The 141,866-nt window shown below is 42.2% G+C and overlaps 8 protein-coding genes across 15 annotated transcripts; 2 read left to right on the top strand and 6 right to left on the bottom strand.

Moving 5' to 3' along the window:
• Positions 1–20,247: 20,247 nt before the first annotated feature.
• Positions 20,248–75,858, bottom strand: ryr2b (ryanodine receptor 2b (cardiac)). The gene is given in 105 exon segments (XM_061087760.1): positions 20,248–20,343; positions 21,280–21,331; positions 22,889–22,989; positions 25,084–25,148; positions 25,422–25,578; positions 26,548–26,682; positions 26,895–27,041; positions 27,419–27,479; positions 28,257–28,393; positions 29,950–29,992; positions 30,194–30,324; positions 30,462–30,674; positions 30,935–31,021; positions 31,183–31,327; positions 31,513–31,577; positions 31,755–33,043; positions 33,128–33,209; positions 33,330–33,434; positions 33,550–33,678; positions 34,134–34,222; positions 34,500–34,580; positions 34,891–34,964; positions 35,250–35,326; positions 35,835–35,914; positions 36,094–36,193; positions 36,394–36,447; positions 37,001–37,052; positions 37,930–38,023; positions 38,145–38,154; positions 38,705–38,801; positions 39,573–39,685; positions 39,798–39,926; positions 40,841–40,903; positions 41,052–41,213; positions 41,282–41,389; positions 41,491–41,578; positions 41,961–42,198; positions 42,291–42,611; positions 42,694–42,824; positions 43,027–43,108; positions 43,511–43,758; positions 44,128–44,188; positions 44,370–44,419; positions 44,614–44,735; positions 45,632–45,696; positions 45,999–46,114; positions 46,440–46,563; positions 46,657–46,732; positions 46,998–47,075; positions 47,173–47,310; positions 47,626–47,715; positions 48,207–48,285; positions 48,473–48,636; positions 49,543–49,683; positions 49,789–49,879; positions 50,428–50,648; positions 51,038–51,207; positions 51,400–51,520; positions 52,155–52,263; positions 52,988–53,174; positions 53,739–53,874; positions 54,156–54,259; positions 54,730–54,862; positions 55,100–55,214; positions 55,361–55,637; positions 55,730–55,861; positions 56,430–56,541; positions 56,626–56,826; positions 56,940–57,569; positions 57,670–57,883; positions 58,020–58,246; positions 58,395–58,481; positions 58,604–58,763; positions 58,931–59,091; positions 59,394–59,508; positions 59,839–59,971; positions 60,273–60,459; positions 60,589–60,797; positions 60,967–61,141; positions 61,658–61,866; positions 62,096–62,243; positions 62,818–62,977; positions 63,087–63,170; positions 63,294–63,397; positions 63,507–63,611; positions 63,775–63,994; positions 64,156–64,348; positions 65,196–65,437; positions 67,478–67,611; positions 67,896–68,014; positions 68,523–68,618; positions 68,869–69,004; positions 69,090–69,270; positions 69,895–70,016; positions 70,180–70,344; positions 70,494–70,650; positions 71,101–71,175; positions 71,262–71,358; positions 71,637–71,757; positions 72,101–72,213; positions 72,324–72,402; positions 72,529–72,596; positions 72,980–73,109; positions 73,554–73,673; positions 75,817–75,858. Coding segments are annotated over 105 exon segments (14,862 nt in total).
• A 3,066-nt stretch (positions 75,859–78,924) lies between these two features.
• On the bottom strand, positions 78,925–97,406 carry actn2b (actinin, alpha 2b). 6 transcript variants are annotated; one of them, XM_061087203.1, is made up of 21 exons: positions 97,281–97,406; positions 92,854–92,968; positions 92,579–92,698; positions 92,381–92,467; positions 92,150–92,237; positions 91,716–91,794; positions 89,168–89,249; positions 88,507–88,592; positions 88,185–88,277; positions 87,708–87,938; positions 87,370–87,517; positions 86,923–87,073; positions 84,402–84,510; positions 82,471–82,611; positions 81,982–82,164; positions 81,531–81,665; positions 81,043–81,222; positions 80,794–80,940; positions 79,535–79,600; positions 79,276–79,434; positions 78,925–79,083 (listed from the first exon to the last, which is right to left on the bottom strand). In XM_061087203.1, exons 1-21 carry the CDS (start codon positions 97,404–97,406, stop codon positions 78,925–78,927), a joined length of 2,685 nt encoding a protein of 894 aa, XP_060943186.1. The 6 variants fall into 6 exon arrangements, with proteins under 6 accessions (XP_060943186.1, XP_060943184.1, XP_060943185.1 ...); XM_061087201.1 differs by having other exon boundaries at positions 92,579–92,709; positions 92,754–92,968; positions 97,281–97,403; XM_061087202.1 differs by having other exon boundaries at positions 86,923–87,076; positions 87,349–87,517; positions 97,281–97,403.
• Positions 97,407–97,691: 285 nt separating this feature from the next.
• Positions 97,692–109,351, bottom strand: p4ha1b (prolyl 4-hydroxylase, alpha polypeptide I b). Of its 3 annotated transcripts, XM_061087096.1 has the most exons (16): positions 109,128–109,351; positions 105,728–105,810; positions 105,463–105,559; positions 105,211–105,362; positions 104,668–104,805; positions 104,287–104,526; positions 103,930–104,144; positions 103,672–103,848; positions 103,415–103,485; positions 102,488–102,553; positions 100,774–100,873; positions 100,575–100,628; positions 100,414–100,479; positions 99,775–99,843; positions 99,496–99,592; positions 97,692–99,386 (listed from the first exon to the last, which is right to left on the bottom strand). In XM_061087096.1, exons 2-16 carry the CDS (start codon positions 105,807–105,809, stop codon positions 99,316–99,318), a joined length of 1,695 nt encoding a protein of 564 aa, XP_060943079.1. In that variant the 5' UTR covers position 105,810; positions 109,128–109,351; the 3' UTR covers positions 97,692–99,315. The 3 variants fall into 3 exon arrangements, with proteins under 3 accessions (XP_060943079.1, XP_060943076.1, XP_060943078.1); XM_061087093.1 differs by lacking the exon at positions 102,488–102,553; XM_061087095.1 differs by lacking the exon at positions 103,415–103,485 and having other exon boundaries at positions 102,488–102,558.
• Positions 109,352–111,973: 2,622 nt separating this feature from the next.
• si:ch211-248a14.8 (uncharacterized) lies at positions 111,974–116,184 on the top strand. Its single transcript, XM_061087238.1, has 5 exons — positions 111,974–112,135; positions 112,524–112,560; positions 112,802–113,003; positions 113,945–114,245; positions 114,346–116,184. The coding sequence occupies exons 2-5, from the start codon at positions 112,547–112,549 to the stop codon at positions 114,747–114,749; spliced, it is 921 nt and encodes a 306-aa protein (XP_060943221.1). The 5' UTR covers positions 111,974–112,135; positions 112,524–112,546; the 3' UTR covers positions 114,750–116,184.
• On the bottom strand, positions 115,721–120,821 carry ecd (ecdysoneless homolog (Drosophila)). Its single transcript, XM_061087237.1, has 14 exons — positions 120,731–120,821; positions 120,337–120,554; positions 120,115–120,232; positions 119,899–119,986; positions 119,495–119,673; positions 119,023–119,215; positions 118,719–118,847; positions 118,469–118,594; positions 118,254–118,339; positions 118,044–118,147; positions 117,325–117,583; positions 117,088–117,155; positions 116,793–116,995; positions 115,721–116,681 (listed from the first exon to the last, which is right to left on the bottom strand). The coding sequence occupies exons 2-14, from the start codon at positions 120,539–120,541 to the stop codon at positions 116,502–116,504; spliced, it is 1,938 nt and encodes a 645-aa protein (XP_060943220.1). The 5' UTR covers positions 120,542–120,554; positions 120,731–120,821; the 3' UTR covers positions 115,721–116,501.
• Positions 120,822–121,445: 624 nt separating this feature from the next.
• fam149b1 (family with sequence similarity 149 member B1) lies at positions 121,446–130,403 on the top strand. Its single transcript, XM_061087246.1, has 15 exons — positions 121,446–121,601; positions 122,581–122,697; positions 123,178–123,322; positions 123,943–124,091; positions 124,208–124,354; positions 125,108–125,269; positions 125,399–125,580; positions 125,685–125,827; positions 126,971–127,083; positions 127,399–127,623; positions 128,270–128,393; positions 128,512–128,637; positions 128,841–128,922; positions 129,081–129,218; positions 129,375–130,403. The coding sequence occupies exons 1-15, from the start codon at positions 121,555–121,557 to the stop codon at positions 129,455–129,457; spliced, it is 1,983 nt and encodes a 660-aa protein (XP_060943229.1). The 5' UTR covers positions 121,446–121,554; the 3' UTR covers positions 129,458–130,403.
• A 12-nt stretch (positions 130,404–130,415) lies between these two features.
• dnajc9 (DnaJ (Hsp40) homolog, subfamily C, member 9) lies at positions 130,416–132,989 on the bottom strand. Its single transcript, XM_061087247.1, has 5 exons — positions 132,574–132,989; positions 131,667–131,807; positions 131,109–131,363; positions 130,844–130,930; positions 130,416–130,753 (listed from the first exon to the last, which is right to left on the bottom strand). The coding sequence occupies exons 1-5, from the start codon at positions 132,745–132,747 to the stop codon at positions 130,643–130,645; spliced, it is 768 nt and encodes a 255-aa protein (XP_060943230.1). The 5' UTR covers positions 132,748–132,989; the 3' UTR covers positions 130,416–130,642.
• Positions 132,990–134,294: 1,305 nt separating this feature from the next.
• ndnfl (neuron-derived neurotrophic factor, like) lies at positions 134,295–140,340 on the bottom strand. The gene is made up of 3 exons (XM_061086720.1): positions 140,162–140,340; positions 137,956–138,080; positions 134,295–135,730 (listed from the first exon to the last, which is right to left on the bottom strand). The coding sequence occupies exons 1-3, from the start codon at positions 140,338–140,340 to the stop codon at positions 134,295–134,297; spliced, it is 1,740 nt and encodes a 579-aa protein (XP_060942703.1).
• Positions 140,341–141,866: the final 1,526 nt, after the last annotated feature.

Below are 141,866 nucleotides of genomic sequence, written 5' to 3'. Positions count from 1 at the left end.
CATCCTACAGCCTCTAATCTGCAGGTTTTTAAATAATCGTACACTTGATGTGAAGTAGTGAAGCAAAAGAGAGATAATTCAAAGCAGAAAGAAGGTTGAATATTGGCATGAACCCCATTTCCCTACTGCCACTGGGCCGACGGAGCAGATAGTGCAAAACCAAGGCTGCAAATGACATCTGGGACACTGGGGATAACGTCGAGTGGCGGCTGCATCACATACATCTCACCTGAAGTGTAAAGCACATGCTAATAGAAAAAGATGAAATGAAATAAAGTGGTAACCCGGTGAGCGGTTCGAGTCCAGCAGACCTGCTACGTGGGCCTCGACAAACGCCACGCTCTAAGCCGAGCCTCAACATTCACCTTCCTGCAATTTCACACTGTCTGATTCCACCAGAAGTGCATGAACACACTGATAGTGCAGACCGCTATAGTCCACAGAGACAGTTTTCACTTCATAATGGCCTCTACCACAACAGCTCCCCCCCACCCCGTCTCAAGAGCGTCAACAAAATGTACCCAGAAATAAGTGGAAACATTAAAAAAACTTTTAGTCATCACAAAAGCCAGACTAAATAAAAATAAATCAATGTTCTGTAGAGAATCGGAACTATTGTTAAGATGTTAGCAAAAAGGAAAATATGCTTTTCCTATTGGGATTTCTTCTCCAGGAAATATAAATTCAATGAAAAAGAGAAAGTCAAAAAGCTTTGAACACAATGTGGACCGCAGGGCATCGAGTGCTGCCAAGCGCGAGACCAACACGGAGTCAGGAAAAAAGAAACCACAAGAATTCGAGACCGAAAAAAATATATATGATCGAGAATCTGAAAGGATGTGAGGAAATGGTGTATTTTTACAGAAATAAAATTCACATTCACACGTTCTTATTTAACTTGTTAAACTAAACTAGGCTTATTTCCACTTTAGAAAATGACACAATCCAATAAATAAAGCATAATAGAATAAAATAAAGTCAATTCGGTCTCTAGAGAGAAGTTGCTCATAGCGTCTTTCACACAAAGGCAACATCAGTATGACAATAGCATAAAAGCAATATGAAAAAAATAACAGAATTGTTTCAGAGATGTAATATTCTCCTGTGATCTTGTTATTTGTAATAACATTGGAAGGCAATGAAAAGAAGGGTTATTCGAAATCCAGAACGGCTTCAAATGAACTGGGTAGGGTATATTTCATTTTGAATAATTTGTCTTTAATTTGGTTGGAACAGGAAAAAGAGAGAGTCACAGCGTGAAAAGCTCACGCATCACTGCTTCAAATCATGAAATGTTTTATAGGCTCCACAGTCGAGGTTATTCAGGTTCATTCCCAGAGAAAACACTGCCTGCTCCAGTCTACGTTTCTGGTTTCACAGCATGAGTAATTTCCACTGATGATCGCAGCTCAGAACTATAAAGTTTCTAAAACCTTGTGTTGGTAAATAAATCAGGAAAAATCTGTCTGCACCGATTAAAAAGTGACGATGCAACACTAATTATCAGAGTTTTCACACAATCTGCGTTTTAATATGCAAACGAGCAGATTTTTACACAAAGACATCAATACTTGTTTTGACAACGCTCGGGCACTGGTGCAGATGACATGTGGAATTCCACCAGTCTCTGCTTTTCCAGAGGGCTTCTCAATTTTGAAACCATGTTCTTTTTTATGAAAAATAATTAGAAGCTAACACCCTGGGGCTGATTTCTGTTTGTGTGTGTGTGTGTGTTTTCTGTGTCTGGTTCCTTCCTTGACATGTGCAATGAGACATTAGGATCTGAATATCAATGAAGTGTTGAATTATCAACCTCTCCCATGCTCTTCTCTGCTTTGTCATGTTTTCTCCTTCTTCCCACTTCCGTACTTCCGCTCACTTTTTCTCACCTCGAGCGCTCACACACACAAACAGTCGCTCGGGCGTTTTCTCCTTTTAAAGGCATCTCTCCACTCCCCCCCTCATGAATAATAACAAAATCCTCTCACTACGTCCGAAAAATTTTGCATCTTCACCCACATTTTCTCCCTGACCTTGATCACAGCCCGACTTGTCATCTCCACTGTCATCCCTGCGCTTTGGAAAGTTGTTAGCAGAATATACGAAAACGCCAGATCTCCTTCAGCGTCCATGCAGAACTTATTTGCCGAACGGCCTGTCAACAGGATTCTCAGTTCTTTACCATGAAAGCTCCTCAAAGTGACGACTGGAACACAAACTATCGGGCTGCATATTTTCCCATTACTGCGCTACACATGGTTTATAACTCCTTGCACAAACCCAAGATAAGAATAAATCAGTGGAAACACGACGTCGTGTTCCCTGACATGTATCAGCCCTCAGGAGTCTTTTATGAATATGTCATTATTTAACAAGATAAATAAAGATTTATATATTTTTTTCAGTGCAAGATTGCCCAAAGGACCAGACAATTAATATCTCACGTTGGCATAAAGTACTTATACATATTTATTGGACGCAAGAATACACATGACACATCCCTTGATTTGCCTAACAAAGAAAACGATGCTGCTAATGATCCACCACCCTGGAGAGTTGGAAACTGTATGAGCCATAATATAGGACAATGTTATTTTCTTAGGCTGAAAAAATAGGTTTTCTTATTTTTTACGACGACACAATAACATCACAACGGGTATTCTCTGTGTGAGTGCAGCAGGTGTGTAACTAGGATCTTTTACAGTGCTTCACAATGGGTCTTTTGTAGCATTAATGTTTCTCGTTTTTTACGATCTGTCTATCTTGAGTCTTTTAGAGTTAATCAGCATCAAAAGGGTTTGGATGGAGCGGTTTAACCTGCTCGTGGCCCTGGAGTCTTCTTCTGCTGCCACAGAGGAAATAGATTCATAACAAGTGAAAACAAGTTCTTATTGTCTCCTGACGACTTGATAGCAGAAGAGAACCCAGGAGAAAAGCTGTCACACAGACAAGAATCTGTCAGAGAGGACGAGCTCGAAACCACTGAAACCTTTTTTTACTGTCTATTTTCAACATGGAAAACCCGTAAAATAAAGGAACAGTGCAGTCAGTATGAATAAGTGATAAAACACCAGCAAGTCTTTAGTTCATTTCTGCTCGGCTGACTGACACCCACGCAGTCTGAGCTGAGATCAGTGACATCGCTGTGACATCTACTTCCCCTCAGGAGAAGCAAACTGTTAAACCTTAAAAACCACAACAACTATCAGGTTTATCTTTTGAAAAGCCTCACCACCTCTCATCACCTTGATTCCCCGCCACCGAACAATGTAAAGTCTCGGTGACACAACCGTGCTCTCATTGTCAGACGGAAGGTGAAGACGCCGCCGGGTTCATTGTAATGCACGCTGCATGCTGTCCTTCGTGGAGCGGCTCGCAAATTCTTCTGAATGTTATCAGATAGAAGTTAAAATTACACCGCGAAAGCAAAGTGGGGAACAACTGTGCTTGTGAAGGCATCGCTGAGAGGCGGCATGCAAAACAGAGGCAGGCAAACACAATCCCCCCCACACACGTTACCTGTTTCGCCCTGTTTCTCCATGTCCTGCCACAAGTCAGCAGCTATTCAGTCAGAACAAAAGTCAGATTATGGAGGGGTTTTAATTACACTGAAGGCATAAGCTAATTAATTATCACTATCAGCGGTATGGAACATCCCTTCAGATAAAGAACATGAATCTAATTATCTTTTGACCTCTCTCTCTCTCTCTCTCTCTCTCTCTCTCTCTCTCTCTCTCTCTCTCTCTCTCTCTCTCTGTCTCTCTCTCTCTAAGCTCCTCAGAAAATGAACAATCACCACACGACACGCGGGAGCTTGAAAGTCGAAAAACATTAGCATTCTGCGAAATTTTTACAAACGAATTCTGCATCAAAATCGGGTGTTTGCTCGCGTTCATTGTCAGGGAGAAAATAATAAATGAATAAAGAAAGCAGGGGATAGACTGAAGCTTTTCCATGCTTGAGATAACTAACCAGCGCGGCTCAGAGCTTTGACAGACCCAGTTGGACTAATTCCTCCTTGAGCCACAAAAACAGGGCTTTCCCCACATCCAACAACACAAAGCCAAAGTGCATGAATCACTTATTTGGATGAAGACGCCCTGGACTTGCTTTCCAAATGCTGCTTTGTCTCTCCCTCCCCGAGTCCCCGGCTCCGCTTCCTTTGCACTTTAATGATTTACCCGGCTCCACACACCTGGTTAGCCAAACACTGATCTCCAAATATTCATAAATGGAAGAAATCCGACGTGGGCTTCACTGGGTACAGTTGAAAATGAAAGCTCTCGTGGGGGCGTGTGTGTGTGCGTGTGATAAGCGTCAAGAGTGAGACAGTGAGAAAAACAAGCAATAGAAAAACAAGAAGTGGAAGGGATGGATAGTGGCCGAGCACAGTTTCTGAGTTTCGAACCCTTATATGTCCTGGACAGTATCTGAACCTCAAAGGCCGACAGGAAGGCGCTCCTCCTTTTTGTGTGGCGAGCAGATTCTTGGCTTGGTTCCTCGCTCCTCAACAGACAAAGACAGGATAAACAAAGGCAAATAAAGGGATGCAACGTGTGAACAAATGAGTGTCCGTGCATGTGTGTGCATGCAGCACAGGTCTGTCTGCGTGCCTGTCTTACAGACACCAAATTCCCCCTGTTTATCTCTTCGCACTTACACAGGCAGGTTAAGTGCTGATAAATACCCCCCCCCCCCCCCCCCCCCCTCTCCTCGGCTCTCAGAAGAAAGACCACATCTGTTCCTGGTTGTTAAACTCATATTAGCTCCTCATGCAGGACTAATCAGCGTCATCCCAGCCGGGCGTCCGGGATAATGCTGGATCGTACTGTTCTGATGGAGTGAGAGACGGAGCGGCGGTAACAGTTCATCACGTCTCATTACCTCTCGAGGAGACAACTGCAGACACTGGGATGTCTGCACTCGGCTAATGTGGACGGAAATCGACGGGAGCGTTGATGTGATACTAGTGACACGACTACACTATTGTACTGGTGTAGCATGAGTTTTTAAATACATCCTGCTCATGATGCACATGTTTAAAATCCCCCACATGATGAGTCTGAGGCTCCATCGAGCAGAGCTGAGGCCGATACTGACATTTCTCTCGGTTTATTAAGTTGTAAACAAAAGTACTGGAAGGACTCAAATCTTCACTTCACACGATGGTGTAAAAGCTGAGGGTTCTTCGAAGTTATTACAATTCATCCTGAGAGGGATACAACAGTGGAAGTCAGGGGATTAGGAGGATCCAGCACTGCATGGGGGAAATGTAAATGTGTGTAGAAATGTTCCTCACACAGATACATTAACATTTCATGTGCTGCTGTCGCTATAAGCTCGGGAATCAGGGGATCAACAAAGTGAGTGGGACAGATCAGGGGCGTTTCCACAGGGGAGACGAGCAATGACAATTCTGTGAACACCCCTTTAAATTCGATGGTTTTTCTATGTACAGCAAACCTCAGTGACATTAAAGTTAGAAAAGCCCTCACAAGGACCAAAGCCAGAAACTTTCTACCAAACACTGTGTTATTGCATATGTGAATGCACTGTACATATGTATTTTATAATTTTTATACTCAAATTATCATTATAAAATTGCTAAAAATAAGTTTGGTGTCTTTTTTTTGGGCTGTTGAGAATGGAGGCTGGTTCCAAAATCCCTTTAAACACTCTGCATCTATTCTAAAGTGCGGACGATGTCTATGCCGCTGTTGAGATACAGGAATGAAGCTCACGATGTTTCCAATGGAATATACAGTATAACATTACATTATATTTAGATTAATTCTGATTCGATTGCAAAGGTCAAGGTCCCAGTGACCTCACAAAACATTTTTCCGACCATAACTCTTGAATTTAAAAGCCAATTACGACTTTTCTATTCCACCAAATCGCCTCGATGATGGGATGACATTTCATATTCCAAAGGTCAGAACATCAACTCCACAGTTGGATAATAATGTTCTGCAAATACACACTTTCTGGCCATCATTCACTTTATTAAACACTATTGTTCAGGAACAGAAGGAAACATTGAGAGCAGTTTTCCCGCAGCTTGACTGATGGGAACACAGGCAGCGATTCTAGTTATTGGTAAATTATTCAGTGCGGCCCTCTCATGTTTTCACAATGAGAAATGTATGGATCATGTAGTGCATCAATGTCAGAGGCTTTGGCACAAACACATCTCATCCAGCTGAGCTGAGCGGTTCATTCCAGTTGAGAACAACATGCTACCAACCACAATAAACATACAGAGGATTTCAAGTTATTTAAATTGACAGACTGTTTATCACATCCCCTCTGGGCGATAAACAGAGGAAGTGGACAGTGGGAAAGACAGAGAGGAGGAACAACAACAAACAGACCAATTCCTCTCACCATACATCCAGCTTTACATCCCGCAGACAGAGGTTTATTCAAATCCAGTGTTGACCCTTGACCTGTATTAAGATGTGGAGACGGACAGAAACTCATTTTTAGTGTTTACACATGAAAAGAGATAAAGTTCATGACATCATCAGTCTCTCAAAATAAGTTTTCCAGCTACAGTGGGAAATGTGAACGCGTGTTTTCCTCCTTTTCTAATTCCCATAACATCGTCCGTCTTTTAGATGCAGGATTCTGATAAGAAAAAAAAAATCCTAAGTGGGTATATCTGCATCCAAATTGCCTCCGAGCTCCGAATCTGAATTTCAAATGCTGCCTGATAGATTTTCATTTGGTTTTCTGGTAAAATGAAGCCCATTTATATTCCATTAAGAGAAAGATAACATGCCAGAAGAGTCGAACCCAGGAATGAAGGGCATCGATCCTGTGTAGCCGTTAAGGAGGATGCATCGGGAGCAGCTGCTGTCCACTGTACGTTAACCGATCAATAACACACTGGAAATAACATCTAACTTCAAACTGCAGGCGGGTTCCCTGATAAAGGATCATTCTGTATAATGTTGTGATGTAAGATAATAAAACAAAGTAAATTTGCCTATTCAACCGGTATTGAAACAAGATGCGGGTCCTGTTGCAATATTCTTTTAAAAAATAACAAATATAACAAATGAAATGGTTTTTTTTTAAGTAAAACCAGTCAAAGTTTAAAATAACCCTTATGTCCCTGCATTCAGACTTGGGTCGACACAATTTCCTCAAATGATACTTTCACATATTCTGAGTTGTTTTTGATGTTGAACCCGATGATTGAATTTAACCTTTGGACACATTCACAGGATTAAATAATAAAACTGAGGACGACACTGAGCCAAATTCTGAAGCATCACATTCTAAAGGCGCTGAATGGATCAGCTCTGAGTGTCGGTGTGTGGCTCTCACCACTGTCGAGTGTAAACCTTACACAGAATAGAATGCTCTAAACAGACAGGGTGAAATGTGACTGTTCCTTGTTAGAGAGACGAGGGCCGTGACGCGCCGGCTGCTCGCTCTAAACAGAGCGGGATAAGGAACCAATTAGTGCTGCTAAAATTGTCATCCCCTCCTGTGCCAATCATCATAATGTCATTTCAGCTGACAAATTAAGCCCAATTTACGATGACAATTAAAGCGACTAAAATGAGAAAATAGGTCTGAGCCTCCTTGTTTCTACCACCTCAGGGCTTCAGTCATAATAAATGTTTGTATTTTACTACCAATTCTTCTCTATTTTTTCATTTTTTTAGAGGAATAACGGAAATGAATAACTGTTCATCTCGGCCATACTTTGTGACGAGTCTCTCCATCGTCCACTCAGCCAGACAGAGGGACAGCAGCAGAGGTGCAGACACTGTCGAGCCAAATCCCAATTGGATCCAAAATGGTTGCATTGGAGATGAGCTGCCACAGGTCAAGGTAACAATTCCAGTAGCAGAGTGACTGTCGGCACTCCGAGGCTTATTAACACCCCACAAAGGATCTAGATAAGAGACAAAGTAAAGTGTGTCTGTGTGTGTGTGTGTGTGTGTATGTGCGAGTGATAAGGGAATGGGGGGGCGCACCCTGTAAGAATGGAAAGCTGACAATGAAAGGCAAGTGTTCAGGACAGATAATAAGCGATCAATAATAGTCTGAAGGCTTGTGAGGAATATCGACAGTTGGATAAAATGTCATTATCTAAACCAGACCAGGTGATGGAGACTCTCCAGCCACTTCTTCGTGGCTTGGAAAAGCCGACTCACATCTGTATAGAGTGAACTGAACCTTTATCCACGTGCAACTACTCGTACGACTCAATGGAAGCAGTCTGCTAGTCCATAAGTGCAACAATGTGAAATATGTCAGTGAAGAAAAGAATTCTGAGGAGATATCCAGGAGGCAAAGTGAACAGCCCTTTTTCCTCTGGTATGAAAACAAAAGAACACCCACTAACGTCTGGCTTTTGTTTGCAATGGGATCAGATACAATCGGGTCATATGACTCATGTTTTTATCGACTCAGGCTCAGATTTATGTGTGCTCGTTGCTTTTTACACCTTGGGAACAACGTGCAACAGAGATTTTTCCTTCTTAACGTACAAAACGCAACACTGGCAACACAACAAGGTGAGAGAAAGTCTCACGTCAAACTAAACATGGGTTGAAAAAGCCTAAAGGCAAACTCCTGCATTGACAAAGGGAAAAGAGTCAATCACCTTTTTCAACTCATTTGTGTTGTAATTCAAGTTAAATGAGTACTAACTACACAGGTGATTCCCCTGATTCATCTTCTAGTGTCACAATGAGATTCAACAAGTATTTGATGCCTTGAAATGAAACCCAGACAGTCTCTCCTCAACTGGCTTTAACGGCTGAATCTGTCAGTCAGCAGATTAAAGCTGAGCACATCTCTGCCCTCAGAGTCCGGCCCTGTTTTTGGTTTCGTCCTCTGGAAAAGCAAAGGACAAAACCGAACTACCTGTTCATCATGCAAACTAAGTCCCTCCCCGGCTTGATTTTGCTTTGAAAGCAAAGGGGAAAATTAGCATTTTTAATGGAGCAAATATGGCTGAAAGTCGCCTGTCGTCGAAAGAATGGAAGTGGGGGCAGAATACAAATTGGGCGGTTGGCTCTTAACCATGTCTCCTCTAATCTACTGAGCCAAAGGGGGATTACAGAGGAGCAATGTCCCAGCTTTTTAACCTGACATGTTCACTGACTGCAACACAGTCTGTCTCCCCGTGTCTCACTAAGCGAGAGACCCCATTCCTCATGTGTCAGGGACGGACAGACAGGCAGACCGGCGGAGCTAGCAGCGACAGCAGCCCAGGAACACAGAGTCCAATGATGACAACACATTCTTATCATAGCCACACAATGTTCTCAGAGTTGTACACAACACAGCGGCCCTGAAAGAAGCAGCCAGGGGCAAAAAAACATTGAAACAACTTTTTTTTTCTTCCCTATTTCTCCAACAGTAATATTATTTCGGGGCTGCGGAGTCTGACTCTTCATAACCACAAATCCCTCCAGAGGTAGAAATATTGAAAAAGGAGCTGCTCTGGGGCAATTGGGTTAAACACTAAAATGTCTGAGATGTTCCTCGGTGGAAACATGAAAATACAGCGTCTCTTGTCTCATGACAGTCATTTTTGCAACTCGGAGCAAACAGGGTGGTACAAAATAAAAAATGATATTGAAAAGGATCATTGGGATCTCAGATCAACTTTATTTACTTGCATTCTTTTGAAAGGCAACTTGTGTGAGATCCATCCTAGGCTTAAAAGTAATGATGGTTCAGATTGCAGCCATTTGGAAGAAAGATGTTTTGCTCTGAGTGAAGTGCGCCGCTCTCCTCGGTGCCTTCAAAGGAGAAGAGTAAAAAGAAATGATGTCAGTGTGGTCGATGGGCCAATCTGCTGGATTTGTTAAGGTCCATGCAACTTGCAAGGATCAGGTTTGTTTGGAAAATGACCTTCCTTGAAAGCCGGTCCTCACGTGCACACATGTTGCATGTTAATGGAAAGTTGAGATGGGGGAACAGCGAGAATGTAATTTAAAATTTAATCTGGGGACATTTCAATGTGTCAAAAAGGGGCTGCAACAAATTAGCCTATAAACTAACTGTACTTATTTCTCAGAACAGAATTGGGCACAGGAGAATGAAACGAGCAGCGGACAGAGAGCTGTAGCCGTGTGGTCAAACTTCAACTTGACATCCATTAAGCTGCTTATGTGCTATGTGAAGGAAACATTTAATCTCTCAGACATTATGCCACTGAACATTCTAAAGTAATAACTCAGATAAGGACTGTCACAGAAAACCTCTCAGTTACTTTGTTCCTTGCCACAGCTTCACACCATATATCACACCTGATTGGCTAAAACCCAAACATTTCAGGCAGTAATTTATAGTTTTATTTATGTCCACAAGTGAAAACATGTAACACAAGGCTGCTGAGCAGCTGGGGAATGTCCTCTTTGATTTAAGGTGGATGTTATCGACTTGAATCATCTCCTTTCCATCTGCATCAGAGTGATTTGTTTCCTGACGTCAGGAAGGTGCTTGTTTTCAGCTCAGGGATTCTGTTTGTGACTGAGATGTTGAGCTTCCCTCTAATAGCCATTGATTACTCTGACACAGGATAATGGCTGTGTAGGATGATGGATAGAAATATGCTATGATTACAGCTGGCATTTCTTCGCATTCACAAAGCATTAGTCAGTGAGGGAGAGACAAATTAAACCAAACTTAGAGGCAGTAAATTAACATCAGAGAGCAGACAACTGGAACCTGATCACGACATTTACCACGAAACCTCCATAACTCAATTTGGCTCCGTCAAAGAGAAAAGTAGATAAATAATCAGAGTCTAATAGTAAAGATATAGAAGAGCAGCAGCAGTCATCCATCCAAATGACTCATTTACATATTCATAAACCTCCACCGGCCAAAAACAGACTCACACCGTGAACACATTCAAATTTATCTTATTTAAACCATCATGGGCTTAAAAATTAAATTCAAAAGAGTCATTTATTTGCAGGAAGAGGCTTTAACTGGAAACCAGTAATCAGCCCTGGTACAACATCTCATGGCTTCCAGCCTGACCTCTGAGCCCTGGGGAAATGCTGGGGATTAGTGTCAGTCAGACACTGAGCGGCAAACGATAACATCTCCATGATAACCTCCAGTCAGGCATCTCCATTGGCGAGGGAGGGGTCTCTCTCTGTGACCTTGACAGTGGAGCACATGTCTCATTCCTCTGTTCCTCCCTGAGACTGCAAGCAACAGACAGCCTGATTGTTGCCTTTCTGATTTGTTCCAATCAAGCGTGGCAGGTGCTCAAAGCCGGCGGCTGCACGATGAAAGAAAACCAAGCTGTTTTCAAGTTAATTTTGAGGATTTACTGTGAATTACACGAGCTTATGTAAAGTTTGTCGTCGCCTCGAGCCGTATTCAACACAAACAGAGAGGAGACAAGTCTTTTTTTTACTGATTAGATGAAATAAATTTTGTAAAAACTTAATTTTTCTAGTGGGCAATCTGTACTTAATAGCGTTTAATTGGTCTACTCGGGGGGGAAGTTGTGTGTGTTTGCGTGTGTGTAATTGTAACATTTAGTTCAATTATGACTGTGTGCACATGAAGGGTCCCCTTGGCAATCTCTGGGTCATTTTAGGAGACAGGAAACAAGCCCATTTGCCAGCAGTCAGGCCATTGACACACACACACACACACACACACACACACACACACACACACACACACACACACACACACACGCACACACACACACACACACACACACACACACCACATTTGCTCTCATTCAGCTGCGCCGCCATCAAAGCCAACTGACGCCATCTGCCACCCTGCACCCTGCCGGGCACAGGTAGGGCAGGATGGGTGTGAGCTTATCATTTATTCCCAGACTGAGAGGGACCCTCTGTTTTAACATTTCCATTTCAGCAATGTGCAAAAAAGTATATACAAAATATTGATTCTATGCACAATGATTGGCAAACAGCAGCATGTTTAGTGTGGGAGCAGAGCCGGGGCTGATGAATGTGAGCAGAATATGTTTCCATGCAAAACTAGACCTCAGGACAGAATGAACAAGCAGCATCTGCCTCCACGCGTGTTATCAGGCAGGAGCCCCTTATTGAGCTTAACAGATTGGACTATGATACTTTAAGATGGGTATAATTTGCTCTTTGATCGGTATCAGTCGAAGATCCTTTCTAGGTGAGAGGAGGGATTTTGCAGAAGCCAAACTTTATTGGGCGCACGTTATGAGTGAATGAGGATCTGCAGGTCAGTGCCAGAGAGAGATGGATTTGTATCTTGGGCGGTGGAGACTATTTTTAGTCTGTGCTTTGAAAGGGTGATTGATGTTTATTGTGGAGACAGAAAATTAATCAGCAACAATTTTGAGTCGGTTGGTTGATTACAAGCATTTAATGGCTGAAGGTCCTCAAATGAGAGTATTTTCTGGTTTTCAACAGGTTGAATTAAAGTGAACAGATTATCTTTGGAAGAAGAAAACATTTGGTATCAGCTTGACTTAAGTGGAGAGAGCATTTATCACATTTCAAAAACCGAACTATCGATTCATCTAAAGTAGGATTGTTCGCCCAAACAATCACAAGCAAGCTAGTTGCTGCTTTATTAAATTGCTCAGACTGTGTTATATATTCGAAACTACAAAGTGACTCAGTAGAGCGTGAATCTCCATTAAGGCCCGACAGTCCCCTTACATTTAAAGGTTCAGTGTGTAGAATTAAGTGACATCTAGTTGTGAAGTTGCATGTTGCAGGTTTCATTCAAAACCGTTTTACCTTTGTAAAGAGAAAAACATCACTAGGAGATTAGCTATGGTAGAAAGTTGGGCATGGGCGATTTTTGTGCTGAGTGAATCAAATCCTGTGGAGAGATTAACAAACGGATATGGAGTAGAGGAAGAACAACAGCTGAACAAAGAGGAAAACAAAAAGAATATTATGGAGACACACAAACACAGGTTGCATGCAGCACAGCAAAACATGCACGTCTAATCTCTTTGTATCCTTTGTCGTTATCAGGGAAAACAAAAATGTTTGAATCTGCATGTCAACCTGAAACATGAGGCACGCACTTTAAATCTCTATATTGGTTCAATTAAAAGTTAACAAATTAACATTTCCCAGCTATTCTGTGACGTTGAGTAACACTTTCAAAACAGTCAATACATTTAACTGCGATATAACACTTATCAGAGCAATAATAAGACACACTAACATTTCTTATCTGAGCTAAACCTTCTACGTATTTCTATAAAATGTCCATTTATTAACCCCCGGATTCCTTAAACAAGACAATAGAACTGAAAGATTTCAACCTCAAGGTTTTTTTCTCGGTCTCAGGAGGAACTTGATTTGTGGAAAATTAGTTACTACCCTGGTGCTGTGTAAACTGTGTAATACAGACACACACACACACACACACACACACACACACACACACACACACACACACACACACACACACACTCACACACTCACACACATACACACACACACACACACACACAGAGGCGAAGGATAACAGCTGAGCAGGCAGATGTCCAGATAGCTGTGGACAGACGCCGTCTTTTCCTTAAAACCAGTCAGGACCCCAGATTAAAGTCTTTGTAAATTGAATAAAATGATGATTCAGAATAATATTGATATTCATCTCACTTGGCTTCAGGTTTGTCTTCTTATTCCTGCGTAACGATAGAAATCAAAGCCTGAACAAGTCCCGCTGATAAACAAGTGCTACTCAAACTGGACTCAAACTTTTTTTGTAATGCACATAATTCCACTTGGCTGAAAATGGGTCATTTCCCCAGCTGCCGGATATCACCTCTGAGTGAGCCAATTTGCCAGTTTCAATTATTAACGGATGCACCTGTCTCTTTTCAAATTTCAACGGCTCAGATCGGTGCACGTATCGCCCCCCCGCAGGCACCAGATCTCCCCTGTCTGCAGAAGTAACCGCCTCTGAAATGAAACAAGTTGTTGGTGCGTTACCGGATTCAAAGAGGAATGATGCAAACCGAGCTCGTCTGCCGGCGCAGCCACTCACTCTCCTGCCGTCCTCCATCCCGTCTCCATACCCAACCCTCATTGAGGAATTGGCTTTCTTTTGGCATGGAGGTGTCCAATCTAAATGGTAATTTGGAAGGCCCCGGCTCTCGTCACTGGTGGTGATGCTTGATTACTGAAGGACAGTTACTCTAAGAAAATTAGAGTTGTAATGAGAAGACAGGGGCCTGTCCGACTGTCGTGAGACAATACACGTCAAAACAGAGAATCCAGTCAAGGGCACTTCATGTGATAAACTACATATTGCCTCTCAGAAAGAGAAACCACAGTCGAGATGAAAATACCTACTTGTTTCTTCATTAGGTGAAAAGTGTGTGTGCTCAATCCTTGTTTACTCGAGTTTTTCTCGAAGGTCCTTTGGTGTCGTCCCGCACATGCAGGTTGTATCAGAGTCTCTAAAGTGTTTGTGGGTATAAATCCCTGTTGTCTTTGTGTTAACTCTGCTGGATGTGACGTGTTCAATGTGCTTCACTGCCTTTCACTGAAATACATGCAGGTAGAGTCAAGACTAAATCTTAAAGAGAACTAATGGAGTAAATACAGACACTAAATGTGTTGAAGGTGAACATATAACAAGAGAATGAAGATCTCTTCTCAGACTTTAAAATAGGTATTTTATTTTAACGAAAACTCTGCATGAACATATTTCTAATGTTGTTTTAAACCAGTAAATATTTGATGGCCTCTTGCCCTCATTCTGAGTGACACTCCAACATAGTGAGTTTTAGCCTTCTGTGGTATTATTGGCCAAAAAGGGGTAAAAGTTAAATCTGATTCATCATTTTCTTCCTCAAATATATTGTTATAAAAGTAAAATTTAATTTATCCGCGATAATCATTTTATTTAATTACAATATGCAGCCAATTTGTGGAACTTCTTCCTCCCTGCAGACAGTGACGTACATGTGAGATGTGCTAAAAATACACAGCAGGTTTATACTTAATTTCAATAAGTCTTTATAAGTTTTTATATTCAAGCATTGACGTCAAGGTCTCAGGCCTCTGGTAAACACATTTTCTCTTATTCCTTGTTTTTCTGACCTTGAGAGATCTGCGCTCTTTGTCTCCCTTCCCCTTAATTTTGTATTTTTTGACTGACGTAGTAACCGGGGATGAAAGTTTTGAAAAAGGGCAACAGTGTAGAAACAGTGTTTTCACAGGTTATTTTAACGGGACCATTTAGAAAACTAACTCTACAAGTAAATGGCAGATCAATTCTGTTCATTTGCATGTGTAGTGGAGGAAATCCTGTGATTGTACAGAAAATGGTTGTCACGGCTATTTAATCTGTACAAGCAGGATTTTATGGCGTCAATCTCGTGGGATTGGTAACGCATGAATTCACTTGTGACAATAAAACAAATGAAGTTAAAAGCGTGAGTAAATTGTTTTATGAAGAGTGACACCACGGTTAAATAAACTGACACTTTGCCCACACAGACAAACAAACACACACACATGAACACTTATCCAATTCACATGAAGACATCCAGTCATTGTTGAGGATTTCTCACATTAATTTAGCCAAAACCTTACAATAGTTTACATAAACTGGCAGAATATTTTTGACCATGATTGAACACGTGCATCAGGCTGCAGCACTTTTCAATGAGTGTTGATATTAAATGGCTGCTGGGGTTTGATCACCCGAAGGGACCGACTCAGCATGTGACAGATCTGGGAGTAATGAATACTGCTGACTGGCATGAAGAAAAATGTTATAGAGGAAATGTTGTTTCTCAGCCAGTGCATTAAGAAGATTTGTTCTTCTGCGAAATACCAGCAACAACAGAAAGCTAAGGTTATTTCCTTTTTCTAAATCTCTGTCCTGAAAACAACTTGCCGTCTTTAAACTGAAGATTTTTGTCTCATTGTGAAATGTATGACCGAGACTCAACCTGTGTTTCTCTTTAAGAAGCTTTGATATAAAACACAGATACAAGTGATTCCCTGACAGGTGAGTGAGACAAAGAAGAAAGATGGAACTGACTTTGAAAACAGTGTCATGGGATGATGGCATGGATGAGAAATTAACAAGTGATAAAGTTAAATCATAAAGGGACAAATGACCATACACACACATACAACATATACACTCTCAACCAGACGTGAAAGAAATACACTTTTCATATCATCAAATATATATTTTATTGCAAACTTAGTCCTAGAACTCAAAGCAAGAAAGAACTGTTTAACAATGACAAGTATCAAAATAAAGTAAATACATGACTTTTACAGATTAATAAAGTATTAGTGTATTAATAAGTGTGACAGCTTGAGGCGGACACGAGCTCCCGAACTGAAATCAGAAGCCGTAACTACACAGAGTCACTGCTCATGATTAATTCAGGACACTTGGCCTCAGGTATGTGAGTAAATTCACAGCTGGCCCCTCTCCTCCACTGTCTTTCCTCTCGTCATCACTTATTGATTTACAATGCAGATTACATTTCCACGACAGTGCAGAGGTATTGTCCTCCCAAGGCACGGGCAAAGTGTGAGGCGACATTCAGGATGACGCAGCCACATGCCCTCACTTCCATAATCAGTTTGACAATGCCCTCTGTGCAGACCCAGCTGCTGTGTGCCAACCTGAAGCCATCTGCCAATGCAGCACTCCTTGTTTTTGGCCACACATACATTAGAATGGCTCTGAATAATGCAGAGCTTGAGGGCATGCGTGATGCATCCATCTGATTGATTTACTGTTTAAATACGTTTGGATTCATACTGTATATAGAGTCCCCGTCTCATCCCCTCCCAGGTATTAGTTTGGACCTGTCAGCTGAGAATTCCACCTCCATCACTTCTTTCCTCTTCTACTGCTTGTTTGGTTGTTTGTCAGCTGCCAAAGGATTTTATAGCTCTGTTGTTGTTTGTCCCATTAACGTTGGGCTAATCCTAATCCACACTTGTCCCAGGTGCTCCTCCACCGTCCCAGGATCTGTGCTGGACTGTCTCAGACGTGTCTTTGCAGAGTCTGCACCTCCCTAGGGTCTGATAACGTCCCTCCAGGTTTTCTTGATATTTTCCCCAGGTATCCAGGATTACTGTCGTTGGTTCATTAGTTTCTGTGATGGTTGTAATGCTGATTGTGAGAAGTGTTGATTCCAGGGACTTGTCTCTATTTAGTCTCAGCTCAGTGGATGCATCAGTGGCAGTGGAAAATTGTCTCGATCATACAGCGTTGAATGAGTCTGACAAAGACAAACAGGCTCCGTCATTGTTCATGGCTGAAAACCTCTGCATGTTCTTTAATCAAATGCTGAAAGCTAGTGTGGAAGATAAAAGTAGAACCAGCAGCAGCAAACACCGTCCATCCATCTATACATTATACATAAAACTTATCTTCTGAGTGTCACCGGGGAGCTGGAGCAAATCCCCACCAACATGAGAAAACTGCCGGGGTATAACCTGGACATTTCGCAAGCATCACAGGATCAACATTCAGAATCTCTATCTAACCCCATTCTGGATTTTGGGAGAAAGATCATGCAAACTCCACACAGGCAGACCCAAGCAAAACCTGGATTAGGACCAGAAACCTTCTTCTGTTGAGACCACAGTGCCAAACTAACATTTCAATATATTTTAGCAATTGGTCAGGCTTCGTACATAACCCTTGCAGGTATAATTTTTTTTTAAATATATTCTGGTGTTATGAATGAAAACCAAAAACAGACACCTGCAAATGCTCTCACTTACTGCTGCCACACTAACTCCACAGTATAGTCATTGTTCGGACTACACACAAAAAAATGGAATTGAGGTAACTACACACCGTTTGCTGGGCCTGGATTTTGTTTGATGTTGGCACTTTAAAGTAAGCACAGACCATTGTGGAGAGGAAATGGCTTTTTACCTTGTACAAGTGTAAGAAATCATGTGTTTAATATCAGAATTCCTGGCAGTTGGAGAACGGTTTTACTAAGGGAAGTTAATAAGCACAGCGGTGAGGTGGCACCAGTGTTCGGCAGGAATCGTAGAAGAAGATTGAAGAATATAAGATTCCCAGTACAAACTGAGTTTCATCCTCTGCTCCCCCAGAGCAAACCCAGATCCATGTGAAATGACTACTTAAACAGCAGAGAGCTGATCTGTGTCACCTTCCATTGTTTTGTTCCTGTTCATGTGCAGCAGACGGTGTAAGTTCCACCTCTGAGTTATGGTCCTGAGCTGAAACCAGATCCAGACTTTCCAGGCTCAGAATCACTAAACCGCTCAGAGGAAAAGATCCTGAAAACCAAAGGGAAGCTTGGCGGCGACTAAACCAACATCCATCTTCTCCACGACATCTTTTGATCCGGTGGATGTTTCATTTATCCCACGAACAGTCAGTTTATTTCACTTGGCTGTTTTGGTGGAGTTGGGTGACCTGCTTCAAATTCCTGTTGTATCAGCTTCACCGTCTCTCCTGCAGACGAGAACTGTGGTTTTAGAAGTTTGTGGGTATAATGTTATGGTGCTCTGATTGATTTTTAAACACTGGAAGGGGATAAATTGACAGATGGAACGGGCCTTTTTAATTAGAGGTTTCTACTAATTCCTCAACTGTTGGACCAAAGCCAACCTGGCACATGATCAGCAGTTCTGTTGTGCAGCTCCGGCGGCTCGGGAGCTGGCAGCGAGGATCCTCATTAATCTCCAGCAAAATGTGGGCTTCAAATAAAAAGTGTAGGTAAGGATGTACAATTTATGTAAAGAAGGTTCCACTCTATTACCTTCAACAAGAACTTAAAGATTAACTCAAAATGAAACACACAAGGATAGTGTTGATGATTTTGGTGGTTTCTCTTGATTTGCACCTTTTAATTTAATATTTATTTCTAAATGATGTGTTTAAAGGAACATTCCCTGAGTATCATTGATTCATTGAGAGCGTAAAAATCAAAGACTCAGCTAATGTGCTTCGTTGGCGCATTACGGGAGAAGTTAGATCCGCATCGATCCAGACCTAGAAACATGAGAAGAGGCCACGGCCACAGTACAAGGACGTGTGACTTCACCATTTTCCAACTGAGCCTGTATCACTTTGAACCAGTGAGGAGAGACACAGACAGAATCACCAGCAGAAATCTCTCTCTCTCATATGGAATGTAACTGTTCCAAATGGGTTCATGTAAATTCTCTTCAATAAGTGAGACTGAAAAGACTTTCAGGACTTTTCGATCATATAAATTCAGAATCAATACATTCTATAAATCATGTAATATTTATAAAGGTGTCACATTGTAACTATAGTTGTAACAATATGAATATACATACAATAAGCAGACCCGTCTAAGCTCCGTGTTCGACCTTTGCATATAGAGGACGGTCATCTGTTAGTGGCCCCCCCACCCACCATCACGCTGCTAAGCTCTGTGCAAGTTTCTATCAGTTCAACTGTACCTGCCCCTGTTCCTCTAGTAGAGTTACCACAGACCCGGGGACAGACAAGGGGATTCCCCCGGAGACGGTCTCCTCTCTCAGCGACGGCACTGAGTCGTGTCACTGAGCTCAGTGAGCCACTTCCATGACAACTTTGTCACCTGAGCACTGGGAGACATGCTTTTCATGTTCCATAGTAGCTTATAATGAGAAGCTACAGATGCTGGAAGAGAGAAGTAAATAAAGAAAAGATGCAAGAGAAGGAGGAGGAGGAAGAGGAGAAGGATCCTGGAGAGATGAGCACAACAGAAGAAGAGGGAGCCTGAAGAAGCAGAGCAGAGGAGGGTAAAAAGAACAAATGCCAGAAGGAGAGCGTTTATCTGGATGTCAAACGGGGGGAAAGGGGATGGGAGGCCGTGTTTAGAAAGACAAATCACTTCATTCAAAAAACACAAGCTACACAGAGACACATGTCCTGCCAGCGAAGTGCCATGGAGCTGAATTTTGGATTGCCAGCTCTGAGATAACGATGTGTAAAACAGTATCCTGTCCCATTACTCTGAATATTTGATTTGTAGACTGAGGAGAAACATCTTTCCCCCAAAACCAACAGCACATCAACTCTGCATCGAATCATAAACGAGTGGTCCTCCTCCTTCAGTACCCAAATCGTTTATTAAGGAAACCGTGTGCATAAATATTAAATGTGTGCACTCACTCCAAAGGTCAAAATCAATCCAGTGCAAACACATAATATTCAAGGTACTTAAATGAGTCCAAGGGCTTCAATTAAGATGTCCTCCGTGTGAAGACATCCTCGAGGGCGGCTTGTTTCCTGTCATCCCAGTTGATCCTCGTATTGCTTCCGGAAACAGTCTCCCACAGGAAAGAATTCCCAGCATCGCTCCTGGTACATTTTCCACACATAGGATTCCTGGTGAAGTCAAACAGAGTGGTAACACGTCTTTAACTATTCTTTTCTTTTGGATGAGTAAAAATAACAATCTAAACAGCGACCACAGAGGACACCGATTTTTTTTAGAGTTCATCTAACATTCATCAGGCCCCCGAAGGGACACATTTTCTGGATTCCGCCGAGCCGCTCTCTCATTAATCCACACCTCAGCAAAAATACCGTGCAGAAAGATTAAATGCGGTACAAATCCCAGGACCCAACTCAATTTAGAAACTGCACCGAATTGTCTCAAATATTTTCTCACTTCATTAATCCTTCAGCGGCACAGTGAGATAAATCAAAAAATAAATCCAAATGACCCCCGATAAGAATGGATTTATTCCTCTTAATATGACACTGAGCAGCGTTTAGAAACACGTCCTCCTCCATTGTGATAAACCTCCATTTCACAGATTGAAACACAATAAGCTCGAGAAACAGGAAAAAAGATGCAGCGTTTTACACATTAAGGAGGAAAAGGTTTTCACTGAATCTTTGCTCCGTGCAACAAGTCAGGTAAAATATTTTATAGTGAAAATATAAGAGGACAAGTGAATTACAACATTCGCCCAATTGAAATCTGAAGCACCCTATTTAAATGTATCGCAGGAGTATAAAGAAAGTATGAGGGGCATCCCTGGAATGTATATTATCATAAAATGTGTGTGCCAGGACCAATACGGCCTTTGAGGGACAATGTGAATGCAGACTCTGTCTCCACTGAAAAGGTTACTCCACGGCTTTGTCGCTTCCAAAGCAAACGCTGGAATTAATAGGTCACTGCGACATGGAGGGACCATTGTAGGGGGGTATATTTAGGAAATGTGAGATTTGGCCATTACAGTAGAATCGCTGCACACCCTGTGCTCACTTTGACTGGATCATGCAGTAAGAGAGAGCAGAGGACTGTTATACCTGCCCCGTGTGTTCCGTTTCATCCTTGTTAATTAAGTACATCAGAAAGAACCTGGAAAAACAGAGAAGGCAAATTCATGTAGCAGCTTAAACTCCCACAAATACTTGGATTAAGATAAACGCTCGGGTAAGAAGTGATTTAATTAAGAACCTGTGCACAAATCCCAGGATTGTGGTGATTATGGAAGCAGTCGTTAGTTGTTTTTTTTAAATCAAATATAACTAGAGATAAAAGCTGCATTGAAATCAGATTTAAATGTATTTCAATGATTAAAACCTTTTGATAATTGACAATAGGCGATGGATACTGTTTATCACCAATTTCATGAAATTATGAATCATGTTGCGGGTGTAGATCTCTGTCAGGGAAACCTAAATGTCACATGAAGCGCCACCACACATATAAATGAGCGTGGGAGTCCATCGGTCAGCGGATGCAAATGCATCTTGTGGGATCCATACTATTGGTGCTTATATGAGCCTATTGCCAATAGTAATTATTGACGTGGCAACAGCTTTAAAGTGCCAGGGATGACAACGTCTTCCACATAAACGTCTGTCACAGTAAGAAAAGATCAGCGGCTTCTCTCTGAGTGTGAACAAAGACTCTAGAGGCTCAGCATGGATTGTCAATGAAGGTCAGAGCGAGAGCTAAAGGTTCAGAGGAATCACTGGAGATGGTTGACATCACTGTTTGTTAATCTGCCACCTGTGATCTCAGGTACACTGCTGAATGGAGCATGCTCTTCTACGGCAGGACACCGATGAGATTGAACAGATTGTTGAGATGAGACTTCATGACCAACTAACAGGTCATTTTAAAGAGTTGCATAGTTTTCTATTCACTGCATTTGTATTAGGGTTGATACCCAACCTGAGCCTGTCGGGACAAAATGGGTCCTGATGGGTGAGGCTGGAAGTTCTGATATTAGATTTGGGTTCGGTCACGTTGTCTTTGCTACCTATTTGATTTTTTTTTTTTACAATGTTTTGAGCTCATATCAGGCTCAGACGATGGGTTCAGAGAAAAGATTGCGGCCCGAGTTGCACTCTGGTATTGTGGTGGAGCTCCTTGACATTTTAAACAAACAAACCAATCTTCTGGATGACCCATTCAGCCGACAGTTTTCGATCCTCGGTCCTGTTGTCAAAACAGCGAGATGTGCAGCTTCTTATCTGATTGTTATCACAAACCTCAGAGAGACATTAATTTCAACTGAGGCACGTATTAGTAAAAAAAAAGGAAATTACACAACACTGAAAACAAGAGAGTGGTGTGAATCTCAACTATAAATGCAGGTGCTGAGGTGAAGATAAGACAACAGGTCTTGAAATAAACAGAACAACACAGACTGAATCAAAGTTTGGCAGGAATGTTTTTAAGGGACATTGTGTTAAACATTCAAGTGGGTGAATTATAACGACTAAAAGCAGAGATAGAAGTGTAATAGTGGTTTTTAATGCTGCATGCATGATATTTACACTTCTCTTTATCTGTGAAATGTGACATAACCAAAAGCCTGTTTTTATTTTAGTAACAAGACATCAAGCTGCGGGGTTCAGTCTTTGCAAAACGATTAGGCTCAGACGACGGCATGAGTCAACTCACAGATAGTTGGCCAAGTTGTGCTCCTGCAGAGTGTGAGTCTCAAAGCCATGAGGGACCGTGTCAAAGTATTCACTTCCTATTCCACATATAAAACATTTGGTCTGCAGGAGGAGAGATATGAGACACGTAATGATTCAGTAAACAGGCTCAGACAAACATGCTCTCTGGAGTGTATGTTAAATAAACAATGCGATAATAAAATCAAAACCTCAAGAGCAGAGGCCTTTTGTTTTTCATACTCAGTCGGCTCGCACAACAACATGACGCCTTTAAATTAGCTTCTATTTAAAAACACATTCAAAAGACGCCCACAAAAGGCAAAAGACCAAATGCTTCCAGGACAACTCGCTGCCAGCTCTTCAGGACGTTGTCAGAGTAACAGTTCTCTCTCATGGGAGCAAAGTGAAGCCGTGTCTCAGTCTCACGCTGTAATTATACGGTTTAAAGAGTCATAGAATAAATCATAACTTCACACTTATAAACCCTAAACAACCATTCACACATACAGACGATTAAGAGTCTCCGGTTGAACTAATCTGTGTTTAACTATGCCAAAGTACCCAGAGACAACAGCTCCCTCCCCATGTATACGATATGTGTTTTTACAAATCATGTATTTTTTCCATGGTTTACATTAACGGTTTCACGTCATTGACTACTCTTCTCCTGGTTTGTGTGGAAAAAAGCAAAAGCCTTTACTACACATGTGTGGAGAATATCGATGGAGAGGAGAAATACCACAAAAATAAGAGAGTGAGTGGAAATCAACTGAATCTGACATTAAAACACAGCTCAGTAGAACCTGAACACCAGAATAAATACCCAAGTATTAAGTGAAATGTGTATTTCAGGAAAGTGGAGAGATTGGACACAAAACAATGATGTAACAAGGTAACAGAAAATAAACAAAGGAAAACGACTGTAAATGTTGAAAAGAATATTCATATTTAGTAGCGATGCCGTGTAAAACTGAAATGTGGGCTATTGTCCGTCTGTATTTTACTGATTCAGGACGTGGTTGAATAAGGTAAATGTTTCTTTGATTCATTGAACAGGTAAATCCACCTGGCAACATCAGATCCATTGGCTGAGCAGTTAAATGTTAACAGCTATTAATAGATTGCGTGGGCGACACTTGAACCCTTTAGATTGAGAGGGCAGCTCACCGCTCTTTCTCATATCATCAGTGCTCCCTTGTTTCCACAGTGACTCAGCCTTTGATTACCTGTCTGCCTCTCTTCGGACACGTCTGTGTGCTCCCACCTCGGCCCTGTTGTCGATCGTCAGCCTGTCTGACCACACGCGTCTCTTTTAACCCCCCCGCTAGCAGAGACACATTTCACAGTGTTTTGGTCACACCTGTTGCAGTCTGTATACCACCCGGGGATATATGCACTGTAGCTCCCTGATCAATAAACTCTGCAGGCTGCAACAAAACAAGCGTTCCATTTAACTGTGGCTCACCACCTCTGAGCAATGTAATCCGTGGAATTGTAATTAAGAGTAAAATGCAGCTTCATTTGCATTCTACGGCGTCGAGCCTCTGTTTAATAAGTTCCAAATGAAGATTTTCTAACAGCACCGACACTCTCAGTGTGCAAATGCGGAGAGCAAATAACAACTGAAACTCTTGAAATAAATAAATAATGCGTATTATAAATACAAATTGTATGTGTGCTAATTATACTGTCAAATGATTTTAGATACCAGAGATTTGTTTTTCTCAGATTGCACTTCATCGCAACTATCACCCACTAATTATCCAGTCGAAGCAATTAAGGGTGTTCTCTAATTAAGGCCAGATGTCTGATCCTTTCCTGTGACGAGAGCTCGCACAACAACTGCCAGGTGGCCACACTTAAACAAAGAAGCGCAACCACCTGACCGTGATTGTCTTTATTCTTGTTACATTTGATCACACGTGTTTTTGTGAGTTCCCAAGTCGCTGGGATCTGCACTCTCACGATGAAAAGATTAAACATTGGTTATACCTGTCGTTAGGTTTGTGGTTGCTGAGCTTACTGACCTAAAATGGACCTGCTGCCGAATCATCACAGCAGCATTCGTCAATAGATGCTCATCAGATAGTAACAGGATGTATAACCTTCAATAGATTTTGTATCTAGGTTGGAAACACTACACAATCCCGGGTACCAGAGAGTCTGTGTGTGTGAGTTGAATTGAGTTAAGCTTACCTCCATATCCTCTTTCACCTGTTCCTGCTGGTCGCGAAGCTCCCCGAAGGCATCAATTATCAAGCCTGAGACAAAAGGGACAAAATTGTATCTGTCGGTATCTGTTTGAGCTCAGCTATGCGGGTGTGTGTCTGTGTGTGTGCATGGCAGTGCCAGTGGGTGCACGAGAGGAATCAGAGAAACCAGATGAAACAAACAGACACTTCATTTTTTCAACTTCTCATTAAAAATGTATCAAGTGTATTCCAGTCAAAAAATTGAGACTGAAACTTATCGATGTGACTCGATGAAAGTTTTTTCAGAGGAGCTGTCCTACAAACCCAGCGTGTGGGACGCACCTTGGATGATGGCCAGGAGGATGATGATGACGAAGAAGAAGAACGTGATGTCAAAGATGATGCGCTCCACCTCAAACTCGTCTCCGGCAGGGTCCTCGATCTCGTCGCCGATGCCTCCACCCGCACGCACCCCCACATACATGTGAAACATGTAGCACTGGGAGAAGATTTTGTTTTTTATTGTCTCGTATATCGAAGAGGGACAAAAGTGTTGTTTTTTCAAAGTGTCAAAGAAAAAGCTGCATGTGAAATACTAAAGAATTTCCATCCTGGGACAAATAAGGTTGTTTTGAATTTGAATTGAATTAAAAGAAGATGAGAATATATTAAACACATTTTTACACCTGTCTCCTTGTTGACCACTTTTTTGGTTTTGGTTTTGTACGTATGAGACTGGAAGGATTACCAGGTCGAGACTGAGCTGTGCTTTTAAGTGTCACGGATGATTGAGCAAACTTGAACAAAGATAGAATCAAAACTAACTGCAAACCTTTTGAAGAACATTTACAGTTTGATCGTTGCACTTCTTTTGTAAAAGTTCAAAAGGAGACGATACAGCAGAGAGAGAGATGTTTTCTGATGTGTTAATTTTTAATCTTGTCGCAATCCACTGGTCTGAAACGCGTTCTCGTGACGGTGCTAAAGGAACTGAAAATGACTGTCGCTAAAGTGCCTCTGAAAGTGTGACTGGGGATTTGATGTAATATCCACTGCCTTGTTGGATAGCAGGGTTTTATTCAGATGCTTTCGCTGCCTGTTTGCCTGCTTACATGAGTGACAGTAAAGTCCACATTAGAATAGGGCAGGTGAAGGGATGTTAATGCTGTGGATAGAGAAACAAAGAGCTGAGAGGATTGGGGGGCTGCGTTCTGTCCATGTGTCGATCATTTTATGGAAAAACAGCGGGAGGACTAAGACAAGAGGCTGTTCTCACTTCAACAATGGGGGATCACTGTCAGACTCCTGCTCTAGCACTCTGAATCCTTGCAGGTAGAAAATGAGGTGTGTGGCTGTGTTGGGTAAGATAAACAGAGAGAGACAGAGATGCGGGTGGATAGATGTGGAGCGACATGAGACTACATGTATGTACGAGTGGGTGCGGGTCTCGATATGCACTTGAACTCACAGTGAGCATGTCATTGCACTTCATGTCCCGGGCGTCCTTGTCCTCGCTTTTGTCGTAAAATTTCCTGAAGAAGTTAAAGGCCACGACGGTGTAGAGGTAGACCACGACCGCCAACAGGCCAACAGTCAGGACCAACTGACACACACACACACAAAATTACAGACAGAACAGACAGAGGCAGATGGTCTCTAATAAACGCTGCTTTATATTAGCGAAGCCCCAATATAACCCTTCAGCCTGAAAGTAAACATCACATGCATGAGACCTATGAACACACATCGAGACAGATGGGAAAACAAAATTGAGGACAGACTGCCAAACACACACACAAACGCACACAAACGCACCTGTTTGCCATTGTGTGTGACGGAGGAGAGGATGGTACGGAGCGTCTTAAAGCCCATGGCGATGTCCAAAAGGTGGGCGGCGAAGAAGAAGTTGTTATAATGACCCAGGACCGACATAGCCATGTACCAAGCCAAGTACAAGAAGGACTGTGAACACACACACACACACACACATACACACAGACACACACAAGCACATAAACACACTAAAACAAGCAATTTAGATTACCCAGGACTGAAAGAGGGACAAATGTGTATTTAAGATAAGGCCGAATCACAGGATATTACCACCGTCACTCCTGCAGCATGTGTGATTGTATTAGACGGTATAGTATTAGCTCAGAAGAACACCGGATTAAACAAGTTATAAATAAGCCATAAAACATCACATGTGCATATCACATTATCTGCTAGCATGAACGGCCCGGATGTGACACCTTTCTCATTGCTTCTGAGGGAACGAGAGCGCACACAAAAACAAAAACGCACAAAAGCTTGACAATATTAGACACAAGTGAACTTACGTGATCCGTGAACATAACTCCCAGTTTCCAGACCTGGTACTTCATGTCAATGGAGTTAAACCTGAAGTAAACAGAACCATCACGGAAACATGATGGTTAAAAGCATGAGGTCAAAATGTCCACGGCTTGAATCAGTGCCCCCGACGCTACAGTGTCTTTTCTAAAGGAGTACATCTGTTACGTGGCTTCAGAATACCCTGTCCTTCCTCAAGTACAACATGATGTTCCAGGACCTTCTTTTGTCACCGCTCTTAGGAAACACACACACACACATCTTCCCAAAGGTAATATAAGTGCAATGGCTGTTAATAGCGGCAAAGGCCATCAAAAACCAATCGTCTGAAATCCTACTTCAAGGTGTTACCAACAATAGCTGGTGTTAATGTTCATCATCATCATCATCAGGAGTCACATTCACCTCTACAGTAGAAATGCATTAGAGAGAGAGCAGGACGGATCGATTTCCTTACTCCACATTTTTCTTTTGATATCGATATCAGGTGGCTTGTATGTAAACCCACTCGGAGCTTTCCTCAGGAGAAGGATGCCACATGGCTATCCTTACGGCAAGCTGCTTAAAGAGCAGCCAAATTCTCAGCTGCCATCTGCACGGGCTGTCTAAGTCGAGGATCATCTCTTATTCATAACACAATTGCTTGAACAATTATTTGAAGATCTCACGCTTTGATGCAGTGTAGGATAAACATAAACAAAGGGGGAAAAGACTTAAATGGCTTCCGATGAAACTCGATACAATGCAAACTATATGACAGACTAGATAGCTGCTTTTTCCTGTGGAACCCAGTCAAGCATGCAGAGGTGCGAAGAGTTTACTCACACAGCCCCCCAGGCAGTATCTCTCCTGAGCCACTTCCTCTCTTTCCTCTCAGAGCTGAAGTCCAAAGCGGCTTGGTCCAGGCCGAGGAGTTCGCTGATCTTCTCGTGGCCGTAAAACTCACCGTACTTGTCCATCACCTGACAGGGCGAGAAGATGGGTTTGTATGGTGCCTGAAACAACAGCTTTCTAAGTGTCTTTCTAACTAAATAAAGAATGACAAGCTGAATACTTCTGCAGTCTGTGCCATAGTATCTGTACAGCTGTCTCTGCTGACAGGCGGATAGTGCTGCTTGCAATGCATGATTTCTAAGGGTCATAGTGGTTTTGGCCCCATAGTTGCAAGCAGATATGTGCAAAGGACTGATATGAACACATAAATAAAAATAATGCAGTCAATATATAATTAGTATTGATTTATGTGTGTGAATATGTAAATTGAACCATGGCTGGTATATGTTTATTTAATTACATCATAAGACGGATGCAGAGTTTCTCCTGATTGTGTTGTGAGACTTCAGTCATTTGATTTATTAATATAAAACAAGAGCCAACAAAAGTCTAATTTTATTGCACAGCCCATTTTGTAATTACAAACATAAGCACTTCAGCATATGGGAAGTTATATCCACAGCCTCCAAACTCAAAATTGGATTAGGAGAAACACTTGAAGGCATTGTACCATTTATTCCAGTGCAGGCTCTTAAAATGATGCAATACGGAGTTTGAAATGCAATGTGGCAGCGCTAGACGTGCTTTATATAGGACGAGTCCCCCCCACCCCCGGGGAAAAAAAGAAGAAGAAGCGGACGTGTATTAAAATGCAAAGTCACTGTCGGCTGCTAGATGCTGGCTTCGAAAAATCTCTAACTCCACGGTGAATTGAAAAATGTGCCAACTTGGCTCAATGACAATGAACAAAGTCAATATATTTATTTTCTCAGGACAATGAGGGACTTTCTTTTAATGTGGGGGCTTGTATATATAGATGGGCGACGGGACAGCCTCCGAAAAGTGAGGCCAAAATGCTTCAATCATCCCCTGGTGGCTGGTTGCAGTATTACGTCATGAATCCCTCCCCCTCCCTGTTAGTAGATGGCACATGGACTGAACTAAAGTCAGAATATGGATCAAACAATCAGTTGTCAAAGATGGTTTAATCATTTTTTGTTCACTATAAGTCAAGTCTGGAACAATATCCAACAAAATGAAATAAAAGTGCTCTTTTTTTCAAACAATATAATTCAAAAGCGGTGAGATTCTGTTTTGAAGTCTGTATTTGGTTTGTAAGAAAACGACAATGTGTCGACTTCAAGATTTTTAATGAACTTGTTCTTCTACACTTTTAATGAAATTTATTTGAGAATCTGCCAAGTCAATTAAAATGTTCTTGCACAAAAAAAACATGGAGAAGTTTCTTAAAAACAAAGACTAATTTAATCTGCCTTCATAACACCAGAGACAATCTGAACGAGGAAGCTGAAAATGTTGCTCTGTCTCTAGAGACAATAAAATCATTGTGTCACCTGATGAGGGAATAATTACCCCTGCCATTAAATGCTTCATTAAATCTCAGTTAGCTTCTTAATGTAATGTCAGCTGGTGATATATGCACACTATTTGATACAGTACATGCATAAGCACATCTAGGATTGCATGTATATTGTTGCTGTGTGCACAGCTTTGAAGATCTTACCTTTCTTTTTACAAATTTATCCCAGTAATTACTTGGAAATGATCTGAAAAGATAGGAAATATAGTATCAAAAACATTAATAACAAAAAAAATTGATTAAAATGAAATTGACAGCTGCACCATCACTGTGAGTCATTCATACAACGTGTAACATGATGATTAAAAAGGTGCCGGGAACTTAAAGATAGAAACATGTTTTCATTTGAGTGACATTTGTCCAGTGGATCATGTGACTGTGAACATACGGCGTGTTAATGACCAGTCGATCCCACTGCCCTTTGATGTCCTCCTCGGGGGGCTGCTCTGTCACATACAGTCCATCAAACTCCAGCTTTCGCGCCACTTCTTTCTCACGTTTAAAGATCACCAATGGGACCTGTCATTTAAAATCCCTGGATTAATTTTGTCTCTTTTATTATACACAACTAAATCAAAAAAGATATAAATCAATATCAATTCATATAATGAAAAGAAATTACTAATCTGAAAAGGTTTGTGCTCAAGTCGACATACCTTGAGGCAGTAATAACCGATAATGCAACAGAAGGAAATTATTGTGTGAAGGACAGCAAGGAAGCAGCGGGACGGCTCCATGTATCCACTGCTCTCCTCCAGCACAAAATAAACTCTGCCCTCATTATTGTCTTCGGCAGCAGCGTCCGCGCCTGCGCTGTGGACAAATGTGACCGCTCCTTCCTCTTCTGCTGGTGCAGGCATGGATGCTACCTGAGAAGACAGCAAGAGATGGAAAGTAGAGGGATTTCACCAAGGAAAAATATTTATCTATTTTTCAAATGTTCAAAATATTGTTTCATATAATGCGATACAAGAGTCAAAAATAATCATTCACTCATTTTGATTTGTCCAAAACATTCACAGACCCTAAAACAGTGTGAACCCCACTGTACATTCTACTACATGATGTCATTGAATACTACATAAGAAAAAACATATCTATCTTAGAATTTCTCTCACAAGAGCAATACCTTGTAGAAGAGGAGGATGAAGTTGATGGCAAAGGCCACAAAGAGAGCCAGTAAACGCATGTTATAGAAATTCCTTGCAAAGTAGTTCTGAAAAAAAAGAAAAGAAGAAAGCATTCAAGTGTTCATGTTACTTTATTTATTTGTGTCTGTGCATAAAGGATAACAGGGATGTAAGAGTGTATCCGTCTCTGGGTTTGTATGTGAGTGCAAAAGAGCACAAGCATGTATGAGTGTGTTTGTATTATCACCAGCAGGCTCTTGTTACAAGTGCTCATCATCTCCCAAAAGGCTGAATGTTGCCTCTCTGGTTCCTCGCAGCTATGAGAGCATCTCTTGTCCCTCCATCCCGACTCCACTCTCTCCTTCTCAGTTTGCTTCTCAGATTCCATCTCTCTGCAAAGAGCCCAAACACATGTGGAAGGGAAGATGAAGTCAGACTTTATTTCTCAATAAAAGAAAAGAAAAAAGTTAAATTGACAATATATTTTGTATTGGTTTTAAACCCTTCATGTGCTATCATCAATACCAGGTGTTAATTAAAAAATGCCTCTCTTTGAACAAGGAAGCCAGAGACTCACTTCTCTAATTCAGACGTTTTCTCATCTTCTGCCTTTTCCTCTGTGGCAGCGTGGGCCTGAAACTGCTGTCAATAAAATCATTATGAGAAATGAAAAACTAATAGCAATCAGTTCACTATCAAAGCAATACAATTAGGAAAATGAGGCTGAACAAAACAAAACATGAGATATAAAACCCATTGAGCTCCATAGATGGTCATTAGGGTAATCTCATATTATACAAAATACAAATTAATCCCTACCGTCCTCTGATGCTTCTCAGAAGAATCAGCCGCTGCTCTGGAGGATGCATTGAACAGGTCAGACAGACTCGCAGTGAGATCCTGGTTCATGAGTCTGTATTGACTTCCCTCCCTCTTCACTTTGAGGCCGAAAATGTCTGACATTACATCCACCTCCCTGGAGGAGGTCGCAGCTGCCACCTGCCCAATCTCCCTCAGTTCTTTCTGAGACGGGACACAGGCAGAGTACTTCCTCTGCCGACTCACACCACTCGGTGCCTCCATGACCTCATCAAGAGTCGGCTCAAGGATACCATCGAACAAATCGGATACCCTCATCTGTTTGGCTCCCTCAATGAGCCCACCGCTGACGAAGGCTATGTACAGCGTGTATATGATGCAGCGAAAAACAACACAAATGCATCGTACCTGAGACATGAAAATTAATCTCAGGAAGGAAAGAGCTGACATGACGATATCCTTCAGAGTCATCTTCATCAGTGTCTTCAGGGTTTTTAAAGAAAGTAGGCATGTCAGCAGTAGCCACCAGCGATATATGAAAAATGCTCCTCTTTTATCTGAGTCTTCTTCTTCATTCCTGCTCTTTTCTTCTTCTTCTTTCCCAGCATGCCTCTCTCCAACGTCAGAGCCAGATATCTGGGCAGCGAGCTGCATCTCAAAGATGGTGTCCTCACAGAAATTGACAAACATCTCCATTTTCTCCTTTTCTCCTCCTAAGTTGATCACATCAAAAATGAACTGCCTCTTGGACTCTTTGACCTGTGGCTTCTCCCACTGTGTGCGGCTGGACTCACTGATCTCAAAGTAGACACGTTCAATCCGCTTTCCGCCGCCAAGGATCTCAATTCGTCCTAGATAAGGCTGAAAGTACGTCAACACGCACTTTGCCAGTTCCAAAAACGTTCTCAATCGTGAATCGTTGGGCATGTGTTCGGACAAATTGGTGAGGAGAACAGCGATGCTGAAGCCGATGTCTTTGGCCGGCTCATGGAAGCGATCCACAAAGGCCTCGTAATCCACATTCTCACTTTTGTCTGTGTCCGTGCAGGAGAGGAGAAAATTTGTCTCAGCTTGGGAGAAACGTCTGCAATTTTCCATGGCTTTCTGAAATTCCTTCCTGGATATGCAACCCTTACGCTCGGGGTCGTACTCTCTGAAGGCGTCTGAGGAGGTGAAGTCTTTGAGTTTGAGGAACATGTCAAAAAACCGGAGGATCATCTCCACATTGCCTGACGACTCCACCAACATGTCCACCATCTGCTTTCCAATGGTTCCATTGACAACATTACCTGCAGGGAGGAGAAATGAAATACTGGATCAAATAAAAAACTTTTAACACAAAGTATAAGAAGGTGGATATTTGGAAATCTTACCTTCTAACATGGACAGCAGAAACACAACCATATCCTTGTGTAAATCCATCAGTTCCTTCAGAAGCTCTATTTGCCTTGAATCCTGTGAGTAATAAAACACTTTTGACTTTGGGTAATTATACTATCTATTCACTCTTACTTTATTATGGAGAATATTGATGAATTTTAGAGTGAAATATGCAGAATGAATGTGAGTCGATACCTGTGAGAGCTTCATCTGCATGTGGGCAAAGACGTGGAGGAATCCCACCACAGCGTCCCACAGACGACTGTGAGCCAGACTCTGCTGGTTCCCAGTACACGGGCCCTGGATGAACACATTGATATTTTTTTGAGCTGCTTCATTAAAAAAACAGCTCAGCTCATAGAAAGACACGACATAAATATGTATTCAAAAGAGCCAGAAGGCAGATGTGACTGACCTGGATGTACTCTGTGAGCGTGTTGAACACCTGCTTGGACACTTCGATGGCTTTGGAGAAGTTGTGTTGGCCATGTGTGTCAATCACAGGTTTCCCTGAGTAGTACCAGTAGAAATCACTGATTGATTCCTAGTGTGGCAAAGGAAAACATTTATTTGTTGCTCATTATCACAATATTTTGATCCTTAAATAGACGACGACTATGAAGAATATAAAAAGGTTATGCTGATCATTACATTCTTACCTCTGCCAATGAGGTATTCATTTCTGTGTAATCCTGTTAGCAGAAAGACTACTGGACCGATTTTATTGTAACTTAGTGGAAAAGCGGGGATTTGGCCAGAGAAGAACCCATTATGCAGTGAATTGGATTTACGGGGTCGGATCAACTATTAAACTTCTAGTAATGAATTTAAAATTAGAAGGTATTTTAACCCACAATAACACAGTACCAAAATAAAGGCTCACAGGGATGATCATATCACTAGAAATATCTCTAGAAAATAACTGGAGCAGCTGTTAAAAAGCTCTGTTCGGTTTGTTAGTCCAGAGTCACAAAGGAAAACCTGTCTGTGCAGGCTTACCTGTACTCTCAGTAAATAGTCCACAGTGGATATGATGATGTTAACAGTGGTGTTGTTGCCTGATTGAGTTCTCAAGTAATTCTGGAAATCTATCACGTGAAGAAATGAAGAAAATGCTGATTACAATGTGAAAACAACATGTCATCCTGTGTGGACAACGTGATCAGACAATAGAGCAAAGCCAGTGTGTTGCAAAGGAACATAAGCAGCTCTTATTAAAATCTTTTAAAAGTGCAGTCGAGTTGAAAAACCAAATTCTTCCCTTCAAATATCTGTTACATCATCGTCCTTTATTCCACAGAGATTCGTTTAATTCACATGAACCTTGTGACAATGGGCAAATGGAAACCATGTGGGGCAAATCACCTGAGTTGTGTCCTTCACAGAGCAGCTGTAGAAACCGGAACAGGTCACATGTTAGCTCTTTGTCAGGCATTACCTTCTCCCCTGGGAAAAAAAGATTTGCATAAAAGGCCAAGATATAAAAGGATAACGTGCAAGGAATGGAACAATGCTGTATGAAAAAAGTAAGACAAGACTGAATGAGAGATGGAGGGAAACTGGGTCACGATGGAGTGAAGGGAGACAGCTGTTGATAATATTCAACACGGTGAAAGGCCGAGGAAAGAATAGGAATTTAGAGTGGGAATTTAGAGAAGGTTCAAGGCCATGGATCTCACAGCTGGCTCTTCTCCTGTGACATGGCTTCACAGAAATGGATTTTCATTTTATTTAAATTTCCATATGAATACAGTACCTGAGCTCTCGTCCATGGCCATGCCCAATCCTTCTGCTTTGTTCTGCCTCTCAAATGCATTTAGATCCAGTACACTGGATAGTGGAAAACCACACGCACGCACGCACACACACACACACACACACACACACACACACACACACACACACACACACACACACACACACACACACACACACACACACACACACACACACACACACACACACACACACACACACACACACACACACACACACAGAAAGGATAAGCAACGCTGGTGCATTTTTACCATTTTGATCAATCAGTATCTGTAACCTGTCAGCCTTTGATGACATGTGACAGACCTTGTCAAAGAGTTTTTTCCTACATTCACTCACCTACACGACCGCATGAGTCCAGCCGTGCTCTGAAAGAAGCCGACGTCTCGCTTCTCTCGGAGATAATCCAGCATTTTCTGTCAAACAAAGGCATCAAAGAAAAGGTCTGACAAATGGGGAGAGATCTCACCTGAAGGTAAGATTAGGTGGAGATTATTCTTTTTCATTACTGAAAGAAGCTTGGCTGCAGTGTCTGTGTGTGACGGCACCGTGTTTATAGTAAGATGCAGAAGTGATTAGTCCTTAATGAGGAAGAATTCAACATGCTGAGGAAAGAGACTTTAATTTAGACAAAAACATAATTGCAGGAAAAGACAATGATCATTTAATATTCATTTAAAACAGACTTCAACAGTCAATAACAATGTTTACTAATAAACATGATTCTAACACATAATTATTCTGTTTGTATTTTAGACCTTTTCTCCTACATGGAAGTCTAATCAAGCTTCTGGAATGACCTTATTTTTTAGTGTCATCTCATCTAATTGGACCTTTTCTTTAATCATCCTTATGTCCATTTTAATCATCTTGGGGGATTTCTCTATTAGAACAGTAATAGGGATACAAACTGCAGTATTATACCTGTTGAACTGTGGCGTTCCCTCCGTTGAGAACAGCAATACCCAGCTTCAGAGTCGGGGCAATGGTGGAGCCCATGGCCCCTGATGGGATGCGAGAAAAATACCAACAATGACTCAAAAGAATAATGCTCAGAACAAGGTAACTACTTGTAGGATGGGGGTTCATTAAAGGAGACAGAAACTTGAATTAATACAGAAATTCCACTAACCCCAAACTACAGACTAGGCTCATTATGAGTAATTTACACCGTCCTTCCTACCTTTGCTGGCACTGATAGTTTGGAGAACCATCTCTGAAGCTCCACGAAGATGCAGCCTGGCCTGCTGGTACAGCAGCTGCTGTTTCTCCATCTCCTTCTCCTGAGAAGCCATAGATTGGTCAGTTCATGTATATTAGTATTTTCACACTGCTACGAATATACTTTTAATAAACTGACTGAATAAATGTTCAACCGTTTAAATTTTTTATAATTTTTTCTATTACTGTACAGAAAATAATACGATGAAAACATTGTGCCACATCAAACAGGTATTTTATCAGTGAGAGCCCATTCACTCACTTCAAAGCTTTCCACCTCCTGGTTTCCACTGTCGTCATCCTCTCTGTGGCAGCTCTGCAGCCGACGCACAAAGCAAGGTTGAGATGAAAAAAAGACGAAAGAAAGAAAATACATTAAATCAATATAGAAAAACATGTAACATTTACAAATTCACAGGCTCCAATTTTTACTTGCACTTTAGGTGATATACTGCATGTGGTTACTGTACTGGTTACTGACCTTTGACCCAGTACAAGCAACCTTTGTAGTAGCGACTGTAAAATTGAAGATCTTTGAAATTATGAATCTTGCAGAGGGTTTATCTAGCCTCGTAAACCAGGATAGTTTAAGAAGGAGTTAAGAGTGCTGCGCTACCATAAGCTATAGCTATTATTCACAACATGCAAATACGACAAAATAATACAAACAATCACCTACGATACACAAACGGCCACAGGGTTTTAATATGCTAATGTGTTCCATTTGTATTAAATCTAATACAACTACACATTTCTCAGATAGTCAACCAATCAAATAATGTAATCATATATATTATTTAGTGCAGGACTTCAAAATAACAGCATAACAACATTTATACTCATTTAGATCATTCTCCATGTTCTATTACCTTGGCCATAATAGCAGCGTAGGACATGTAAAGACTGTCATTTCCAAGCTTACTGTGGACAGATAAGACAAATGAGATAATATCTGGACAGATGCACGCAGGATTCTTGAAATGGCTCTTCAGTGACATGGTCGAGGCAGATGTGCAGCTGATCCTCTATGGATCCATTCACGGGGCTTTAAACATCGTCCTCTTGATTGCATAACTGAAAGTACAACCGTCTCGAAGCAGTGTGTCTGTCCTCCATGTGAACAGTTTACCCGGTGGCCTTGGACATTTGTATCGATCGGCACCAGTTCACCTGGGATGTGGCTGATGTGATTACATCTGAGGTGGGAGAGGGAGTGCTCACCCAACGCTAATGTCCTTAGAGTGACTTGGAGCAGTTCATTTAATGTCGCGGCCTCAGATATATGAGCATAGCTGGTGTGAATGAGTGGAATGTGTGGGACTCTGAAGGGATCAAATTGAAATATCACAGCGACAGCTCGATGGGTCGGCTGGATGTGAGCATGCATAAATAAAAGAACAGTGCAGGGATACTAGAAGAATTCAGTTACATGTTTGTTCGACAAGCAGCATGTGGAGAAAACAAAACGCCAATGAAGATTTCATAATCTGCAGTTTAAATTAATAACCTGAATACAAAAACAACACAATTAGAAAACCAAACTGTTAATGCTCTATTTTAAAAGTAAGTAAGAAAAAGTCCACATGAATAGAGCCTGTAAACATTTCTGCAGGGTGAACTTTGAAATAAACTGAACAAAGATATCGCTGATTTCAGGCTTTTCAGAAAACAATGGCCAAAAAATAAATTACCCTTCTGACCAATTTGATATTGATTTTCAGTAACACCAGTACCAGTAATAAAAGTAGAATGAGGTTTTTACTGCTTGTGGTCTTTTATAATGAACACACACACACACCTCCCCTCCATCAGCGCGCTTCGACTGAAGAGTGTAATGAGTTGTAGGAGGGGATCGATTGGTTTGGCACCTTCTTCTACATTCCTTTCTTCTCCTCTGTCGCCCCCACACAACTCCATCACTCCTTCCTTCTGCAGTCCAGAGAGAGAGAGAGAGAGAGAGTGAAGCTACTAATGCGTGTTCTTAAATAATGCCACACACTGACCATCCACAACCCCCTGGGTGCTGACTGCTACACACCAACACAAAAACACATACGTAACAGGATCGTGGTTAAGTGCACACAGAGGACAATCACATAGGGAGATTTAAGCCTCAGTGCATCGGCGACCTGGTTAAATACCGGGCGTCACAAGACATTTTAACGTTTGTGTTTAGATACATCTGTTTGAATACAGTTACACACTTAATGCCAGGAAGCATGTTGATGTTTTAATGGCTTTGATATTCTGACAATTCTGTCTAAATTCTACACAACAATTCTACTAGTCAATAAAAAATATATGCAGTATTTCCACACTGAAAACACAAAGAACAATAGTATACCCGAGGATGTCACTATACATTTTTAATTAGCGTAGTTGTTATTAGTATATATGAGGCAAAGTAGGAGAGATTTATATTCAACCTGGAGGATATTGCTGCCTAATCAGGGCAATAAATTAGCTTATCACAGAAAAGCACAGTGAATAAAAGCCTATAAAGATTTTGCTCATTTGTGTAGACGTTAACGCAGACATGTAGTGATGTCAATACGGCCTCCTTTTCCACTCACGGCTAAATCCTCCACCAGCTTCTCCTCAAAGCTGTGGTCTTCAGCTGAAATCCAGGATTTATTGTAGCCTTGGAGGAACAGGTTGACAGCTCTGTGCCTGGAGAGGACGAGGAAAGAGTGGGAGAGTGATTTATATTGTCCCCCTTTCACATCTGACAAATGCAAATAAAAAACATTGAAAAACAGGCGGCATAGAAGGAAACTACTAAACCACAAAAAAAAACCTTTGATTAGACTCATTATTACTAATTCGTCAAGGACTCCTATGCCTGTCCGGGGTAATTATACATCCAGAGTGAAGGAGTTAAGAGTCCTGCGCTCCCATAAGCTATAGCTATTATTCACAACATGCAAATATGCCAAAATAATATGAATCTATCACCTAGGATCCACAAACCGCCACAGGGTTTTAATATGCTAATGGTTCGTTCCCATCTGACACAACTGTGACTGATACCCTAAATAAGTTTCACATTACCTCTCCATCACACGCGTGTCTCCTGAACCACGTAGAGCAGCTGGTTAACGTGCCTGAATAGGTTTGTGGTTCTATTGTGCTTCTGTACAATCTTATTCAGCTTCCTCAGCGTTTATTGTTCAGAAGACTTTTTTTCAAGGCCAAAGAAAACTAATTTTAAGAAAATGTGATGACATGAAGGTTTTCCCTGACTCACATGTATCAGTAGGTCAAACTAAAGCCCTCACTGACAGGCTCTGTCAAAGACTAGTGGATTACCCTTAATCAAAGATTTTCATTCACTTCTGTGACAGGCTCAGTTAGTTTTCTCTCACTCTCAGACAATCAGACAGAAAATTGGCCTGAGCTGCACTATAGTCTCCATTATGTAAATGCTTGATGTTTCTGTACCTGGGCAGGTTGTAGAGAGGAGCCATCCTCAGGCAGGCGACCACTGCTCGTTTCCTCTGCTTGGATAGGACCTGCTGCCACGCTGGTTTCTTTCCTCTCTGCGGGTGTTCAACCTGAACCCGAAAGCAAAGAGAGATCACAGGGCGATGTACGTAACCTCCACCGACCAAAGAGGCTTTGATTTGTCTTATATTTATCATACATCATTATACGTAATAAGCTCACCTGGTCCAGGTAATAAAGTACACGAGCTATTCCCACAATCCTGTCTACATTCCTCTGGGTGCAGGTGACGGCCTCTAAATGGTTCGGGTGTTCAGTCTGAATGTTCTCCTGCTTCAAGCTGCTCAATGCCTGTAAAGATAATTGTATTTATTTATATTTTTCTAATATATCAACCATTCAAATGAATAAAAACTTTTGCAGAAAAGCTGTCTGGAAACAAGTTATTTATTTTGTGACAATAAGTGACAAAAGAGTGTCTGCAGTTAGGGTTAAAAACGTTTAACAGGAGGGAGTTTGTTTGGTAATGGGCAGAGTAACAATCATCATTAGAGGATAATGTCCTTGATCTTGCTTTCCTCATTTAATTGTATTTCTTTGCTTGAACAACGATTAAGACTCACCGTTGACTATTAATTCGTAACAACCAACAAATGATGACAGGGGCTGTCCAAAGATACACAACTTTCTGTTTTAAAAAGTTTGTTTATGCGAATGAGAAGGCAGAATTTAAGTAATTTTCATTCCTGACGTATGAATAAACAGATTTATCAGTGAGTGTTGAATAAACAAACACTGTGTGCATATATTGTACAGAGCGGTGAGTAAATCACATGTCTCTGGTGAACAACGAGACATTCATTTAGATCATTTAAAAAAGCAGCCTTGGATGTTACCGGCTACGCGAGCATTCTTCAATCTCATTTCCCTCACACTTGTTGCCTTCCACAAATTAAAAGTCACCTGCACTCAGGCATGTCAATGAATATTCAGAGTGTCTGCAGAATGTAGAAAATATATGCACTTTGTTTAATATCTGAGCATAGTGCAAACAGGAATTCATTTAATCAATGTTATCAGATTGTTCTTGTTGTTTACACTCCGACTAAGGAAAGACTGATGCCACTAATATCAGTAAACATTTCCTTTAGGATTGTATTTAATATTGTGCAAAGACGTAAAACCTCACAAAATGAGTTAAAATACATACTCTGTCATATGTTGTACAAAAGATCTATGACATAAAAGGTGGTTTTAGGTTTTACCTGATTCTGAATGTGTACAAGTCCGTGGAAAACATGCTCTCGAATCTCATCTTCAGTGTTCTTCTATGGAAAGTCAACAATTAACCCAGCATTAGATATACAATAAATACCCAAAATATCAAAAAAAACAAACTCATTGCACTGTGATTTTAAAGTTTTTTTCATCATGGCAACCGCATGAATTCTAGAATTGTCCGCATTTCCAACCGACCTGGGAGAAGCCGCTCTTCGCCAAAGTGATGAGGCTCTGGTCGTTTGGAAAACAAACCCTCAGCCCCACAGGGAGCAGTCTCTTCACAGACGCCACAATGAGAGAGGTCTGCGCTGAATACCGATCCCCCTTTCTCTTCATCCTCCTCTTCTCATGGTCGAACTGGGTGTTTAAAGGCCATTTAGTGATTTAATTTCTTACACATCAGTGTCTGCTTAACATTATAGCACTAAATATTAAATATGGCTGACCTTGGACATTGTGTCGTTATTGACCAAGAAAGCCAAGTTGTTGATTTCGTTTTGGACCACGTAGTTCTGTTCCTCCCATTTGAAATTCTAATGCAGCAAAGACAGGTGGGGGAAAGTTTACATATGTAAGTTTGAGTATTATTGGCATTTAATACATTTTAAAAAACACTGTGATGTGTCATCCTCACATGAGATTTGGCCCAGAATATAAAGACCTCTGCTACCATGCTGAACAGCTGCTCTGCCTCAAGGTTTGACTCTTTCAACCAGTTGGCTCTGAGACAAGACACAACAGAACACATCACATTATCACCACTGAATGAATTCCTGTTAAGATATTCATGCGGCTGAAACAATAACAGATTTAACCAACTCAAAATCCTCCTTTGTATCTACAAAAACTGTGTTTGCTCTGTTTTCAGTACAGTTGTTTAATTCCACCTCCAAGATCTCCAAAGACATGTGTGCTCAAAAGTTTCTAAAGGTACTTAAAGTCCGGATGATGGTTACTAGAGGGATGAGGTCTAAATGAAATACAATAAAGTAAGTATGTCACTTTCTTTCAGTCATTGGGTCTATAAATACTTCAGATAACTCCTGGAGCCTATGGCCTCAGAAAATAAGCTTGTTTCTCCACAGCTAAGCTGCATGGCCTTACCGATTAGAGTCCACAAATGGAATGAGGAGGGGATAGAAGGCATAGAGGTCTCGCACCAGTACAGTGAACTTCTCCTGAATCTGCAACTCTGCTTCAGAGGCACAACAGCCCTCTGCTTTCATCTGCTCCTCCTCCAGCAGCACACACTCCGCCTTCTTCCTCAACTTCTCCATCAGTGGCAGGAAGTGGCTCTTGAGCAGCTCCGTGCGAGTTCGGAATATAATTGGCTGAGAAAATACTGAAGCATATGACAACTGATAAACATGAGGGAAAAGGGGAGAGTAAGAAGCATGATTGACACGGAATAAAGATAAGCCAGCGGCACAATACCTGCCAGCTGTTTCATCCAGTCGCCCTGGCTCGCGCCCACATGGTTATGGATGATATGGAGGATGTGGCCAAGTAGGGCACTCGCATGATGAGGAGTGACAGAGGTGCAGAGTGGGAAGCCCAGCTCGCCCTCAGGGCCCCAGTGCCACCAGCGAGACATATAGCTACACAGCATGGGCAAGGTGACCTCAGTGACATGGATGTAGTGGGCCTGGCGAGCTCCAGCACCAGCACCTGCCAGCTCCTCCACCTCCCCGAGAGCCTGCTCCAGAGAAGGCAGGAGGGGACACGTGTCCACCAGCTGATCCGGCAGCCCCAGGTCTACGAGAAACAGATTGGGGAAAATAAATCTGAGCGTACAGGGGGATGTGGGATGTGGATGTGCGTTGTGTTTATTTATTACCTTCTCTCTCAGCAGCACTCAGGGTGTTGTAAATGGAGTAAGGGTTGTTTTGATTGAAGTCTGGCTCCAGGAAACAAACCGGAAAAGCAGCAGTCAGAGCCGCCAGACAAGCACCTGCGGCCGGTCTTTGCCTGAACAGATAAGCATCATTAGTATGACACTGACTCATCTCCACATTTTATCAAGCAGTTCAGAGCAGGATGCTAATTATAACATTTGGCTGAATCATTTGTCTCTTTCCCCAAATTTCAGCCTGACAATAACTTGTAATAGACACAATAATGTCAAATCAATACACGGGCACAAATATGCAAATCCCATTTGAATTTATACCCTTCCATGTAGATGCTGCTACTGATGCCCAGAGAGTAGACGCTGTTGAGGAGCCTGTAGCAGGACACCTGGATACCCCCCACTGCAAAGACAAGAGGAAGCTTAAAGCTGACATCGTGGTGAAGTTTCGTTCAGTAGGGGCAGAGGGGGAGAAAGCTGACAGCACACGATCACAGGGAGATGGACAAGCTGAACAGCTGCTGATTGAGGAAATTGATAGTTACTGTTAGATTGGATTATTAGTGAGAGGGACAATGTGCTCCAGCTGCTCTGGGGCCACGACTGAGATATTTAATGAGAGCTGATTTCAAAGAGGTAGAAGGTAGGAAGTTGAAGGACGGGCAGCCCTGAGTTATTTCAGCAATGTGGAAGCCAGATGTTCATGCAGCCCATCAGCACAGTGGTTGTGTATCTACCAGTGTGATGATAGAATACGTAACTGTGTGTTTTAGGATGCAATGATCAACAACAAGGTACAACTAACCCAGGAGATCCACCCCACAGTTCTGGTTCCCAAGATGCTGGAAGAGAGAGGTGAGGGTGGGCAGAAGAACAGATGTTGTGTAGCTGAGAACCTTAGCCACTCCTCTAGCTTGAGGACTCCGACTCGGAGGTATAGAGACCAATGTCGTGGAGAGGTTTTCCACAGTCATCTCCAGATCAGCTGCAGCTGCCTCAAAGAACGAGTGCAGAGATGCTTGGATTGGCCCTGACGATGATTTCACCAATGTACTAAAGTGAAAGGATAAGAAAAGTTTAAATTTAGAGACTTGTTTGTTGTCGTGAAAAGAACAATGACACTTCAAATGGTAACGGTTTCTTTTGAATGACTGTAAGTGGACTAATCAGCTGCTAATCCATCTTCCAATTCTATCAATCTCTGCTGAGTGGAGAGCATGCTTCTTTGCTTCATGCTTCAGAGGCTTAGTCCTCGGGGAATAAAAGTGATATCCACCACAATTAGATAGCATCAGTGTATCAGTGGCTCAATTACACCAGTCATGTCATCCTCAGACATGGTGGAGTGACAGTGACTTAGCTGTCAGCAGAGCAAGGACATCGATCCAGGCAGAGTGTGAATGTAGTGCCATCTATAGCTACCTGGCATCCAGAGCCTGAGCCAAAACGTGGAGGCAGCTCGCAACTGGCGAGGCTTCGTTTCCTGAGAAGAAACACACATGAATTTAAAACTGCAGCATGCAATTATGAAACGCGCATATGGATATGATATATATGATATGGAGTGGTGGAAAACGAAAGAGGAAAACTCAGGAGGAAACAAATAAGAGTACAATTATTATACATTTGCGTCTGCATAAGCGTAACTTCCCCGTCGTCCTTACCGAAGAGTGAGATTCTGTGTCTTACGAGGGCTGAAAGCTTGCAGAAGAGGCTGGATGTGACAAGAAGAGACAAGTAAAATAATGACAGAAGAGGAGTGGAAGAGTAATGACAGGGAATTAAAATCAGAGAAAAAACTGAACTGAAAAATCCAACTTCAATACAACTGTTATTATGCAAAACATGTCCGAGGAATTCTCACACAAATATCATCTTCAAGAGCTGGATAAAAAAAAAAAAACCTACCATGCAATCATCTCCTTTTCTTTTTTTGAGGCCTGGGTTCTGTTTCCACTTGAGCAGACTGACGTGGACAGGAAATACAGATGGTGGCTTTTCACATATTCTTCCAAAAGAGGAAGGATGACCTGGTGAATGGAACAATGGCCAATGGTTCATAAATCAACATTCACCTTAAATTAATCTAATGAGCTTCAATATCTACATTTAAAAAATAACTTCAAGCTGTTTGACAACAACACACGGTTTCTGTGCTTGTGCCAGAGCTTCATTTAGGCTGCGTCACACTCACTGAGACAAATATCCGATTTCTAATGACTGAACCATTACATTGAATAGAAAACAGAAAGAAGCCTCATAATTCAGCATGACATTTTTTCAAAGGTAATAAAAAATAGTTTTCAGGAGTGGCTGCAAGGTTAACATTAGTTCATAATGATGGACCATACATGGAGCAGAGGGGAAGAGAGGTTAAACATTTTGCACTCCATTAGTTCTTCTTATTAAGCAGTGGGAATTCACAGACAGACTGATGGAAAGGCTGATGGACACACAGAGACGTGCATGGTTGTGTTACTGTGTGGTTGAGTGTGTGTGTGTGTGTGTGTGTGTGGGGGGGGGGTATAGAGCTCTGAGGCATGGCTGTTCATGGTCTTGTCTGACCAGGTCTGACTCAGGGGTCCCATCAATGAAAAATAAACCCTTTTCATTCGCTGCCTCCTCAGGGCCAGAAGTGTGTGGGAAGCTTTAATCAATGTCCCGATGGCAATTGACACGCCCACATGGATTTCCAAAATGGTTAAATAAATTACACAGCCACAAAGGGTCTTCCTTAGAGGGGTTGCCCATGGCAACATCTAATTAGATTATGCAAATGAAATAAGAAAAATGGCTAAGTAGCAGAAGAAAGAAAATATCATTGGAAAAATGAGGAGGGTGGGGCACTGAGAATCAATGTAAGAGACTCCGAATCAAACACGTGATTTCTACTGTGTTTGGATATAATATTTGATCTGAGTCAAACCTTAGAAAAAAAATGCATTTGTTCCTGATGTGAAACGTTGTCCCCTTTGGTCGTCTGTCCTCTGGCTTGCATCACCTCTGGAAAGAAAAACAATGAAACACAGAGTCCTTTAATATCGAGACTGACACTAAAACGTTGGACAAACTATCACACAAGTCAGGGTGACATATGTATTTTTGTGATGATTCAAAGAAAAATCTGAGGCACGATTTATGAATGTGGAAAAAAAATATACATGAATGTCTCGTTACTCACAAAATGAAGTGTGAAGATTGAAGGCTTAAAACTTTACAGTGTCAGATCAAAATGTTTTATCTTCTTATATCCTTTGGTCTTTACAATAGTTTCATGATCACTATAAAGTTACCCAGCTCCAACAAGTGCTCCTGGGCCTCCTCAGTGCGAGACAGGATCTGCTGAAGGAGAATGTAGCTCAAGCAGTTGGCTATGGCTGGAAAATCCATGTCCACCGTCTTCCGATCCCTGTGGATGAGAGTGAAACACTGACCTTGAACGCTGTACAATAATGTTCATATGTATTTTATTCCCACAGTTTTATAGAAAGTATTTCAAGACACTAATGTGCAGTGGGAAGACAAAGAGCCAATAGAATTTTGTGATTCCCTGACTGTGGTGCACTTAAGGTCATGACCTGTACTGGTATTTATTTAAAAAAAGAGACTGGGGTCTGATGGATATCCATGAGTAACACCACTATGACCTGAGCTGGGAACAGCTCATTGCTGCCCACCTCATACATAGTGTATCACATCACCTTTCTGCTGTCTTAAGCTCATTCTGCACTCACCTCCACACAGTGTAGCCATTGAGCTTAAGGAACTTAAGGACGTCACGGGCTCTTTCTCTGAATTTGGTCTTCTCCTTGGCAGTCAGGGTATCATAAGGTACAAGCATCGAAGGTTTAACCCCTCCTGAGAACAGATATGAGTTGAATGTATTACAACTAAGGAGAGGAGGGGAGAGGAAAGGAGAGGAGAGGAGGGGGGAGGAGAGGAAAGGAATACCTTTACTCTCAAGTTCAGATTTCTTCTTCCTAGCCCAGGTATTGTGATTGTTTTCAGCTAACTGTTCCGCCATAGCCTGAAGAAAAGAGAAGAAAAGAGTCAAATCAATTTTCAAACATTTGGAGAATGAACTTCTCCATTTCTAACTTTTCTTTATTGATGAAAGCAGGTAATAATATCTCCCAGCTGCCTGGCATTGTTCACAAAATTGGGTTAGGTGATAAGTTATTTTTCTCATACACAGCCAAACCGAAGAGAGGACACTGGCCTCTGTGCCAAACTCAAAGTAGAAACAAAGTTCAACCTACTTGAATGATGTTGAAAGTAGTAAAAGTACATACACACTGCTCCCATGATAAGATGATGCTGCTCACATCCATTGGTTTGGGGCTGAAAGTTGACGCTCCCTCAAAAGAAAGCTACAACAGACAAACATGACATGACATTAGTTTTATTATGCAAGACTTGTCAGGTCCCCAAGTGGCTGATTAAATGTGGGCTTTGGAGTAGACATACCTGTCCAGACTGAGAAACTCTGCGTGCACATGCATGGCTGCCTGATGCATCTCCTTCTTTAGTCCTCTCTATGGTCCATTCAAAGGCCAGCATGCTCTTTAAAGTCTCTTTAATGGCCCAGCGGTATCCCTCCTTCTCCTGCAAAACTCAAAGAAATATAAATAAACGCTCATGTTGAACTGAAACTTGGGTCATAAAAGGAAAGGAGAGGAGCAGAACATGCTTGAAATATTTGGATATTTTCAAAAGCATGAGTTTTTCACCCCACACATCAGGATTTTGGCAACAGGGAAAAAAATTCAAAGACCACGAACTGAGGCTATTTCATCTTTTACATTATGTACACCACATTTGGTATGTACGTGCCTCTGGGATTCGTCAGTTCGCTGCTTCCTTTGACGAAGTACACTCACAGACACAGACACACACATAAAAGCTGATATCTCTGTGTACCTTCTCAGCCAGAGCCCTGTATGGCTTGAGGAGAGGGTGAACCTTGCTGTTCTCACACAGCTGTTCCCCGTGAACCCAGCCATTTGCAAACTGACAAAAGAGGACACACAGATACATACAGTGGTTCAGCTGTGATCATACATACTTTTTACACATGAGCAATACTCCAAAGGGAATAATTCAGTTCCTATTGTGTTTCCTGCGTATTTGTCTCATAGGTTTTTATTTATATTTTTGCACTTCAATTAGTATAGTTTGTACTTTTTTAATTATTGTCTGTTATATGTGAGAACAGATTTTGTTGTACTCTGCAATGACAATAAAACAATCTATCTATCTATCTATCTATCTATCTATCTATCTATCTATCTATCTATCTATCTATCTATCTATCTATCTATCTATCTATCTATCTATCTATCTATCTATCTATCTATCTATCTATCTATCTATCTATCTATCTATCTATCTATCTATCTATCTATCTGTCTGTCTGTCTGTCAATCTCTCTATCTATCTATATATTCATCAAGTCCACTGCGCAACTTCAGCAGCCTGAAGAATTATTATTATGATATTACCTTGTCAAGTGACCACTTCTCATGAGTGTGCTCTGCATACTTGTTCACTGCAAACTCCAGTCTCTCTGGAACTGATATGCTAGAGCAGAAGAGGAAATAACATAGCAATTTATCTTGCTCTATCTCAGTTTAATATGCTCCTTTGTCCAAAAGTGAATTCTGTCCAACACATTACATTGAACAGAGAAGCTATTTTTCAAAAGATCCAGACTCAAATTGCAATTTTTTTGTCTGTAATCAGTCAAAAGTGCTGCTCAGAATCTTACTTGGACGTATCTACAGGCCGTGGATCAAAGTGTCCATCTGTGTCCATGGAGGATTTTTTCTCCATCTGAGACACACGGCTCGAGTCCACGTGGTCAGGAGGCAGCGCCTTGGCCACTGCAGCCAGACATTGGACGCAAAGCCTGAATAACTGAGGCTCATAGGGCTGTGGAGTTGGATAAGGAGAGAGTGTGGGAGAGAGAGCACAGGACAGGGTGAGATACTGGCTAAGCCTGATTTTGGGTGCTCTGCCACAGTAACGATGCGTGTCCTTGGTTTTCATTACTTTGGACATATGTGTGAATTTTACAAATAGAACCACTCAGCTGAGGAAAAACGGCTTATTCAATTCAAATTTAATAACACATCGGATTTAATTGTTTTGGATAGAAAGACATACGGAGGGATCCCAAAGTCTGGGACTAGTAGACACTGTTCTCATGCACACCAAATAAATTCCATGTAAGAAACCTGCTTCAGAGGCCAAGTAAGTTACAATACAAAAAGGCAACAATATTACACTTATTTTGAGAGGATGTTAAAAGTGTTTGATGCAAACTGTAGCATGTCGTGTACATAGTTTCAACTATACAACAATACTATAAAACTTGGATACAGTATAAAATATGCTGAATTCTTGGCAATGAGAGCTGTGGAATCAATTTCTAAGGTTGTTTGATATGAGCCACCGTGGGCCTGAAAGGAACCCATGGGCTTATTTCTTTGATATTTTCATTTTCCGAATCAGTCAAGTGTCAGGCAGAACTATTTTGAGAAATGAGATTCAGTTATTGATCACGTCTCTCATTCTGTGTCTCTCTCTACCGAGGCTGGTTTAAGGATGAGTTACCTCCAGCATATGAAAAATAAACTCTTCATCTCAAGTGTTTACTAATGTTTGCTGTTTCTCCTGAAATTGACTTTTTTAGGAGAATGGGAAAAGAAATGAAGCGAGAAATCAAAGGATATCAATTATTCATTTTCTGAAACTTTTTTCTCCTTCGGCAAATATTTTTCTTTACTCCAGAAAAGTAGGACTGTAATTTTAAATCACTTTCATTCAGTACTTTACCTTCTTGGCCAAGGCCTTAAACACTCCCCAGAACAATGTTGTAGACAAGTGCAGCTCCTCTTCGGAAGCCAGATTCTGGTCTCCCTGCCCGCCACTTAGCAAGTAGTACTTCCACCGCTGCTCATAGTGACTGGTTAAGAGCTAACAGATAAAAGTATTAAATGAGATCACTTAATTACACAATATTTGATTGGTTTATTATCATTATTCCATCATTGTAGTAATCTCAAAAATGTTTGTATTCACCTTTAGCGGCATTTTGCTATGGTCCGTGAGATGAGGAACATCGAAGACGAGCCGACGGAGAAGAGGCTGCATCACAGATGGTTGGAGTTTGCTGAGGACGCCGATGAGTGCAGGGATTAGTCACATGCACAAATGCACAGTGACTGGTTTTATGACTGATTACTGAGTCGCAGAAGAATCAGACATAATTAAGAAGATGCCACAGGAAAGACATTGTTCAGATCATTAACATTCAGACTGAATTTGGTAAATTATATCTGGATTAGGCCAAAAAAAAATGGATTTACTGTGATTCATTAAATATAATGAGTGGGAATGAGAAGGCGCTAACGAGTGTGCATCAGCTACCAATTATTTGTTGTTTCTCATTTCTCGTCTCAGCATTTTATTTGGACAACAGCAAAGAGGCAGTGAGATGAATGGGAATAAGAAGCTAATAGTGCAATAAAACCATTTTAAAAATAAAAAAGAACAGGCCACTGAAGTTACAGCTACTGAAAATAACACTGCATCACATATGATCTATTAGTAACTTGCTGGAAAACTAATACCCTACCTGTAGACAGCAAAAGAAACAACTCACAATAACAACCTTGTGGAGTAGTGTTGTAGCTTCATAACACAAACAAAAAATCCTACCTGCACAAGACCAACAAACAATCTTCTATAGTGTCTCTCTGAGCCTTGGTCAAACTAAGAGCTCTGGAGAGGCTATATATGGCTTGAATGAGAGAATCAACCAGCACAGTACGATCCTCTAATCCACAGAAAAGAGCGGAACACTTGATGAGCAGGGGAAGAACAGCTGTACACAAGTATCTGTTGAGGGCCAGAGCCATGTCCGTGGATCCCAAATCAGCCTGCAGGGGGAGAGAAGGAGGTTACGCTCGCATAGAGTCTAATTACCTGAGTGGCACTTGACAAGAAGAAGAAGGCAGCAGGAAGGAATATCACGGTCAAGTAAATAATGATTCCTTATATAGAACATAAAGACTGAAAATATACAGCATGTACAAATAAAATTGGAAAATCTGAATAGGAATCAAATGGAGACAGGCGAGTCTTTTGTGAGTCACCACATGAAGTCATGTTTAAAAGGACTCTTCAACAATCATAGAGATGTTATGAGCTGTGGTGCTCAAATCAGGAGGGCAGAGAAGTTGCTATTTTTCATTGGTGACACGTAACAACTTGGATCAATATGAAGACAGGGGTCAGGGGTGAGGGAACTTAAGTTTTCACTGCTCACGGTGTCAAGCCAGACGGCTGCCTGAAGGTCTGGCAGGAAACCAATTTCCAGGAGGTGGAGGAAAAAGCTCTGGTTCTCGATGCCGTAGACTCGGTCGAGGAACAGAACCATCGCTGCTTTGTGGTCTGGGCAGAACACTGTGGACAGGTCAGGCTCAGCCACCACAGCATCTGGAGGAACAAACACAAGGTGGAGATTAGATACAAAGGTCATGTTGACATAATGTGTACAGTACATTTATATATATACATACACAATGGGGACATCGGTGACTATAAGTGGGGGTTTAATGTCTCATAATTTAACATGCATCCCAGGTGGTACTGTACTGATGTTAAAATTAACTGATAGATTATTTTAACCTTTAGACACTGAAGGGATTTGAAAGGAGACGCTGACGACTCCCTCCAGATCCTGGACGGGGATGAGCGACCTCAGAATGGCCCGGATGCGGATGGCTTCTCCTTTGCCCCCTTGAATTAACTGGACCAAGAATTCAGAACAAAAAAAATCAGTAACAACTGCTGTGGGAATTTTACTGATGGGCACAGTCATTTTTTTTCAATTGCAGTTTCTGCTCCTGATGTTCTCAAAGGTTTCACTACATTTCTATGACCTTTGTTAGGTATTCTGAACACATTGCTTTCTAGTGCAGGCAGAGCAAATTCAGACAGCATCTGTCAGCGCCTAGTAAATATCACCAGAGAGCTTTTTGTTTTGATGGATATCATAAAGCACCAGGTAAAACTGGGAAAAAACATAATATACGACAAAATGCTCACAGTAAACATGATCTTTAACTGTGTATTAACACAGTACGGACCAATAAAAGAGATTTTATTGCCATGGAGTTGCCATTCCAAGCAGTGACTCTGACATTAAATGTAATTGTAGAGCAAATTCCCATCGTTATTTTTAAATATTTAATGTTTTATGTTTATGTCTAAAAAGTTTGTATGGGGAACAAGCCATTATGTGGAAAGGTAAATCTATAAAAGCATTAAACTGAGTTTTTTTATGAAAAGCAGTTTGCAGACTTTCTCCATTAGGCTTCATTGTTTCAGCCATCACTGGATATTGAAGAGAAATGGCTGCTGATGGTTGGGAAAACACTCACATGCATCTCTGGAGCACAGCGCCCCAGTAAGTCAATAAGCGCTGAGTAGAAGCTCATGATGGCGTGCCCCATGTGAACGAGGTCATCGTCGGGGTCCTGGACAACATCTCTGTTCCGGGAAACAACCACAATGATCAGAAAGGCTTCTTGTGAAGTAGAATAATCAATGAGGCTTGTTTAAAATACAATATTTATAAATATAGCAAATCATTAGCCAGGCGATATAAGAGCTTTACTAATGACTTTACAGTTTATTTAAAATTCTGACAGTTGCACTGATGGGGAGAAATGCAGACAGACCAGAGGCTCCCAGCTCAGATTCATTTAACAAAATAATCAGTATTTTTCCACTTAAAATTTAGTTTTTAGATTAACTTCTACACGGACACAAATGAGCAGGCTTAATACAGGGATTACATTTCGATAACCTCACATTGCCTATCTTAAATTCTACCATTTAGATGTTATACTTAATGAATCTCTGTTACAGAAACCATGTAATGCCAGATCCAAAAAACTCTCGACTCTGATTAAGATTAATGATGCTGAAATTGGATCTTATTTGCCGGTGAACTCAAAACCAGTAAGATTACACATTTCTGTGAGGAAAAAGTGATACGGTAGAAATGGAGATAAAGAAAAATAATTAAAGAAAGTAATGTTATGAGTATCTTTCTACATGATCTACATGATTCACTTCAACTGCAGTATTGTCCTCTGCAAAGTCCAATGCATGTAAAGCATCTGTTAGGTAGTTTTTTTATGAATATGACTTTGTTGGAATTGTTTGTTTGTATACTAATAAAGCTTTTATGCACACATTTAATACCTACATTGTTCTGTTGGACTGGTATGCGGTGCAAGGTCCATCCATAGAGGGGTCCTCCGAGATCCTGATAGCTTCCTCCATGGCTGCCAGGAGACCATTTCCCCCATCACCACGCAGGGCGGGGCCAAAACACTCGGGTCTACGAATAAGCAACCTCAAAACCAAGTAAGCATTTTCCTCGACACTCTCACCTGTCGACAAATGATAAAATAACAAATTAAATGAAGCCTTACTACTGGCGAACTACATGATTGTGTGTGAGAAATAACTGAGCAGCTTAGAGCAACATTTTTGACTCACACTCAAGAGTTAATTTTTAGGACTAGAAATTGATGTATCAAAATCAAATTGATAAGGATGCCAATTAGGTTAATTTATATACAGCTAAAAGACGGCCTGGAAAAAAGGCTGAAGCTGATATCATTGATGGATACGTGGTGTGAAATTCAATGCCCTTTGGCTGAACTGTCAATACCCTGAAGGGTAATTTGAACTGATGCTTTCTGGGCATCGCATCAGAGTAAAGAAGATCGATAGAACACAAACTAGAAAATTAATTACCTCTATTGCAAATAGCTTACTTAAATGGCAGCATGAAATCACACTTCATTTTGCTCTTACTGTTCTTGAACTGACACAAATAGTCTCACTGACTTGTCTCATATGTGATGGATGACTTGTTTGAAGAAAATGTTGAAAGATACAAACTTAATGCATTTAACTGTCAACAACATTTTTTGCTAAATAAACATTACCATTGCAGAAGACAGCAAAACGTAGAAAGTCCAGGTAGCGCTCTCCCTCCACAGGGTTCCAGCCAACATCAGGGTAGCCTTTCTCCACCAGCTGCTGGCAGCTCTGGAGACCACAGCCAGCCAGGTACTGCACCACCTTCGATCAGATTATAAGTATTTATTAGATTAGTGGTGATAGTTGTGTAATGTGTTGCTCATTACAGCTGCTGGCATCATCAAATCAACAGCAGGAAAGTGGTTGGGGGGTTGAACACAAAGATTTCACAACAGCAGACAATCAATAACATGAGTGAAATGACAGTAACACCGGAAAATGATAAGCAAGGGCAGCACGTGTTCAATATAGAGCAGAGAACTTTTACATGTCTACATAATGGATACGTTTGAGATCTGGATCGTGGAGGAATATGAATTCACCTTCTCTAGGTCGGGTTCCGTCAGCGCTAAGGCTAGTTCATTGTTATCCATCACAGAGGCCGCTGCCACATCCAGAGGAGTGGCTCCACGCATGGACGGGGAAGCTGAGGGACAAAGAGGCAGAAGACAATCAGCGCACCCGCTCATAAACTATATATTTCAGAATGTTGGAGGTTCTTATCAAAGGATAAAGATACTGTGGCCATCACAGGGGTGTTAAAGCCCAACTCTACCAAGAGCAGCTTAGAAAATAACTTTTTTCTTCATTTCATCATTTGCAGGGGAATGTACAGCAAAAAGTTCAGACGCAATGCAACACTCACATTTTACTCAGCAAGCTCCCTTTTTAAAGCGCTGCAAGTTAGACACTTAAAATGTAATGACCTCCTCACAACAACCCTACAAACCGAAATGGAAGCTTACACCTTAGAGTTGAAGCACTTCTGTTCAAACTGTGAGTTTCAGGCGAAACAAATAAAGTTGTGTTGTGCAATGAAGGGTTATTTGTGTTTTAATTGTATTGAGTTTCTGTTACTCAAACACTGACGCAGCCAAGCGTGAGAGGGGGATTTACCAAGTCCGACACTGCTGTTTTCCAGAAGGTAGCTGAGATGGTCAAACAGGGCTCCCTGGTTGTGACGGCTGATGCGGCAAAAGTAACAAAGGAATCGACAGCAGCTGGCCACCATCTTGGGAAACGTTATCTCCTAATACAACAAAATGAAAGGATGGACATAAAGAGAAAGCTAAATGTGACATGATGGCAGATGTTACAAAAAAACAAACTCGACTGCATGGAGTATTGCCCAGTTAATCAGCCAGAACTCATTACACTAGCTTTGGCTGATTTCATTTTTGGAATATGCCCCATGGACCAACAATGTTGCTCGGTTACACACTTTTTTCCAAATACCAACACAAATTAATTAAATTTTTTCTCTCACCTTTGATTCCCCTTCTCCTAAAACATTCACCATCACCTCCATCACAGTCTCATGCATCCCCAGTGCCCTCATTAAGTTGGGATGTTGGTAGAAAACTTTATTATTCATGATGTCTCTGGATGTAAAAACACAGAATATTCACAAAAGCTGTAAAGAATACATTCCACAGTTTGGAGGATATGACGTTACCAGTATGTTGAATAATGTCCACAGAAGATGACAATAATTAAGAGGTCACAGAAGATGCAACCATCCTCCTACCCAAGTCTCCTGATCATCATCTTCTCCTCCTCTTTCCCCATGCGGACGCTGAGGAGGGAGCGGATTTGGCCGAGGGAGGAGAGGAGAGTCATTGTGTCCTCCACCGAGACCTGGCTGATTGTGTAGGTTCTGCTGAGCGGTCCCGCCATTTGACCCCAGAGACCCTGATACTGGCGGTGGAGCAATGAGAAGACAGCTCTGACCAGTTCAGGGTCCTCCATCTCACTCTCTTGGGTCCAGCGCACCATCGTCTCAGAAATTAGCTTTTTGAGGGACTCTGGAGAATAACCCGAGAATTACCCTTATGTTTGAAAGCAAGGTGAGTTGTGATGTAGATGTAGATTGAGAAATAGATACACTTACTGCCACTCTGCGGTTTACACTCTTCTTCTACAGGCGACTTCCTCACTCCCAAGCCTCTCACCACTAGACTGAGAAGCCAATCTTTCACAGACATCTTAGCATCCTCTTCAACCTCTGAGTCGACGTCCAGTTCAATGCCTGCACGACCACAGCAAAACAAGCAGTGACAGAGCGTATAAATAGTTTTCTGACTAAATATAGATTCATTTCAATTTAAAGAGGACAGTGTGCAGCTCAAATATACATGTCCCTGTATGATTCACAGTATCAGATTATAGCTACCAGCCTATTTGCACGTCTAGTCCCTTGGCAGGTAACACACAAGCTATGCAATATAACCCTGCTCACAACAGCACAAATGTATGCTTGTCAGATAAAAGCAAGTCATCAAAACCACAAGAAGAAGGAGAATATTAAATTCAGTAAGTGCAAAGCTGAGCAACTTTAAGACATCTTTTAAAGTTGGTCTCAAAAGCGCTGATTGAGCTGCAGCCCCTCACATCGTCAGACAGGCTGATTCGATAGGATTGATTTATGGCTGTTACGGAAAAAAGCAGCAAAGAGTGCTGACATGAGACAGCACGACCTCGTATAGGAGCTATTCTTGAAGAACTCAGAGAGTTTATTGAGCGAGTGTACACAAAGCAATGTAGTGGAGAAGGGGCTCTTTTAAAAATCAGACTCAAAGATTATAGAGTGTTCCAACCACAGTGTGTGTTCAGGAGCTGATGGAAGTCCAGCAGGAGCTGTTGGGTTTCCACAGGACACGGACAAGCCTCCTGCTGCTCATCCTCTCTGAAGCTCAGCAGCATGTTGATCTGAACACAGATAAACAGATTACACAAACATCTCGGGGATTCTAATCCTCTGACATTTCCCAATCTGATTTCAGCCTATCGGACCTGCTCCTGTGGAGGTGAGCGGAACTCCTTGGTCTTGCGGGCAGTGAGGGCGGCAGACATGTTGAGCGCCTGCATGACCTGGTTGTAGCGATAGCGCTGGTTCTCCTGAAGCCGCCCTGCAAAGTTGTCAGAGAAGGCGACCGCAGCTTCCACCCTGTGACGCACCTGGCTGTCACACAGGTAGGACAGAAGATGGCAGAGCTGGGGAGAGAAACGCTTTATGCTTTATTTTAAACCACTTGTGTGACAGTGACAACACAACTGAAGCTCATCCACAATTATATCCAATGTGAGAAATCTTCTAATTTATTCACCTCAAGCTTGACAGCTTCTGGAAGCTTCATCTGAAGAAGTCCCTGTGTGGGAGTGTCGTTTTCCTTCTCGCTGCCCCCTTTCCATTCCTTTTCATTATCATCACTCACATCTTCTTCCTCTTTCCCTTCAGTGGATTCAACATCTAGGGAGAAGACTCCCGGCTCTATCAGTCTCAGAACTTTGCAGAGATCCTCATCCCCAAATACACCCATTACCAGCAGGGTATAGAAGAGTCTAATTAGGGGAACCAGCAGAAGCTCAATGCTGCCTCCTACAGGATCCCTCACACCCTGACCCACAGCCCACAACCCCGCAGTCAGCATCTCCCCAGTGAGACTCTTTAATATGTCCAAAGGGATTTCTGGGCTGTCTGCGCAGACGCTTTCAACTGCATCATCTGTTTCCATCCCGTCACCCCTCACAAAGCAAGGGCTTGAGAAGTGCATCTGTGGTTTAAGGGATGTGCTAAGACGAGAGCATGGAATTCGTTCTGGAGGTGGACTGCCCCCCCTCTTCTCACCATCAGAAGGGCTGGGATAAAGAGTGATTTGTCTGGTCTGGTCCGTCATAGGCACAATGTATTCGTGGTTCATCATGATAAATGCTGTGCTGTGGCTGCTGAGGTGGACCTAAAGAACAAGACAATTTATATTTATTTATTTGGAACTAAGTAGATTTCTTATCCTGTAGTCACTGATCAAATTAACCTTAACTCCAAAAAGCAATCACCTGAATAAGGAGCTGGTAGAATGCGGAGCGGAGAGGCCCCGGGAGTTGGGGATTCTGAATGGCATGAAGGACCTGGGACTGGTCCACGTGACTGCAGAGGACATGGCAAACTCTGGAGTTTCCCAGGGCGCATAAAGAGCAGTAGAGGAGCAGGGTGTGGCGGTGAAAGGTCAAGAGATCATCAAGTTCGGACAACTCCAAAATGTCAACACACCTAAATGTATATTAAAAAATAAATAAAGGTATTGTCAATGTCAGTGTTGTTGCTCAATCAAGAACAAATTAAAACTCGAGTTAACAAAAGATGTTTTAGATTATAGCAATAACAAAGTTTATATCTGGTCTTTGACCTGTTTTCATCAGGGATCTGAAGGGTCATAACTTGCTGAGGCTCAGAACACTGGACTCTCCAGCCATGATGCTCATCCGGCCGATCTACCAACACCTGTAATGCGTGCTCTGGGACTCTGGTCCACGAAACCGGGCTGAGATGCTGGACCTGGAACCGTGGAGGACACTGAGGAGTGGAATTTCTTCTTTGGCTGCGAAGCAAACCTGCCGACAGGGGCATTACATTCTGGACCCAGAGAAAGAGAAATAAAAGAAATGTTATATCAGACCATCAAAAGTTTTGTAAAAGAAGAAACCTCTCACAATCAAATAAACTATGTGTCAAAATGTTCATCTTACATATTTGACGATTTGATAATGAAAACTTTCTTTACCTTCACACGTCCCAATTCAAACTGAAACATGTTGCCCGTGGTTGGTTTGACAAAAACAGCAGGAAACAGCTTGGTACGGGCTTCCACCTGATCAACAGAGAAACAATATTACCGATGTTAAGTAATACAATGCAACACATTAAACATTGTTTCCTTTAGATAATGAGGTAAGTTATTCTGCCAATCACAAAGTTTCCTGTGTGACCTACTTGGTAGAATGCTGCCATCTCCACTCCACTGGAGGTGAAGGTGAGCAGCCCAGTGGCTGTGTCAATCAAACAGCCAATTTCTAACCCTGTACTTCTTCGACTTTGAGACAAGCCTGTAGCTTCTCCAGCGCACAGCATGTAACAGTTACAGCGCTTCACACTGTGGACAAGGAGAGGGACACTATCATTAGTTTGTTTATAAAATATAGCGTACAAAGGACATAATGGCAAATATCATCGATATCTCTAAATGCATTTAATTTAAGTATTTAAATTCTTGGTCAAAACCATCCATTCTAAAAATGTAATGTCTTGGTGCACACTGACCTCTCCTGGACTTTGCCGCTGTCGTCTCCGAGGGTGACAGTCACGGTGTGGACATAGTCGGTGTCAAATGTCATGTCATGTTGATGGAAGTCCGAGGTCACCCAGCCTACCCACACATTGAACGGATCCTGGCCAGGAAGAACCCTCACTGAGTAGTAATACTGAAACCCAGAGGTCAGCTGGTGTCATTGTTCGGTATTTGCATTATTCTACATTATCTTAATGTGGCAGGGGATTATCTAGCAGCGCTGCACAAGCCCTGCAGCTCAATTTGTATAACTTCCCTTGATTCTAAGGCAGCACGGCGCTCAAACACATTTAGTCTTTATCGTCATTATTTCTTGGTAATTATAGCTCATTTAAATATTACAGTTTAAAAACATTGGTTTTCTTTTTAGTGCTGATTTCATTTGATATGGTCGGTGGTTATCTGGTTCAGATGGGATGAAATATTGATCCTTACTCTGGAGCTCTGGATGAGGTGACCATGGTCATCTTTGTCAACAACCACATCTTCGAGGAGCCGTGCAGACGAGTTGCTGCTGACGAGGCCTGGTTTTGTTTTCTTCAACATGAACCTTACAGAGCAGAAACACACATTAATGAGCAGCACAATGCAACTTGCATATTGATGATGACTTTAGTGAGACAAGAGCCTGTTTACATCTCTGCTTCTCTCACAATTTGGATTTCTTCTGTTTATGGCTTATTTAATTTTGATAATTTATTATTTTACAACCATAGAAAAACAAAGAATACACAATAGACTAAGAATAATACATCTCAACCAAAACTAACAATTCAAACCAAGGTTTGTGCTTCAATGCTAATTTTACTACTGTTTATTCAAAATTATACGCATCTCATTACATATAGTATGTTCCTAATTTTAGCTCTCGACAATCTACCGTTGTTTCAATCTTGATGTTTTCTCCTGACTATGATCCTTATGGTTGAGCTCATCTCTCGAGCCAGCGAAACTGTGAGCTGACTTCATCAGCACTTCAAAGTCAGAGTCCAATTCCTCCTGCTCTTTCCGTCCTAAAAAAGAACAATGAACACTAATTACAGCGAGGCCTGGGGGAGCTTAAACGGAGCAACTCACCAAGGTCATAAAGTAAGAATATCAGCAATCTGGATAAATGGAAGCAACGGCCATCTAGATCACGTTCATAATTTTGTTAAATTTTCTTCTTGTGACAGGTCTGTAATTTGTACAAGCTGCAGCACTTATAATGTAATTTGTTTGTTGTGTGTTTTGGCAAACGGAGCACGTCTTCTATGAAGTCTTGTTGAGCTCTCTGCGGCCAAACTGTATATGATGCTGTTATACCATCTTAACCTGGAGAGAGAGTGTTGGAGGCCAAGGGAAGCACCCCCGCTGCAGGGCTGGTGAGGACATCAACACATTCAACAGACATGCTGAGCCGGTAAAAGCCCATCTCACTGCCTCCGCTGTGGTGAGCAAACAACCGCTGAGCGACCCTCAGGCTGGACAAGGACTCCGTTGAGCCGCTGATTTTAGTGACCTTGAGTAAGATTTGAACAAGATTTTTCAGGATCAGTGTGAGTTGACCAGTTCTACCAGCAACCATGCAAAGGACAGAATACCTGTTAACATATAAAGGGGAGCAAATGTATAAACTGCATGAACTAACCTGGAAATTGTGATCATCAGGTAGTATGGAGGTAAACTGAGGCTGTTTCCAACTCATCCACAGAGCTGGATCTCTGGCCATGTTGACGGCAAAGGGCTCAAAGCCTTCCTGCTGACCACAGACTGTGAAGTACTGCAGAGAGGCCATGTGGCGGCCCAGGTTCAGCCTCCCCACCTGGTTCACCCCGACACTGACCACGGGCAACAGGCCTAGGAAATATGTGGAGAGACACAATGAAAATCTTTAATATACTGTATGTTGAACTTTTTTCAAAAACAAGGAACAGTAGTGTGAAATAAAGATTTATTATCTTTCAGTCAATAGAAAGTATCAACTTTGTGCAATACACAGTATAAAAAGTCAAAAACTCCTCCAGACCGTCTCTGAAATCGAAGTCCTTGGCAGCCAGCTCTGATCCTCTGTCATTAAACAGCACTTCTCCGTTGAGCGTGACCAGCATGGTGCGTTCAGCCATGTCGACCAAACAACCCACCACATCGCCTCTCTGCCACGGACGTCCCAGTGATTCACCACCCTGGTGGTACCACTGAGCCTGAAAGCAACAGGATGAGAATTTAGTCTGAAATAGGAATCACCACGGCTGGGAATGAGGTAAAGAGAGAAGGACGCAGGATGATCAGAGGCAGCCCGGCAGATTAATGAGAGCTGTACTCCAATTTGCTTTTTCCTATATCCCTCATATTTTATTTTATAATGGTGAATGGCTTTGATCACGACCATTGTTGAATCAGGGTTTGCTTAATTATACGTCTGATGTAATATTCTGTCTGCTCTCCTAAAATCCTCCTCTAGCTTTACCAATGATCACATAACCAGTATGTAAACAGATTAAGACTTTTTTTTATTACATCCAGATCCAGACATAATTTATTCCTGTAGACTATGAGAGTAAATCAAGAAATGTCTTGTAGTAACATGTTTTTCAACATATTTGATTTCATTATGCCAGAAAAAACACACATTTGAAATCTAACTATGATCTGTGTTGTTTCAATAAGTTCCCTGGTGTTATTGCTGTGTTCAAAGCTGTAAACCTTAAATATCTCACCTCAAGTCCATCAAAGACGTATGCCTGGTCATCTGAGCCGAGCTCTTTATCAGGGATACAGCCTGGTCGGGCCCAGCCCACTCTCATACTCCCTGGTGTCAGTATTTCAAATTCATAATACCACTTCCCATGAGTCACGGCGTATGATTTATCTGGTCTGAACACTGTGCACTTCTCAGCAGAGGAGAGACAAGCGTTTGATAATGTGCCTGTAAACACAACAACAGAGAAAATATGGTGATGTGCAAAAATAAGCGATTTGCGTTCAAGCCCCATTAAACAGAACTTTTACTTTGCATTACAATGTTCAGAGAAGTTGCAGAGTTTCAAAAGATATGCAAAAAAGAAAGCTGTGTTGCAACTTGAATTGTATTGTCTAAAGCTGGTTAAAGGGGATATTGACTGAGCTATAACTAGTAACAGGACTTAGTGACATACCCCGTTCTTGGTTGAGGGGCTCCAGGCTGTAACCGTAAGCCAGCAGAGTACACACTGCCTCTCTGACACTCTCTCGGCCCATTCTCCTGTTCCTTTCATCAAGCAGGCTGTAAGGCACCAGGTACGGGCTGCGCTTGGCTTTTACATCCTGGTAAAACACATGAAAGACCAATACGAGTTAACAATACATGAAAGCAAATAGCATCCGTGTTTGTGTTGACAGAACAAGCTGTTACTTTATACATTTTAGTGTTGAGACTGAGAGAGTACTTTTTTCAACAATACTTGTTTTAAGTAAGGCAACATCAACTGGTAGCCCACGTCACCCATTGTTTAGCAAAGCATTTTGACCAGCACCATCTTATTTATTTTTTTAAACCAGCAGTAGCCATATTTGGAGAAGCAGGGGTTGACCCTGACTGAGTGGTCAAGGACACTGCACACCCACATACACCTCTAACCCATTGGACAGCAAGGTTTTACTTTATGAAAGACTATAACACATCATGTGGTACTGAAGAAGATTGAGATGATAGAGAAGTTTTTGCTGATGATATGAGAGGATACGGATTTGAGACATTTCTGCATTAGCTTCAATTTCCTGACCTAGAGTCTATGTCCATTTTCATTCAGGGTCTATAGACAACCTGCAATATAATGAATGAAAAAATATTGTTCCTTTTCAGCGGTGTCTGGTCAATTCAGTAATACAGAACAGAAACCTGCTGGGCTCCGTAGGTCCATCCCTGTTTGATCCGCTCTCTGGCCCAGACATTGTGATCGTTCTCTGCCAGCAGGTTAGCCACTTCCTCGTGGGCTGGACTCAGAGAAACCTGTCTCAAGTCAACTGGGGCAGGACGATATCCACTGGGCTGTTCATATCTGAGAAAGATAAAATAAAAGAATGACCAAATAGCTCTGTTGTTGTTGCATTTTTGCAGTATTTGTGACTACAAACAAAATGCAATTAAACATTATAATATTTACATACTTGGTGGCTAATCTCATGTATTTGACTCTGTCTGCCGCACGGTCATCAGTCAAACCAACGTGAAATCCAAGAGCAAGCAAAGTCCTTCAGCAGGAAAATATACAGAAACACTAATAACTCAACTGGTACATTTTTATTAATTTTGTTCAACATATTAAATTAGACGTGAGGTTGTTTATATTGTAGGATAAAGGTCATAGATTTCACCTGAGGGTGTCCTGAGCCACCTGAACATTCTGGCTCCTCTCCTGCTCCGGCAGCTTGGAGAACTCCACCAAACACGGATCATGCCTCTTACTCTCATCTCTCACCTGTTTGACAAAAGCTCAACGTTTTCAAACCGCAAGAAACACTGTACTTAAATAATAATTATTCATTGCAATGATTAAATAATGCCAGCATATGCTTTTATTTCCTCACAGGTCCGTTTGTCCATCCAAGGTCTATCTTGTCGATTACCCAGAGCTCATGGATGTTCTCAGCCATTTTTTCTCGGATATCCTCAAGTTGTGAGGGCAGTGCCACCTGTTCATTGGAAAGATCCATTTAAAATTGTATGTAAATATTCTGAATATTTGTATCAGAATTTTTTTTAATCTGAAATCTCAAAATAAAAAAATGAATTTGCAATTTATCTTAGCAAAATACGGTAACATTAAATCTGTTTGATTTGACTGCTATCTTTTACCTTGCTAATGTCTACTGGTGTGGGAGTGAAGGTAACTGGAGTGACAGGTACTAATGGGCCGATGAGCTCTTGTTTTCCTTCTCCGAGATCCCAGATGTATTTCTGACATGGTTCTACCTTCAGCTTGACTCTTGGGAGCAGAGCCTCGGAGCACGGAGCAAAACCTGGTGGCGGCAAGAAGCGAAACTCTCCATGTCTTCCCCCTAACAGGAAACGAACACTGGTGTCGAGAAAAAGAACATGGCATGCATTTAAAAAGATTAAACTTCAACAAAAAAATGTTCAGCCTCCTTTAAGAAATTATAAATGGTATTAAATACAGCATATGACGTGACTTGAGATAAACCAGAAGCCAACAGTTAGCGTGTCTCCTCTACTCACTTGATTCCAGCAGAGAAGCTGACCACAGGGTGAAGGAGGCCGTCCACACTGAAGTTCTCTAACATGCCCTGCACAGGCAGCCCGTTGACCCGGAAAGAGATGCAGCGAGTGCTGAGGTCCAGGCAGCAGCTGACCACATCATCGTTTCTCAGCAAGTGGGGGAAAGGTGAGCTCACTCTGCGGCCCACGCAGCCTAAAATTCATTGAACATAATTGCTTAAGTCATCCATGTTTTATTAAATTAAATCTCCCAGTACTTTAAAAATACAAGAATGCGAAAACAATGCATGAATGCACCCATAGATTTTTTGACATCGGAGGTTCATATTCATTCTGGCAGAATCTGACATAAATCATCCTGACAGGACACTTCTAAATTGCCAATATGGAATCAGTCCACTTTGTATTCCTTGTTGTTTACCCAGACTAGACACAAGTAAAAAGGCAGCAAGTCTGTTCATCGTCAATTTAGACGAACACATCTTTGTCGTAATCAAAAGTTTGGCAGCCGCAGCAAACTCAAGATTTACTGCGGCTGATGATGATTTATTATAGTCTCTGTTCAGTCTCAAGGAACAAACAGTAATATGTCCCCAGCTCCCTCTGAATAATTATGTGTTGCTTCACAATGGGGGTCACTGAAATGTCAAGTTGTCTCTACAAGATAATTAAGAAGCATTGATTTTATTGAATTTCTTTTTTGGTTTGTTTAATCAGACATGGTAAAATCCCAAATAATCCTTTTATGGCACTAAATAAAAAGCAATGATAGGATTTTTTATTTGAACCATCTCTAAAAATGGCTGTAAATCAATTTTAGATCAGAGATTACGAATTAAAACTTTAAAATGGGTCATGTTTCATTTTCTGGTTTCTTTTTAATCTCCCTGTGGAGGTGATGTCACCAACCTACATTTCAATCACATCTTTACTCTGATGAAAACTCAAGATTGAAATATGGTTATTAATGCATTAATTCACTGAGCAGCATCCCCAGAAGTTCTTCTACTGAACTACTGACTCCTGTGTCTCATCCTCACCTGACCAGAGCTGAAGCCCATCAAAGCCATACGAGCAGAGGTCGTCTCCCACCCCGTTGCCCCCCCAGCCTTCTCCTCCGGTGGGCCTGGGCTGGTAGCCCTCCGAGCAAGCCCAGCCCACACGCAGATGGGTGGGCTCAGGTGTCAGGAAGGGGTCGACGTGGTCCACAACCAGCTCGTAGTACCACATTCGATGCTGCGCTGAATCATCCCCCATTGCCAGGAAGATGTTCGGTCTCATGCTGTGAAGTCCACAAGAGGTAGAGAAATATGGAAGAAGACTCAGACGATGATGAGCCTTTCTTGGTTAGAAGTTATAGTTTATAGTTTTACTTAGTTTGTTATTACAGACCCACTCTCTGGGATTCTCTACCACTTGAACTAAGGTTTGCTGCAAGTAATGTCAGCAGATTAAAAACACCAATTATTGCAAGCTTTTGATTAGCATGTAATTAAAGAGTACCCATCCATTTAATGTATTGCTGAATCAATCACTCTCCTTTTTTAATAACTACTCTATATGTTTTACCATTCTCCACTTTTAATGTTTGTTATCCTTTCCGTTTTAAATTTTAATTTAAATGTTTCACTGCTCAGACACTTAACATAGGATGATAAAAGAAAATATCCATAAATGTAAGACTCACATCATAATCTTCACAGTCATGCATGAATATTGAATTAAATTTTTTAAAGCATTATAATAGAAGTCACTCATTTTTACCATACTGCTCTGTGTAGGATCACACACTGCTATTCCTTTATTCTGGGAATTTGGTGCAGCGCACAGAGACCATAACTCAACTTTCATGAGCACATCTCATTTCATTGTTATAAATATATAAACCAAACACAGCGCAGGCATTTTGTTGGAGGTTGACCTTCCACTGCTGGTGCTGAAACTAAATTACCAGAGAAGATTTAGAATCAGAGCATGAGAAGCAATAACACGAAAAAGGTTTGTGGACGGGAAAATCGGCAATATGTTGCTCGAATTAAATCAGGACCAAGACGACATCTGGAGAATAAATGTTAGTTCATGTAGTGACTTCAACCTTGCCCTTGACAGAGCTCTCAGGACAGAGAAGACATTAGGAAGGTAGAGGGGGGGAGTTGAGAGAAAGGGAAAAGGACACGGAGCGAAAAATGTGACTTGGTTAAGATGATGTAAGAGATTGGATAATAATAGATAAGAAGACTGGATACAGACAGGGACAAATATGTAACAGGGCATCTGGAAAAACTGGCAAAATGTGGTAGGGTATGGGAGAGAAAATGGAAAAGAGAGGGAAAACCCATGAGATGAATGAAAGCAGATGTACTAATGAGATATTTAGTTGGACAAGAAGTAAGAGTGATAGAATGAGTAATGGCTAGAGGAGGAAGAGAGAGCTGGGGATTGGACTGAGCAGGTGTTTGGAATATGAGACAAAATAAGCTATAAGGCCCGAGGAGCAAAATGGGCTGTTGATAGAGAAAAGAGTGATAAAAGAAGGCAGCTGCTGGGGACGACAGGGCACATTGAGTAGAAAAAAAACACAAGCTCAAAGGAAAAGGAAAATGGAAACTGCTTCGCACAGTGGGCCAAAATATTGAGAGACAGAGGAAGATCAAATGCGATAGAAATGAAAAAAAAAAATCCAAAGATGAGTCACATCAACTTCGGTAGACCCTAACCTTTCCACAGTTTCGTTGGATACGGTTGAGATAAAGACATGTGAGCTCTGACATCAACATTATTGGTTTGATCTCTTCAGACAAAAATCATTTGTGCAGCTAATTAAGAGGAGACACTGAAGGAGACAAGTAATTCTTCAATTAACTCAAGTCCAGCAGAGAAAGAGCAGAGTGCTCTACTGTGGAGAAAGATAAAGTGTATCTCGTATCAAGGATGTGTACAGCAGCGCACAATGAGAAACTTCAAGTACACAAAGGCCTGCAGCAGTGCGATCTCTACAGTTAACAAAACAAATCGAATAGAAAGCACAAGAGGGGACAGTAGGGAAAGGAAACAGTCTGTAAATGATTCTCCAAGAGTGAATAAAATATGTAAAACAGATTATAGGAAGATATTCTCCTTCCAACACTTGATTTCTGAGCTTGGACATTATTTTTAAAATGTTTAGATATAAATTTGTGTAACGTTTGTGTGTCTGAAATGCAAAAGAGACAAACAGCAAAGGAAAAAGACCAAAAACACTGAATAAGAAAATAATGAGACAGAATGGAAGAGAGAAGAATAACTTAAAGACAAAAGGAGGAGAAAGCATTCTGGATCGTACCTGATGACCTGATTAACCAGACGTGTTTGGAGCAGCGAGTCTCTGTCTGGCAGCAGGCTGTCGCAGATGTGGTTCTGATTGGACCGCACCGCCACGCCGTTGCACACACACAGAGAGCGTAGCACCTCCAGAACCTGGAAAGCAACCTGTCAACACCCCATCAAGCAGCGGCTCCATAAACACGTGGAAATCATCCCACATTAGGGGAAAAGTTCAACAACCACGACTGAAGCTGCAATTGGCTTTTCTGTGCTTTTGTATTTCCACACACAAAAACAGATTTGAACAAGCTGCAGCTTTTCAGCCAATGAACCCAGATGTAGCATGAACATATTGACAATATATGATAATTTTGCGTCCAGTATGGATAAGCTTATACTTTTTTTAAATCCAATAGACAAAATACTAAATATTTTACCTTATGGTTGCATCCATGCTTGTCAAGAAAAGAGATGATGGAATGAATGTGTCCTTCTTTGACGACATTGAGTGCTTCAGGACTTTCCAGTAGGATACAGTGCAGAACCTCCAAGACTCCTGTACATGACAATATGTAATTGCTTATTAATATGTGGACGATACTGCCTGTAATATCACGAGTGCTTGCTATGATGCTGAGATAAGATACATTCTTACTTAATATGCAGCAGATAACATTAAACACCGGGACTATTTTACTATTTAATCACAAATTTAAAATGTAGCCTGAACTGTTGGCCATCAAATATCTAATAGGTTAATCTGCGAGTCTATGTGAAAACGTGTTCTCAAAATAAGGCAAAAAGGGTATTGTGAGGTCACAAGACCTATGACCTCCAAATTTGAATCAGGTTATACTTCAGTCCAAGTAAATGTTTGTGTCAGGTGTAATGAAATTCCCAGCAGGTGTCGCTAGTAGATCTCATTCACATTCAAGGGACAGACAGATGGACCACAGACAAACCAAAAACACTGGCTGTTGCACGGAGACATAACGATACCCAAGGATGTGGTAATTTTTGAATAATTTGCAAGTGAAAGTAGAATAAGTACAAGTTCAACCAACCAGAGGAAGCCTCCAGTCGGTCTAGTCGGCTAATCAGCCAGTCAAGAGAACCTGAGAAATGTGCACAGTTCACACGGTTTCCCCGGATCAAAGCAGCTGGAGAGGGAAAGAGAAGCAAGTGTTAGGAGGAGGCTCAGGATCCATTGATCCATGTATTTTATGCAAAATGACAGAGTGTAAACCACATTTCAACAATTTATCACTTTAAATTGATATTTCTAGCAAAATGCATATGAATGCTCAGTAGATATTACAGAGAAAACATTTGTATCTGTAGATAATCAATGTTGTGGGGTCAGTTCTGCAAATGAAAAGGTGTCTATACTAGATGTGTGTTCCTTCTCACCCAGTAGCTCATAGAAGCGGTTGAGGATGGTCTCCCATTCTTCTCCCATCTCACCCTGAGCAGACTCAGCAAAATCAGAAGCGCTGCTGTACTGGTGTAGACGATCAATACAATCTAGGACCAGAGCTATCACACCCTGAGAAGAAACAGGGGTGCACGTATGAAACACTGTCAAACGTATAAGATGTGGGACAAGTTGAAACTATCACACATGCAGTTACCTCTTCTTGAAACATGTTTTGCCGATTCTTCAGAGCTGCCATGCTGTTCTGTTTATCTTCATGGCCAAGCCCCTCCAGAGGTTGGAAGTACTTTATTAGATCCTGCAGACTGCACTTCACCATCTCTGTCGGCACGCTGACAGAGGACAGGTGTCCTTGCTGACTGAAGCCATCCACTTTCCTACAGCAGATGTGTATGAGAAATACAACAATAGTATATTTCACAGACATGATTAGTTTCCAGCCTGGACTCAAACTACCAGACCTTTAAATCTTCTCGTGGTAAAGCAGGCCTGGATTTGAAAACCACCAACTATGACTTATGCTCTGGGCTGCTTATCGGAATCAACGGAGGAGAGTGATGCATGTTACACAGACTGGAAAGTCCTCGGAGGCAAATGTATGATTCTAATGTATTCTAGTTTTTTTACAGTGAGAAAATAGAAAGTTTGAGAAATGTTCAGAGCCTCAAGTGATTCCATATCTCAGAATTTTCTCTCAGTTAATTATGCACCAGTCACTTTTTAAAGCATGGGAGGAATCCCATGGTATTCTTTCAAAATTTCTTAGGGTATTGCTGTGGTTCTGTGTACCACAAGAAAATCCTTAAGGCATTCCAATACAGCTGAAGTCTGCAGTTGTGTGTGCGTGTGTGTGTGCGTGTGTGTGCTATTATTCTTATTACACATTGGTCCATACAATATAGACCTTTACCAATTTATCTGTAATAGGCCAATATTGGTCTTGCTTATATATCACTGTCACTGTACCAAATATCTGCGGTTGTAAATACCCGGACCATCACCTGATAAAGCGGCTGAAGAGGAGAGTAGCACTCCGGACGAGTCTGGCCGAGTGAGGTTCTTCTCTCTGAGAACGAGACAGCGTCAGCCCGTCGTCCATGTGACCCTCGCTGTGCAAAATGGCCTGGAAGCACAACATTTGCAATTATTTTCTATTGATTTTCCTCCCCCCACTTTCCATATATTAAAAGTGTGATTCAATACATTTTCACATTCAATATTCATTATAGACGGAATATAGAATGAGCCTCATGCCTTTGTTGAATCAATGAATTCTACATGTTTACCTTTCGCTGAGTTCCTCCCATGCGAGACGACTTTGCATCAGTGGTTTGGTAGGTGAGCCAGAGCCCAGAGTGGACATGCTGAACGTAACATATGGAATCTCCATACTTGATCTCTGGGACCCCCATGCCGTCGACATTAGTCCTTACGCCAGTGTCAAGCTTCTCCTACAGGGAAAAATCTATTATAACATTTATCCCAAACAAATGTGTCCCTGTGAAATAAATACTTCATACTAATGACCGTCAGTAATCCAGTCCTTTCATAATTGATTAAGAAAATGAATTGATCTTAGCAGTCTCATGTGACCCCTGACCTTTGAGGAACGGAAGCAGAAGGAGGTCGTGTTGATGTCAGCTTTTTCCCGATCAACCAGGTACAGGCCCTTTTCCTCCGTCAGACCCAGATACCTCCCGGTGGTCACATGGCACAGTCTGAAAGGCTGCCCCCAGCATGTATGCCTCCCGCTCCACCTGAGGAATATCAAGGAGTTTGTGTTGTGCTGTTGTTGTTGTTGTTCTCGTTGCTGCATTCTTTTCCAGGAAATTGAACTGTCTGCTACAGTGACGCTGTCTGCTGAATTGATTTGTCTGCTACATTTAGTTTTTTCCCTCTTTAGTGTTGACATGGCAGGGGAGCAAGCAGGGGACACACAACCCTAATTCTGTTCTGGGCCAGACAAACATGGTTTCTCTGCTCAGCCATTCTAGGCAAAAACAGGAGAAACAAAAACTCCAGACCTTGAACTGGCAGTGACCATCAGCAGCTGGATATTAACTCCTTCTATGTCCTTAGCAATAATTTACTATTTTCTCTTCTTCTGCAACAACAAAAATTTGACCTTTTTCATACAATCAAAATCTTTTGTGTGAAGCTAAAAATTACTGCATGTGAGCAGATCATCAAATCCCATTTATACTCACACAACACGCAGAATCTCCAGCCTCCACAGCGAGCAGGCTTGGCTGGAGACGGATCCAACCTCATAATGCATCATCCTGCATTGAGAAAACGGACGTGAATAGGGAACAAAAGGATGTTTCTGTTGGGAACGAGAGGTGATTAGTATTTTCAAGTAACCGACCTTTGCAGCTCCTCTCCCTGCCCTGTGGAGGGAACTGTCAGACATGCGTCACTGTGGCTGTGGAGTAGCCTCAACGTGTCGCCCCCCTTCAGGAACCCTGGTGTTAGCAGAAGAGACATGGGAAGAGTTTTCTACAGAAACAGGCCAGATTTTGGTTGATTTTCTAATCAAAAAATAGCAGACTGGGTATTGTTCACTTTTATGGTTGGCAAAGCTCTTTCAGAGACCATCGCCAACATCAGTTTGAAAAACAGAGGGATACGCCAATCACATTTCTTGGACACAGGTATAATTTAGATCATACTGCTTTAAGTCATTGATCATATTATTCGGTATGCTTAGAGAACAAAAGAAAAGATGATAAAAGTAACTTGCCTTGAGCAACTCCACCTCCAGAGCAGATGGGAGCCACACTCCAGAGAGTCTGCTGGAAGGCTGCATCCACAATCAGGCTGTCACTCAAGCTTCTGTCAAAAGCAGTGCCAAAGGACATGTGCTGGTAGGAAACAAAACGTTAAGGGAAAGAAAAATCAGCTCATCAACATTAAATAGAGCTTGATTTTTCTACAATGATAGGTGCTATCACCCACAGTTATGCTAATCAACTCATCAGAGAAGACAGATTTAAACTACGGAGTGAAGTCAGAGGAAATGATAATTTTTGGATCAAAAGAAAGATAGAGGGGGCAGACAAGTGGAAAATGAAACACACTTTCAATTTATCAACTTCAAATGCTAAATAAGTGATCTTTTATTCTTCCTTTAAGCAGATCTGAGATATTCTTATTTGATTTTCTGTCAACTCACAATAAATGAACGTCATTCCTTTGCCGACTCACCAGATACCTCTCTGAGGACACATTGACCAGAATGAGGTCATCTCCAACACGCACCTTCTCACCCTCTGACCTCTGCCTAGATGCTGGGTGGACGGTCCACCAACACGCCTCACCTGATCCACACACACAGCAAATATACATGAAGGATTTGTTTTTTAAATCTGAAATCCTTACTTACATCCAGTTTCATTTTCATCTGTTACAAAGATCTGACATCAAATACCTGCTTTATCCTCCTGCAGTCCAACATCAAAAGCCAGCTTGTCACTTGAAGACTGAGATGAAGACAAGCAGCTGAGATACTGGGAGTAAAAAAAAAACATATTTTTTAGCGATTATGTGAAGAAATATTTGGATAAAAGCTAATAAAACTTTTGGGAGTAAGACTGAAACCTGACTTATATGTGCATTACATCAGGATGACTTACCATGCCACTGTAAAAGTGTAGGAACAACACTGCCTGGCCATAAAGAAGGGTGCGATGGTTTCCTCCAGCTCCCATCTGTAAAGTACAACTAAATTATGTCCACTTGTTACTTTACGTAAATACTAGCTGTTCCAGTTTTATGTTGGCTCATATTTGTCATTGTTATGTGTGTTATAAGACTAACTCTGTAGCTTAAGATGAATAAGTACAGTTCAAATGCCTCTCAAATATATGCTCAGTTACAATTGTACTCTATATTGTAGTCAATAATGTACAGAATACTTCATCTACTTCACTTAAACTACTATAGCTAAATTACTTAAGTAGCTGATATGAGGTCAGTTTAGTACCCTGAAATTCCAGTTAATCATTCTGCACAAACATTCAACACAATGACATTGACATAGTAGAAATCAATAAAATGTTTCAGGGAATATTAGGATGCATTAACCGAGAGAAGAGAAGGAGAGACTCACCTCTGCAGCCAAGTGCTCGCTGTGGGCCAGCATCTCCTGCAGGGCTCGGACAGACAGACACTGGGCGAGGACAAAGCCACAGACAGACAAATCTGGGGGAACATTCTGAAATGAAAAAGACAGCAGAGTTTGTGTCATTGAAGCAGCTTTTATATCTGGATACTTGTTGTTTAGATATTATAGTCACTGACAAAATAAGTATAGGAAACATATTAAACATGGAAGATATATAAAATTGTGAGAAGATTAATTTAGAGGTGAATTTAAAAAAAACTATTTTATACATTTCTGAATGACATACTAGCCCAGTCACAGTAAGCAGGCATTCATTCATTAATACTTAATGTAATGTATGTTTCCAATGACGTAACCTCAATATTTGATCACTCTATATCTGCAATGGGCAGTTTTTTTGATTCTTATTGAATTCCTTGCATTCTCTCACACGTCTCTATTTTCTTATTCAAGAATAATATGGTTTTAATGATGAATAAAACTCTCATAGTACGAAGAAAACGTACACAGGCATTGAGTCATGGAGCCCTTTACCTTGCAGTTAGACGTGGACTCAAGTCGGCAAAGTCTGCTGCCAAATCCCTCTGCAGCCAGACAGAGCTTCACATGTTCCTCCTGGGAGGTGAAGGTGCTCTGCAAAACCAACTCATCTCCCTGAGAAAACACACACACAAGAGTTACAGATTCCTGTGTATTAAAAAGAAGCTAATTTCTATAGTGAGAATCGATATAGTTGTCTTTGAATGATAAGGCTGTGGGGATCAACTATAAGCCTTCATCTTGTAAAAAAAAGCAAAAACCCTGATGCTGACTTGGTGCTGCCTCTGAAGTATACTCTAGTCAGCATTAATCTCAAGGTACACGGCAATATTAAGGCTGCATTTTCCCGCATGGTGATGCAATAAATACAAGCCTTGATCCTGTATACCAACCCCAAAACATCTAAGACATAAATGAGAAAAACACTACATGAAATTACATTAAAAAACAGCATACTGTATATAAAATGAAGGTTTTAAATGTTGTCATTTAAGTTTACTCAGGAAAGATTGGCATGGTGTAGATATCAGAAAACATGCTATATCTCTACTATAAAAGTATGCACTGTAGATCACTCTTATCTAAACTTTATCAAATCTTCATTTAAATTCCAATTGACCAAGACAACAGAATTAGGCTTTTAACATCTATTTAAAGAGCTGTAGAGAGGGACAGACAACTTGTCTCCAGCGTCCAGCCAGGACTACCGACACCTCTCTCTGCCCAGGCTGCATATCTCCACATTGGGTAGATATGGCACCGTCTGACCCCTGATTCACCCTCCTTTCCACTCTTCATATCAGCAGAACTCTGCAGTCAGTCAAAAACACGTCCCGACACAGCAGAGCAATCAGATGGCTGCAGGACTCAGCTCCTCTCCCAGGTACAAGTGAAAATTCTCTACACCACGAGACTTAATCCAAATGTCAAAAGCTCTGGCAAAGTGGAGATGCCTGTTCGTTCGTCTGGAACAGTCTTTCAAAAAGCTTGTTTGGAATTTGAAACTGACGCTGGTGTGTACAGTCTATGGTGTGTAGTCCACTCAGAGTCTCCCTCGTTGTGTATTAAAGTGGAGGAGGATAAACTTGCCTCAAACAAAGACACCTTTCACTTTTGTGATATTGAATACGGGCCTTCATTCACAAACACAAGTGTTGCTATAATGCTATTATATGTGTGTGTGTGAGTGTGTGTGTGTGTGTGTGTGTGTGTGTGCGCGTGTGTGTGCGTGCGTGTGTGTGTGTCTTGTATCCGCACCAGACACTTTCCCTACTGTGACATGCCCATGTCAGCGGACGAAGATAACAAGCTGTGAGAGGACAACTAACAACTACAGAACAATGATATCATCCTCCAGTGAAGATGGAAAAAGCCATTTGTGGTTATCCTTTTCTGTCAGTGACTAAAAAATATCAAAGTTGTACACTGAAGGCAAAGCAGATTTGTAAATAAATTATTACTGTATCATTCATGAAAATACCTAAGAACATTTACTCCACTGAAGTTTTCATGTGCACTTTTGAGGCGCTTGAATATTTTAATTACTTTTTTTAATTACTAACTTTTTATAGGAAAACTTTGTTCTTGTTACTCCAATAATTTACAGGTATAGTTACTGCTACTTTTTCAAGTCTGAACGTCTATGGTATTTTGACACAGTACTAGTGCTAATACATGTATTATGATGCTTTAAAACTATAATAATAATAATGATGGTCAATGGTAGCTGAAAAACACTTACTCAAATACTGAATTTAAATACAAAATTGAGGTACTCATACTTACAATATATGTTTTGAGTATTTTAATTTCATGACAATTTAATTCTCCACTACAGTTCAAAGGGAAATATGACATGCATTTCAGACTGTATTTTACAAACCTAACCATTAATAGACAAACAAATAAACCTCAACCAACTAAAACATTAAATTGATGCTTACACCTGAATGCATGTAAATATAGTTATCTTAAGTATATAAACTACAAGGGTCGTTTTCCTACATTGTACTTTTATTTTTATTTTGTATATTTAAGGTTATGTAAATGCCCGTTGCATGTAATGTGGTGTTTTTATGAGTAGATTTAGCTAAATTAAAATATATTTAAGTCTCCCACCACTTATGTTTACTGTTGACACCTCTGCAGCTAGTTTTTAGCTTAGCTAATTATAAAAACATGTATTTTTCTATCGTGACCTATTAACATATATTTCTTTCTTTATATCCAGAGCTAATTTGAAAAGTGTGTGACTCACCGTTCGTAGAAAGTGGAATTCATCATCTCCAGAGTCGGACATTATTCAAACCAGAGCTGACAACATGAGAGCAGCTGTGGGGGGGCAGGTGAAGCTGGAGGAGGCAGAGAGCATGTGGGCCACGTCACTGTGTGGGAGGAGTCTGCTGATAACTTCCGGTGTCGTCTCCTTGCGCCATTTTCTTCTAAATGAAGGAATCAAAGATGCTAGCATCCAGTGTTAGCTACAACCGCTCGTGGAAATCATGCTAACATCTCCTGTTAGCGTCAACAACTCACGGTAACCCCCCTCCCTCACTTTGCATTACTAACCTCCATTGTTTTCAGGGTTTTTGTTTAGCTAAAAAGTATAAAGGTCCAGACCCGTCATTTATTAGTTAACTTTTGAGTCCCTTTATTTAAAGTAGCATTAACTAGCAATGTTAGATTCCAGTGAAGGTTTTGTCAGAGCACCCTCAGTTTTTTGCTACGTCACCAGGAGCTCTTCCAAAAATAATTTAAAATATGTTTTGTACAACGATAATTATCTTTTTACCTCTTTCCCAAGTTGCCGCTCCATTTTCCTCTTAGGTGTCCCTTTACAATCTAAACAAAAACGGCTGCTCCATGTTGTTTAGTTTCAGAAACACCTTTTGTCTTCAATGTTTCTTTTCATTCAGGTTGTTAAAAGAGAGGATTCTATGGAAAAGTACTTTTGCAATTTCCATACATCAATTCAGCTTCCGATTTGGCAGAGGAGCACTGAGTGATCGTTTCTTTCTCTGCTATTCACCTGCAATGTTGTGAATGTATGACAAAGCAAGTTTGCTGTATTCTAGTTGTGAAAAAAGCTATTTGAATACTTTGTATTTTGTTTGGGAAAATTGGAGCGGCCATTAAAAACAACTCCATTCCAACTTTATCATATGGCCGCAGTCTCAATACACACAATGCAAGCAAAGTTCCCTTTCTGTCTGTTTAACTGACCAGCTGTGATTAAAAGACTGTGGGATTACACTATAAATCGATAGTCTAAGAATGGGAAGTGGACCAATTTTTCCCATAATGACCAAATTACACAGTTCCACCTGAGACACATCTTGGACATTGTTCAAAAGTCCAGCATTCTATAATTCACCAAAACGTTCCACTTGTAAACAAAATGTATGAAACTATAATGAGCCAAGTACTTTCCCTGTCCATTTTGATTAGATGACCTTTTCTGTGTAGCACCCTCTTAATGTAATGGGCTGATAGCGCTGACATTTGCTGACCACATCCATTCCCCTCAAAGAAAGAGGCATTTTGAGTTTTACCATCCGAGAATTAAGTTTTTTTTAGCCCTGAGAGACAAATACAGTGCAAAAGCTAAATCATTTACACATTTCTCTTCCCATCCTACAATTGAATATGACAGAGTGAAGGAATAATTGCAGCTTCCATGGAACATTGCAATCACTCTTCTACTTTCCCCAAGTATAGAAAAATACATTTTTCATTAGTTTTGCTTGGCTCTCTGACCCAGCATACTGAAGTACTTCTTAAGTTTGTAAGATTAAACATAAGCACCTCTGGCACTACCAATGCAACTCACATAACCCATTTCACTAGTATCTTCCAGTCAAAGTATGTAGGCTGTTGTTTTATTGAACTGATACCTGTTCAAGCCCAAACCTTAACCTACTGTATATGTTACCGTATATTTGTCCAATATGATACATTGCAATCATTGACGCACTTCAAGCATTGATTCACCAGGTTGAAACACATTTTCCAGTGGAGTTGTTTAAATAAGTGTGAATTGGACACAAAGTACAACTGACTGAATTGTTTGAACAGAACCAGTAAATCCCTCAAGGTGTAGGAGTATCTTTATTTTCCTTCCAAAATAGAACAAACCAAAGCTCAGTGGGTTTCTGCCGCAACAGTCATAATAGTAAAAATAAATTTTTCTTCTAAAGGGGGTTGTTCACATCCTTATGGGGTATTAAATTATTAGTGTGCCCCAGTGCCTTGGGTTCAAGGTTGTGTGAAATAGCCAATGATTCTCTTTGCAGAAATTTCCATTACCTTGATAATATTTATCTCTCTTGCATGCTGGGTGTGAAATCAAAAACACAAAATGTTGGATTAATCGTTTTCATTAAGCACCTCACAAAAAGTATGTTTTAACAGTAGGTAATTTGTATTTGTATTTATATGTTAGTATAAAGTGTTATGAATCCACCACATTTAGGTTAAATCATTATCAATATTTTGCATTTAAATCCAGTTATATACTGTATGTATGACATGAAAGTATGCAAATTCGAATTTAAATACAATTTATTATTTTCAAATGGCAAATAACATGAGTAGTACAGTAGTACAAAATGTTTTTTAATGTGGATAAATCAATGTACTTTTCTACCGACAAATTCTTTCAACTGTGTCAACAAAAGAATGTTGGGAAATCCCTTGACATTTTATTTGATTTTTTTATTACTTATTTGTATGCATATGCAAGCCTTCACATCTTTGCTGCTGCCTTCAAACAAAATTATCTTCAAAACACTCATTTTTTTAGTCTCTCATGTTCTCTGCCAAAACCGTTACTTTTGTTTACAAGTGGTTTCCCACTTTTCCCTTTGTTAGTACCATATATTTTAAGCTTTTTGGGAGATCCATTTTGTAATATTTATTGTTCGAAATTGCTTTTGCAAATCGACATTAACGGGGAGATTGTATTTCCAAAACAAAGTTACTGCGAGGAAACTTGAAAAGAATACATGACAGGGTGACTTTTAAATCTTATTTCCTCAAGTGATAACCTACCGAAACACAATGATCATTAGTATTACCAAGTGATCTGCTTTTTTGTGCCTCTGCACAGGCTACAGCATTGTTTCTCACAATTTAATTTGAACATATCAGTTTCTATTCATTTGGGAGGCCGTCTTTTATTCAAGAGGATTTCAGAGTACCAAGACACTTGACAGAAAATCCTTCAACAAAAACTCAGTATTGTCACAAACACATTTCATTCAACATTTGATCCAACTTTCTTCTAGATTTCTTAATTTCATCAGGAGATGGACGGCCGGGGGCAGTTAGGTAAACGGTCAGCGGGTTAAAGGTTTAGTAGTTGGGGTTAAAGGTCGCTCTCTCCATAGAGCGCAGTGGAGAAGGCAGTGTAGTCCAGTGCCCCTGGTGGCACTCCATGGCCGGTGTAAGGCGGCATCCTCATGATGCAGTACTCTGCTTGCTCTGGGGGAAGCTCTCTCCTCAGCTCCTCCACTAGTATGTAGGGCTGCGTAGTGGAAGGAAAATGTGTTTCAGGCATGTTTTGCATAAAGTATAATGCTATAATGCCTTTTATTCCTTAGGGTCATGATCAAAATGATAACTCATAAATCAGCTTGGCAAGTTCAGTTCTTGGAAATAATGACTTGAATAGAATAGATTAGTGTCAGCTAAGAATATCCTGCCAGCACGTGCATACCTTGTCAGTAGCCAGGATCCGGAAGGATGCCACAACCTGCTCAGCAGTGTCTGTGTCAGCGGTCTCTCTGGTCATAAAGTCAATGAAAGACTGGAAGGACACAAGTCCAGTACCACTGGGATCCACAAGTATCATTATACGGGCAAACTCAACTTCTCCCTGGCAAAGGAGGACAGAAAACAAGGAGTGTTTGTACAAAACGTGTGTAGAATACAGAAAATAGCACTACCTCCATCCAACCTCATTTTAAATACCATACCAGGTCATATCCCATAGAGATGAGGCAAGCTCTGAAGTCATCGGTTTCCATCGCTCCATTCTTCTTCTACAGTTGGAGGCAAAAGGTTCAGGTTCACAACACAGGAGACAAGGAAAATAGAGTCAAAACAGAGACATATGATAATAAGATCAACAGCATTAAACATCACAGCAATATTGTAAAACTAAATGCTGAATCCTGCACTATTCACAGTCTTTAAGGATTTCTTCTCTAAATTTATCAGTAACTGTTAGATGAACCACACTGTGATAAAATAAATATAACTGAGGAGAAAGGATTTAAACTGTAAGCACAAAATCTTTAAGCTTTTCTGATAAAGCATTAAATATTCTGGAGATTGTGAAAAAATGACATTTGAGAAAATAAAAAACAGAAAGAAGAAATTGTATTATCACACAGACGCTTGCCTGCGCACAAAATACAACACAATATACACGAAAACACAAAATATGCCTCATCTTAGCCATCACTAAACGGTAATAATTTGCAAATGTGCTGCAAGATTATATTTGTTGGGCGTGTTATCCATGCATTATTCTGTTAGTCTGGAAGGGAGTCTGTGGAAAGACGACAGATATAGCTTGAATAAATGGATCTTACTCCTCCTTCCACAGTTCAATAGTGGCTCTTTTCAATGGATTATTTATGGCACTTTGTGATGGCCAAGGGAGAAATGTAAAATCTTTCATCCATCAGTTCGGGTCAGATGTAGTATCAAAGGCTGAACTCTGCTCGTGGGTCCGGCAAGAATTTGCTGGAGATTTGGGGTCAAACGTGGTCACAGTTACAAGATAATCTCTAAATACTATATGATTTGGTTTAAGGTTGAGCTTGTAATTTGTTTTTACTGATTTGTTGAAACCCTCTTCACGTCCTAATAGCCAATAATAAATAAAGTCTTCTGAGATACTAAAAGGAAACAAGCCGTTGTCTGTGGCCCTTGCAGGACTGGGTAAAAACATGATTCCCTGGCGCACCTGCGTGCTCTCTGCCCGTGCTCTCACTGTGCATGACTGAAGTCTTCAGCCATGCACCGCTGAAGCAGAGATGGAAAAGTTGGCCTCTAGCAGTTGTCAGGCAGTAAGTTTTCTGGCCATAGTTTTTTGACAAGAGGCGTGATGGGAGGGGGGGGGTGGGATGTACCGGTAGCCTGCTGTTGCTAACTTTAAGATGAGTCACTGAAAAGGTAACAAAAAAAGAAAAAGGCTGCAGTGGTGTGAACTGGTGAAGGGCTTTACCCGGTCAAAGTGGCTGAAGGAGGATCTGAACTCGTTCATCTGCTGCTGGCTGATGCCCTTGGCGTCGCGGGTCAGGATCTGGGTCTCTATCTCATTGATGGTTCGGGCGATGGTCGTGAGGAGCAGCTCCCACCCGACACGGATGTGCTGGTAATGAAGAGACGAGGTTATAAAAATTGATTGTTAATAAAGAATATACCTACAGTATCTATGCATCTATTTGTGAGACTGTTTGCCACGGCCCTGTACCTCCATAGTGTAGTTGGTGTGCTTGTTGTCAAACACCAGGGACTCTTGGATCAGCTGGTGGTCTCCCTCCAACTTGTCGATGTTGGGCTTGTAAGCGACGATGACGTGCTCGCACTGCTTCAGCTGAGTCATCTGGTCCTCCAGCGCGCCTCCGATCTCCATCGAGCAGCGTGCAATTTCCTGCCCGGATAACAGCATGCAGCAAGGTTAACTTCATTTTTTGGACAAATCTGGATCTGCAGGGAGTCGTTTACCTGGGGCGAAGACTAAATTATGTCAGGACATGCCGCATTTGATGAAGGAGAATTGCATGTGCATAATAATGTTCAGTCATTTTACTCTTATTTCATTATCGTTATCAACATCATCAGGAAAGTCCCTATCGTTGTACGTACAGCGCATTTGAATATAATTATCTTCCATTCTAGGCCTATATTTGATTAGATGGAGATAACGGTCTAATTGCTTATGAAGCCTGTATGTCTAACCTCCATCCTGGTCTGTGCCCAGGGTCCAATGAGATTAGCCTGTGCAGCAAACTGTCGTCTCAGCCTCTCGTGGGCATGCTGGTGGGCCATCTCCTCCTGGAGGGCACCATCCCTCTGAGGAACCAGCTTCTTCACCTGCAGAACACGCACAGACAGTCAGAGCCTAATGTGGTATTGTGAAAAGTCACCTACCTGTGAAAAGAGCCGTTTATATCAAACAGAATAATTCTAATATATTTGGATTAAATGCTTTAGATCCTCGCTGCGTCCTGAGTCATTCAACGCAGCGATAAAACATTGGAGCTGCACTTCTTTACTTTATCAGTGGAACACAGACTCGGCTCTCTTTGCTCCTCATTCATAATGACTGCTTTTATGAGGCCAGACAGTCGCTATTGAAATAACGACTTTATCCGTTGAGTCTGTGAGTGAGTTTTAAAGCTGCAGCTACCTTTTCCCACTTGTTAAGAAGCTCCTCTGTTGTAATGGTGCTGTAGGGATTCGTAATGTTGGCCTTGATCCCGTAGCTCTGGGAAATTTTCTGCACCTCATTGTGGATTCCCAGGATGGCTTGTCTCTCGGCATCAGCCTCAGGTAGAGTAGCTTTGAACTGCTCGTGAGCTGCGATTAGACTCTGACAGGGGAAAAGGGAAGTACCTGAAATGTTATTACCTTTTCAAATGTGTCAAAAGTAATAATACGTGTTTTTTTGGGGGGTAAAATAAATCTACAAATATTACACGCTACATAACATTAAATACCTCATGGATATTTACAGTAAAAAGCAGATGTATGACCCTGTTCAGACCTGGTGGTAACATCCATGCAATGCTCCAAGTTTGTCTATTAACACATTTTGGTCTGAATAGTGTCTATATCTAAATTCTGTTAAATACAACTACAGTCTAATGAATCTGCATGTTTACTGCTGTGATCCTACCTGGACTTCTTCAATAGTATGCACTATGAACATGTCCTGCAGATCCTCCATGGCTCCTTCCATCCAGTTGTTGAAAGGAGCAGACCTCTTGGCAAACTCCAGGAACAACTGATCAATAGTCTCCAGGAGTTTCTCAGTGCGCTGAAATCATCAACACATACAGCATTCAGTTATCGTCTATTTTTAAATCCTACAAATCTGACAGACGTTGAAGTCAGTCATCATCTTCATGTCTCCCATAATAAAAATATCCCAAACAAATATTCTGTCACGCCTTTGATGACTAATCCCTGGGTATACAACACTGGCATGGACTTGTTAACCCCCCAATTTTAGATGAGTCGTTGCTGACAGAGTCCCCCCCCCCCCCCCCCCCCCCCTCAGCAGAGAACGATGGCCCCTGTCCCTGTCATTCAGACTTAATCCCTTCGCCCTCCTCCCGCGCCCTCACTCATTCGCAGGTCTGGAATGGTCAGCACGGATCAGAGGAAGTGGCTGGTGGGCTTCGAGCCAGTCACTCCCCTGGAAGGAGACTCTTGTATCCATTTCACCTTCATCCACCTCCACCCTCTGACTTTTGCCCTCCTCTCTGGGTCAGGGGTTGTAGAAGGAACCCAATTATCTCTCATCAATCAGTTGTGTCTTTGCTGTAACTAAAAATGCCCTACCTACATTTTGATTAAACCGGTCTCAGGCGCAGCTTCATTCTATTGTAGTGAATGTGGAACATTAGCGCACTCTTGTGGGGACTTGGTCGTCCTAACACTTGAAAAGAAATCAACCCTTCCATGTTTAGGGACCTTAAAAGATTGAGTCTATGAGGAAGAATGAAAGCTTTTCATGTGCTCAGGGTTCATACACATTTTGACCAATGGATTTCCATGACTTTTCCATGACTTTTCCATGACTTTAAACCAAATTTCCATGACCGAACATTTCGTGAAATCTCGGTGTATACGCGAAAAAGTGACAAAATGTAGTATTCAAACTAACAATGAGTATTCCAAGGCATACAGTGTACCTTAAATGACACAAACCCAAGTATGCCTGCTTATATTTTGAGCATATTTCTTTAAAAATATATGAATTATTTAAAACTCAGCGTAAATGAACTAGGGATGGGCATTCGATTAAATTGTCTTAATCGATCGTCGGAAGAATTAACGATCGATTTTTCAATTAATCATTCATATTTTTATATTAAAATTCACTATTTATAGCCTATATTAAAATGCAGTGAAAATAGAAAAAACAGCGTGTTTCCTCATTGAGATCTTTATTACAAGATTAACAACTCTTGTGGCAGTTAAACGGGATCCGTTCAATGTTACACTTGAAAATATGCGCTGCTGTAATCTTGAGCCCCGAGAGAGAGCAGCTATACGCTGAGAGCTAGCTCGATCTGACGTCTCTCGATCTCTCAGTCCGGTCGTTGTAACGCCCTCACTCCCGGAACCCCTCACCCAGACCCGGGTCTGTCCGGGTTACCCTCCGCGTGGACTGAGGGTCCGTGTGCGGACATGAGGCCGAGCAGCAGAGGCTTAGCTCCTGGCTGCTTCCTCCAGCTGCTAACAGACACACTGTGCTGCGTTCAGGGCAACTCGGATATTCCGACGTCCTGCCACATAGCGAACATGCAATAGTTTATCGATGAAAAAATGTCATCAATGAAATTCTTAATGATCAATTAATCAATAGTCGAGTAATTATGCCCATCCCTAAAACGAACAACATGAAAATAAGAATAGAACAAATTTCCATGACTTTTCCAAAACTTTTGGGAGATTATTTTTTTCCATGACTTTTCCAGGCCTGGAAAAACACATTTTAAAATTCCATGACTTTTCCAGGTTTTCCATGACCGTACGAACCCTGTGTGCTTTCAGTCAAAAATTCAGATATGTTGACATCTAATGTTCAGCAGCCCTCACCTCCAGTGACTCTCTCCGTTTCTGAGTCAGAGTTCCCAGCTTGTCCCACAAGTCACAGATGCTCTGGCAGCGCTGGTTCACAGCTGCCACGTCATGGTAGTCCAGCTCACTGGAAAAACAAAGCACACACTTTTCATTTCAGCTGTGACAGAGCGCTTCACAGCATCATTTAGGTGCATTTTTGACTGTTAAAAAAAAATGAATCATGTAGTAAATGTTTGTGATAAGCTTAACCCCAATTACAAAAAGGCCCAAGTGGAGGAGTCAAATTAAAAACGTGTAGTTGCAACAATGCCAATTATAGATTATATGTAGAGTAGAATTTTGCACATCATGGAGCTTTTTATAAAATCATCTTACCCCATGTCCACATTTAAGGGACCACTCCTTAAAAGAATGTGTCCTACTTCACCTGTCTTTCTATGGTTAATGAGAGATGGGACATTTCAGTCATCCAAGCTTTTTTTAATGTTAGTTTACTCGCTTGTTTAAAGTTGGTGCAACAATCCGACTTGTTTTAAATTCTGTAGGGCCCCCATGCATGTACAACATTTCAGAGGATTGTGTGTTTGGCTTGTGGTCAGGACAAACGAGATTCCCTCTGAAACCAGTCCTGAGTAAAATGATTAATATGGCAATGCAGACTGATAATTTTAGCATTTTATTGGAAAGAACAAACAGATGTCAACATATTTGGATAAACTGCAGGAACCAGTAGAGCAGTCTATTCCCCTGTTCTTGTTCGTTTGTGGGACAAGTCCTCTTTAGTATTCCTGCCAGACTTCATCACTGGGATCTTCTCTTGTCTCAGGGCCTGAGGTTGGACTTTGAGCCATGGGAAACTGGGATCTCTCATAGAGGACATCATCCCAGTGGTCTCCTCCATGCTCATATTCTGACTGGAAGTGGGAGAGGATGCCAGGAGGAAGCCGACCACTCAAGAATAGGTCAAGCTGGTTTGGTCGAAGTGGTTCCTCTTCTGCTGGAACTGGTTGCAAGTTCTCCTCAGATGTGGAAGCAGCAGACATGGATGACAGCTCATAGACAGGCGGTGGAACAAAACCTTGTTCCTCCGCTTCCCGCTCTTCATTTCCATGCTCGTAGATGGATTCAAAGTCACTCAACTCACCAGCCTGGTATTCAAATTCAGGAAGTGGTGGAGGAGGCACAATGAAATCCTCTTCCCCCTCAAAGTTTCCATCCTCAAAATTCTCTTCATAGTGCTCAAGCTCACCTGCCTGAAACTGAGGGGGAGGAGGATGAACATTGATGTCCATGATGGGCAGAGATGTTCTGGACACGCTGAGGTCAGTTGTAGACTCTTCCTCAGCATCCACAACAGGAGCCTGACTGGGGGGGGTTTGTAGCAGGTCTAGTGCTCGCTGGATAGTAACTGGAATACTCTCCCCCCTTCATAGGGTCATAGTAGGAGAGAGCAAGGTCGTTCATATTGTCAGACTGAGCAGGAGGACCTTGGGATAAGCTCTGATAACTTCCAGGACGCGTCTCCACATTTGAGAAACTGCCTCCATGAGGATTATACTGGCGCCAGCCTAGAGTGGAGAAATGTTTGTATTAAACATTTTTAAATAGAAGTTTAATATTTAACTTTGGAGGCAGCTGATATCAGTTTATTGCTTTTACCTTTTTCAGCAGGAAAACAATAGACATTCCAGCTGAAGAGTGAAATGAGGAGCAGCAGACTGTAAAAGAAAAGAGCATTGGTCAAAATTTTCAGTAAAAATTATAAACAAGTCATAAAACAAACACACAAACATAATCATTAAACTGTCACATACCTTGCAGAACCACAGGCAGCCATTCTCCGTCCCAGCTGAAATGTGATCTTCTCCTCTCAGCTCAGAGCGCCGGTTAAATGTGAAACAGGAAGTGTTCTTTGGCCAATCCTGGACTGAGAAGGTAACGATGTACAGGTTTGCACTTTGCTGAGTGCTGATTGGAAATGTGAGTGGAGCTCCGCCTTCCCCTTTGTCCCTTGCAGTGACACTGTGCAGTCACAATGACACTGCATCCCAAGTTGTAAAGTGGATGTTCTGACTTTGGTGCGTTCATGTGCTTTGAAGTCGGAATGTGGAAAAAAACCTGGACGCTGTAAACAAAATGTGTTGTTTCCATGTGTTTGGAGTGTTTAAGATCACACTGAATAATATTCCAATATCTGCATAGTAACGAAGAGCAAGGAAAAAAACATCTGTATAGTGTCTGTGTAGAGCTATGCCAAAATATTTGTGACTTTGGCTTTGTTGATTTCCGATTATTCCTGCACCACCGGAACTCGCTATTTTCATCAGTACACTTTACCAAAGTGATTAAAAAAAGTTCAACGCCTCAAGGTGAACAAGTAGAGTAGTAATTCCTGCTATGTGTTGGAGCAGTGCTAATGGTGTTAGAATAATATTTACACAATGATTTCCCTGGCACCCCCATCGTTGCCCACCCGCCACCCGCTGCCCCGGGCGCCATGACACGACTGCAAACATCTGCTCTAGGGAGTGCGTACTTCAGCTCCTGTGCGATGGCGGCAATCTGCTCCACTCGGTCCTGGTGGGCTGCCAAGTCGCTCTCGAAGGCCTCGTGTTTTCTCAGCAGCGCTCGGATTTCCACGAGGGTGGCTGTTTCATAGTCCGTCTGGGAGAGGATCAGCTCCTTACCTGAATATTAAAAATAGGCAAAGAGAGAGGGAAGCATGAGGCAAGAGAACAGGAGAACAAGATTATTCAGATCCAAACACAGACCTAATTTGGCCTTTGTTGATGGAGAACCCGACCTGTTGCCCTCCACTAGAGGCTGATTGCTTTAAACAGACTAACACCTTCAATCAAATCTCATCAGGAACAAGTATAAACAACTACAAGGTTAATAACGTTAACCTCGAGGTTAATAACGTTAACCTTGTAGGTAAAAAACGTTCAGACTTATAGTTTAAGAAGCATAGTGACAAACTGACCACCGGCCCAGTTCTCGTGATTGGTGGCTTTTTGGCGGAACTTTTCTGCCAGGTGATCGAGTCTCTCGAGCCGACGGATCTCGGTGAGGAGCCATTCCTCGTAGCCTTTCTCTGCCTGCTCCAGGCCCTGCCATGCACTGGCTATGTCCTGGAAACAAAATGGAAATAAAAAAGAATGGAAGTGTAAAACAAACCACCCACTGCTCGTACAATTCCAGTGCCTGTTTCTCTTTAATCCTTTGTTAGACTCCAGCATTTGCTATAAGGCAAATAGACACAATGTGGTATAAGACCTGTTGATAGCTGTGCACTATCGACTTGATTGAGTAGTGACTTACGGATACCATCTTCCCCTCAGAGGGCATGAAGGCCGGGCGATTGCTTATGCGCAGCTTGGTCTGCAGGGTGTTGAAGTTGATTTCCAGCTGGCACTTCTCCTGCACCTTCGGGGGCTTGTGTTGGCGTCTGTAGTCCCTGAAATCCTCCAGCTTCCGCTGCATCTCTGCCATGGTCTTCTCCGGGGTCTTGTTCTCCAGCCAGGGAGTGGTGCGGCGGATCCACTCCAGCAGCTGAGAAACACGAGGACAAGGTGGGAAAAGTTGAGAGACAAAAGAACTGCATGTTAACATACAACAAACAATCTAGTTGTATGTATGAAGAGTGCTAGAGGAGATTTTCAGAATAAGACGGCTACACAACAACAAGAAAATGTCAGGAACATTCAGTTGAGGGTTAGGGAAAATGTCCGAACCACAGTGCACGTCTGAAAGCATCATACGAGAAGATATTCTGTGGTTGCATGTCTACTGTTTTACCTCACTGGCCAGTCTCTCATATTCCTCCATCATTTTCTCATTTTCCTGGTTGACACCGAGCACCTTAGAGATCCTGTTCGCAGCCGTCTCTGCCTGCAAACACAGGACACAAGAAAGAAGTTACACATCAGCAAAGTAACACAGTGTGGGCCAATGCTCCCATTTTTCTTTCCAATACAACTAAATATATTATCCGCACAATGCAACTTCAAATTCCAAGCTCTGCACGTGACTCTGTTCTCAAAATACAGATGAACTGCACAGAAGAGATGGTTAGTCTCAACATGTAAGTTGGTGAAGGGGACAGCTTCAACCTCTGTACCTGCTCAGCTCCAGCGAAGGCGTGGTAAAAGCAGGACACGTAGGTCATGATAGCTCTTTCATCAGGCTTGGGGGTGTTGATGATATCTATAGGATGGACAGGGAGGGAAAGTCAAAGGAGTGAAAAAGAGAAAAATCTGTGTATTTTAGACAGTGGGAGGAGACAGAAAGTTTACTTTGCATGTACTTGTTATTACCTCCACCGAGGAGGTTTTATTGCCCTGTCGGTTTTTTATTTGTTTGCAAGCAAGATTACACAAAAACCACCAAACGTATTTAAACAAAACTTGGTGCAAGGACAACATTTTCGCCACTAACCCAAGGAGACACATTTAGAGAACAAGGAATGTGTGAAATCTGGTGCAGCTTGCTGTAATTTAAAGGGACTGTTGGGCCTTGGTGGAGGAATGCGCTCTATTTAGTGCCATTCTTGTTTTATATGGTTTATGTTCAATACAGGTATCTAATTATGGTATGGAAATGAAGACAATCACATATAGAACGTGTTTGGATCGATGCGAATGAGACACGAACGAAACTAAACCTCCAATAGAGAAAACGTGTACGTACACATAGACACAATCATGTTTCAAAAACAGAACATAAGAAGGTTTCAAATTTTAAATGAAACATTTGGCTCCTTCTATTTCATAAAACATTACCTTCTGCGTCCAGCATTTTGGGAATGTCCAGGTGTTTCTCAGCTAAGTCGAAAGCCAGGTTCAGGTTCCCCATAGGATCATCCTAAATAAAGAAACACAATTCTGCATCACTGAGCAGCAATCTCGGACTTAAAATGCCACCACACTGACCCCTGTGCTATGATGGACACATTATTGTCCCCTGGCCATCCACTGTCCATGCACATTAATCAAATCGCAATTGTTTTGACATTTATATTCAATACAGCTTCTGCACAAAACCCGGTACAGACAAGTACTAGATCCTTTAGTCTGTAACATGAGGAAGATTGAAGAAGCTTATCTTAACTGATTTAATGACTCTAGTGACAAATCTTTTATGAGAAGTTGTCGATAATTAATCAGATAGAAAATAAATCAATTAACCAATAAATTACTCTATGGGGCGCAGATTGTTAATATTAAGGTTTAATACTTATTTTCCACATTTACATTGAGATCTAATAGATTTAGATTAACCACAACTAATTTAACAACTAATATTTTGGTTTTAATCAAAAAATAATAAACACGAAAATAAGACATAAGTAAAGAAAGTTCACAGATATTGCTGTAAATCTGGAAAAATAAAGAACTTATTTTCTAACGTTGCGCTAAATATGGTGAAATGTCGTTATTTGCAATCGGTTTTCACGTCAGTAAACATCATACATTTCTTGAGGTGACAAATTCATTTTCTTTTTTGTGACAAACAGAAGAAGAGTTATAACAGAGTGGGGGAGTGGTGCATTAAGCGAACAGCTGATGGTGAGCAGTCAGTGAGAGTGCACTGGGGTAAAGGGATCATGCTATCATGCTGCTGCTATTGTCCCCATTTCTGTACCACTGTTCCATAAAGGTAGAGGGGGGGGGGGGGGGGGGGAGGATTGGCACAGTACGTGACAGGGCCAGCTGCTCACAGATCCAGTGCAGGACAGACAGATAGATGGATAGGAAAGACATGGTAGTAATGGGATGGAGGAATGGAAGGAAGGATGGATAGAAGGATACCCTCCAAGGCCCCTGTGTGTGTGTGTGTGTGTGTGTGTGTGTGATGTGTGCACCCTGCAGACCAGAGCTGGTTCAGCAGGCTGGAACATAGCGAGCTTAACAAACACACTCACCTGGAGCCAGACTCAACAGCTGCCTGGCACAGCTGCCTGGCTCCTGGTAAAACCCAGGTGCGACTGAGTGAGTGAATATGTTTGTGAGATGGAGAGAGTGAGGAAGAGCAATAGATAGAGAACATCGGGTTTGTTTGTTCCTCATCACTCACAATCACCAAGAGCGTTTTAATCCTCATTATGAAACACCATCCTCACAGCGATACTTCATATTTTACTGTGAAACATCATCTCATGGACATCTTCCTGACTTTTCCCAGCCTCTAACTGGGGGAGCACTATGTCACACTGCAGACAATAGCTAAGCCCGAGCTCTGCGGGGACTAGGCTCATGTTTCTGTGACTATTCTAGGTCAACTCCAAGTCAGGCCGGTGAGTTGTGCCCTGAAAATGAGCGCTTCTGTTTCCACAGCAAATGAAAATGTCACTCTCCCTAACCGGCCGTGCAATGGAAGAGCGAAGCCTCAAATATTCCAAAAGCAGAGCCGTGGCGGCACAGCACCTCCCATCCAGGAGGGAAAGCATTGGTTACTTGTGCGCTGCCTTTTCCCTGAGGAGGCTGTCAGCTGTGCAGAACGGCTCAATAACCCCCCCCGACTGTCTGCACACAAACACTGTGAGAGAGAGTCGTGGCCATCCATCAAATCCAAAACATTTAAATGAGCTGCGGATTTGTTGCCCTGAAAAAAAACACTCCAGCTCAAGTGGAATGCGCTCCCTGATACACCCCACATTGTGAAGTTTTTTTTTAAATGGACAGGAAATGTCAAACTCTGCATTAATTGAAGGTAGACAAGCCTCGGCTCGCATATTCATCACTGAGGCACACGGGGCCACAAGTCACCACCATTAAACTAAATGTGGTGCTGGGCACAGTGGGATGCATGAAATGGACCAAAAAATGAAAGCAACGAGTTGTTTTTAAATGCAAATGAATGAATGTACTTGCTTTGCATGTCTATGAGCCCAATAACACAGTGTTTGTCTACAACATGTGTTACTGCTCAGTTGTCCTCTCATAGACACCTTAAATTTAATGTTTAAGTTTAAATGAGCAACCCTCAAAGGATAAGCTCTATAAATACATAATGGACAGAACCATAAACAATAATAACAATCTCTTTTAACTACTTCAAGTTTAAACTATACTATAGTTTGGATCAAACTCTGCAATTAACCCAGATATAGCAATCAACTTCTCTTTCTCTAGTAAAGACTAGTTTTCCTTAGTGTTCCAGAACATAATGTAAAAAACAACAACATAAAAAGTGCCCCAAGAAATGTTGTTATCCTGAGTTCAGTGTGTGAGGGTTTTCAACAGGTGGTGTTAATTTCAGTGGGAACCACTCTGTTAGTGTTTGGGGCTGAGACACAGCATCCTGGTTACAGGTGAAACCACACGACACCTTGTTGAGCTTAGAGTAGTCGAGCAGGTCGGGTCTGTGTCTATGAATCAGGGCGCAGAAGGCCAGGCCATCCTTCCAGCTGCACCGGCCGACGAGCAGAGAGAACACCACAAGTTAGAGTTCGACTCAGAGAGGAAGCTGCCGAGAGTCCAGTTACAGGTGGAGGTGCAACAGCACAAAGATGTTGTCATAGCTTAGTTCTGACATGATGCTATAAGATTCACTTAGTTATTGTACAAACCACAAATATGCAGTTCCCACTTGTATGTCCAAGGGAAATTAAACATTTTGGAATAGGTGCCGGCATTTATCATATCTGTCCTTAAAATATAACAACACAGAATAAGAGAACAACCTAGAGTAACTATTAATTGCATCAGCTATCAGTGAAATCAAACAGCTCAGTTAAAAGTGTGTGTGTGTGAAACACTGACCTGACATGGAAGTTTTGGACATTGACATTCCTGTAGGGGGCAGTCTTTCTTTGACACCACAGGAGAAGACCTTCCTTGGCAGATGTTTCTGAGGAGAAAGTGAATTCACAGGTTAATGAGTTCACTATGTTTATTACATAACCTTTTCCCAGCAGTGAATGTCTACACTCAGTTGACCTGGTGTTATAGAAAATGATCCTGATCTTATGTCTTTAGGTTTCACCATCTCACCTTCCACAGAAATGTCCTGGATGGCGAAGCGGAGGATGATAGTCCAGATCATTCCCAGAGTCATCTTTACATTACCGTCCACAATCTCTGAAAGGCAAACAACCCGTTAAAATCAATTTGCACATGACTGATGATAAAAAAAATCGAATTATCACCCTGATCCATATATGTTCACTTCTACAGGAAAGCTGCGGTAACCTTCAGCTCCGATGGAGACCAGTTTCACTCCTTTGCTCGTGATGAAGTCCAGAGCTTTGTTGACATTGGCAATCTTGTGAAACCGCATCTTCCCTCTGTCTGGCTTGGGTAACCTCTCTCCTGCGAACAGAGTATTATGTAATAGTCCGATATATACGTGACTGAATGCATTCATGGTTCTAAAAGATTGTTTAATTGACTCAAAGACAAAATATCTGAATAGAACCGAGTGGACAGGGAGTTGTGAGAGACATTTTCTCGTTTCGTGGGCTGACCTGATATAACTTCCAGCAGCAGCATTAGTTTCAGCCCATTCCTGAAGTCTTCCTCGATGTTTTCAATCTGAGTTCCAGCTTTCCTCAGGTGGGAGTTACACCAGGCCGTGAAGGTCTGACAGGAAAAGGGATAAAAAAAACAAAACGTGGGTGACCGTGACAACTCCAGCTGTCTCTTCACTTCCTGTGAAGCTGCTACTGATGCAACACACTAAAGGCTTGAAATTCCCCTCCGCAGAGGACCCAGACAAACTGAAGCAGCTCGCAGCTTAACAAGTCCTCACTTCAAGACTGCATCTCAAATCAATCTTCACCTCTTTGACCAGTGCTACATTTTCAGATTAACCCTCAGTGACCCTTCAGTGGCTGGTTTGCTGCTTTTTCCTGCTGTGGCTCCATCGCTAACAACAATCGGGAGAAACGTGTGCTCCTGAAATACAGTAAATCACGTTAAGACACGGGCTCATTGTCTTTCTCCTCCTATTTTTACAAAGTCTCCCTCATTAGCCCCGGCAGCAGAGTTTACCGGCGCTCAGCACGTTCACGGATGAAAGCTGGGAGCCGACCACAGAGCACATTCCGACCGATATAAGGTGTTAAATTTAGACGGCTCTGCTGTGGCTCACGATAACAGGGCGGGAGGGGGGGGAAATGTCGAAACGTCTCGCCGTGTCAACGTAAGTGAAAATGTCACGTGGATGCAGAGCTAGTTCCCCCCCAACGTCCCTTTCTGTCACTGTGATTGGCTACAGCTGCACGGAGATAACTTTATCACATGTATGCTGTTCTTCCTGGTCGCACTCATCACCGTGCTGACGTATGAGGGCGAGCAGGCGTGGAAAAAGAATGGAAGCATAGTTGAAATTTCGTGTTTAGAATCAGGTTCAGGATCAAACACAAGGACAAATATGTTGTTGTCTTCCATAACAAAAAAATATTTAAAGAAGCTTGCTTTTGTTTTAAATGAGCTTGAATCAATAAGGTGATCAGTTCTTGGAAAATAAAACAATAATAATCTGTAAAGTACGCTAAGCAAATATTTTTTGCTCTTTTATTTTAGAAATATCCCGATACCATCATCAGAACAATACACCGAGCATGTTATCTGTGTACCGATGCGATACCACGTCTGTAAAGTTTATTGGTTTAATCCTGACTAAACTTTATTTTCCCATAAGTCCCTTTTTGTTCACTGCTTCTAAACAGCATTTGTGCTTTACTGCCACTGGTGAGTTCTGTTTACAGAGCATCGAAGAGGATTTTTGGTTGTATAATGTTACCCAGAGTTTGCTAAAATGTCAGGAATTTGGCAATATATTATACAGTGGAAAGTCCCAAACATTATGGACAAAACTCCCGCACACTGTCTTAATTGCAGTGATTTATTTGCGACGTTTCAGTGCTGGACCTTCATCAGGCAAAACATTTTTTTGCCACGTTTACTTTTTTTGCCTGATAAGAGACTAGCACTGAAATGAGGAAAGGGAGGAGGGTGACATGATCCCTAAACGTCTGTCAATCATTTCATCCATCAACTGGAGGCTTTTGATGACATTTTGGTCTTTGACTTTCCAACCTTCACTCATACAAATAGACACAAGTGAGCCGTTCTTGGGCCGTTTTAAAAACAGGGGTCAAAGTTTGACCCTGAGAGTAAGTAAGAGATGCATTAGCCGTTAGCAATGAAGTAACTCATTCATTTTTACTTTTATACTTCTTTATATGTGTGTATTTTCAAATATGTAGCTTTATTAGACAGCCTTTCACCCATAGGACTGGACTTGGTGCCCTTGCAGCCGCTCAGGTTTCTCCTCTGGGTGCTGGTTCAAAAACGGAGCATTACCAGCTTCAGACTGAATCACATTCCACTCTGAGTGGGTCCCCTGGCTCGATGTGACATTGAGCTGCCGCCCTCCTCCATGAATTAAAAAAAAACAGAAGAGAAAAGAACGTGGCATGCTTCTCCTCCAAATTTGACCCGGCCACAATTGCAAAACCCATCTGCCCACTTTCCGAGTCCCCCCCAACCTCCCTCCTCCCTCCGCAGCAAAACTGACCAGTGACGATTGCAGCTAAAAATATTCATGAATCACATCCAGCGAGGACCAACCCTGTCACTGCCTGTGGGGCCTCGCTGGGTCAGAGGATGAGCGCTCGTGTGCAGGAGGATGGAAAAGTAGAAAACTGAATGTTGAAACACGTTGAAATATTCCTCTTCTCTTTCTTTTTTTACGTCTTTATAACTCAGATGAGCATATTCACACTTTTTATCCATAACACTTTTGCACTTACACTTTCTTTGCTGTAACTTGGTTTAAGATTTAGATTAACACGACAGAGCACTGATGGCTTTTATCGATCTCCCTAACAAAGCTTCTGAGTCAGTTAATAGATCTTTTTTAAAGTCCACATAAGCACAGTCCCATTAATACCCAGTGAAGGAAAGCTACCACAGCTGCTGGTGGGATTTGAAATAAGCTGCACCACGACATGAGCTGAACAATAGATTTAAGGCGACTGGACAGAAATTATTTTTGAAAAAGCAGCTAAAAGTATCCCCCTGATGAGGAAACAAAAACCCACCCTGCCTGGCAACACTCATATACTGTGAATGTAGAGGCTGTGGTGTATAACAAGCTGCTCGGGCACAGCTTCATCACCTTCCTCAGTTGTTTCATCAGCTCTGATCACTGTGAACAGCTGCTGGCAGGGCCGCACCTCTCTCCAATGAGCACTTGTCAACTCCAAATTACAATCAGTAAGAAAGATAAACACTGGAAACATGGTGCTCATGGACCAGGGACCTGACTCTCACACTGTGGCCAGAGATACACAGTTTGGTCATCTCCACAGGGGTCACGCGTGGAGGTCATGGGGTCTGGAGCTGTTTGGCCTCCAGTTGTGCAGAGAAGCAGCAAATCTAAGGCCTGGGGCGACTTTGAAAGCCCTAAACAAAAAAGGGGTGTGTGAGGCCGGGGGTGTATGTGAGAGGAGCTGGTGCTGGTTCAATATTTCTGCATGGTTTCTATAAACAAAAGAACCAAGGACACTGGATTAACCCACTGTAATGCCTCTTGGTCCCGAAGTTTAAATTTAGACGCAGCCTCCATTCTAATCCCGAGAGCGTCATCATGTGTTGGGAGCATCTGTTGACAGCTCGCATTCCAAGCGTATCAGCGGGGGGGAGGCGGAGCCGCTGGAACCTGGGGCGGCTATTGTTGGCTGGTACCCCCCCCCCCCCCCCCTCTTGTCCCCAGCGCCGGGGCCCCGGGGCCCGCGTCAGGGCTGAGGCATGCAGGCAGCACCAGAACCGGAAGTGGAGTGTCCAAATCAAAGCACCAACGAGCAGTGGAGGTTTTTTCTAAATCAGGTGGCCTTAAGAGGTGGAGGGGGCCACACAGGGGCCAATTGTATGTCCAACATCCAGGCACAGGTCCTGATTCAGTGAAGTGCACATTTAACTTATTCCTTGATTATCAATTTTAACTCTGCTTTCAGCAAAGCAAAGGGTAGTTGAATGTATTTTTATCCTTTTTGAACAACATCGACTACTAAGAGCTTATGAATTAGAAAATCTAAGCAAAAAGAATTATAATACTATATGTATTATTAGTATTGTTAGTAAGTGACTTATTAATAACTTTTAAAAAAGACGAGAGGCCTGAGGCACTTAAGGGACAATCAGATTTCCGCTGGGGCAAATGCAAATGCCCGCCATGACCTCACCCCTGATAGGTTTTTTTTTTTTTTCTTCATGGTTTTACCAAGTTAGAGCTACAATTTAAACAATCTACAAAAGATATATTTAGACAGATATCCTCACCTATCTGCAGTAGGCCAAGTTTACAGAGAACCGTCTAATTTGAAGTTTCAATTTTTATTGTTTTACACTCGGGTGGACGACTTTATAACTTTGTTAAGAAAAGTGTGATTTGAATAAAGCTTTTCATCATTATTAGTATCATTATTACTACACTGCAAGTTGGGTTGGTTCCTAATATTCGGGTTCGTAATGGTTATTTACTCCCAGTCAAGGTATTTTTTTAACATCTCTCAATAACCCCCAAGCACAGACTTAGTTACATGAAAACTGCAATAGATTTACTTGATTAAAAAGACAAATGCATGACTCCTATGGGATAAGAATTGTTTTTTTAAATCAGTTCAATCAGCTCCTACATTGTATTTTATTTTGAAAATCTCAACCGGTAGTCCAACCTTCTACTACGGTTAACTTTACGACGGTCTCAACAGATTCGTGTAAAACTATGTTATAAAAACCAGATTCCTACATATTATATATAGAAAACACATGAAATAAACTTTTTAAACTTTTTTAAAAAGTTTTAGTGTGCCAGCAGCTTTGCACCAATCACAAAGCGGCTCCAGTAGTTTTGATCCAGGTTTAAGTTTTTATTGGAACTTACTTTCCTCTGCTGCTGCTCCCAGGCCGGATCCAGCAGCATGTCCCGGTCCCACTCATCCTCCTGGGTCATGTACACCTCCTCGAAGCCGTTGTCGTAATGGACCGTGGTCTCCAGCTGGGTCATCATCATGGTGCCGGTCACTTCTCTGTTTCCCCCCCACAAACAAACTCAAACCCTGGTTATTCCTGTGACTGTGATGTAGAGGAGAGGATAAGTTCCCTGACTTCTTCTTCTTCTCTTTCTCTTCTGTCTCTCTCACGCTTGCCCTTGTCCTCCCGTCCTGACACACGTCTGGCCCTGGTGCCACAGAGGGACCAGCGGCCGTGTCATTAGTACTGGGTGGTCACATGACACCTTCATACCTAACATCTCCCACCCACCCCCCACCCACAAAGTGCATCAGGAGCCAGGTCAATAGAACAGTCTTTAATGTAGAAAAAAGAAAATCTGACTTTCATTTCAAACAAAACCAAAAAACAACATGGGACATATAAATAAAATGCTTCTTCCTTGAAAAACCATTATATTCTCACACTCTAAAAAAAAAGCGTTGGTTACTGACACTGTTACAAGCCGAGATCAGAATCAGTTGCGCTATAAAGAAAAACAAGGGTTTAAACTTGTTATGGCACAATGTGGTGTAATCCAGTCCGCTCCACCGTCTCCTCATGTGCGTGTTCTGTGGTTTTTCAGGCTCGTACAAAACACTGGAGCAAACGTCACAATTTAAAATTGAAAACTAAAACACTTGATTTAACGCAGCATATTGGGTGAATGTAACTGTTGGTATGTTCAAGTACAACCAATCTAACAATACGTGTGGCCATTCAGACCAGTTAAAAACACTGAAGCTTTGAGGCAGACAAACAACAGATGTGATGTTTGGCAGAGATTCTCCTTCTCTGACCACTTATGTGCTGAGTCCATTCTTTCCTTCCACAGAGAACTTTCTTTATCTTTTATTGCCAAGTTATTGAAAAGAAGAGTTTGCGACAAACATTTAAAATAAGAAGGAAAATTAGTGAATCTCTTAAATGTCAGTTTCTTTGTAAAAGTATACGCATGGATCAACCCCAGGAATGAACTTGTTTGTGTAAATTATTTAGCGTGTCATTTTACAGAGAAATAATTTACAGCAACCATGTTTCATTGTTTGCCAAGGAGGTCATGGTCCGTTGGTTTGTTTGTATCTCAGCAGGATTATGCAGAAACTACCGAAGGGATTCCCATGAGCCAAAAAAAAGAATCCATTAAATCTTGGCACGCTTCCGGACCAAGGAACAGATCCAGGAGTTTTCTATTTCGTTCACATTGTGAGATCGGGTCTTTTTGATATATTCACTAATTTCCCGGAGAATAATTCATGGATCCTGGTGGATACAAAGAAACTGACATATTTCAGGTACTGATATGGTATCGGATGTAGTTCTAGTTTTTCCTTACTCTTGTTGAGGGTTAAGGGCAGAGGAAGTCACACCTTGTTAAGCCCTATGAGACAAACTGTGATTTGTGAATATGGGTCATACAAATACAACTTGATTTGATTGAAATGTGGGATTTGTTTTTTTTGAAACTTTTCATTCTCTCACAAACCACAGCTCCATGTGCATGAGTATAATGCATCAGTCTGGCCTGTACATAAAAAAATGTGAACTGTCACTTTAAAGTTCAAAATGGCGGGGTAGATAGAGGCTGGTCCTGACAGACGCCACCTCACCATAGAGCTAGAGTTCATACAGAGTGCAGAGAAAGAACCCGGGAGTGAAGAAAGGACACGTGTGTTTCTCAAAACCATCCAACAACCTCGAGAACATGTCTGTCACAGCAATGCTAACACTGTCCAGGGGCTGCACTCTAACCCAAACAATCTGTGGGCTCGGAGCGGAACAGCTGGGAATAACAGGAGTGTTTGGACGAGGGGGAGTGAGTCCCATGTTTCCACATGTGTCATCGGTGATCTGCGGCAGTGTCCTCTGGTCACAAGGAAGGGGAGAATGGTGGTGGGGGTTGGGGGGCGAGGAGTTGTTTTTTTTCATCAATCGGTTTCATTTAGGCTACAAGGTCGCCGCCACTCCTGCCCTCGCTCGTGGATCCATTTGTTTGATACTGAAGACGGAATAAAGAAAATAATCAGAGACACAGTATAAATGTTTAAACTCTACATCTGTCTCTTGGCAATGACACTCGACTCAATTGCTTTCAAATTCCAGCTCACCCCACTTGTTGCCCACCAACACTGGGCAAGCTGCATGTCGGGTGCTGTAGTCACCCTCGCCGCTAGGAAACAGATTGTACCAGAACACGGCAGTACCCTGGAACACACACAGACCACAGGCAGGAGAGGTCAGCAGCAGAGAAAAGCCTCCAGGAACAGACAGGAATCTCAGAGTGTCAATGTCCTAAATTGACTTCTACTAGAATTAACTATTTTGACAAACAATTGAGACAGTAATAGTGGATGTTATTAAGTGGTGAAGTATGAGCACTTGTTTACCTTTAGGGGCCAAACTGCTGCACCAACATCTGGGAAAACTGTGGCTCCGCCTGCTGCGACGTCACTCATCTGCAACAGAAGCAGAGTTCAGTTCATATGACTTAAAAAGGAGGATTTATTTAAACATTTAAAACAAAATGTATGTTTGTCTTGAAACTAGGTTGAACGGTTATGATCCCATCAGATATTTTGCGTTGTCTCTTTCCCACTTCCATCAAATACAGCTTCCTCCTTACTGCATGATAGTGTATTAGGACCCACTTTAACTCAGATGTTACTTTGGTGACAGCAAAGACTTTGCTCACTGGAAAAGTCCATAATCAGAGATGAGGAACAGTCCTTGACGTATAATAGCCGGGTGTCACACTGAACAAAACCAATGACAAGATGTATAGCAAACTTCACTGTTTCACCAGTGAGTATGAACTGCTCAGATTCTATCGCTGTACTTTATTCTCCTGTCGTTCTATTCATGTCCTACCTGTACATGAATGTAATTCAAGAGTGGGTGTTACCAGTGTAATATTGAGACTGTTGCATGTGTCATGATGGGCACACAAGAGTCTGAGTAAATTTGGCCATAATATACTTTGAATTGAACAACAATGTTCCTGGAGTGTAATTATCAGGTGCACTCACATAGAAAAGCCATGTTGCGATGCGGTTCCCGGTGCCGAGCTCTTTAAAAGCATCTGGCTCGTCTTTCTGTGGAGAAGAGTCACCATCAGATTTAAAATCCTGCCATGTTAACACTACTGTACATTTAGAGAAATGAACTCGTCAATCACAAAGAGTCTTACCCTTCCAAAGTCAAAGTGAGGTTCGTATTGCCCTCCGACGCCATAATTCGCGACCTGCAGAGATCAATAAAACATCATTTAGGTCTCACAACTGTACAAAACAGGTTTTCCAACATAATGACATTTCCATACCAAGGTTTCCTAAAGACAAGGGAGATTATTAGAAACAAGGTATGGATTCAATTAAACAGCTTTTTACCTGCAACTCTTCTGCAGTGTCCATTTCCAGCCCTGTGAGATCTTCAATTCTTTGGTTGATCTTGTCAATCAAGGGGTCTTCATAGCCGGTGAGCCATGCACTGGAATACAGGATGGAAAACAGACCAGTTGAGACATTAGGACTATTCGTCCACTAGGTGGTGGTAAAGATATGTTCTAAAATAGGCGACGGAGATTTCATGCTGCAAACTTGCCATGACAAGCTCAAGCTGTAAGTGAAGCTGTGCATTAATATCAGATGACAGGAAAAAGAAGTGAGGAGGAAAATGTGAAATTAAAAAGAAAGGTCCAAGATTCAGGTTCTCCAATCAGCTCAGGGTACAGGGTTGTTGTGATTTCAGACCGAGTCAGGTGGACATTTTGCACACGAGTCTGCTTGAGGACTGAACATATTTTCCTGGTTTAACCCCGACACTACCTGCCTTTCATAGTCACCCCCACAACCCAGTGTGAGTGAAGGCTCCTTTGGAATGAGCCCAGCAACAAACTGTTTCTGGTGAACGTTTAAAACATGACTCAAGTTCTCCAAACCACATTATAGAGTTTAAATCTGCCCTTTTTATCTATTATCCACATATAAAAATCTTCCAACCACACAGAGCATTATGAACTATAAACTTACAATAAAGTCAGCACCACAGGAGACAAATACTAAATTAAGTTCCAGCTTCCAACACTCAAACTTAGTTATATAAAGCATCTGACACAATTCCCCCACAAGGAGGCATTTTATCAGAATCTACTTGGAGACTGTGTGTGGGAGAAACAGTGAGATGACTCAACTGTATTTATAAAGAGTTTGAGTTGATGATAAGTTTTATCTTAGATGGAAGGCTGGACAAAATGTGAGCCAACAGATTCTTTCCTTGTGTGAGACGGGTCAACCTTGTCTGAGTTCATCCATCTGTCGCATCTATCACTAGATGTTCAGTGAATTTGGAAATACATGCTGCCTAGCACGTACACACACAAAGCATGAAAAGGACACCACACCCTTACGGCCACATATACACACTCACATTTATAACCAGGACGAAGAAACTTTGGGGTTTTGGCGGGACGCTAAACCTGCTATTTTTAGGGTGGGGTGTACGTTTCACTAACAATGACAAATATATCTGTGTAGTAAACTGTCACTGAAAGTACATTTGCAGTTTACATCTGTATATTTGTGCATCCAGACTCAAGTTTTGGAAGTTTCTTGCTGATATGGAAGTTAAAGAAGCATAGAAGAGTCACAGCAGCTGCAATGAGTTTGTGAAAATGTGATACAGCCTCATTCCTGGAAAGTGCAATTGGGAATAGAGATTTTCTGGACATCTCATACTGTATAACCTGAGGTAAAGAAAACAGCCTGTCAACTGTGCAGTTCTATTAAAATACCAAACTTGTTTAGACAAAAGAATGTTCAGCTGCACCAAGAAACCACAGAGGAATGTTTCACTTGGTTGAAATGAGGTTTTAGCACAGTCTGGTGTCCTGGTAGAGAAGTGCTGAACTTTTCACTTGAACCCAATTAAAACCTCATCTGTTAGGTTTTTTGATGGTGAAACTTAACATTTTCGTTGTTGTTCTTTAGAGTTTGTTTGGTTCAAGGCTGAATTGGTGTTTCAGCCCGGGCGCAGAGATAAAGATGGAGTTAAATAAGGAGGAGGAGAGGAAGGTGGCCCTCCCTGTAGACCTGTGCCCCTTACCTCTTGGAGACTCTGTAATTGGCTGTAGTGAGTTTCCCAGTTTGGGGGTCATGCACCGTGGCTCGCCTTAACTACAGCCGTTCCAGCAGCACAAGGACACGGAGGTTGAGGGGAAAGAAAAGATTAAAAGAAAGAGAGGAAAAAAGAGGATGGTTTGATTCACACAGGAGGATGAGTGGAGAGCAAGAGAACGAACGAGAGAGAGAGAGAGAGAAGAGAGAGAGAGAGAGAGAGAGAGAGAGAGAGAGAGAGAGAGAGAGAGAGAGAGAGAGAGAGAGAGAGAGAGAGAGAGAGAGAGAGAGAGAGAGAGAGAGAACAGGTAGATGTGGTCACTAGTTGTCAATGCTATTCTTCAGAAAGACCAGAGGGTTTCTGAGGCAATGCTAGAAACCAAATCTCCATTTCAGAAAATGTATCAGGAATTTACGCATCTGATATCCTGGCTCACAAGGATGTTAATGTCAACTAGGATAAGAAGTAACACACTTTCCTCCTCCTCTAACTTCTTGTGTTACCTTTCTAGAGCAGACTCCTGAGCAGAAACATATCCTCACAAGTTCCACAAGAACAGCAGCAGAATCCAAACCATCTTTCTCCAAAGAACAGTTGTTCCAAGGATACATTTCTCTATTTTTTTTTCTTTCATTTTTGAGTCATTTGTAAAAGCACCATAAGATAATTTATTTGAAATTTATAAAACATGACCTATAAGTTTCCATGCTCTGATAATTCCCATTTGGATCCTGTGCTTCAGCTCAAGAGCCTCTAAGCTTTGGAAGGGGCGGAGAAATGGCGATATGAACAGACGGGAATACACAGAAGAGATGGAATGACACGCTGAGGGGAAAAAGGAGAAATCCTCACTTTCCCCCCTCAGCTCTCTCCTACATCCTCCTCTGTTCTTGGCGGCTCCCGGCCATGCCTTACCTTTTGCTGATCCGGTATGGAGCAGTCTCCAGCACTCCTGTGATGGGGTTGGAGATGGTGGCCCTGCGCAGCTGTGAAGCCAGGGACATGATTTACCCACACAGACACACACATACAAAGATGTGTGTGTCTGTGTGCTCGTCCAACATATGAACCAGCCTCACAGCTTTCACTCCACAACAGAAATCCACAAAACAAACATCCTAACGACCATTCTGTGTGTATGTATGTCAAGGGTGCATGGAAGCAACACTTACTCTTGGCTTTGCCAGCTGCTTGACCGTACTCATTTCTTTGTCTGAGATTATGTCCAGGTAGCGGACAATGTAGGGGCGGTCCCACTCATCTTGCTGTTTGACAGGTGCCAGCACATATTTGGGATTGTGTTTGTTGTCAAAGTAACGACAGAACAGTCGGCTCTGCCTTCGGGGGGTCTAACAAGAGAAAGGGAAAGAAGTTATAAAAGGAGTTCTAAATGGAAACTTGGAAATTGTGTGTCTCTTTGTCTTCCTCACCATTCTTATGCCCTCCCCACGACAAAGCATCTCATACTTCTTCCTCTCAGGAAGCAGCTGATTGGTGATGTTCTTTCTGGGCTTCTTCTTTTCACCAGTTTCTCTTGTGCCTCGCTCCTTCTTTACTATACTTTCACTCTCCTCAGCCTTTTTCTGCTTCTCCAACTGGAACTCAAAGTACTTCCGGTTGCCGTTGGCCCGCTGATGCTCTGGGTCTACAAAGGGAATATGCAAACCCCACAGTATAGTTATAGTGGTCATCAAAAATAGCCATGTAGACTCTCAGCTTTTAGCACAGTCCAGATTCCACTTAATGAAAGTAAATGTGAATCCCAAAAACAGTGAAGGGAGACTCACCCAGTTCCAGCAGCCTCATGGTGAGCACCAGGGCTCGTTCTATATCCCCCTGCTGGTAGATTGAATAGCTGAGGTAGTCGAGCACCGTCACCGAATCTAAAGTGGACTCTTCTCCCTCATCCAGCTGCCTCAGGGCCTGGGCCATCCACAGCTCTGTGTGGTAGTAATCGACATCGGAGTAGGCGATTTTCCCCAACTCGTAACAGTCCTCTACTGTCATACGGATCTTGTGTGTCACTCCTAGTGTGTAGAGGGTACAGGATGGAAGCATTAACATAAAAACTAAATCACATTGTTTCTAATGCAAATCACACAGAAACAAAGAAAAACTAGGTCTTCAATCACAGATAGATGTGGTATGCACGGACTTAAGACCCTTACCAGGTAAGTCTCCTGTGGAGATTGTGTTGGCGTCCAATCTGTATGTGTCTTGTAACCGGAGGAGAGCTTTAGCAGCCCCGGTTTGGTCCTCATCTGTGGGGAAGTACTTTCTCTGGATGGTGAGGTTGGAAATAAATCCTGGGAGAGATAGACAGAAAAGGACAGAAGAGATATAGAGATATATTCTGTGTGCAAGTGGAAGATAAATACTCTTCCCTAATGGTCAGGGAGACTGCTTGATGCAACTTTAATCTATAAAGATATACTTCCTTTAAGCCACATGTGGGGGAAATTAATGAGTCATGTTCTATTTTACCTAAGAAACTTCTACTGAAATGTTTATCTGGAACAAATATGCAGCACAACATAAATAAAGATCTTCCCTGGTTTATGTTTTAAAAGTCCTTTTCTTTTGCTTTAATTTAATTATTAACGGATCTGGCACTTATTGAAGCATCTGGCAGAACAACAAACTACGAGGTTGTATCAGCATACATGGTTATTGCCGAGTTGTAATGTGAACCAGGTTTTCTTTATGCCTACCATCAGTGGTGTCGCTGAGAACCAGGCTCTCCAGGTCCCCCCACTCTGTGTTCAGTCTCTTCATCAGTTTGAAGGCGTTCACGGGATGCCCCAGGTATTCCTCGGGGTCCTGCATGGCTGCGGCTGTCAACAACTCCAACTTATCAGCCCACCTATCGCAATGAAAGCAATAGAGTTATGGATTGTTTATGAGCACCCTTTTGCTATACTTGTGTACATTGATGCATGTTTCCTCCTTTTCCACAAACTCACCGTTTCACTTGTTCAAGCTTGTTCTCTTCTGCTAGGATGTAGTCCTTTAGAGAGGTGACGAGGTCTTTCTCTGTGTACAACAGATCTGTCATCTGGCCTGAGGGATCAGACACATAATCAGTGCTGCAATGGTGAGTTACACATGGCTGCACTTTATAATGTCATGTTGTAAGATGGCATTTGCTATGTCTGGTAAAACATTAAGGTTTAGTGGAGAGACTAACTATTTAGAACACGAGTACCATATTTTGCTTGATGGTTTTACCTATGGAGGTGAAGAAGTCGTTGTGGGCCGAGAGCAACGGCAGGCAGCTCAGCAACAGTATGCACCAACTTAACAGCTCCATCCTAAACAAAGGGTGAGAAAATAAAATTTGTTATTTAAAAAAAGTACTTGAAAACTGTCCTGAGAATACACACATATAAACATGTGTTTTAAGAGGGATTTAAAAGGGCTAGTCAGATGGATCTGGTCATGAGAAAACAGCTATAAAATGAATAGTTAAAGCCTTGAACTAGAAAGACTTGGAGAATATAGTTAATCCTTTGGTAAGAGCAGCCTCCTACCCACAACACACAGCCAAATATAAGTCTGTGGCTGATGTAAGTGTCCGGTTGGGCTTTGGAGTTGGCAGAGCTGTAACTACCACTGTGATCTTTCAGCTCATACACACAGAAATACGAGTACGACACAGACAGAAGGGACAAGGCAAGGTATGTCCAGGGATGTCTGTGTACGCTCAGTATCTCAAGAGTGTTTGCAAGTGCTTGGACTGTAACTTTTCCACTGTGTGAATAGAAAAGTAAATGAATAGAGCTGCGTCAACAGAGAGAGAAATGGAAAATCATAGGATACATTTTTTTCATCCAAGTGCAGTTATATCTTCAACAGGTCTAAATATTTGTTCTCTCTCAGACAAATATTGTGGGGATACTGGGTTTGTCACCATGCCATTAGAGAGGACCTTGGCTGTTTTCTTGGATTATGTTGTTTATACAACATAAGATAACATGCTGAGAACAAATGCTCTTGCTTCTCGAAAACTCGGCCTTAGACAGTAGTGTGACTCTGGGAATGTGTATTTCTAGGTCTCATATAACAGAGACAAGGGGCCTGCCCATATGATTAAGTCATTAACAAGGCAACTCTATAGGGCACAGAGAATGTAAAAGAGGTGACAAATTCAGATGCCTGGTTTTTAACTTTAAGTCATGCAATGATGTGAATCCCTTTTAATTATAAATGGCTCAACAAATAGAATCCATATTTTTCTAACCTCTAATTTAAGAACAAGAACCTTCAGGTTGTTTCTAGATTCACTAGTGAGTCCAAAATATGAACTGGACTCCATAAAGTACTTTGGTATATGTATCGTGGTTGAATTTGACGTGTAATATATGTATATTAAAGTAATACATATATAGTATATTTAAAAAAAGGTTAAAAACTAAAATAAAGTTATTGTAATAAATTATCTGTAAAGATTAATTAAATACACACATGCATACATGGAAAATCACATGCCAACACCCACATCTACCCTTTGCTCCACACGAACTGGGCATCTATGTAGATACGCATGAGAAGCCTTCTACTGGAAGCAGACAACAGGCTCAGGCAGGTTCAGAATTTGCCACAACGACAAGCCTTTAGTGAAAATGAAGGAATGACCTCACTCGGGATTTTAATTCAAGTCAGCAGCAGGCTTCTTAGAAGAAAGAAAATATATCTGACAGAACTTATTAAATTAAAGACGACACACGACTTAAGTACAAACAAGTGCAATTTACCATTATCCTTTACCGCTGCTGCCATAGTACTTCCAGTATATGTGGTGCCACCCAGTCCACAATACCATAAATAAGCATTTGCCACTTAGATTTCCAGCAGGATAAAAGAAAACAGTAGAATGTAATTACTGTAATGACAGGGGGACAGCCACTGTGCTGTAGAATTGAGTGTCAAGAGTAAAGCTGTGAGAACAGCAGTTGTAATTTAGATCCACGATTCATGCCCAACATGAGAGTGAGTGGTAGTGAAAGTGCCTGTGAGGTGAACGCTGTTCCGTGACACATGAAAAACATTCCTGACGGAGCGCAAACCATTTAACATTTATCCTGAGGAGCCTCCACACCTGCCTCACACTTGTTTAGACAGAACACAGAAAATTCTTCAGCATAATTTGCCTGCAGTAAACTAGGTTTGCATGTTCATAAAATGTTATGTTGACTGAGGTAAAACAGGTTATATCCCAGTGCTCCTTGTGCTCACTGGCTTATGGATCATAAATGTAAGAGAATGAGAGCATGTCATACTAAATTATTTGCAATCATTATAACGAGATTATAAATTAACTCACAATATAGCTGTGAATTCTATTTTAAAACCCCTCAGCCAAATGGCAAATGCATCTTTGGAATCACTGTCAGTTTGTATATTTATACATGTTGTACTCTCTAATATCGGTGTTGGCATTAGCTCCCAAGAAATCCAAACCATTCTGGCTTCATGATTTGCACCAACTTTGGGATTTTACCTCACTATAGTGTAAGGCTTTTATTTCCAAGACAAAGTTACTCTTCGAATATAAAAAAAAGGAACAAAGCTATAAAACTGACTCCTTGAGGAAAGTTTGCAGAGTTCCACAGATATCATCGTTACGTGAGAATCTCTGACTGCATCTCATCAGCTGTTGAATGAATGAATCCTGTGCAAAAGAGATTCAGGGGCTTTTAAATGTCGAAACCTGACAAGACAGATTAACTTCCAGTTTCTGAGCTTCTGATCCTAATGACAGGCGTCTCCTCTGATCGTGCACCGAGCTGCGGGGGTCTTCCAATCCTTCGCCTCCACCTCGACCCTCTCCCCGGGTTCCACAGGGACCGAGGCGGTGGAGTCAGGTTGCACCGAGGCTTCCACAGGATGTGGATGGAGGAGGAGGAGGACTGCCACGTCCTCGCCCCTCCCCGCCGGAGGAAGCTCAGGAGAGGGCTGCAGGACTGCTCCGTGCAGCCGGACTGAAATACTTGAACCTGCAGTAACCTGTCGATAACCCCATCCTAACTGGCTCCCAGCTGGGAGGCAACTAATACCTGGAAGGTGGTGGTTAATTACCCCTAAACCAGTGTGAAGGGAGAAGCTGGATTTGTTATGCTACGAATATTTCATGAATACTAGCTCCGTGTTGCTATGTGCGACACAGACTGTGCGAAGTGAAACGTGTTGACAGCTAACAAATAAAAACTATATATTCTTGGTTTAATTCCCTCAACACAGAGCTGAGTGGAGGCAGCTGCAGAGCATCGGTGTTCCTCCGACATTAACCTGCAAAATGCTCCGTTTTAATCGCATTTTCTCAAATCCCTCTCACTGACTTCCCTCCTTCCACCCCCACACATCTGCCCGCTGGAGTGACATCGTCTCCCGCACCAGAGAAACATCACAAAACACCCAAAGTCCCCAAACTAAAGTTAAGCTAGTTCCCAGCTAGCTAGCATCAAGCTAACTCAACTTTGGAGAAAATAACGGGAATTTGGTGTCGTTTAACGGTCTCGAAATACATTTGTAAAAAAGGGACACTGCGTATGAAACTACCAGACGAGACTTTAAAGTTGTACATGTGTCAAAGGGTTTGTTGTTTTTATCAGGAGAGGTTTTGATTTACCTTGACGGGAGCTTCCAGGGGGGAGTTAGCAGGAATACGACTGGTTCCCTCAGCTGCTGAAGCCGGACTGGTGGCACTGGGATCGGACTGGGTCGCACTGGGACCAGGCAGAGAGATGAGCACGAACCGGACTCTTCCTATCGGTGGCGTTCCGGCGATGCACTGTTGGCCATCTGGTGGTAAAGGGCTGGATCTCAGGGAGTACGTGCAGATCCTCACATTCGCCCGGTGACTCCTCTTACTATGAAGGGGGCTGTCGCCTGTGGGGGGTGGGGGGGTGTCTGCAGACGTCTTGCACAGGCACGGATCACTTTTTACGATTTTCACGTAAAAAAGAGAAGAAGAAGGAGACTGTGTCGTCACTCGTCTGCCACGTGTTGAGAAAGTACTGCAAGAAGTGGAAAGAGCAGATTCTCAACCATGTAACAAAGTGTTGATATGTGGGGGGTGTCCAGTGTTTACTGTGACTTTAGCATTGCACATTTTTATTATTATTAATTTAAAGTTTTCTTTTCACTATCCTCACTTTTCACAGTTTGTCCATTTACTCCCCCGTTTCCAGAAAATTCCTTCCTCCTCCCAAACCCAAAACTGTGACTGGAGGGAGGGAATTCCTGCTGCATGCATCTGAGGTCAGCAGGGTGGAGCTTAAAGTGTGTGCCCGTGTGTGTGTCTGCGTGTGTGTGTGTGAGTGTGTGTGTATTGCAGGCTGTTAAAACTGGCTGCACCATTTCCAGATGCTCAAATGTGTGCGTAATGTAAACAGTATGTATGTGAATGTGATGAACCCTGGGTACCTGCAGGCCCGTCCTAGAGCATGAGAGTACCAGGGCACCATCCCTGTGGTCCCTGGTTTGAATCCCACTTCCTGGGGTCTGTCTGAGTGGAGATTGCATGCTCTCCCCGTGTGTGAGCTGGTTTCCTCCACCTACTCTGAGGAGGAGGTTCATTGGAGACTCTAAATTGATGGTGCTGGAAATGGTAGTTTGATTCTGTCTAAAGGACAATAATAATATGCAAAACCTTCTAGCTTCTCTTTTCAATGTAAATTAAATAGCTTTTGGTTTTGTTGGACAAAATATAATTTCTAATCAGGTTTCTAAACTTGTTGTAAACTCATGACCAACAACCCTCTGCACATCTGTTTTCCTGCCTTTTTGATCTTTATTCTTTTTTTTTTATCTTACTCACCTCTGGACAAATGTGAAAAAACTGACACAAACTGTGCAATAACTATACATACATGTACAATAACTAATTTACAAATCCTTCATACGGTTAAAGTTGTTACCGCATTTGCAACGGATGTCACACTATATCTTCTGGATGTATATAGTTTTTGTATTTTCCATAGCAAAAGGCATTCTATTGTTGGCCCTGTGTTAACTTGCACATAACAGATACAGCTTTTTCTGTCAACTATCACCAAACAAAACATCATACCAGGGATTATACTGAGTCATACTGAGGCCACATAATTAAACATCTGTATGATGACTAATGTTATTGAAGCACAGCACAAGAAACACTGTGTGAAGCTTGATGGTGAAAGACAAACTTGTGGGGGAAGATAAACTCCTTTCAAGCCTTTGAGAGTCTTTCTTGCAGTATAATCCAAATCTGTTTAGTCTCAGCTTGTTTTACACATTCTCTCAATGTGCTTTGCAGGAAGAGAACAATCCAGTGTATCCTCTTTTCATTCCCATTTTGCAGTCATCGGTGGATGTCGTCCAGGGATGCGAGTCTGCTCCCAAACAGCTGCTCCTCATAGGTCAGTTGCTGACGCAGGAAGTTCACGTTGGGTGCCGTGCAGGCCCTCCTCTCCTTCGACCAGCGCAGGGCATGAAGCAGGGACTTAGAAAGTTGAAAGTTTATCTAAAATCTTCAGAGTGTTGGCTACAGTCATGAAAACATAATCTTAATGTTTCATCCAGTGCACAGAGATGCTTTTCTTATAAACTGCAGAGTCTTAAGTTAATTATGTTTTTTTTCTTTATAACTGCTATTCGACTGCCACAGTGAGTTTAATGATACAAGTCGGCAGACTGTGAAGGGTCAGTGAAGAATATAAACACACATAACAGTGTATACATGTTTCCACACACATGACTGGTCACCACACTGCATTATATTGTAGGATGGTGTTGTGTTTTGTGCTGTTCAACCAGCCGCAATGACACACAGAGGTATAACTAAAAGCCTTTTGAGGCCTACAACAGGCTTTTTGCTATTGTGTCCTGGATCAGTCAGGGTGCTCCCGCTGCTACTGTGTTTGTCTGAGCTGCAGAGAGCACAGGCCCCCATCCTCTTGGTCTGTTGGGTTTGTTTACTTAAGAAGACCCTCACTCATGCAGCTATGTGGCCGGTGGACTCCATGATGGCCTGTGTAGCTACAGAGGGATCCAGACAGGAGGTGGGGGTGTGGGGTGTGGGGGAGCAGGGAAAAGCTGGAGACGGACTGTCAGGAATGTCACAAACAGGTGGTGAAGCTGAGAGGAAGCAGAGCCAGGATTTACCCACTCCTCAGGTAGAGGTAAGCTTCATCAATAGGGTTAGAAATCTATAATCAATATAAGATATATATAGATAGATGGATAGATAGATAGAATTCCTCTCATGAGGCTGAAAGAGTCTCAGATTCACTCGTCTGGTGTAATAAAATGTGTCAGCAAACCTTGACAGATTCCACAGATGTGTGCTCTATTTCTGTGTGTGTTCAGAGGAAACGACTTTCACGGGTCTAATTGTCCACCTGTAGGTCGCCTCTGTGATTGTGGGAAAACAAACTGACCGGGACCAAAGTCCATGGGGACGAAGTGTGGACACACATGAGGTGAATGCCCGCGGCAACGAGAGCAGGAGCCAGTTCAGCAGAGTGAGAGGGAGAAGGTGCATGAATTAATATTATAACTGTGCTGTTATGTGTAGGTGGTGACAGGATGGCAGTGACTCAGAAGTGATGACTGGAATATGAGGATGAAATGTTACTTTTTGAGGAAATCCTGATGGTGAGTTTAAATTATTGTGATTTCTCACTGTAATTTTTTTTTTTAGAATTAATTAATTAATTTCTAACGGTTAAACCTTTTAAGCATGCAGTTTTATCAGCTGCTCCTCCAATGTTATATGTACCGTTAAATTACTTTTCTGCTGATATTATCTCAAGAATGTAGACTCGTTCACTGAGCCTGATTCAGCGCAAGACATTTGGCTCGAACCCTTGCAGCCTCAATCATTAATAAAATAGAATGAAATAAAGCAAGATGTAAATGTAAAAAGTCCCATTTTAATATTTAACTGCTAAATGACACAGGCTAAAGCAACAGAGAGTAAGGATGTTGTCTCAGCTGCTTGTTGAATTTCTGTTGTTCTTGACATTTCCACATTGATCAACAGGGAGATCTGCACAGAATGACAGCATGTCTTATATAAGGTAAACTTACTGGCTTTTATATTTTATATATAATCTTTTTTGCTCTGGGAACCCCTGAAATGAGAAAAAAACTATATTTATAAAACCAAATAGTTACTTTTTAAGAGGTTGTCAACCAAACAATTCAGCAACCAATGAGTTTTAAGCTCAGCAAGAATGGTCCTTTTCTGTTTTTCTGGTGGAAAGACTTATAAACTTAAATTTCATGTATTGTACGATTCGTCTCTGTTCCCCTGTGCAGTTCAGGGAGTTGGAGGCGAGGACGTTGTGCCTCGGCAGCGAGGAGTCTCTCATCTAATCATGGACTGAGGCCCCTGGTTCCCGTCCTCTGCCTGGTGGTCCTGGTGATATATGGCCTGGCTGACAAACTCCGAAACTTTGTGGCCGGCATCTTCATCCCTCAGTACCATTACCCCTACGCCGTGGCTCTGTGCTTTGGTCAGGTTGGTACCCGGCTGCTCCCTGACGACTCTCTATCAAAATCTTATATCTTATATATTTTAAAAGGTCACTCACACAAGATACTGATAAAAAACAGAGGTGATAACAGCTAATATTAGTAATAATTTCTGAGTCTAGAACAATGGCGGCTTATTAAGAATTCATTGTTATTCATTTTTATTTAGAATTGTTGTTAATCATTACTGCAGGTAACTTGAAATGCCTGCACAATGAAAAGTCACCTTTGTGAGTGTGTGTGTGTGTGTTTGTGTGTGTGTGTGTGTGTGTGTGTGTGTATGTGTGTGTGTGTGTGTGTGTGGTTTGAAGGACAGGCAAGTGGTTGTTTTATGGACCGTGGCAAATTCTTGAAGTTATATCAGGGAATAACAGCCCTGTGATTGGTCTATAATCTACCTCATATCCCTCCTTCTACAACACTGATAATCATTCAGGGGTCATGGGGGGTGTAGCCAAACCCAGTTCACTCTGAATGAGAGGCACTGTTGACCCCCAACCGGCCTTCATATCCAAATCAGTCCACAATTGATGTATTTGTCTTCAGCTTCACAAAGTCTAAAAATAATATGATGGTTTTAACATACAGTAAAACTGTGTAATGACAAAGAGGAAAGCTGCAGCCAACCATTACTTCCATTAGGAATCAAAAGGGTTTCAGTTTCTCAGATTGAAAATAAATATTGTTTTTTTTTTATGTCCAACAAAAGCAAAAGGAGAGAAGGAGAAGCTATAGAATATTTTACATATTCACGGTTTAGATTTAGAGGCACACATTCAGGGAAATGATTGGTTTGTATCATCTACATGTATATGTCAGGAATTTAAAATCTGTGACTCTGCACACCGTCAGAACTTTCTAATTGAGCATCTGTATGCAGTGTGTATACTGTAATGCTTTGTAGTGACATTGTGAAATCCTCTCCAGGTTCTGATCTCCTTGTCAGTCTTGAATCTCCTCCACATCCTGGGTCTGGTGCCTCTGAAGCGTTACACCAGGTCTCTGGGTGAGAGGGTGCTGGTGCCGGCTATCTGTAGCAGCATCCACGCCGTGCTGGCTACGTGGGCCCAAGCCAGCAGTGCGTATTCCGGCCTCTTCCCCACCACTCTGCCCTTGCTGCCCTTGCTGACTGTCGGCTTTAGTTTTGCCCTGAAGCTGACATCTCTGCCCTCTCTCCACATCTCTGTTCTGATCTCCATCCTGACTGGGACCTCTCTCGTAGCCACAGGTAAATATTCACAGGATGTTTCGAGGTGAAATCGATGAATCTTAACCTCAGAACAAATTAACCTCTTATCAATCTACTCTCTCTCTCGCTTTCTCTGCAGTTTCCAAAGGTCTCTCGGTTGTTGATCCTCTGGAATACATGTATGCTCCTCTGGCTTTAATCCTCCACAGTCTCTCTCTGACGTGGCTGGCCAAAGTGTCTGAAGCCGAGCACCCCCACTCCCCTGATGCCCAAGCGTCCATCTTTGACATCTACTACGCCCAGCTGGTGAACCAGAGCTGGGTGCTGGGCCTCCTGTGGCTGCTGCACCCAGACAGGCCCTGGCAGGTTCTGAGTCGGGGCAACTGGCACAGTTTGCTCTTCCATGGATACCTGCTCGCCATCCTCCTGCTGGGGATGGTGCTGAACTTCATCGTCGGTATCTCGGCTCTGTGTGTCTCGCCGCTTTCTGCTGCACTGCTCCACTCAGCACGGCAGGTGGTGCAGCCCTTCCTTCTACTGTAGTTTCACTTTAAAGGACTGTACCTTTTGCCTATTTCAACTTTATACATTTATACCTCCATGTAGTGGCCCTGGGGACATTCCACTAAACCCAGAAGGACAGTTCAGAAAACACAAGGGAGGGGCAACTTGTCTTGTTTGTTTTTGGACAGAACCCAAGACTGAATGACAGTTCATTGTCAGTACTGTTGCAGTGTTTGGACCCTCAGGGTCACCATGACTTGTGCTACTCAGGCATGTGCATATTTTCAGCTAAGATTAAATGCAGAATGAGTAATCGTAACCAGCATGAGAAAACACATAAAAAGCTATTGATTTATCCTTGGGTCTAAAAGTGTTGACACCAGTGAGCCTTCATCTTAGTTTTGGAAAAGTAATTTCTGTACAGGACAGGACACCGTGAACCGAATCCTCCCAAGACTAAACCAGATGAACGAAATGTATATTTATGAAACACTGATAATTGTGGATAATACATAAACAATGAAAAAGGAGTTATTTATCACAGACATTTGGATGCTGTTGTCAGAATACTGAACAGTAACTGAGAGATTGAAGTTCCTTTGTTTCACCAAATTAATTTTCAACCACAGCTTTGTTGAAGTTGTCCTTGGAAGACAAGGTGAGAAGGGAAAACACTGAGTTCCAGTTTATTTGTCCCGGACACAAACAGTTGAACCCAACTGGACCGTTTTTTTTTAAGCTGAAATCCTTGACTGGATGAATATTTAACCAGGAGGAGGTTGACCTAACATGAAGTTGAGATCTGTCAGATAAGTGGCCACGATGAGGAGGGAGTCAAATGTTGCCCATTGCAATTTCTATCTGTAAGTTATTATCAGAGACTGCATTTAACAATAAGCTATATAATGTTCAGCTTTTTCCAAATGTGTAGTGTTTATGTATTATATTTAAAAACAAGTAAATATTTTATCATTTTAAATGTTGAGTGATGGTGAAACAAAGAGAACCTGTTTACATTTAACAACTGAAAAAACACTAAAATAAATTTACTTGCAAAAATATTTATTCCGTTTCTAACTTAAGTTTGTAAGTGCAGTTAAAAAACACCATCAGTACATGTATTTCAACATTAGCAGCATGAATATCCACTGTAGAAAATTGTACATTATCATTTCACTTTTAGTTACCGTCCAAAAAACATGGAATTACTGAGCTTTAGATCACAAGACAAGACTTTCAGAGTATCATGAAAAAAAAAGAACAATAACAACTTGTTCTACAGATTCATGGCAACACATCTGTTTGTTCAGTGCAACCAAAACTGAAGATAAACTCATTTCTTTACACACTGCCACAAATACGACCCCATCACAGAAAACTGATGGGGCCATCAATCTGAAATGTGTATTAATGAAATGTTTTAATGTGTGACATGTATTTTTCTTCCCATTCAATTAAATGCATCTGCTGCACATCTTCTGAGCTTCTTGCCTTTTTGTACTTGTGCAATTTATTATTACCTGTAAACCGCAAACGATGCAGGTTTCAAAACATTTAGAATAGATGAATGTATAAATGTCTTCTTTGTCTCCGCTCGTCTTAAAGAACACGATGAAGGAATGTAAACAAAAACACATTTGGACACAGTGAAAACTCTACTTGGCAACTTTTACATGGATGAATGCCACAGAAGTTACAAAAGTCCCTCTGTTGACAGTTTGAGATGCTGCCCCTGGCTGGTGGTCGATACTTTTTATTCTTATACTTCCTCAACCATTAGTTTCTTCTTCGTTATGAGGAATCGGAGTTGGGTGGAAGGTGTAGGCCCAGGCTCTGCAGCAGGTTGGAGGCTGGTCCAGCCAAACCCTCCTGGCAGCTCAGGGACTCCAGCAGGTTTGATATCAGGTTTAAGTCCACGTCAAGAGGCTGGATCTCCTCCTCTGTCTCATCCACGTCTGCATTGGCGTAATCCTGTAGGACAAGTACATTCAACACGATACATTATATCACTTATTTTTTGTAAACACATATGTTGAGGCAGAGCCGAGGGAGGAGCGTGATATTCAAAGTTTGAAATCTTACTGTTGGATTGAAGCTTTTTCCAATATTAGTGCCCATCAGCTCCGAATCCATTTGGTCCATGTATCCTCTCAGACTGTCCAACGTTTCTGTTCCATTTCTCTCATCGTGACCAGTTGACCCCTCCTCTTTTTCTTCTTCCTCCTCCTCTTCGTCATCATCATCATCATCTAGATCGTCTGAATCTAGCTCTTCTTCTTTACTCCCTATAAAATTGAAATGACAGATTTGGTTAAAGAGGAGAAGATGTGATAAGTGCCTGCGAGTTATTTTTTTCCTGTTCCTAACATCCACGTACCGAGCAGTCTGTCCAGAGCGTTGGACATCGAGTCCGGCTCAAAACTGAAAGGATGAGCTGAGCCGCTCCTGGAATATAAAGAAAACTCAATATGACAACTGAAATGAGCGGGCAATGCAAATCTAAGTGAACGAGCTGGAACTTAAACTATTTTAATCAATGAGCCTTCGATGATCTTAATTACATATTATCAAAATCAATTAGGTCTAATGGGGATAGAGAGCCAGTCTGTCTCACCAAGGAAGCTCAGCTCCCTCATGCGATGCCATGGAGCTGAGGAAGTTCTTCATCCCCTGACTGACAGCTACCAGGCTGTAATTGGCCTCCTCTTCCTCCTTGTCGCCCTCTATCTCTTTTCTCTTCTCCTTTGCACCCGTGACGGGCTGTGTCTGTTTGGTGGAGCTTGAGTTCTGGCTGCCAACATCAGCCCTCCCCCCGCTCCTCTCCTGCAACATACGCTCCAAATCCTGAGCTGTGATATCAAGCCAGCTGTCACCTGGAGATAGACACAAAGACAAATTAATCATGGGAAGCGGTTGAAAGAGATAAGGCTCGGGAAGGGAAGATGCAAACCAAAAAGGACAGAAACTGAAAGGAATTGGCAGGAAGCAGAAACTCCCAGGTGGCAGCGACAGAGAAAAGCTAATGTTTACAATTCAAGCAAAGTCAAATAAACCTTGAAATACATACTTTATAGAATATAAAATTCTAATTTCCACAGAGACGCTCCAGATATAAATAAAACTCTCAGAAATCATTACAAGGGCAAACTGCCATTTCCAGATATCAAACCGATGTATGTACAATATCTAAAATACAGCACATCTTTTATAATGTATGATACAGGAATAACTAAATCATATATAACTTCAGACATGTTGATCCTTTATTTCTGCTGTCCTATGTCAAGTCTCCAATTATGGCAAGTTTCATAGTAACGGTACATTTTCACTTACTGTCCTCTTGGGGGAGCTGTGACTCTTGTTTCCTCAGCTCCTCCAAGTCGAAGGAATTGCAGCTTTGCAGAAGACGGAGAACCTCCTCACCCTGGGACAAAGCACTGGCAACACACACAATATCGGTATTCAGACACACACACAATTGGATGTTACAGGCATAAACAATCACACAGTGCTCACAGCTGCATCCACACATGCTGTTCTTACCTCGATGTTGTGGCGACTGACTGTTTGAAGAAGTTCTCTGCAGATCGTGTGAGTTCTCTGTAATGGCTCGAGCCTTCCAGCTCTCCCTGTGTTTGACAACAACAACATTAAAAACTTATACAACTTTCTACAGTAGAACATTTCTGAGAGTAAGGCATCGTCAACAATTTGTTTTATGTGAAACCTTATATTCCTAATATTCAAAACAGACCAACCTGGAAGTAGCCGTTCCTCTTCAGACTATCCATGAAGCTTTTCCACTGAGGGTTACAGCTGACGGGGGCATCAGGCTCTGATGACGGCAGCCTGCACTTTGAGCACAGGATCTCAAAGCCATGTGCCTGGGGACAGGGTCACACACAGGGAGAGACAGAGAATACAAATTAATAACAAGACTTAAAACTCCCAATTTCATTTGCCCAAAAGACAGATCAGAATGAAGAGTATACACTAGTGGTGGCTCACCAGTTTCATGCCAAGCTCGTGGGCTTTGTACTGGGGATGAGAGCGAAGAGGCAGTGTGAAGCCGCTCCTCCGGTCGGGGGTGAACTCCTGCTGCTGCAGCTGAGCATAAAGGCAACGGGTGAATGTCACCTGAGGATAAAGACAAAAGAACAAGGTTTTGATTCGCATCAAGGCTTTAAGACAAAAGCTGAAGCATACACATCACAGAAACAATATATGTGAAATAAAAATAGTCTCTTTAAAGGAGTCCAGCCTCATGTCTTTGCCCACATCCCAGTAGTCATGAATCTTTAGTTGAGTTTACCGATGCCAAGACTCTTGTAACAGGAGGAAAGGTCTTGAAGCTCCGACACGCTTGCAAATCCACTGGATCCCGCAGGTAGAATGCTGACACTGCCGGGGCGACTAGGTCTGGCCGCTGTGCCAGCACCTCGGCAATACCTGCCGGTATGAAGCAGTGGGCGTGGTGGAGATTTGTCTTAACCTTCTCTGGGTACCTAAATGGAAAGTAAAGATAGAAATGTTCCTCTTACATACAATACTCACAAGACCTAGAAATTCTGACATTTTGCCTTTTCCCTCTAAAGTTTTAGAATACAGAGCTAAAGTGACCACGGTAGCTGTGTCAAGGACTGTAACTTTAATACTTTCAATATTATATTCTATATTATCTGTGCAATAGCGTCCCAAGTAGGAAGCATATAAACATGTCACTGACATTGACTTTTCAACGGATCTCTTATCACGATTTTTATCATGAAAAGATGTCCCCTTACCCCTCTAGTCGTTTCCTCAGGGCTGAACAAATCTTCGGACTAGCTCGACAGGCGCCTGTGTGCGTGGAGAGCAGCGTCAGAGCTTGTTCCACACTGGGCACCACATCCCTCGAGAAGCCCACTGGACTGGATTTGGTCGGGCAGGGAAGGATGTGCAATTCCCCCTTATAGAGGAAGACCTGCAAACAAGTCTTACACTTATTAAAGGACATTCCAGCCGTACATCATTCTCCTATTTATTTTATACTTTGAGATACAGTCTGAAGTAGCTATGATGCAAACAGTAATATGTGATTTGAACCTTAAGGGCTAACACAACTCAATATCTCTTGTGTGGTAATATAATCAGATAAATGTATCTTTAAATCAAATACGTTTAAGACCATCTCATCTGATCATCTCACCCGGAGTTCACTGGTGTCTGGATTCAGCCACTTGGGAAGATAATCTGCAGCTTCGATCAGAAGAAACTCCCCATCGTTGTCCTCAACTCTGCACAAACACACAATCACAAGGTGAGAGAGAAGCACATGACAGTCAAACCTCTGAACACAATCTATGTTTAAACACTGAAATCATTTTTTCACAACTATACCAACTCATAGCACTTTCTATCCCACCTGGCTGCAAGCTGTGGGAAGTTCTCTGTGATCTGCTGCAGGAGGTAGACGATAAACCACTCATCCTCCACATTGTCCCCAAACTGAGTGCTGCCCCCGATGTGAGCAGGTTCATCACCTGTCAACGAAAACTCATCACTCTTATTGGAGGGCAACTTTTACAAGAACTGCACCACTAACACTGAAACCACTGGGATCTCCGTGGTGTTGACAGGTCTTTACCTTTCTCGGGGTGACACTTGAGGTGGAAGGGCTGATGCTGCCAGATGTGCTGGATCACGAGAGGGGCGACCTTAGCCAGGATCTCGTCCAGGAGACGTGGGAGATGTTCCGCTGTTTGCTGAGACGTTGACGCGTCTGTTGGGACCAGGAACAGTTTGTACTGAACCGTGTCCTCGTGGAACCGTCTCCTCTGCATGACGTCCATTGCACAGAGACACCTGCAGAAGGACAACACAGCAGGGGGGGGGATACACCTTCATATACGCACAGTCGGCATGGTGCTATATTTGTTTATATCTCCAGACTTAGTTATGTATCCGTTAACTCGATAGTTATCTCCATTTATATTAAGTATATTACCAACATCATATAGTATATAGTTACCCCCGCTTACCTTGTCTTGTTTTAAAATGTGGTGTTAAATTTCAACGCGAGAAACAAAGCGAAACTTTTCTATTAGCTTTGTACGTCGCTATCACGCCTGTTATCACTGTTTCGGTCCTACTGCGAATTCTGCTCGACTTCCCCCCATCAACCAGGAGAACAATAGTTCCTAGACTATTTTAACCAAACGTAAAATAAGCTCCATTATAAAAGACGTACGGCAAAAACATATATACATATAATTTAATTACAAATAAAACAATTTATCAAATAATAGGCTCTTTTTTGTTTGTAGTCCATCGAGGAGGAGCGGATACTTTTTAGGGACGTATTCACGTTGTCGCAAGGGTTTCTGGGAGTTGTAGTGACAGTGCTTGTGACGTGATGGTAGTATATCGATAGCCGGCGGTCACCCCAAAACTCCATTTCCAATGAGTCAATGCGAGGGTGAAGCTGCGTATCCATGACAGCCAGGTTATTGTTGTTGTTGGTGCTAACCGTTAGCAAAGGAAGGGGACGGAAGCTAGCGATGTAAAGCGACATGACATTGACGGAGCACAGGAGATGCTAATGCAGATTAGCAACATCTACCAGGAGTTGTGTTCGTGCCTTGGTGACATTTTATCTGTTAAACGTCAGCTCGCATCTCTGCAAACGTAACTTCCTGCTCACATTAGCTGCAGCAGCGTTAGCATTAGCATCAGTAGCCTGAGCCCCGTCCAGCTTTCCCCCTGCAGCGAGATGTCAACCCGCCCTGCGAAGTGTCCCCTGGAAGCGGAGGCGACGAGGAGAGACGAGGGCTGGAGAGTCTGAACCAGGGACAGAGGAGGGAGGATGATTTCTCGGTACAACAGAAGACCCGTGTCCCACAAACTCGAGATGTGAGTAGTGAATATGAACGAGCGGCGGGTGAAGCTGAGATCAGTGGCTGACATGTTCATCACTAACACGATATCTATGATCATCACAACGCAAATTTCTATCGATAACAACATGACAAAGATTTAATCGATGCTGATCCATTGTGCAACACAAAGCTGATCTGCCTCAGATGTGTATTTAGTGTGTTTGTTATTGTCTGGTCACAATACAATGAGGTATTTTGGCTCTAATCCAGGATTTAAAAGCATCGGTTTCAGTTTTTCCCCGAAAGGCCTTGAATTTTCATTTATTTTCAAAGTGTATAAGATAGTTTGTTTAAGCCATAGACAGTTATGATGATCATGACCTACTTTTGTTCTTGACTGTATTAAAACAAGAAAAAAAGAAAACCTGACCTTTGAAGCACAATTTGCACATTATTCAGTTTATTGTGGCCTTATTAGTTCTTTTATAATTGGTCAATGAATATGTCCGGTTTCTACTGCCTGTCGAGGTAATTTTTAATGTCTTATGATGTATCAGAATTATTGTTATATACTGCTGGCAAGCACTGGGCAAAAATGTGATATAAATGTTCATAAATCCATGCACATAATGTTAGAGCTTTACTGGTATTCATTAATGTCTATCATCCTTTTAACAGTATGGCTGTGAAAAAGCTATAAAATTGTGAACTATCTGGTATTGAACATGTATTAAACCATCTTAAATTTAACTGTGTTAACCCTGCAGAGACACACTCACTTGAAAGACAGTACAAAGATAATATTTAGTTAATTAGAGTTTTACACAGACCTTCTATGGCATTAACATTTCCTTGTTTTCATACATTATTTGTATTTAAATGATAAAATGTGCAAAAAAAGACAAATACAAAATGATGATAATCAAGGACCTGACATTAAATACATAACTGATGTCCTGTTTTATCACCCTTTCACATTTCTGATGAACATTTCTGTTCCCTCTCTTGTGCAGTCGTGGGTTGTCTCGAAGCAGCCTCGACCACCACCCCCTCCCAGAGGAAGCAGACGATAACCAAACCCCCGAGCGATACCTCCATGACCTCCAGGAAGCAGTTTCCACTCACAACAGGTAACTGAGTCCTGGTTGTCCCACGGGCTGTTGTGCAGGGACACAAATCAAACTATCTATAACCACTACACACACACATTCTCTCTCCTGTATGTTTTGTCATATGACACCATGTTGTGTGGACAACTGATTCTCAAGGAACTCAATATGTGAAAGAAGACACTCAGAAGCAGGGGATTAATTGATATCACATTTCCTTCTTCAGATGTGCAATTAAAAGAATAAATAATGAGATGGGCTCAGTTACTTTAACATTTGACCTTTTTTTCCACAATGAAACCTTCCACATGATGATGTCAGCAGCCAGCGACAGTGAGATTTCCTCAACCACACAACAAGAAGAAACCTTTGTTTATTTCATGATATAGAGATTCAAGATGTTTTAATATAATTGTTAAAGTGGTTGTGGGAGTGATGGAAACAAGTTGTGATCAATGTCCACGGCATGAACCTCACAGCTCTCTTGGTCTGTCTGTGTAGCTCAGGGACGTCTGCTGCCTCAGGCCACTCTGACTGTCCCACCGTCCTCTCCGTAGACTCAAACCAGTCCTGGTCAGGTTTCCACAGCTCCACAGGCACTGGTGTTTCCACAGAAAGGAGCTCTGTCTTCTCCTGGGGCTACGATGTAAGTCTGCTCCCAAGAAAACGATCTTCACGTGAAGTGATGATGTCAGTCTGGGTCTGTCTGTCACACAAGAAACATGAGAAGAAAAGATAAAGAGATTCCACAAAATATTTAATTTACTTTACCTACCTTTTGGCAAACCAGTGAAAAAACATACAACTACATACAACCAGTCACTTAATCACATGTCTCCCCATCATCTGCCACTTCTTTGTACATGTGAGATCTGATTCCACTGGGTAATGGTTTGTTATCATTCTGTGCATTCTCACCTCAGCTGATCCGGAAAAAAAACTTTTCCAGAACTCAATGATTTATTCAGTTTGTTGTCCTCGAGCTTCTAACTCACTCCTACCACACTTCTGTCTCTCTGTCTCTCTTTTGATGCACATGCACAATCCAGGTTGACCACACACACACACACACATCTAGTAGGGCTGCAGGAACTAATTGTTATGCACATCAAGGCTTCCTATGGGATTGTAAAAAAAGAACGGCTACGTGTTCCCAGTAACTGATGAACAGACTGCAAAGCAGCAGCTCGCAGTCGTAGAGCTGCTACACGAGAACAGAGGAATGACTGGCTTCTCTTCCTGTCTCTCTGTTCTTCTGTCCCACAGGAGTTCGACAAGGCGGCGTCACGACAAGTGCTGCAAATGTTTGAGGAGATCGACAAAGAGCTGTATGAGGGGAGAGGCAGTGGTGGCGGGATACTCCAGGGGCTGCAGGATGAATGCCAGCAGTGGGCCACACGTTTCCCACATCTCCGGTATATTATCCATCGCTTCCTACCAACACTGAAGGGCAATAGAGGGAAATACATTCCTTTCTTGCACGAAAGTATAATTATTTAACTTATTTATTAATTGTATTTGTGTCACTAAGAATCCTCGGGACTCAGGTGGTGTATCCCAGTGATGAGGGCTTCCAGTGGTACGCTACTTCAGAGAAAGACATCCCCTCCAGCAGCAGCCCATCAGCAGGCAAAGAGAGCAGTGTGAAGTCACAGGAGAAAGATAAGGGTGCTACAGAGTAAGTTGTGTCTGCACTGCCATAAAGTCCAGCTACAGAACATTACCCATCATTTTCTAAACCTATAGTTATGTTTATGTCTAAAAATACAATTTGATTGTGAGTGCAAACCTCTATTTAAGGAGATACATTATCACAAAGCCTGAGAACAGCTTAAATATATTTCATTTCCTGTCACCTATTGATATTGGAAAACTCTGCCAACATAAGAAAAATAAACATCCAGAGAGTTTGTGTATGAAACAGTTTCAGCAAGTGTATGCTGCTTACATTTTTTAAAAGACATTAGTAAGAAATATTATGCTTCTCTATCTTGAGTGGCTGTTGGCTGGCTGTCCAGATGACTGGTGTTGGTGCATCAATTATGAAGGAGTCCTGGCCGACTCTGTGGTTTTGTGACCTAGATTCTGTGACTTGTTCATTAAGTTTGTGAGACCAAGTCAATGTCAGTCAGCTGTGGTATGTACATGCCAGGGCTGCCACTGGTTGTAAAAAAAGGCAGCACTACTTTGTAATGACTCAAAACGGAGATTTGTAAGATATCTTGGGGCATCAATCCTTCATTGATAGGACAGAATTTAAGTGTGAAAGCTGGAGAGAGAGCAGGGAAGATGTGCAGCAACAGGCCGAACCTGCGGCTGCTGCAGAGAACTCAAGTTAGATTCTCACTTCTTCATTAAGTATTGATTACAGCATGTGTTGGCTTGTGTCTTTATTAAAGTGCCTAATGCGATCTCTTGTCTTGGTTGAAAGGCTGAACGTGCAGGGCAGGAGAGCGGCGCTGACCTCGTCCTCCTCAGCTCAGTTGGATCTGGCTCCCTGCACCCCCACTGGCTCCAGCAGTCAGTTCAAGCCGAGGGTGATCGAAGTGGAGGGTCTGATGGAGGAATATCTGGCTTTCGATAGCAGGGACATGTGAGTTTCTCACTTCCATCGCGCTGCACAGCATTGGTCTTTTTCCAGAATCTGACTCTAAACCTCAGCTGCGGTCCATGTGTTGCCCAGTTAAGATATAATGATTTATTATAAATCTGTCTTTTACAGGGAAGACGAGTGGGAGCAGGATTATTCCGGGTCAGGGGGGAGGCATCACTGTCTACCCCCTGTCTCGCCGTACCGGTGTCGCCACCAAGCTGTTCTCGACCTGCTGTTTGATGACATGTGGCAGCAGCTGGTTGGCTGGATGAAAGAGCTCGTTCAACGCCACTGGGAATGCTGCACCTCAAGTAGATCAGAACTTTTCTTTACCCTTTAACTTGCCTTTGACTTATATACCTGTCCATCCTTGTGCACCGTGTTTCAAACGTGACTGTACGTGTGTGATTAGCAGACGATGAGAAGATTTGCGGCAACATGAGCCCCGTGCAGCAGGACTCCCTGAACCCCTTCCTGCTGCTCTCCACGCTGCCCACGCTGCTGCCCAAGCTTGGTCAGAGCAGAGTGCCCCCCCTCACAGCTGGACTGCAGTTCCAGGTTAGTGGTCTGAGAGAGGCTGACAGGTACCGGAGTTAAAGGACTGGGATCGCCAATACATTTTCATCACTGCCAGTATTCAGGAGTTCAATGCAAAAAAGTAACTCTAAAAATGTGTCTTCACTGTAACAATTGCTGCAATACATGAAAAGAAAATAACTCAGGCACAACACAAATCAAAGTTGGTACAACGTTTTAAATGCAGCATCAGTCCAGATCAGTACACAAATGACTTTAGGTCTAATCCTAATTATAAAACTGTTTTGTGCACGCTGCACTTCGTCAGCTTCCCAAACTGTTAGTGATATCTTTGCAGACTTTGGAGTCGCACATTTATATTTCACAGTTCACAGATAGTCGCCTGTTTTTCTCTCCTGCCTCTTCCGTCTTCTCAATGCATCCGGCTCATTAACTTGTCACTGTTTTCTTTCCTTCCATATTTACTCTCTGCCCTTCACCTTGCCGATGTGTTCTGGGTCTATTTACCTTTCTGTTCACTCATTTTTGTTATTTCTCTTTTGTTTTTATTTCTCCTTTTTTCTTTCCCTTCTTCTTTATCCATTTTCTCTGGTCATGCCTTTTTCCCCCCTCAAAGAACACAAAGTCAAGGGGCACAAAGCACAAGTCCAGACGGAAAACCAAAAAGCAGAAAAGACCTCCCGCTGTATGTAACCACCTCACTTGGAGCCAAAATGGCGGCTTGTTGTGTGCATTCTGCGGCTCATGTTTTTACCTCAGGAGTAAATGTGCTTGTGCTTGTTGATTAACATAAAAGCATCCCCACCGTTTATCCTTTGAATTAACTGCAACTTATTTTCAACATGAACTACATTGATTTTCTTCAGGTCGTCCTTTTTTGTCGCAATGGGAATTGTTATAAGTTGTGGGTTTTGTTGTTTTTTAAATGTTGTGAATGTATTTTGGTTGCATGATAAATAGCCATTTCTTGGAGACTACTTATATTGCACATATGGAAAAAACTAACCACATGGCAACTGGCCTTCATAAGATAAACTATTTGTATACAACCTGTCTTTCCTCCTTTTATTATGTCCCACATCTCCTGTAATTTTTTGATCTTTTTGCATTCCCCCTTCCGTCTGTGTCATTGTGTTCTCCCCCTCATCTCACACCACTGCTCAGGCTGGACGGGTTCCAGTTGGAGCAGTGGCGACCCAGCACAACCTGAACGACCTCATCGTGATCCACAGCATCCCCCTGCAGCAGAGGAACCTGGGGGCGCTGGAAAGAAACCAGTAAGGACACATTTTACTCTTCGAGCACCGGTGCCAAAACCAAACAAAAAAAGCAGAAACAATGACACAGCCAACACATAATTGTATATTCCTAAAATGTGACTTCAATCTCTGAATGGGAAGGAAAACATGCATAGCTGTCTTGTTACTGGTTTCCATGTGCAGGTGAACACATTGCATTTTGGACAAAGGCTCCATCGTGCCATGTTTCCATCCTTGATCTGAGCACCTTGTTAGGCAGAGCAAGCGGCCAGTTGGCAGCTGGGGGAGATGCACCATTCATTAGTTGTGTTCCACTGTCTCCTTCTTGCACAGGGAGGCAGAGGATCAGGCATCCCACAGATCGGGCTCCAGCGTGATCCCCTCCAACAAACCTCGCCCTCGCCGAATCCTGGAGCAGAGCTCTTCCTCGCTGTCCCGCCCGGCACAGTCAGCTCGGCGTCGAAACCCTCACCCCCGGACTCTCCTGCCGCTGGTCCCCAGTCTGAGTCAGTCCTGCACAGCGGGATCCATGGATGAGGTCATCCGTGGGACACGTCTGTGAGTCTGAGCACCACAGGAACCCGGCCAACCCCACCTAAACTCCTGCCTCACTTTTTACTCTCTGAAGACGTGCAGAGACATATCACTTTGAAAATAGACTCCCTTTCAACTAGTGCCTCATGGCTCTGTGTGGTATATTAGTGGGGGTGGGAGGTGACAGAAGTTTCCTGTGTGATACCAACCCAACAGATGAACTTGTCACGAACTGCAGGTGAAAAGATATCTGTCAAATCTGTAAAAATTCAGCAGCCACTGTATCTTCACTTCAAATGGTAAGATACAGTTAGACAGTTAGGGAATGTGTTTTTTATGTGTCAAAAGAGAAAATCAAAGACTTGGCTGTCAAAACATTTGCGTTTTTTTATTGAGGTTTCCAGGCAATTATAGGAAAACTCTCGACTTCACAAGGGAATAGTCCAGCACAAAAATCCAAATAAAAATATAACTGCTTATTTTTACTCAGCAGTTTTAAAAAAACAAGATATAAAATGATAAATACAAGCTTTAAAGATGCTGGTAGATTGATATCTTTTACCCTCAGCCTCTAGCTGTTTCCACTTGTAGCTTCTTTTTTTAGCAAAGCTAAGCTAAATCAATAAGGAATCAATTTATGATATTGAATTGACTTTCTCTTCTTCCATAGAACCACAGCCAGTGACCGGCTGTCGTCTCCATTGTTGCCTCTGAGCAGAAACACTCTCCTTCCCCCCATCAGCACCGGAGACCCAGATTCAACTCACTCAGGGCTGCAGTCCAAACCTGCACAGGTATTATACCACTTAAACATGAGTGCACTGGCAATAAATGACCCATTACTTTCTAAATGAATGCAGTAAAACGCCTGTGACCAACTTTATAAAATCAATGTATTTTCCATCGACCCAGCGTCAGAAAGGTGCATCCAGCCGCGCACACAGTGCTATAAATGACGAAGCTGGCAGTTCAATGCCGAGGGATCGTCACCACCTGTTGGACGTCTTCTCTCGCCCCAACACAACTCACACATACAGGGTAAGATCCTCCAACACATGAACAAACTATAACACTACATACAACACAACAAGGGAGGCAGTAATGAGTAAATATTGTGTTATATAAAGAATCCGCTTTGTTATTGTTAAAAGAAGTTTCTATCAGTATGATGTGCTTTGAGATGGTGTGATTAATGTTATGAATTGAAAAATCCGTATGTTTGACCCTTGGTGTTTTTACAGTCGGACACTCCATACCGTCGCTCCTTCACAGTGTTGGACAACATCGGGCAGGGGCGGACAGGCAGAGCCTCAGTGGCCACAGGTATAAATCCCACTTAAATATTTTCATACAAAATGCTGCTGGAACAGGGATGTGATTCACCGCAGCAGGTTCGCAGCCTTGTCAATATGTATGACCTGGGTAAGACAGAGTTTGTGGTATGTCCCTTATGAATTTATAAAATGTTTTCATTCCAATAGATTCTCTTGGAATTGGCGTAACCGGAGTCAGTCTTGGCATCAGCAGCTCCTCTTTCCTGGACTCGTTTTCCCACCATCACATGGGGCACTCGCCCATCAAAGACGAAGAGGAGCCAGACCCACAAGCCCCTGTCCCAGGTCAGTAGATATAAAGCTGCTGATGGCCCTTGGATAAACTATGGATGTGAAAGGTCGCAGCTGCCGCTTTTCATGTCAGATTTACCTACTGGAAAACATTTGGCGCTCAGGATGTTAATTAACTAGAGTTTTTTCCTTTTATCCTTTCCTCCACAGCGCCACTGGTGCCTTTGTCAGTCCCACCTCGGTCTTACACCCGGGGAGGCGTCTCATCCAGAGCCAGCAGACACGGCTTGTAGTTTGCCTCCGACCTCCGGAACCTTCAGCCATTCATCTTTATACAGCACAACAGAGACACACTATACAGCATCTGTGCCCACTAAACATGTTTATGTCTCACTGAAGTAGCATATTTTTTTTTCATAGTATGCTGCTTTGGTGAGGTTTTTGTCAGAGGACTATTTTTGTATTTCAGAAATCATCTTATTTGGCTGCCAAACGCAAATGACTCCACAGTAACTCCATCTTCACGTACAGCACTCGAGCTGTACGTGCAGACATTCGTACAATGTGATTGTGTATATACATCTAATTATATGTGAATGTACTGTATATTATCCTCTGCAGTGTGTTGTTGTACTGGTACGTGACTATGCAGGGAATAACACATCCATCAGAACAGGGACAGAGGGATTAAAGAAAAAAAGCACTTTTTGCCTCTCTGATGCAACATCAGAGAGTTTGGTACCGTGTCTTTTATAAGGACATCATTTTCATTCAACTTGTTACAAAAACAAAAAATATATGGACCCAAAGCCTCGTTGCATTTGGTTGCACACAGGAACGAACAAAAAAGAAGCCACCGTGAAAGTTTTCGGTTTGCCTTTCACTCCATTACAGCTCAACTCTGATCACAGAGCAGAAGGAATGTGCTGGAGTGAAAAGCACGTCCCAGCTTCACCTCAAGATAATGTAGGAATACAAGTTGCAGCAAACGGTTTGTAAATAACTAAGAGAATGAAATCATGTCTGTTCAAAACACTATGTGATGTATGTGTCTTTATCTCCTGATTAAAGCCAAGTGGGGTGTTTTGTCAGACAACATCAGGGCTACTGCACAAATGGTAGTTTTCATTATTATTATGATTATAATATATTCGACAGCCATGATACAAAGGTGACAAAGCTTGAAAAACAATGTTTTTCTTCAGTATGTTTATCTCCATTTTGTACAAAACAATAAAAGCTCTGTACAAGTTATTTATATAAATATGAACTTTATTTGTGTTTATGAAGATTGAAAGCAAAATACAAACATGACAAGAAATAAAAAAAGGATTTACATTTTGATGAACGCTGCACAGAACATTCTTATCAGGAGGAGTACAGGAGGGAGCAGTGAGGAAGCAGATTGGCAACATGATCCAAAAAGATGTTTCTGAACACTGAGAATTAATCTGCTAAAACCAGAGCTTGTGTGCTTTTCACTTTTTCCCTCTCCCTCCTCTTGGAGATTTCCCACTTTTTTTCGAGTACTTTGCCTCCAGGTCAGACAGGAAACTGTTGAAATTCGTTTCTCTGGACTTCTGTTTTTGCTGCAAAATAAAACACAAGGAGAAGGTTACAGAGAGAAAAAATCCTCCAAAAAGATGAATTACCTATATGTGTGTGTGTGCAGTCGTTACCTTGAGCATCATCACAAGACTATCGTCCTCATTACCGAGCCCCAACTCTTTCTGCGCTTCCTCTGCTTCTTCTCGCTCTCTGTCAGACTGGAAGGACAAATGTAGTCACTGAGACTCTATAAGATACCAGAGCCTAGTGTGTATCAAATGAATATATCTTACTGAAAATCAATGGAAAAAGGGTTAATTTTTTACATTAAAATATCTTATAAATATCTGAGCTGTGTGGATATTGTGGCTTTCACACACGCATCACATTTCTCACCCTCTTCCTACGCGCCCTCTTCTTCTTGACACTCTCCTGAGTGAACGCTGGGAACGCTGGGATCTCTTCCTTCTCGATGGCCGCCTGGATGATGCTGCAGAGCCTGGGCTCGTCTTCCTGGGAGCAGCACAGAGCCGAGGCCATGATGGAGTTCATCTCTCCCTCGTGCTGCACGTACAGCTTGATCAAGTCCTGCCGCTCCTCGTCCGAGCCCTTATATTTCTTCTCGAATTCAAGGATGTCATTCACTGTGATCTGGGGGAATGGATGCAGAGGCTGAGCTGGTTGTCAAGGGAAATTAAAAACCCTATAAAATGCTGTTAGTATGCTGTTTCATGACTCTGTAACACAAGGTTTACATTAATCCACAATTATCCCCGAGTACAATTCACATGGCAGTGCCACATTAACCTTGAACACCATTAATCTATATCATGCAACATAAAATTCCTGGAATACGAGTGACTCGCTCCAGGCTTCACATACGAGACAAAGCGATGTGCGTGACTCACTGTTGAGTCATGTTAATTAAACAGACCCCCTGCTGGGCTGCAGTACCTTAGGGAAGAGCACTCTCCAGTAGTCCTCCCAGCAGCGGTCTTCACTCAGGACGTCAGACTCCTCGTCCACCAGCCCCTGCTCATCGTACACAGCCCTCTGCTCCTTATCGCTCAGCACAGCGTACAGCTGCCCCAGCACCTGAGGGAGGAGACAATCAGGACAGATCCACACACATCTGCAAACATCACTGATAAACTGAGGGCCTGTGTCACTGTCATCTGTTACAGAGCCACAGAGTGCATGTTAGGTCAATGGGACAATAAACTCTGAAGTAATAATGTGCTGCGACAGTGATGAGACATTTAGGGTCGATGTATCATCTCTTCAAACTCCACAAATGAAGACTCTGTGGTGGATAGTAGCGAAGTACATTTACTCAAGTACTGGGCTCTGGGACAAGTTTAAAGAACCTGCACCTGAGTATTTCTTACTTTACACTACTTTACATCACTATATTTCAAATGGTAAGTACTACACTTTTCAATGACACATCAATCCCTAGGAATAGTTACTTATTAAATGTCCCAATACTTCTGGCATGTGACTCCCCTCAAATGTCCTTATACTACTTATACACAAATTTATATAATTGTTTAAGTGAAATTACTATCAAAGGCCCAAAGCGTCATCATCACGAGAACAGACAGAGAAAAGGAGAGAAGAATAAAAGATGGCTGCTTATTGTATATTATCCCATCACTACACAGATTTACCCAGTGACCCTTAGCAGGGACCAGACCCTAAGGATATATGTTATACTAGTGAGTACCATAAGCAGTATTAATACTAGTTGCAGCTTTGGTGCTGATAATACTCAGGTATTCCAGGTTTTGTTTCGCAGGACCTGTACTTGTAATGTAGTATTTTAAACACTGGGTACACACTCTACCCAGTAGGCGTGTACCTGGAACTTCTCGGTGGCCTGCGGGTCCTCGGGGGCTCGGTCCGGGTGAACCTGCAGCGACACTTTGTAGTAGCTCCTTCGGATATCGGCCTCGCTCGCCTCCTTGTCGGAGCCCAGCACCTCGTACAGGCTGGAGGTGTGGAACAGCTCCAGGCACCGCTCGAGTAAACCCATCCTGGACCCGCACGTTAACCGGAGATTCTCCCGGTGGATGGACGGTTATTTCCCGGGCTGCTACACGAGGGACCACCGCTGGATTCAGGGAACTTCTTCTTCTGCTTCTATTTCTTCTTCTTCTGCTTCTATTTCTTCTTCTTCTGCTCCTGTTTCCTCTTCTTCTGCTCCTGTTTCTTCTCCTTCTTCGGCGATGAGCTGCTCTTGTTTTGTTTCTGTCTTTGTTAATTTGGCGCGTCGGCCTGTCATGCACTTCCGTACGTGCGCAGACGTGCTGACGTCACACAGAATACAGTCTTCCTATTGGTTCCCGTCAATTTCGTCAGACTAAAAAGGCGTTATTGTTGCGGAGTCGTATCATATATTTAATATAATAAAATGTTTGATTTTATTTGACGTAGTTGTCCATTCATCCTTTGATAATCATTATAACTCTTATTATGATATTTTTTCATTTGTTTTAAAAAGGTTCAAACTTTTGATATATAATATATTTCTTATACTGTATTTATCATTATTTATAATTATTTAATATAGTTTATATTGAGATTATTATATGCGTTACACATTTCCTTGGCTGTTTTTTTGAAAATGTCTTTATTTTTCATTTATTTAATAAACAGTGTTAAATATTATTTAATAAAAGCTACAAACTTCTAATAAAACATCCATGCTTCTCCTATACTGCAAATCAACGTTAATCTTTCCGATACAGCTCCAGCCATCTTACCAAAAATGTTGAGTCCACATCGAAGTTAACTGTCACTAACTAGAACTGCATAAGAAATCTGGAAACAGTTTTGTTGCAAGAAAATCAAAAGTGACAGTCCAGAGAGTTTATGTACGTGCATCACAGTCAGGAACGTACAGACACCGTAGTATTTATTGGTGCGTTTGAAGCAGCACAAGAATACATCAAAGACAATGAGGCAAGTCTACTAAGTATTTTTTCACTGCTTCATGCGAAAGCAGAACACAACGACACACACTGACTTTGAACTAAGCATCTGTAGATTGCACCCATCTGCGTTTATAAGCCTGTACATTATGCAGCACTGGAGATATACACTGCAACCCACCCACCCCCCCACCACCACCCCCCGTCTCAGATGTTATCCAATTATTGCCCCATCTGTTTCTGTTGCATATTTGGCACGGCCTCTGTTGTTGTTTTTGTATCGACTTCCTGTCATCACAGACCTCATCTGTCCTTTGTACTCCGACACAGAATAAGCACTTGGACGACTGGCACATCATCGTCGTCGTCAACAACGGATAACAAATTGACAAAATGCACGAGAGTCGTATTGTAAATGTTATGAACTTTTTGCTGGTGTGCAGATCCTCCTCATATGCGTTGCGTCCACTCACATGGAGAGTGGCGTTTCCATACGACCATTGTTCCTCCAGGGAAGATTTCCTTGTTATGGTAACAGTCTCTCCACAACAGTCAAATGGCTTCGGTATCATGGTCAACATGTCCATGGCATTTCCCTCCCCCCCCCAACACTGGGACAGTCTAAAAACCTCCTGCAGGGGGCGGCAGCTCAGCACTCCTTCCTGGTCTTCACCATCTTGCTGGCGTACTTGATAGGGATCCCCCAGCGTCTCATTAGATAGACATCAAACACATAGGCCATCCCTTGCTCCAGGCCCCCGATCACAGCCGTAGTCACGGCCCGCCGAGGATTCAACTCCTGGAAATACTTGCAGAGAACCCTCTCGGTGTCGGAGCGGGACTCTGGCCCCAGACAGGGAGCAGTTAAAGCTGAAGCCCCCCCGACCTCAGCGTCACTGCTTCCCAGCTTCCGGCGGTACACGCAGTACAGGCTTCTTTCCTCGGTGCCCATCCAGGCCAGCGTGACACTGTTGCAACCACGCAACCGGTTGAAGGATTTGATCTGCAGGGTGGAGGGTAGAGACGGGACCCCTTTGCGGTGGTACGCTGAGGAGGTCTGCATCTTCACCGAAGCCATCAGACCTCCTGGCAGAGCGAGATCTGTAGAAGAAGAACTGCTCGGGGTTCCTTCTCTCTTTAAGTTGATGAGGTACGTGGGACTTCCCTGCAGCCAAATGTGCACCAACTCTCCCCCCACACCCTGGGAGGTCAAAACCTGACCTTTACTGGACACGGTGACCTTGACCTTCTCGCCAACACCGCAGCTCTGCAGCGTCAGGAGACCGCTCTGTTGCCAGCCACGAGGACGGAAGCTGAAGAACTGCTCTGAGTTAGAGCCTCGGTTGGGAAAGGTCACCCACCTCAGCTCCCCCTCTCTCAGCGTGGTGATGGTTGGCCGAGCCTCCTCGTGCGTCCGAGCGGACGTCCCCTTGTACGCCATGCTGGTGCCGTTCAGCCGGTCCAGCACAAAGACGTCAAAGTAGTACTGGGTTTCAGGCAGGAGCTCGGAGACCGTGCACACACTCTCTGTGCCCTGACACACACACTGGAGGTCAGGGAACTCGTCAGACGTTGGACTCTGGGGTTCGGGATCCGTGTCCCACTGCTGCCACCACCACTCTTTCAGAATCGGCCACGCTGTCACTCTCCTCTTCTTCACCTTCTTGTCCTGTTTCTGCTCTTTCTCCTTCCTCCTGCTCTCACCGGCCGCACACATGCTGGGGTAGTTCTGCTCAGAGTTGACGAGGACACAGTAATCATAACTCTTCTGGGTTTGGGGCAGGCCGGTTATGGAGGCACTGGGCGCCCAGCTGAGGGTGACGCTGGTCATGCCGACACCCAACGTGTGGACTTGAGGGTCGGCCGGGAGCAGAGGGAAGGTCCCTGAGGGCCCCAGGCCTTCGTGGAGGGAAACTGTGGCTCTGGTGTTGTGCTGTTTGGAGCGCAGCCTCAGGATGTAGATGGAAGCCTGGGCATTGGAAGGTCCTCTGTAGGTGTCCACCGCATTGCCAGTGAAGCTGTGGAGCTTCTCCTCAGAGCCAGGACCTCGCCACCACACCTCGGGCGTGCTCTTCTTGCTGCTCCCTGTGAGGGCAGAAAAATGTATCCATCAAAATCCCACAACTTAAAAACATGTTGATCTCAGACTTATGAGACTTGGACTTATGAGACAGTGTTGAATGATGTAAGTTCAAAGATAAAGATGTAGAAGGAGGATTTTATTCAGGAAGAATGATTGCACGTTGATTTGAAAGATTTGTAACAAGTTGATTAACAATTTACTTTCTAGGAAATTTCTTAAAATCAGACACAAATTACTATTCATAACAGAATACTTTAAAATTTCTTAAAATATATCTAAAGAGGATCTTTAATAATATAACAAAGGAACACCAGACTCCTAATTTTTTTTATAACTTTTTTGCTGAGAGTTAGAGTAGAGTAGTGTGACAACACACTTATGTTTCTGTGCTAAACGTTTGTGGAAAATAATCGTTTTTTCACTTTGGCCTGAGCCATGCTCGTGGTCCCCCCCCCCCAGCTTTCAGTCTATAGGTCAACAATGCTGATTGCCCACTGACCCAAGCTTTGCATTCATTCACACACAAATAAATTCCCCTTGTGTCTGAATAGACTTTGGGAATCCTGACGTGCACAAGAGATCATATTTCCTATGTTTTAAATGGTGGGATGAGCAAGTTTTAATCAACGCAAAGTGAGCAGCAATATCCTCGAGTATAACTACACCGATTTAAGCTTCATCAGTAGAAGGTTACTGCCCAAAAATATTTGAACAACATGATCATCATAGCAATGATGGACTAATGTGAATAAGAATCATGCATGCACACACTGGTTGCACGACACACACGACACACAATTGTGAGTACCTAACAAAAGTACAAACTACCAAGCACACCAAAACCTTAAATACATAAAATGTCAATTGCCACTTGTTCCCAGTATTTTCATTCAAACCCAAAGTGTTTTCATTTTGAAGTGACCACTCTTCACCTGAATGACGCAATGGCAAACAAACAAACAAACAAACAGGCGCTGATCCGTCGCCCCCCCGTCTCCACCGCTCCTCTCTCCTCCAGATGAGGAGTCGCTCCTCAAATGAGACCAAACGTTACAGAATCAAAGTGAATAATTCAGGCTGGTGATGGGGACCCACAAGCTCAGGGTCTGAATGATTCATGTCTCATTTTATAACTTCATCATGTTATTTCACTATGTAGAGGAGCTTGTTTAGTTAACCTGGAAAAGTCCTAGTTAAAAACTTTGAGATACATTTTTCTTACCCTGAAATCTGCACCTTTTACTTTAGACATCTGATTTACTCTATTCCCCCGCAGAGTTGACAGCCATCTTAGTTTTATGTGTGTGTGTTTTATGAGATTTTAAAATCCAAATCCTCATGGAACATTTATGACAATGTGACAACCAGATATGATAAGAATCACCGCCTGTGTCCTCGTTAAAGATAGTGGGTGGTATTTAAAAAATGTATAACTTCTCTCCCTGCATTGAATTTAAATAATTGGGTACAACGTGAAGATGATAAGAAAGACACAGCTAAATAAGAAATGTGATAAAGAAATTTAGAAACAGTTTTTTCTGAAAACACACAAGCTTGAGTTTGATCATTAGGGTGAGTTACTCAGTGATAAAGCAGCAGTGGTGTCCATCAAAAAACAATTAAAGACAAACTAATAGTGTTAAACCGATCAGAACAGTTTTTTGTCTGCTAATAGTTCTACCCTCATCATTTATTTACTGGCGGAGTCGGTTCAGCAGTTGGGGGGGGGAGCTGCCAGTACACACACTTGACCAACCACGAGTCAGTCTCAGCTGTCAATCATAACCTTTCTAGCATCAAACAACTGATTAAAATCAAACTTCCTGGAAACAATCCAACATCTAAGATCTTCCTAAAACGACAGAAACCATCTAGAAGAAAAACATATTTAACGTGAAACTTAGCCGTTTAGTTTGGCTCATGTCCAATCTGCTAACACGGAGGAGGCAGGATTTATGGCCTATACTGCAGCCAGCCACCAGGAGGCAATTGAGCTGCGGTAGCTTCACTTTAGATACAGGCTATGGTCTGACATGACCTTTGTGACAGAGTTGTAGTATAATAAAGTTTTTCCATAAAACTTTAGTGTTTCACCGTTAAGTCAGATTAGTGTGTTTTCCCTCCTTTCAATCCCTGTCTGTGATTTAGTGATGATAATGTCTAATTGATTGTCTCAGTCAGGTGATCTTCAGGATGAAGTGTGTGTCTGAAGGTGTCGTCCACTCACACTGCAGGCTCTTGAGCGGCTTGTCCTTCAGGGTGCGGGCGGCCAGGCTCCACTCGATGGGCCGGTCACAGGGGCTGACGGTCAGCGCCATCGCCTGGTTCTTCTTCTTCAGCGTGAAGTACAGCCTGCGGAGAAACACCAGGAGATAACAGGGAGAAGTCATTCGATTCAGCACGGGGGAATGTCAAAGAGATAACATCCTGTCTCCATTCAGCTGCGAGCTGATGGATGAGCAGATATCTTCCCGTGCACACTGTGAAACATCCTTTCTTTTTGTGGGACGATGCTGCAGATACCGTGGGCCGGTGGTAATTTTCCTCCCTCACGCTTGGCAATTTCAACGTTTGCAGCTGTTTCAAACATTTGCCAAACGCCGTCTTTCCATTTGCCTGCATGCTGATTAGTCGTGTGATAGCAGATCATGGGAGTTAGAGGATAAGGCTGCATTGACTGTTTCTGATGCATATCTGCCTGTTTGTCTGCCTATCTGGGATCGTGCTTGGCATATTAACCAGTGATTGGATTCAACTAATCACTGTTCTTTTAAATCAATATGAAGACGTTTGCAGCCATAGAGATGCCAGAATAGAAGATAATTGTCCTTCATGAAAATGAACATGGTCCATGGTTATTTGTTAATAAATATTTGTTCTCCTTCCACACAAACACCATTATTCATGATGGTGTGCAGATGGCGTTTGTTTCCAAACAGATGTGCGACACTGTCATTGTCAAGGGCGCATTTGTGGCTTATTTAATAGAGTGATTAATTTCTGATTCAGTGTCTTCCCCTCTATTATTTGCCGTGTGGTTCTGCATGACTGCACTGGTGGACAGACTGCAGCACACAGGGAGATGCATTTCGCAATTTTCGGCTCCCAGTTTGGGAGAGCAGGCACTGGCACTGGTGTGGAGGGCTCCGGCCAAATGGGCTCCACTTCCTGTCACTGGCTCTACAGTGGTGCTGGAGTCAGCCAGTGTCTCTGAAAGGCTGGTTGCTGGTTCTTGCAAGAGCAGATCTCAGGATTTATTCAGAGGTCTTCAATGAACAAATGGGGAAACATCTTTGCCTTTTTTCCTGCGCTTCATTGGAGAGTTAAAAAACTTCTTTGGCACAAGAATTCAGTTTGTTTCAAAAGCAAAACAAACTTGCTTCATGAATCATCTGCTTTCTGGGATGATTTTCTGATTTCCCTGGTTTTACATCACTGCTGGTTAAACACAGTTGAATTTTGGGGGCAGTGATTGTACAGAGCATTGATTTAAAGATCGTCATTGTGACAGTCTTTCTCCCACATGTCTGAGATATGAGCTCAAGTCCCATGTCATACCTCATGTGTGTATTTAGATGGAATTGAATCTGGATGGTATTATAAACCGGTAATTAGATACAAGTGGATACTGTTATGATATTGTTCTCATGCAAGATACAGATGGACCCTGTCTTTTCTTGGTTTTAGTATTTGTTTTTAACCACCACCGGAATTGTTAGAAGTCGGACATTTTAACCATTTATCCTTTACTTCTTATTAATTATTTTGCCATCTCTGCAAGTTTGTCAAATTATTTTTATCAATCACAGCTTGTGACATAAAGTAACTAAGTACATTTACTCAGGGGCTGTACTCAAATATAATGTCATTCTACTCAAGTACATTTAAGAAGCAAATATCTTAGTTATTTTGAATATTCAAATCATTAACTAAGATTATAACCAACAACAATTCAAGTATTGAGTATTAATATAGGTTAATATAAGAAAACATTTAAACTATTAATATCAAAATTCATATATCAAGTATATAAAGTAGTATATAAAGTCATTCTATATTTACCAGCAGCAACATTTAAGTGTTTAACACACATATCCAAATGAGAAATGGATCAACTTGCAAAATGAACATTTACTCTCTGTACATATACTGTTTTGTATTTGTTGATGCCATTTGTTCTTGAATGCAAATGAATGTGTAACTTTTACTCGTAACAGAGTATTTCCACAATGTGGTACTGCTACATGTTGTGTTTTTTTTCTTACAGATTTTTCCAAACTTATCTTCTTCTCAATTAATGAATAGATCACTTGAGAAAATAACCAACAGATTAATTAACATAAACACAAGTTGCTTCTCTAATGGCAGCAAGCAGCCAGGCGACCACACAAATGCACCTCTGCCTCACGCTGCTTCATCGTGTCTGTAAATACCTGCGAGTTCGTCCTTTGGGGAGAGGGATGGAGGTGAGCTTTCCCTCTTGTAACCATGTGGTGGGGCGAAGTGGTACCTCGTTCTCAGGGGCCAGAGCTGCGTGCACCTGGGGCCACGACGAGCCACAGAGCAGAGCCAACGCTGCAGCGACACACCAGGACACGGACATCAGTGCCATCACGGCTTCTTCTGGATTTCTGTTTCTTTCACGCTTTGACTTTCCCTTTAGTCGCCAGGTGTTGGACGTCTCCCAAGCTCTGTGAACGAAAAAGTCAAGAACATCAATCAGAGCGCAACCACACACACACACACACACACACACATGCAGGCAGACACAGTAATGAACTCCAACACTTAGTTTAATTCCTACATCCACACAGACACTGAGGAGCTGCAGCGGCTGATGATTCACTGATATGAGGAAACATCCGTTTCTTATTCAGACAGAATTATTCATGCCATGCTATATTACTCTGAAAAGTGGTGCGATGGGTGATTTTCTTTCCACAGTCAGTGTCAAGCTGCGCTGCACAGACACACACACACACACACACACACACACACACACACACACACACACACACACACACACACACACACACACACACACACACACACACACACACACACACACACACACACACACACACACACACACACACACACACACACACATGCCCCAAAGTGTGAAGCGGGTTGCTAATATCACTCTGAAGTCGACGTCTTTACATCTACGTGCCTATATTTAGCCGGCGAGTTCAAATGGGCCTGTTCTCTGAAATGATCCATCATGGCGGGTGTCAGTGTTACTTTATGAGGAGAGAAGGACACCACGCCGAAGTGGAGGGAGGTTCACACACAACACCTGGAGCTGCTCGGATGCAGTCACATCCAATCAGCGTGTGCATGAATGCAAACGCCTTGACACGAGGAACCGGGATCAGATTTCTGTGCATCTCTCTTCCCTTCCTGTCCTCTGGTTTATTTCTTTCACATTTCATCAGAGTTTCCTGTCTTTTTTTTCCCAAGAGCATATTCCTGTATGGGTGTGGGATCCTGTGTGTGTGTGTGTGTGGTTGTGTGGTTGTGATTTAATAATAGTCGATAGAATGATTACAGGCCTCAGTGTTCCTCTTTCTCCCCAGAGAAAACGCATTTGTTCAAAGTCACACCGTGTGCACAAACACACACCCTGCTTTCCCTCTAACAAGGTGTGTTATGTCAGTGCTGTGCCCTGTAGATCAGATGACAATCACAGTAAAGCTCGGAGGCGGCTACAGACGGCACATCTGAGCCTTCCTGGGCCCCGGGACGCTGCCAGATCCAAACTCACAAACAGACGCGCATCTACAAAGTCGCACAGAGGTGCCTGCTCGTTATCCCTGCACAGAGAAGAGAGGGGAGTGAACGACCCATAAAGCTTTAACTGAGACACATGCAGCGGGAGAGAGGCAGATTGAAATGGGAGGGAGGGAGGGATGGAGGGAGGAAAGGGAGGCTCAGTGAGGGAGGGAGGGAGAGAGGGAGGGCTGTGGAAATGGAGAGCAGGAAGAGGAGGATGCCGGATCCTGGAGTAATTAGAGGGGAAAGAGGCAGAGCGCGGAAAAAAGAGGAGAAAGTGCAACTGGGAAAGAGACGGAGAGAAAAGAAAATATTGCTGTGCTAGGAGAAGGTGGTTTCTGAGCTGCAGCCAGACGCATGGCT

Source organism: Limanda limanda, chromosome 15 (genome assembly GCF_963576545.1).
Source record: "Limanda limanda chromosome 15, fLimLim1.1, whole genome shotgun sequence".
NCBI lineage: Eukaryota > Metazoa > Chordata > Actinopteri > Pleuronectiformes > Pleuronectidae > Limanda > Limanda limanda.
The sequence above is the reverse complement of the archived record's forward strand: the minus strand, read 5'-3'. Positions and strand labels throughout refer to the sequence as shown.

Excerpts from the sequence above, each read along its gene's own strand:
- actn2b (XM_061087201.1), bottom strand. The coding sequence starts at position 97,403 with ATGACCCAGCTGGAGACCACGGTCCATTACGACAACGGCTTCGAGGAG. Across the intron at positions 87,518-87,707 it reads CTGAGGGGAAGATGGTATCC|GACATAGCCAGTGCATGGCA; the intron begins GTAAGTCACTAC and ends TTTTGTTTCCAG. Across the intron at positions 79,601-80,793 it reads CCTTCAGCCACTTTGACCGG|AAGAAGAATGGAGCGATGGA; the intron begins GTAAAGCCCTTC and ends CTCCAACTGTAG.
- p4ha1b (XM_061087096.1), bottom strand. The coding sequence starts at position 105,809 with ATGGAGCTGTTAAGTTGGTGCATACTGTTGCTGAGCTGCCTGCCGTTG. Across the intron at positions 103,486-103,671 it reads AGCAGCTGGCAAAGCCAAGA|CTGCGCAGGGCCACCATCTC; the intron begins GTAAGTGTTGCT and ends CTGGCTTCACAG. Across the intron at positions 99,593-99,774 it reads CAGCAGTTTGGCCCCTAAAG|GGTACTGCCGTGTTCTGGTA; the intron begins GTAAACAAGTGC and ends TGTGTGTTCCAG.
- si:ch211-248a14.8 (XM_061087238.1), top strand. Across the intron at positions 113,004-113,944 it reads TGGCTCTGTGCTTTGGTCAG|GTTCTGATCTCCTTGTCAGT; the intron begins GTTGGTACCCGG and ends AATCCTCTCCAG. Across the intron at positions 114,246-114,345 it reads GACCTCTCTCGTAGCCACAG|TTTCCAAAGGTCTCTCGGTT; the intron begins GTAAATATTCAC and ends CTTTCTCTGCAG.
- ecd (XM_061087237.1), bottom strand. The coding sequence starts at position 120,541 with ATGGACGTCATGCAGAGGAGACGGTTCCACGAGGACACGGTTCAGTAC. Across the intron at positions 119,216-119,494 it reads CTGAGGAAACGACTAGAGGG|GTACCCAGAGAAGGTTAAGA; the intron begins GTAAGGGGACAT and ends CTTTCCATTTAG. Across the intron at positions 118,848-119,022 it reads TTACAAGAGTCTTGGCATCG|GTGACATTCACCCGTTGCCT; the intron begins GTAAACTCAACT and ends CTTTATCCTCAG.
- fam149b1 (XM_061087246.1), top strand. The coding sequence starts at position 121,555 with ATGATTTCTCGGTACAACAGAAGACCCGTGTCCCACAAACTCGAGAT. Across the intron at positions 124,355-125,107 it reads AAAGATAAGGGTGCTACAGA|GCTGAACGTGCAGGGCAGGA; the intron begins GTAAGTTGTGTC and ends CTTGGTTGAAAG. Across the intron at positions 128,923-129,080 it reads CAGAGCCTCAGTGGCCACAG|ATTCTCTTGGAATTGGCGTA; the intron begins GTATAAATCCCA and ends TCATTCCAATAG.
- dnajc9 (XM_061087247.1), bottom strand. The coding sequence starts at position 132,747 with ATGGGTTTACTCGAGCGGTGCCTGGAGCTGTTCCACACCTCCAGCCTG. Across the intron at positions 131,364-131,666 it reads GGAGAGTGCTCTTCCCTAAG|ATCACAGTGAATGACATCCT; the intron begins GTACTGCAGCCC and ends CCATTCCCCCAG. Across the intron at positions 130,931-131,108 it reads AGAGGGCGCGTAGGAAGAGG|TCTGACAGAGAGCGAGAAGA; the intron begins GTGAGAAATGTG and ends TTGTCCTTCCAG.
- ndnfl (XM_061086720.1), bottom strand. The coding sequence starts at position 140,340 with ATGGCACTGATGTCCGTGTCCTGGTGTGTCGCTGCAGCGTTGGCTCTG. Across the intron at positions 138,081-140,161 it reads CCCAAAGGACGAACTCGCAG|GCTGTACTTCACGCTGAAGA; the intron begins GTATTTACAGAC and ends GTTTCTCCGCAG. Across the intron at positions 135,731-137,955 it reads GCCGCTCAAGAGCCTGCAGT|GGAGCAGCAAGAAGAGCACG; the intron begins GTGAGTGGACGA and ends CTGCCCTCACAG.